Source organism: Aphis gossypii, chromosome 3 (assembly GCF_020184175.1).
Source record: "Aphis gossypii isolate Hap1 chromosome 3, ASM2018417v2, whole genome shotgun sequence".
Lineage (NCBI taxonomy): Eukaryota > Metazoa > Arthropoda > Insecta > Hemiptera > Aphididae > Aphis > Aphis gossypii.
The window spans coordinates 7,355,097-7,484,976 of NC_065532.1; the positions used below are offsets into that span (position 1 = coordinate 7,355,097).

The 129,880-nt window shown below is 28.4% G+C and overlaps 9 protein-coding genes across 13 annotated transcripts; 4 read left to right on the forward strand and 5 right to left on the reverse strand.

The window, feature by feature from the left end:
* The first annotated feature begins 392 nt into the window (after positions 1 to 392).
* On the forward strand, positions 393 to 16,305 carry LOC114119309 (uncharacterized). Of its 2 annotated transcripts, XM_050203613.1 has the most exons (24): positions 393 to 552; positions 622 to 761; positions 4,613 to 4,702; positions 5,475 to 5,732; positions 5,858 to 5,911; positions 7,153 to 7,391; positions 7,885 to 8,050; positions 8,306 to 8,392; positions 8,813 to 8,908; positions 9,514 to 9,642; positions 9,768 to 9,911; positions 9,992 to 10,129; positions 10,458 to 10,597; positions 11,160 to 11,349; positions 12,254 to 12,324; positions 12,476 to 12,707; positions 12,938 to 13,071; positions 13,152 to 13,344; positions 13,413 to 13,552; positions 13,620 to 13,785; positions 13,861 to 14,102; positions 14,184 to 14,256; positions 14,385 to 14,593; positions 15,580 to 16,305. In XM_050203613.1, exons 2-24 carry the CDS (start codon positions 644 to 646, stop codon positions 15,694 to 15,696), a joined length of 3,426 nt encoding a protein of 1,141 aa, XP_050059570.1. In that variant the 5' UTR covers positions 393 to 552; positions 622 to 643; the 3' UTR covers positions 15,697 to 16,305. The 2 variants fall into 2 exon arrangements, with proteins under 2 accessions (XP_050059570.1, XP_050059569.1); XM_050203612.1 differs by lacking the exon at positions 393 to 552 and having other exon boundaries at positions 611 to 761.
* Positions 16,306 to 18,338: 2,033 nt separating this feature from the next.
* Positions 18,339 to 22,934, forward strand: LOC114119294 (short-chain specific acyl-CoA dehydrogenase, mitochondrial-like). Its single transcript, XM_027980801.2, has 9 exons — positions 18,339 to 18,688; positions 18,746 to 18,882; positions 19,304 to 19,413; positions 19,508 to 19,659; positions 19,727 to 19,915; positions 20,756 to 20,899; positions 21,006 to 21,133; positions 22,318 to 22,413; positions 22,479 to 22,934. Exons 1-9 carry the CDS (start codon positions 18,652 to 18,654, stop codon positions 22,695 to 22,697), a joined length of 1,212 nt encoding a protein of 403 aa, XP_027836602.2. The 5' UTR covers positions 18,339 to 18,651; the 3' UTR covers positions 22,698 to 22,934.
* Positions 22,935 to 23,095: 161 nt separating this feature from the next.
* On the reverse strand, positions 23,096 to 25,804 carry LOC114119295 (uncharacterized). The gene is made up of 3 exons (XM_027980802.2): positions 25,590 to 25,804; positions 24,585 to 24,961; positions 23,096 to 23,399 (listed from the first exon to the last, which is right to left on the reverse strand). The coding sequence occupies exons 1-3, from the start codon at positions 25,630 to 25,632 to the stop codon at positions 23,181 to 23,183; spliced, it is 639 nt and encodes a 212-aa protein (XP_027836603.2). The 5' UTR covers positions 25,633 to 25,804; the 3' UTR covers positions 23,096 to 23,180.
* Positions 25,805 to 27,072: 1,268 nt separating this feature from the next.
* On the forward strand, positions 27,073 to 28,779 carry LOC114119296 (DNA-directed RNA polymerase I subunit RPA12). The gene is made up of 4 exons (XM_027980804.1): positions 27,073 to 27,244; positions 27,762 to 27,902; positions 28,365 to 28,584; positions 28,680 to 28,779. Exons 2-4 carry the CDS (start codon positions 27,776 to 27,778, stop codon positions 28,702 to 28,704), a joined length of 372 nt encoding a protein of 123 aa, XP_027836605.1. The 5' UTR covers positions 27,073 to 27,244; positions 27,762 to 27,775; the 3' UTR covers positions 28,705 to 28,779.
* A 2,223-nt stretch (positions 28,780 to 31,002) lies between these two features.
* On the reverse strand, positions 31,003 to 34,328 carry LOC114119293 (heat shock protein 83). The gene is made up of 3 exons (XM_027980800.2): positions 34,157 to 34,328; positions 33,426 to 33,694; positions 31,003 to 33,341 (listed from the first exon to the last, which is right to left on the reverse strand). Exons 2-3 carry the CDS (start codon positions 33,692 to 33,694, stop codon positions 31,427 to 31,429), a joined length of 2,184 nt encoding a protein of 727 aa, XP_027836601.1. The 5' UTR covers positions 34,157 to 34,328; the 3' UTR covers positions 31,003 to 31,426.
* Positions 34,329 to 39,860: 5,532 nt separating this feature from the next.
* Positions 39,861 to 44,350, reverse strand: LOC114119305 (probable RNA-binding protein CG14230). Its single transcript, XM_027980816.2, has 7 exons — positions 44,118 to 44,350; positions 43,931 to 44,043; positions 43,039 to 43,224; positions 42,674 to 42,858; positions 41,925 to 42,160; positions 40,277 to 40,516; positions 39,861 to 40,208 (listed from the first exon to the last, which is right to left on the reverse strand). The coding sequence occupies exons 1-7, from the start codon at positions 44,209 to 44,211 to the stop codon at positions 39,937 to 39,939; spliced, it is 1,326 nt and encodes a 441-aa protein (XP_027836617.1). The 5' UTR covers positions 44,212 to 44,350; the 3' UTR covers positions 39,861 to 39,936.
* A 144-nt stretch (positions 44,351 to 44,494) lies between these two features.
* LOC114119306 (nucleoside diphosphate kinase-like) lies at positions 44,495 to 46,918 on the forward strand. 2 transcript variants are annotated; one of them, XM_027980818.2, is made up of 5 exons: positions 44,495 to 44,655; positions 44,852 to 44,990; positions 46,340 to 46,441; positions 46,509 to 46,621; positions 46,690 to 46,918. In XM_027980818.2, exons 2-5 carry the CDS (start codon positions 44,859 to 44,861, stop codon positions 46,805 to 46,807), a joined length of 465 nt encoding a protein of 154 aa, XP_027836619.1. In that variant the 5' UTR covers positions 44,495 to 44,655; positions 44,852 to 44,858; the 3' UTR covers positions 46,808 to 46,918. The 2 variants fall into 2 exon arrangements, with proteins under 2 accessions (XP_027836619.1, XP_027836618.1); XM_027980817.2 differs by lacking the exon at positions 44,495 to 44,655 and having other exon boundaries at positions 44,662 to 44,990.
* A 1,708-nt stretch (positions 46,919 to 48,626) lies between these two features.
* Positions 48,627 to 51,976, reverse strand: LOC114119329 (uncharacterized). The gene is made up of 2 exons (XM_027980841.2): positions 50,603 to 51,976; positions 48,627 to 48,884 (listed from the first exon to the last, which is right to left on the reverse strand). Exons 1-2 carry the CDS (start codon positions 51,974 to 51,976, stop codon positions 48,771 to 48,773), a joined length of 1,488 nt encoding a protein of 495 aa, XP_027836642.2. The 3' UTR covers positions 48,627 to 48,770.
* Positions 51,977 to 56,300: 4,324 nt separating this feature from the next.
* On the reverse strand, positions 56,301 to 73,908 carry LOC114119304 (protein gooseberry-like). Of its 3 annotated transcripts, XM_050202448.1 has the most exons (9): positions 73,345 to 73,908; positions 71,719 to 72,022; positions 69,941 to 69,979; positions 68,075 to 68,190; positions 64,341 to 64,537; positions 63,013 to 63,253; positions 62,359 to 62,621; positions 60,133 to 60,343; positions 56,301 to 59,106 (listed from the first exon to the last, which is right to left on the reverse strand). In XM_050202448.1, exons 1-9 carry the CDS (start codon positions 73,400 to 73,402, stop codon positions 58,826 to 58,828), a joined length of 1,710 nt encoding a protein of 569 aa, XP_050058405.1. In that variant the 5' UTR covers positions 73,403 to 73,908; the 3' UTR covers positions 56,301 to 58,825. The 3 variants fall into 3 exon arrangements, with proteins under 3 accessions (XP_050058405.1, XP_050058406.1, XP_027836616.1); XM_050202449.1 differs by lacking the exon at positions 69,941 to 69,979; XM_027980815.2 differs by lacking the exons at positions 69,941 to 69,979; positions 73,345 to 73,908 and having other exon boundaries at positions 71,719 to 72,032.
* Between the last annotated feature and the right edge of the window lie 55,972 nt (positions 73,909 to 129,880).

Below are 129,880 nucleotides of genomic sequence, written 5' to 3' on the forward strand. Positions count from 1 at the left end.
AATATAATAACAATTCGAGTAATAAACATTTAGATTTTACAATAGTGCTTAAAAGTTAAAATAGGTATCTATGAATTCAAGGTTGCTTAAATATTTTCTATGGGCATAAAAAGTATTACACCCATTTTAGAAATCTAAAAATGTCTAAGACAATTTATTATATTTATTTTACTACCTATTAACTAGGGTAAAATTTTTCAAACGTCTCCCCACCTCTTTACTAATAAATATTAATTCTTATAATTTAATGATTATTCTTAATTAAAAATTTGACACATCCATAACAAATAACAATGACGAAGTGTACTCGAAAAGTGGATACAGCAGAACGTCAGAGCTAGTTCCTCGATTTTTAACTAATATATACTTATGACTTATCTCATATTCGTGTCGACGATAATTCTAAATAGTTGTGTGTGCGATAACTTTAGTACCTATTGTGTATATGTGTGTAGTCAGTACGACTGTACATTACTAATTAGTAACTACTGACAGACGCATCATTTAAAGGAAAATTCTGGTTACTGAACACAAGCTACGAGATTTTATTAGGTAATTATTTTTATTTAATTATTTAATATTGTCTTATGAATTATTAAATTCATGTATTATGTATCCAAGGAATCGAACCCATAATACCAGCATGGTGTTGTTACCAGTTGTATTATATTTTTTGTTGAGCTTTCACATTTTAAATGCTTCGAACGAAAATGATGTGCAAAACCAAAATGTTACTATTTCATTGCATTCTCACAATAATAGTAAGTAATAAGTATACAATAATCAAATATGATAAAAAAAATTAAATTAAAGTTTATAAGATATAAGTTAATAACCTTTATTCAGTTTATTATATTTGTAGTTCATAAGTTGAATTAATTATTTTTTCTAATAAGATTTTAAAATATGGAATTTATAAAACTAAAGATTTAAATTTAAATAACCATATTTGTACGCGTTTTTCTTCAATACAATAAATATAAATATATTACGAGTATATTGCCAACAATATTATAGAATATTAAGAATACGTTTATTGAATTTATGAATTCTATACTTTTATGTTGTTAAATAGAGAAAAAGCTTAAAACTTACTTAAATAAAATGTGAAAATTACATAAAGAAACTATTCAAACTTTGAAAAAGTAGTCTTGTTCAATTTTTTAATTGATATACATAGATTGGATGTTGTAGTAGTTATATAGTAGATATACAGCCATCATGAATAATAACTTAATAATTTTAATAAATCGATCGGAAATCTTAAAATAATTGTTCTAGGATGTTCAACATTTAAATAATATAATATTCATGAGTCTAAGTATAGTATAAATAGCTAATGCCTTTTTTTTAATTTTAAATCACAAACATACTTGTTTTAATTCAGAAATCAAATAATAGGTAATCAATTAGACACCGAAACATTTACCAAATTATTAAATTATTTATTGTTTGTTTATACTTAGGTATTTTATTATTTTCTACTCTATTTATAAATTTTAATTGGTTTATACTAACAAGTATTTAAGGAAACATTACAAAAATGTTTACATTTGTAATTATTCACATTGTATGATACCACCCACTACCTATATAAGATCATTTAATTTTTTAGATCACATATTCGTACGCCACCTACAAATTCATAGTGCGCATTTTGAGCATTTTCTATACTAAGTTAGCATCTATAAATGCATGTAACTGAATAACTAAATCATGTATAAGTATGATGTTGAGTTGAGTAAAAATGTAAAATGTATTTAAAAAATTACTGAGAATTTACTGAAATGTGTGCAGTATAAAGTCAATCTCTACTATTTCCTTTCTTAATTTATTACTTATTTATAGAATTCTACTTAAAAATAGTAAATAGCATGGATTAAAAAATATCAAAATATCCAATAATATTATAAGAATACTAATATATATATATATCTATATAAAATATGCTATTTCAATTTTCGAATAGTACTCAGCTATTTTAAATCAATCTGAACATCAATATCAAAATACAAATTTGAGAAATAATAGAAAAAATAATTTTCCTAAACTCTAAGATAAAAGAATTAAACTGACATAATACTTAGATAGGTACAATAAAATAATATAACGTTGAATATGCATGAAAATACCGTTGCCCATAAAGTGCTATCAATGATTTTAGCATACAAATAAAACCGTTGTAGTCTCTCTGACAAGTCGATAATTAAAAAGATAAGACACGTACCTACTTATAGCACTATTTTGTTACTTCATCAACAAATTTACTAATTATGGATATTAGATACCTACTAACAGTTTATGTGACATATAATTTTTAAGTGATTATCAAATGATAAATACAGATATATTTCGTTGTGGTAATAATTATTATAATCTAACTTAATAAAATAATATAATTTATTTTTATGTTTTGTATGTGTTATAATTTGAATGAAAATATAAAAATATAAATAAAAAAAAAATGGTGATGATAAATAATTACGTAATTTTATAAAAAAATATATTAATTATGTACATTTGTAACCAAATTAGATTCTCTATTATTTGCTTATATGATTTCTTATAAAAATTAAATTACATAATATGCCCAGTGTAGATTATTACAAAGTATTAATGAAAATTGACCTAACTTTTTGTGTTCGTTAAACGATCCGTCACATCAAAAAGAATAATATTTATAATAAGTCAGCATTACCGTCATTAATCATATTACAAATATAAATAGAGTAGTGGTGCATCCGAAATTTAATATCGGGGCGGAGGAGAACTTATTGTTACTATTTTGTTAATAATTGAAATATTTTTCCTAGTATAGAATAAATTATCCTATATTATTTAATATAATAAAGGCACAAAAATAAAAATAGATACATATACCATTGTAAAACCAATACATTCATCGCTTTGCTCAGAATTTATAAATTTTATATATAAGTCACACCAAATCTTTATCCGAAAATATGAATTTCTGATTAACTTTGAAATGCAAAATCACCAAAAGCATTGTGCTATAAATTTAAACAACAAACTATATAGCATAACTTAACTGAACAATGATCAAGTTGTTTATAATATTTCATATGGTGTATTTGTAAACGATGTATTGTGACATTATGCAATCCATACAATATGTAAATAAATATCTGTGTATCACACCAAATCGACACTGATGCCATAAGTACACTTAAGTATGCAAAAAATCTATGGGTATTAGGTACTTTAATCGAGTAAACGATAGATAGATGGTCTATACTTATTATAAATATACGATTTTTCTGGGAAAAAAATTTTTAACAGATTAAACTAATACTAGAAAAAACATAACACCAATAGGTATATAAAAAACACAATTTTAAAACTTTCCTTATCTTATCATTTTGGGGTAAGAAGCTGCATGCATAAACTCACTAGATAATAATAAAATATTAAGACTACGCATCTATGATCTATAAATTCCTATGAACTTAGCTGTGATGTTGGATCAACTGCTAATGTTTGATCTATACGTCATAACTATCACCATACCTTTAATTGCGTCATTGCAAACCACTATACATAATATATATATATATATATATCACATGTGGTTTACCATCAAACCTTTAACTGGTATAGTTACCTACAGAAGCTTAAGCATGTATAGTCTGTAGTCTATATTTTATACTAGCTAGTATACTGTATAGTGTATACGTAATACGTAGGTTAGTGTTACATTACACGTGTTTGTAATAGGGATAGACGGGTTTCGGTTATCGGTTCCGATTCTCATTCTTTCTTGGTTCATACCGTTTGATGATACTGTGATAAGTTGATATTAATATAATACTACTAATAATAATGTATATACTATTACATAAATATAATATATAATTACTCATTAGTACACATATTATAAATTATAATATTATACAGTATACTAATTAATCACTATTCTTAATCTTAAGATTTTTTTAAAGAAGAAACGTTATCGAGAATCGAACGAGGATATTTTGGAACCGGACAAGAACCGGAATCGATCATTTTTTAAGAACCGGCCCATCCCTAGTTTGTAATAAAAATATTTATTTAAAATATACCTTATATAGACTTTAATTAAAAAATATATACATATTTATCTAATATCTAAAAAATTATTACAAAGTATACAGGAAAAAAATGTTCATTAAAGAAATACTCTAAATTAAATTTAAATTTATTTTTCACACTACCAAAAATTATAGTCAGATAAAATCAGTTGTACCATTAATACCAAAATTATTCACTTAAGTTTAGTAAGAAGTTCTTTGATGTTGCCAAATCTCAGATGTATCCAATTTTTATGAATAATAAATTATAATCAATAAAACTTATTGCGGGAAATGCAACAACCTAATTATCCAAACTTTAAAAGGCGTACCACTATTCAATTTTCAATTAATACAATTATAATACGAAACTTCTGTGTCCTTTTATTGTACACAAATAAAATATTATATTCTTTAAAACACAAACAATAACAAATATGCACAATAATTGTTACCGTATATTGAAGTGTAAAAATAATATATAATATGTACAATTATGTAATAAATTTTAAATCATATTAATTCTTCGTTTACTATTATTTTAGATTATTCTGGAGATTATGATATTACAACAATTTATAGATTCAAAACTATATTACGTTCGCCGACTAAGTGTTCAATAATAAAACAAAAAGGTATTATATAATACACACGTACTCGTAATAACTACTTAATATTATTCTTGTAAGTTATCATAATTTTAAACTACCTATATTAATGATTTAGGTATAAGTTGGACCCTACAACCAATGATAATGTCTCTCTAACACCCCCCCCCCAAAAAAAAAAAAAAAAAAAAAAAAAAACAGTTTTTAGTGCTTCTAAATTATACCAAGTGCACTTGTACGTTATTCATTAGCCAGATCATAAAATGATCTGATTGTGATGTGATTATAAAATTACTTGTCGTTATCTGTATTAGAATCTATCAATGATAAAATCTTTTTCTTGAAGAAATTACAATATTAAAATTTTATTTCGTTTCTATAGTTTGTCGTTGTATCTATATAAACAGGCTATATTTTCAATACCTAATCCAAGTGGGAAGATTAATGATACAAATATTCAAATTTCTAAGTAAAAATTTGTTACCTAAGAATCCGGTATAGCAAAGTCGAGTGGTCACCCATGGGCATAGTACATAAATTATTTTTGTGACATTTCAATATTTTTGTTATTACTTATTCGATGTTTAGTGTTTATACTGTTTATAGGTATTATAGTTTAGTTTCATATAACTAATATTATAATATTATTATTTTAATACTGAACACATTAAGTTATATTAATACCAATATCATAATTTTTGCTTTAAATTTTTTATCACTTTGATTAATCAAATTTGATAACATTTTTCAAAACACCGTAGCAATTTTCGTTTTATCATATCGTATTATAATTATTTAGAAAACGAATTTTCATCTTGCCCACTTGAACGAAAAAATTGGGGACGCCTTTGTACAATAGAAATACATTCAAGGACAAATGCCATTGGGATACCGTTGTCAACAAACGCAACAATTTATGATAATAATTCAACGTCGGAAAATGTCTTGCAAATAAATATTGCTGAGTTGCATAAATATGGATTTATTCAAAATAATAGTCGTATGAGCGTTTATTTTAATTCAAATTACTGGAAACGATCAGCTATTGAAACTACGGGTAATATATAAAATGTTACAAGATACAATTTATAATATCTTCAATTAAGAAATATCATTAATCGTTATTTATTATCTTATTAAAATATGGCTTAATTACCTAATCATGTACATATATTTTAATAGGAAAAGAATGCAATCTCGAATCTACTGCTACTAGTACTCCTACAACGAATACAGGTAATATTAACTAGAATAGGTGAGTAATAATTTCATAGTCAAAGTAAAAGTATACCAGTATACGTATACCATCAAAAATAAATAAATAAATGTTTTTTAATATGATATTAATTATAAATATCTAGTCCTAAAGTACATCAATTTATGGAGCATAGATGAATTCAATATTCTTACCGTTTTGGCTTCGGTTATATTACATTCATATCTTATACTAAAAATTTTAATATGTTGAAGGTGACTTTGACCCTTCAATACAAATATCACGTTTTCACATACAAAAATAATTTAAAACTATAACTATTAACGATTATAGTCTAATAAAAGTGATAATTTGAAATGCAACTTTAAATTTAACAAGGTTTTTAAATATCTTATTAGATTCAGAGCGAATAGATTATGAAAATATGTATTGATTTTACAATTATCTATGTTTTTACTAAAGGTCTTCAGTCATCACCTTCGGGAAAGTATAAATTTAAAATTATACGCCTAGCTAATTGATACTTTAAATGGTCAAAATTAAATCATTCCCAGAACTTTTTGAGTTAAAAATGTTTGCTGGATCAAAAAAATTTTTAATTTAATATAAAGAAGTTACCTCATTATAAATTATTATTATAACTATTTAAAAATATAAGTAGACCAACATGTACCAATGTGTCTATTCATAAACCACACAAGTTTATTTTAAATACCTAAGTTTAACTATAATAACTGTACAACTATTCGTTCGAAATTATAATTAATAATATACCTATTAAAATTCTAGTAAAAATATTCTCTTCTGAAATATAAGACTAAAAATATAAGCTATAATTCAAAAAATAAAACAATAAGGATTTTTTCTTCAGCAATGTTGTTTTGTATTTATTTAAAATAATTTAACCGACAATAAAGCAATAATATATATATTTATTATCCTAAAGTGTTAATCTCTCGAAGTAAAAGTAGCATCCCACTAAAAATAAGTTAGGATTTTATAATTTATCATGGTTTTAACTGTTTGAAGACGTATAATAATAATAACAATATACGCATAGGTACTGTATTTTTGCCAAAGAAAAGAAAACGAGTGAAATTATTTTATTATTGAATCTGATCTCCTATTTTTATTTTAATATTTTACACTCTTTTTACTACATAATTATTTAATCAAATTTAACTCATGTTAAATTCAAGAAATAATTCATTTTTCTACAGCACCAAATAATGTGCTTTATTCTATCATTTTTTTGTTTCAGAATATAAGTTAAATAAATGTATGGAAACATTAGAGTATAAATATGAAACACATTACTATCCATACTATGCAAGTGATAATGTTCATCAAACGTTTCTCACGGTTTATTGGACGCCAAATAAAAATCAAAGTTGCTTATCAATTACGTATTTTCATAATTTAAATTCTGATATGGAAATCGTCCTGAGTGTATCAAATGAAAATGACACAATAATAGCATCACCAATATTAGAAAAAAATGTGAGTAAAATGTTTTTGAACATTATAAATACAAAAAAAAAATGAATCACCAAAGCATCAGCTATTTTTATCAATTTTTTTAAAAAATTGTATTCATAACGATTAATGATAACTGATTGTACCTTATTCCGAATTACATCTTCATTGAAATAATTATAATTTATTAATACTTTTTCAAATATCCATTTGAAAACAAAAACAAGTTTCTATAAATCTCATCCAAATTTTAAAAAAAACACAAGTTTGATTTTATAATATAAAATGTATTCGTTGGTAAAAAATGAATACTCAAACGTACCTTTTAAAAATATTAAGTAAAACAAGTAATATAAGATAATAAAACAATACGTATATGATTTTAAAATCAATAATTATAATTTGATGTTATAATCATTATTAATAATATTAGATAAGTATGCCAAATTAAATAACTATTAGAATATTTATATTTTATTATATACGGCATGGAGTTGAAAATTTATTTGACACACAGGATAGTATAACAACGTTAAAAGTTGAAAACATGAACCTTATTCAAGATCAAGAATATAAACTGTCATTAAAAAGGAAATATGGTAATATGCGTTACTATTACGGATACAATAGCAATTTTGGAAATTGGTTTGAACTCTTACGGATTGCCCAATGTCCAAATAATGGTAACTTTCTTTGTAATTTTTAATGTATATTATATATTAATCAAACAAACCAACAAAAACTATTGCAGATATTTCCTAAGTGTATATTAGTAGTTTTTGGTAAAAATTTAAAATAAAATAACAGTAATTTTGTTTTTTTGTTAAATATTATTAATTTTACGCATTAATATATCATGAATGTGAATAAATTAATTTTAAATTTTAAATATTTATAAATATTACTTTCCATAAAAAAATGTTGTTACTTGTTCTTAGATGAAGAAGAAGTCAGACTTGTTTCTATGGATGATATTGGTGATAATTGGTGTAAACCCCAAAAACCTTTCATTATACTGGGAAATGGTAAGAATATAAAATAGTGAAATTACAAACAATACAAATATTAAAAAGTGAGGTTTCGATATTATAAAAGCCATAAGGAAAAAATATCAGATAAATTTTACAATAATGTACTATTTTTACTTTTACAAAACACTTTTGAGCAATAAAAATGTCCATTAAGTTTTGGTTAATTATACATATGTATATATTAGAAATACCTTATGACATGCTATGGTTTCTTAAAAAAAAAAAAAATCAAATTGTCCATCAGTGCTAGTGAAAATATTGTTAAAAACTACGAAGTACACAGAAGAAGATATATTTTCCACATAAATTCTTTATTTATATTTTATAAACCAATATTGACATACTACGGTTTACTAACATATTTAACCATTATTAAATTGAATGACATTAATTCATTTTGGTATTTGTTCATAGATGAAGAAGATGTTAGACCTATTTCTATAGATAGAACCGTTAATTGGAATAGTTGTTCAAGCCTTACCAATCAAAAATTTAAAAAAGTCTTAAATGGTATGTATACAAAATGAAACTATAGAGTTGGGTATTTTTATTTGTTTAATGTTTAATGCATCAGATAAGTTTTACAATAATATGTTATATTTATTTTCATAAAAATCTATTAATATTGACAATAATCATAATGTTTCGGAAACTATAAATTGGAAATAACTATAATTCAATGTAATACTTTAAAAATGCTTTTTTTTCATTAACCCCATTATGTTTTATGATAATAATTTACATATCAATAAAAAAATTTTAAGAAAGTTAAATTTTTAACATATGAATTTTTTTAAATTAATTATATACCAGTTTTGGTAACGTTTTGCTAAAAATCATCTTCAAAATCAACAATTTATCATTAAGCTGTTTAAATTTCTAACTGAATTCATTCATTTTTAGTAGTATTTTATAAATTGTATTATTTATTTATATATTATTTTAGGTGATGTATTATAATATTTAAATTAAATCACCATACCTTTATAATATACGTATTATTTATTATATGTATGTTCATTATACTTGTTGTATAGTATATAAATTGTGTAGTTTAACTTTATAAATTTATTTTACTATTACATTATTCATACTTTATTTTAATTTAAATATAGTTAAAAATAATAATTGCAACAAAAACTCAACATCATCAACAAAATCTTGTTTAAATGGAGGTTACATACTACCAACAAGATCAGCGTGCGTTTGCCCGCCTGGATTTATAGGACAATTTTGTGAAATAGGTAACTGAACTTCTACCAAAAATAGATATATTAATATAATTAATAATTAATAAATAATAACTTATTGATTCAGACTGCTTAATCTTTTTACGAATATAAAAATTAATAAACAAAATATGTCCCAGGATGTGGATCAAATCGTTATGGAGCCGATTGTAAAGGTGTTTGTTCGATGCATGCCAATGAAATGTGTCGCGGATTGTTGATGTGCACAAAATATTATGGCTGTACATGTCCAGTAGGTCTAACTGGCGAATTGTGTGACGAAGGTTTAAAGAATATTAAATTATTTTTACACAATCTGTTTTCGTACAGAAAGCATAATATGTTATCGTACATTTTTATATAGATTGTCCACCGGGTACATATGGCGCGAATTGTAATCAAAGATGTTCATCAAATTGTCGTAATAATACTTGTGATCAATATACCGGCATCTGCTATTATGGATGTTCACAAGGATATTTACCACCGTATTGTTTACAAAGTAAGATAAAACACTTGATAAAGGAAAAATATAAACATCATATTAAAATTTGTAATTATGTTCTTTATAAACATAAAAGCAGAATGATAAAATCATACTTATAATATCATATAATTATTTGATAAAAATTGTTCTTCAAGAACTATATTCGAAAATTGAACAATGAACTACAAATACTTATTATTGTTTTTATATTTCAACCATTTAATATAAAGCTTTTTATCTAATATAAAATATTGTACAAATATTTTTCAAATTCGTTAAGTACTTATATATTTAATATTTATAATATAATATTTTATATAATATAATTTGCTTCCCTTTTTAGAGTATCCATACCTTATTAATCCACCAAGACTTATTTCGGATGAATACGAGGCAATAGAGATGGAATTGAATTTCGAATCAAAAAATATAAAAGGAGGAGATAATACTATAAAGTTAAAATATTATCAAATATTTTACAAAGTAGGTATACATTTTATTTTTTATGGAAACTGTTTCATTACTGATAATAGTACAAAATATTTAAATCGATATTAACGATATTATACAGCGTAAAACAAAAATTAGGTACTGTATTTGAATGGATATTTGTGATTATTTTTAAAATTTTATTATAATATAGCCATATACAGTTACATTTAAAATAATCTATCGTAAAATAACTAAATATGAAAAGTTATTAGTTATTTATAACTACAAATCAGATGAAATACAAGCAAAATCAATTTATGTAGGTATATGATTCCCTTCTCAGCTTATAAAAATCTTAACAATTCATAACAGAGCTTTTGTCACAATATAAAGCTGGAATAATACATATTTTTTACTGTAAATTGTAATTAAATAAAATCATCAAGAATGCCTAATATAATAGTTTGAACTATAAATGTATCTAGTACATACCAACCCATAAAATAAATGCAAATACCTACATGAACTGTTTTAATCAATGATTTTATTTTTTATTATTTAAGTCATTAACTAAAGATTTCATATTTTTAAACAATATTTTTTAATTTTTTAGTCAAAAACTGAAGAGGAATTCACAAAAACTGAATTTAAAATTATAAATGAAAATAATACTAGAACCACTGATATTCTAAGCAATTTAGAACCAGATACCACTTATATAATCGGTGTTCTGGTTATAACAGACGATGGCAACTTCAACGACAAAGATATAGTTTATGATCAATATAAAACATCATGTATCCGTAAGTATTTTAGACCAACTATCAAAACAAAAATAATTTTTAAGAAATTTAAGAAAACAAAATAATCGCTTACAATAATTATTTTATTGATACTAATTAAATGTTTTTTAAAAATTAATTTTTAACAGTTTTAAATTTAAAATATTTTTTGGATATTGGTAATAGTCTAAAAAAATTAGGTGCGGATCAATTTAATAAACACACATTTATTTTTGATAACCATAATGTCCATTTTAATTTCAATAATACATACATAATTATTATAACATTTATAACTTATCGAAATCTCAATCAATTATACTAAAATAGTAAAATAATACATCTAACATCATCAAACACATTCATTGAATAATGGTAATTTACGTCATAATAACAATGTTAAAGACTTCGAATTCTATAATTTAAAAATCAGAATTTCTTTTATAGCTTTAGTACTAAGGCTACTGTTAGGTATTTCTAATTTTGATACCGTTATCCGGTGTTTGTTTACAACCGATATTTACAGTTTTATCGAAAATACCGCTAGTTCTAGGTAGTACAACAAAAAAAACCTGATTAAGTTATTATAAATTGTAAAACCATTATTATTATCTAATAATAAGAATATAGTAACCAATTCCACATATCCGAACAAATCTGTCAAGCATTTGGACCAAACCCACAGGATGAAAAAAACTTAATATTATTCTTAAAAAAAAAAAAACAGAATTGTATAATTTAATTTAATATTAAAAAAAAAAAATTTAAATATTAACAAACTAACAAAAATTCTTATATGTACTAATGGACTAGTTGTCGATGTATTTTAGATCAATAAAAAAAAAAAAAACACTCATATACATTTTAAACGTAGTTTAAATTTTAAAATTGTTTTAAATATTTAAGTATTGTTCAACTTTTTTAGAACCTGAGGTTTCTGATTATAACATTCAATTAATCAGTGGCATAAAGAGTGTCAACGTAAGATGGGATAGAGTAAGTAGAGTTCTTATTAATTTCTCTTCTCATTAATCTATTTACAGATTTTTTCATTGAATATGTATTAGTTGGTATGTAATTATAAACCAAAACATTAATGTTTATTATAGTTCATAATTTTATTATAATGGACATTATGAATTTACAGATACATATAAAACGATTAGAATGCAATATAATTAAATATATACTAACGTTAACACTCAACAAATCAAAAAATAAAATGTCGGGCATTGAAGAAATAGAATCAAGTTCTGATAATGGCCACTTAATAGAAAATCTTTATCCCGGATACAATTATAGTATATCCCTGACTCCTAAGACTAATAAAGGACCAATGATGTCGTCGCCAATTTATTCATTTACTCCCCTAATAACAAGTAACTTATTTAATTTCATTAACCTATATAAAGGCATGAATACAGAAGAACTTTTGAGTTCAAACTCTCTCCTCTTGACATTTCTCCAATAAAAATATTTATCTTATTTTTTGACACGGCAGTATAAAATTAACTGAAAAAATATTTTACCTATAAATCACCCATACATTTTGTTCTGTATACGTGCCTAAATTTATCAAACATTGATTAAATATTATATTCTAACATAGAAAATGACGTCAGTATTAAAGATATTATTGCAACCACGGATGATGATAAAATTAAAATATTCTGGAAATTAAAAAATGTTTACCAACAGGACACAATAGTCAATGAACCTTTTACGTATGTTGTCAAATTTAAAGTAATTGAAATAATTTTATTTATATCCATACATTAGTTTAGGTTTTTTTTACTAAAAATTTAATTTCGAATTGGTTTCAGCTACAACGAATTCTTAGTTGTTCTTTGGAAAATTTAAAAAACGATTGGACATCAGTAATTATTTCCAATCGAACGAACTATGAAATATTCGATGTGATTCCTAATGCACAATACTGTATACAAGTTCAAATTGCTAATGATAACATTAATATTCAACAAGAAACCCAAATTTGCGCATTAACACAATCATCCAGTAAAGTTTGATAAAACCTTTATTGTATTCATATTTTCATAAATTAATTCTGTCTGTTTTGTGAAAAGAACCAACAATTGAACCTGTTCTTGACCATAAACACCCAATAAATGTAACGAACAGCTCTGTGTTTATCCAATGGAAAATCGATCCCGAAAATTGTTCAAAGTTAAATGGATTCTTATCAACGTTTTATATTGAATTAAAGGTACATTTTATTTGTAAAAGTATATTATAATTTCTTTGTAAAATCAAAACGTATTTTTCACATACAGGATAAAGAAAATAACATATTACAAGTAAATGAAACGAAAAACAACTACATTTACATTAATGATCTGAAATCGAATAATTATTATGAACTGAAAGTTTTTATAAAAACACACATTGGATATAATCCTGAACATTTTCTGTTTACAAATTTTACTACTAAAACAAGATGTGAGCTCATTATTATTATCAATTATTTATTATTTATTTATAAACCAATAAATATTTGTTTTTATACAAACGCAGATTTAACACCAGTCGATGACTTAGTAGTTTATAAAAAAAGTCTTAAATATCGATTAGTGGGGCTTCGTTGGTATTATATAGAAGATGCAAGTTTAGATGGATTTATAATTTCAATGAATGAAGACACTTTTGGAAACGAAAACAAAGTTTCAGTGATCACCCCAACTAAATGTTCCGCTTGGCCAAAATACTATTGCTATATTTATCGTGATTTGAGCCCTACAAACAACTTTACTTTCAATGTTCGTATGTCTATTTACGATATTAAATGTTTTATGATGCGAAAAAATAGTTATAATATATTATTTTTGCTTTTGAATTAGATAAAGCCAAAGTCGTTAGATTATCCTGAAGGTGGCCCAGTGTCGTCTATTTCATTTAACATAAACGATGAAAGTAAGTAAGATGAGTGAGTAAAGTAAAATAAGGTCTAAACAGTTTTAATAAATAATAATATTTGAAATTATTATGTTATCTTAATATTTTATGAACATGAATTACGAGTAATAAAATGTTGTATTTAGTGCCAGATCCACCAACTGAATTGAAAATTTCTGACATTGGTAACACTTTTATATCTCTCCAGTGGGATATTCCATGGATATTTAATGGCATACTGAAAATGTTCATTATTAACGTAGAAGAAATATCATACGAAAATTTGAGTGTGTTTTCACCAGTTCAGACAACAGAATATCCAATTTATAAAGAAGAACCTTCTTATAATTATACGGTAATTCGTAACAACTTTAAATTTAAATAGTTACAATATTAAAAGATACAGAAAACTATGTAGTTAAGGCAAGGCCACAGAGAAATTAATTGAGTTCAGTCACAGAATAAACCTTACTATCAATAAGAAAAAAACAAGTACTTAACAATGACTTGACGTTCAGTAAATAAAATAGCACTAAAAGTTGGTCCTTACTCCTTTAAATAAGTGGATAAATTTAAATACCTACCTTGAAGTCAACATAAACACAAAAAATAATATACATAATGAGTTACAATTGAGAATAAATAGAATAGTATCTCTTAATAGAGAATAAAGCATATTTTGCCATGTATATAAGATGCTCAGTTCTAGACTACTGTCCAAAGATACAAAAGAAACACTGTATACTTCTTTACTTAATACTTGGCGAGCTATCGAAAGTCTTACAAGAAACGTGTTAATCAAAAACCCCCCAAAAAAGTGACCAAGAGGAAAGGCTCTTCAGAGATGGTTAGACAGGGCGAAGAACGATATTAATTTTATAAGTATTCCCTATCAATCACATGTTTGTTGACTTAGCCCATAAAATGATACCATATTTTAAAAAAGAATAAATTGTTGTACACTAAAAAAGTGAATCTACTGAATAACAATAAACAAATGTTCGGAAAATTAAAAATGAATCAACATTTTTAATTTTCTTAGTTGATTTCTTCTCAGTGTGGCACCACTATAAAACTCGTAGGTAATTAAAAACCAATACTTATCATATTTTAAATGTAAATTTATACATATTATATTATATTGTACGATATGAAGATTTTCTATCACTTGAAAAATATTGTTATTATCGTTGTTACACCACAACCTCTTCGATACTGAGATAAGTGCAGTGAAACGAGCGTCAAAAACTCAAACCCCACCTAATTAATTTCTTTTATTTATACGTATACAATTCGAATCAAATTATTTTCATTTTATTAAATCAATATAATATTTTACAGCTCGAAAATCTAAATCCTGGCTCGACTTATTCAATTGCTGTAATATCCGTATCCAAGTCACTATGGTATAGTTTACCATCCAGAATTGTCACAACAACACTTTTAGATACTAAATAATTATCAACGTAATCGATATATTTTTTTATTATTATAATTAACCTGCATTCCATTTAGTATATAACAAATGAAATCATAATAATATTTTACATTATTTTTCTTTGTAATTTATCTAATATTAACACAAACCTATTTGGTTATTTTATTATTATACCTACTATTAATAAGTGCTTTTCTACATACATATTACAAATATTTTTTTTTTTATTTATACATTTTACGTAGTTGTGTAGTACCTACATTTATACTGATTTATATTGTAACATGTACCTAGTTGTTACTCGTTATCTATAGTGTTTAAAACTTCAAACCAATGGGGAAACATTGTACCTTAACATTTTAAAATTTAATTAATAAGATCCATTTGTTTTTTATAACTCTGTTATCCAGTATAGAGAATGGTTTAAATTTCATGGGTATGATTAATTAATGAAATTGTATAAGTCGATGTACGCACTTAATTATTATTTATTATAAATTTGAAAACAATGAGATTCAGTGCACTCATAAAACAACAGTTTTACAGAATAGTGTTCACTATTAGTACAGTGCCCTAGTCTGTATTTCATTTTCAAATATAAACAAATAAACAACAATACTTACATGGAAGTTATAAATTTTAAAAGTTATTTATTCCTATTTAATTAATAATACTCGGTACCTACAAATTATATGGGTAATATTCTTCATACCTACCGTGTTACATTCTTATATCTACCTAAGTAGGTTTTAAAGTTTAAGTTTGTCTATGACTAAATTATAATGACTGATAAAAGTAATAAATCTGTATGTTAGATTTATTAATCGACTCCTTTTTATTAAATTTAAAAACATTAGTCGTTAACCATAATAATTTTATTAGTACCTATCTATAGTTATTCTAAATACCTACTTTATATTTTGAAAGAATACAGTAATGCATTATAGATACTACCTACTATATATTTATTCACAATAGGTGTATTAAATGACTTCTTTTGTTTAAACAAGCATAAATGTTTATCGATCAACCATGATGGTTTTCGATAAAATTACACTTGCATCGCATTCAATTGTAAACGTTAAAATGCCGTTTGGATGATCAAAATACACCGAATAAAATATTATGAAAATACGATTGTAATAAAACAGTTTAAGTACCTACCTCGTATTCGATAAACGAGTCTGCAACGCCGTCTAGACACCGATGTTTCTCAATCTTTGACATTGGCGACCTCTTGAACGGATGTTCAATTTTTTAATTATTACTAAATTTATACATTTTTTAAACCTTCGTACATCATAATTATCGGTGACTATAAAAATAGTAAAATACTTCCAAGGAGTTCGCGCCCTTTGTGATCAAAGAATCAACATTCCGCACGACGTTTTCTGACGCTCGGTTTCGTTGCCAGATGCCGCTGCCGTATACTATTTTTGTTACGTTTGTATTTAATTTGTAAACGACGATTCCGCCGCGGTTTACGATATTTTCTTTAATCGATCGAATTAGGAACGAAAATCAACTCGAAAAATTCCGTTGTCGTCGAATATATTATGAAAATTCTGATAAAACGAACCGAATGACATTTGATATGTTCAAATATAATATCTGCTCGCGAAGGCGCGTGATCCTTAGCTTCAATTGAACGATATTTTATTTCAGTTTTTGATCGAAGCAGTTAAGTTTTGATCGGCCCTTGAAACTGAAAAAAAAATTACCACTTGCAAAATGATTTTCAGCTATACCTACGTTTAATGTTTATTTTATGTCAATACAATGTTGTCGTCTTAATAATCAGTTAATCTAATTATTATTGTATGATATATTTATAGATATGTGTAATACGTATATTATAGCCCACGAGCACAATAAAATTGTACAAAAAACCTAAATCAACAGCAGTCTTCGACTAATTTTATTTTATTAGTATCATTTCTAAAAAAAATCTCGCAATCCATATTCGTAGTAGAAACATATTATTTATTTATTATATTAAATTATTGACAATGTATTTAAAAAAATATCTACATGATATTATGCTTAAAAATTTATGTAAATTTAGAATTAATTAATATCCCCCAGATCTAAATATTCGAACAAACTAAATTACAATATAGGTACTATAAGGTAACTGAAAAAATAAAAATGGTTAAGTATTAAAAGTTGCTTAAAAATCATTGATAAAGTTTTTAATTGTGAATAAGTTTTAATATTGTTTTTGTACGAATCAATAGCTTACCACAGACTTTTATAGCCTTATAGGTAGCCAGCATAAATTAAGATAATAAGATTTACTAATATATCTTAATTCATGGTAGCCAGGACATAGGTATACTGTATAGGTACCTATGTAAATGAAAATATAATACGAAATTTGCATATTATAATCAGTGAACCCAAGTACCTACACCGCCAAAGCTTTCGTGCCCGGTCACCAGTGTTAGATAGTTACCAAAAATACATAATATTATAGCATTATATTATATCTATGTTTTTTTTTTAAATTCAACAGTGCCACAAAATAAATAAAATTTTTAAAATTTATTTTGAGCTCGTGATTTCGTCATTTCGAATTCCTGATCGGTTTGATAACAGCAACCGACACAATTTTTGCTTATCAGTTTCCGATTTTAAAATAATATGTTAACCTACCGCCACAGCGACAGAGCCCACAGGTAGGAGGAAATACCTACTCCGAAATAAGAATATGAAAATCACTGATTTAATAACATTATTATACTGACGTAATGACTAATGACGTTCCCCATTGAGGCAATGGGTTTATAGCGCTCACTACGACTACCTGTATGTATAGTATCGACACTATCGACAGTTGAAATTGTTGAAAATTTAAATCGTTTTCGTTTTCGATCAATGGCTTAATATTTTTGTAATTCTGAGTTCAGTGTTTGTTTCTTAGTTAATAAGTTCATTGAATACGTTTTAATTTTTATACCTATCTACGATTCACAATGCGTTTGTTCAATACGTTTTTACGACCATCGACAGGTAAAAAATTTTATTTTTAATAAATTATTAACTTAGAATTTTATTTTTAACATTCAGGCGTCCGAAACATATCCTGTATGGTATTGCCCGAGACTCATTCAAAACTGAAGAACGTCTGTCGCGAATTTTCGGAAGCTGAATTGCGTCCAATCGCTGCAACACTAGACAAGGAACAGATTTACCCTTCTAATCAAGTAAATAAATACAATCAGTTTCATGGAGATATTTACTGATTTAAAATAATTAAATTGTGTAATACCAGTGGCGTCATTTCAATTTTTTTTTAATACACATATTGTATAGAGCAGGCAACTTGAGTGCAAGTCACTATCAATTATTATTCAGGCCAATCGATTTATAAAATGGGCCAAATTCTACAATATTGGATTTTAAGTATGCAAATGTATATCCTGCGTGGTCCACATGACACCACTGTGTAATACCCATAATGACTGTAGATATGTGAGGTATCTTATTGATTTACATTAGTGGAAAAATTTTTACATTATCAATTTTAAAGACTTGATATAATACCTATATGCTTTTAAATATAAATAAGCATACTATAAATTTAGAATTTTCGAATTTGAAATGATGTTGATTTTTTTGTTACAGATCAAAAAATTAGCCGATTTAGGAATTCTAGGAGTTGTGGTTGACAAGAAATATGGTGGTTCAGGAGCTGACTCTCTTGCATTGTCAGTAGCAGTTGAGGAAATATCTAGGTAATATACTATTGCATAATTCTTCACAAAATCCTAGTTCAATGTTTACCAACGTAAATAATATAATAAATAATAATATATGTACCTGAATTAGATGCTGTGGTGGAACTGGTTCGATTGTAAGCATTCATAATGCTCTATATGCAGGAATATTAAACAAAGTCGGCACTCCTGAACAAAAATCGCAATTTCTACCGGATTTTATTAGTAGAGGTATTGTTGGATGTTTTGCTCTTAGTGAACCAGGTAATTTTAAAACATATCACTCATAATTTTAAATTAAACATATTTTTTTTTATTAACGTAAGGTTAGGAAGTGGCAGTGATGCTGCTAATATGCACACAACAGCAAAACGTGAAGGAAATCATTGGATATTGAATGGTACAAAGGCTTGGGTGACTAATGGTATTGAAGGAGGTGCGATTATTGTGATGGCCCGTTCTGATGTTTTTAAAGGACATAAAGGTGTATCAGCATTTATTGTACCAACAAACACACCAGGTATTTTTTTTATTATGAGATTGGAAATTTCAATTTTAATAATTACATTTTTAAGTTTAAAACTTAGATAACTCATATACCTTTTTCAAGGAATTCAATATACTAGTATAGCCATCAGTTGCATCTTTTACAAATATTATTGTCTGATACTTTTTCACACTAATTTTAATTCATAAATAAAATAGTAAAAATGTATATTTTACAAACCCCTGTTTTCATTATTATTATTATTTTTTTTTTTTAAGTGGTATAATTATTTCAAAAATAGTCGTAAAAGATTATATACATAATTTTTAGGGTATTCTTGTCATATGCGGTATACCGCTCACTTGTTATCTATCACTCATGTTTCTATATGTCAACCACAAAGGTAAAAAATTCATAAATGAATACAAATGTTAGATTATAATATATTTAATAATACACAATTATAGTAATAATTTAATAATACACTTCACAATCTAATCCAATACATGAAAAAATATGCATTAATGCATTATAATATGTATTCAATATGTATCTCAAGCCACAGTGTTGTTTTGTAATTCCTGGTTGATGTTTTTATTTTCAAATCATACACTTGGAAATAAAGTAAATTGAAGTCTAAAACCAATGCTATGTGCAAGCAATGACCATCTATTAAACAAAGGCTAAGTTTTAATTTCATTAAAAGCTTTATTACTATGAAATATTGAAATTCAATTGATGAAATATCATTCTCATTTCATTCAGAAGTTGTCTATTAAATCTATGTTGTTCATAGATAATCTTCAAAATAATCTTTTTATATATTAAACTGATGCAAATTGTTTATGTGATGATTTATTTTATGTGTTCTAGGTTTAACAAAGGGTAAAAGAGACGATAAATTAGGTATTCGAGCTGCATCTTCTTGCAATATTATTCTGGACAATGTTATTGTGCCGGCTGAAAATATGTTAGGAAATGAAGGTGATGGTTTCAAAATAGCCATGTCAGGAATTGGTTAGTAAATTCTTTTACTATATGTATAGACACATCAATTATTAACTCATTTGTAGGATTGTAGTAACTAGTAAATAAATGTAATTTTGACTAAAATGTTTTATAGATTTGGCTAGAATAGGGATTGCATCACAAGCATTAGGGATATCACAAGCGGCAATGGACTGTGCAATTGATTATGCTGGAAATAGAACCGCTTTTGGTAATGCTATTATTAAACTTTCAGCTGTACAGGTATGAATAATATTCTCACATATACTATAATATATATATTCAATGCATTTATAATAATTAGAGACCGGAATTATATACACTAAAAATGGCAAATATGCAAAAGTAATTGAAAAATATGTTCAAACATGCATCATAACATTTTTATTACTTTAAACAACTACAAACAAAACAAATAAAATATACCAAAATTAGGAGTGTTAGACCTTTCAAAACTTAAGTTAATCAACAAAATATTTAAATATATATATAAAAAAACATCAATTTATGTTTTCAAAAGAAAATTTGGAATTCTATATTGTGTTGAAAGTAATTTTTTTTTGCTAGTATTGCAGTTTTTAAAATTCCATTTTCCAAAATAAAAACATGAAATAATTTGATTATTTACTAAGATTGTAAAAAATATGCTTCAAGTCTCCAAGTATTCCATTATATGTAAAATTAAATTTTGTTTATGGAATCAGTTGGGTCAGAATCGCACACATTTCAAACCCTCGTATAAGTGCATACGCTATACACTCAGTATAAACAAGCAAATTCATAAAATTTCTGGTCTCTAGCAATAATATTAGCGCTTAGATTTATATGTAAATGTATATTTTTACTGTGACTTGTTAAATTAACTTATGCAAGCGATAAATTTATTTCATACAGTTATTAATTATTATTATTTATTTCCTATAACTGAATAGTTAACATGCGACAAGCCTAGTGCATATTTGTGATTTAGTCTATGTTGAGTTTTAAAGAATATTATATTTATTTCTAATAGTTGCACTTATCTTGCTAAAAGTACAATTGTCAAAGACTGGAAAAGCTGCAAAATATATTTCTTAATATTTCCAAACGAACATTTATAAAATAATAAGCACCTAAGAGAACAAATTTAGATAGCAGAAATTCAAATTAATATCCTCAATTTCTAATATACTCAACAACAAATTTGTGAGAGCTTTTATTGTGTTAGCAATAAAGCCTATTATTATTTCTACTAGAAACTCAATTGATAATATGTAATAACTAATATGGGTTGTACAACTAATGTAGAGGGTATATTTATCGCAAATTTCATTATTAAAAGTATAAAACTTATTTTTGTAGTATAAAATATAATATAATACTATATGTATATTATAATACTAATAAATTCAAGCCTTAGTAATTGCAACAAATTTATTAATGTCTAGCAAAGGCTTGCTAAAATGGCAACACGATTAGAAGCTTCTCGACTCTTAACATGGAAAGCCGCATGGTTGAGAGACAATGATCGACCTTTCACGAAGGTAAATTTATACTAAATAATTGTATTATATTTTATGTTTATTTACTTAATATATTTGTTTTTTAGGCAGCATCTATGGCCAAGTTAGATGCTTCGCAAACAGCAACATATATTACACACAATTGTATACAGATTCTAGGTGGAATGGGATATGTCACTGACATGCCTGCTGAACGGCATTATAGAGATGCGAGAATAACTGAAATATATGCAGGACCAACAGATATTCAATACTTGGTTATAGCGGAAAAACTAGCAAAAGAATATGGGTATAAAACTAGATAAGACTTCAATATTAAATTTAATTTTTGACTTGGTTTTGGACATTTTGATTTTATTTATTATTATTTATGTTATATTATTATGTGCTCATAACTATAAGATATTTTTTGTCAATTATTGAAAACATATTTTGTAAATGCTAACAAATAATTAGCATACTATTTGAACAAATACAAATTACCAGTTTACAAGAATCATTTTAAATTATTGTTCAAATAAATACACACATTGAATATTTAATGTTTTCACATTTTTTTTCTGAATTTTCTACAGTATTCTGAAATTTACCAATTGGTTATTAAACTTTTAATTATAATAATATGTATTACTCTACTAGACATTCCTGGCATCAGCATGTATAAAAATGAAAATAGGATTTAAAAATAAGAATTTACTCTCTATATTAGATATGAATTATAATTAAAAACAAATACCCAAACTTACAATATTATTGTACTATTATTTTGTATTAAATCGCTTACAATCTTAAAATTTATCAGGCTTATAAGAAGCCAAAAATTTTTTTCTTCGTTCTACAGCTTCAATTTTTGCTTGTTTCTTAGCTTGAGCTTTGGCTATTAAATCTTTTATAACAAATTCGGGTAATCGTTTTCCTCTCCATCTATTTGGTAATATTGTCATATTAACAATATTCAATTTTTCTTGCACATAATTAGCAGCACTAAACTTTTCAGCTTCTTTTACCTGTAAAAATTTGAATAATAGTCATTAATAAACATTGTAAGTACATAATATGTTATCTTATTATAATAACCCATAGAAATGTACACATTTTTATATCAAAATAAAATAATGACACGTGAATTGTTTAAATCTTCTATAGTCTATAGATATTGAATACAAATATTTATCTCTTTTTTGAATAATTTAGTTATATGCTCCCCTAACAAATTTAATATAACTGAAAATCAATAAATAATTACTAACAAAGTAATTGATTTTATAATTTTTAATAATTAACATTTTATTCTTACCAAATAATGAGTAATAATATTTTATACAGTTTAAAATTAAAAACAATTTTTTTTAAAACTTACACTATTTTTCTTATTTTGTAAAATGTTGGATAATCAACTTTTTTTTTCAAAACATGAACTTCTTTGAATTTATGAGTTGTATTTCAATAAAATAATCCAGTATATAGAAGTAAATAATACTCTAATTTATAAAATTAAAATATTAAGAGGATGTCATACCTGCATGTGTTGTCTGTCTTACACATGTACAACAAAGTAAAATTTCATTCGCCAGTTTTAATAATGTGATGTTGGTTTTAATATTAGAGTGAATTGACCTATTATACAATTTAAATGTAAGATTATTATCTAAAGCCCCATGTAGGCTTTTATTGATATTATTTTTAAGTTATGACTTCTTTGAAACGGTACATTTTAAAATCATCATAACTTACTTAAAAAGTTAATAATAATATTAATAAAAGGTTACATGGGGCTCAAGATAATAATTGAACCTTTACATTTTATAATAAGTCTATTCACACCAATATATAAACTAACAGCACACTATTGAAACTGGTGAACCAAAATTAGCTATGTCGTGGATGGAGACAAAACATGAGAGTACTCATGACGTCCTCTATGATAAAATTGCATTCCAAAATCAAATAACAAAAGTTGTTCAGCTGTGTACATTTATTAACTGTTATAATGTTAAATCAATAAATGTAATAAACAAAATATAAATTCTTAAAATGTTGTAAACTTGTTTAAAAAAATATTACTTTTAAAATTGTTAACTCTAACTTTATGAATGTTTAAAAATATAATTAACTATTAACCAACTGTTTTGTTTACTAATACATTTTAACAATATAAATTAGACTAATTCATTAAAATTATTATAGTTTACCTGTCCCATTAGTTCAGCTTGAAAAGCTTTTTCTTTTCTCATTTCTCTCTTTTGTCGAACTTTGGCCCACACATACTTCATGCGCTTTCTTAACTTTCTCAATTTATGTTTCTTCATTTTCTTACGGCGAATTACTATCAGTCGAGCTGCTTGAATTTCATTATCATTATTCACCAACGGATCAGTCAATGGAATGGATATTGTTGGTCGAGGGATTCTTAAAGGAATACAAGGACTCGGCTTGTCTATAATTTTTTTTGTTGGTATTGTAGGCAGTTTAATAGAAATAGGTAATGTTGGCGAACCCAAAGGTGATTGATTTAAAGAACAAATAGAACGTATTGTTGGATGCAAATGTCTTTCAGCAGCAATAGTAACTAAAAATAAATTTAATTGTTAATAAATAAATTATAATACAATTTATAAGCTATTGGTTTTAAAACTTTAACATATACATTTTACCGAAATGCATTTGTCTATATCCAAAGAATTAAAATAACCACGTGTTAAGAATCAAAATGATATGTTATTTAAAGAATCATATTAAACATTCTCAAAATTTAAATGTACGGATATAAATGTTGCTAATACTTATATTTTTTAGAGTAATGAAACACTAAAAATATCAAATAAAATGTTTAACCTATAAACTTTTAAGGAAGTAAGACACTACAAAGTTACAAATCCTTGCATTTAAGAAATAAATGAATACTATTCAAATGTAAATTGTACACAAATCAGAAATTAATTAAAATTATTAACCAGAATAGGCACACAAAATCTACAGTAAACTGGCACACTTTTCAAAAAAAAAAAAAATTATGAACATATTAAGTACAAGTGAATAATTTGTGGCTACAATAAAATTAAATATAAATAGATAATACAATGTTTTTAGAAATTAATCAAAATTTATGGACTAAGATATTTTAAAGACTCGTGAAATATAAAAAACACAAATACCTAAGGAAAATAATCATAAATTGAGTGAAATTATATTCTTACTATTTGCAAAGTTCCGGACGACGGACCTCAGATTTCCCAACATTGTTGCGGCAATATTCACGTACAAAAGTCGGTATAGGCCATTCAAATAGCTCTGCGGCTGATTACACGTCCAACGTGAAACCGCAGAATAAAATTTAAATGAAATCTAAGTATTTTTTAATTAAACGATTTCAGATCTCGCATGAAAAAAAAAGTTATCTACACTCAAATATACTATCACATTTATTCACACCGCCGGGGACTACCGGAGGTTCTTATCAAGAATTTGTGGGAAGGTCGTGTTACTAGCGTCATCTAGACTTGAATTCGGTTCAAATATTTAAGTTTATTGGCGCTTTACGGACGTAGACAGAAATGTCAATGCAGTTTTCTTCATTATTAAAACAAATTTTAAACAGTATAATATAATATCTATTCGTATTTTGGAATCTTCCATGATAATATGAAGTTTATATATTGTATTATTGTTATTACAATTACAGGGAAGGATATATATTTTTTAATTCATCTCCAATTTAAATCAAAACATATAATTTATTTCTTACAATATATTATAGTCTATTGTATATGATTATGTAGCAGTTATAAATAGGTTGAAGGGGGGCAAGTACATAATAATATGTGCTTCACTTAATGCAAACTATATTGGTTATCTGCATTTAATCAACTGTTTTTTGGTAATTTGTATTAAGTATTTGTAACACAAAAGATTAACTACCTAACAATTTTTTATTTTAATGTAAACAAAGTTATTTTCTCATTCCTTTTTTCATTCTTATACATTATTGCTGGTAATTTTTCGTATGTATTTTCCACTAATTTGTACCTCAACTTCCATACTATTTGATTTCAATTTTTAACAAATTTAGCCTGTGAGCATCTATACCCTGCGCCAATCTTGGAAGGCTACACGCAGTATACTTGAAGCAGTTGAAGATACATGACATATAGTTGACATAGTTGACAGCATGAACAACTACATTTACTTATTTTCTTGTAAACTTGTGGCCACGGTATATTATACTATGCTTGTGAGTCGTGACTAATGCTTTGTCGGGTTGCCCGTTTCGCCATAACACCGATGTTCTATGGATGGTAAGAAAAAAAGTCTAGGGGAAAAAGTTTCGGAAAAAAAGTCTCCAGGAAAAAAAGTCTTAGGGGAAAAAAAAGTACAAATTGGAATATTTTATATAGGTAAAATTAAGTTTTAGGTATTTTTCTTCTTCCGGTACTTATATTAGAAAAACAAATTAGTATTACCTTATTTATAAAGTTCGCGGACTAAGATATAATAATATACATGATACATCATATTAATTATAATTTTATATTATATATTATAATTATAATATGTTAGTCCGTGATGTAACCATACAAATCTGAAATAGGATCTGAGGAGGATTGAACTTTTGATATAACACTCCTAAATCCTCATTCAATGCAACCCAATATACAAAGTTTCTTATCAGTTTATCACTAATGAATTGATAATCTGTACACTTCAACTGAGCGGTGGCCGGTAAGCACGAGTCGTACGAAAAGTCGAAAAACCGTCATCCAGCTTTGAAACTTGAAACTTCATTTTATACATCATCTAAATTAAGTGTCGACTGATATCTGTGGAACCTTTATTTTGATTTGTTAGCTGATTGGTAAGTATTTTAGAGCATTTATACTAAAACTTTAGAATAATTTACTTTATATATATAGATGTTAGATACCACTTTTATCTATATCTTTATATAAATTAAAGAATAGATTACTAATTAATTTCTATAATATTTTAATCATCATATACCCCTTTTTTCATTCAAATTTCAATTTATATAATTACATCAACTTTTAAAAAAAAATATAAAGCTACTTAATTAACAATTCATAGAAAATAAGTTAGATAGTTACTAATTAAGACAAAAAGAAGTTTGTAATGTTCGTATCATCTGTTGCCATTCAACACAAACTTAATAAAAAGCATAAAAATCAATTTTTGAAAGCATGGTCTCTAATAAGAGTGTTGGTTCAGTAGTATGTTTTAAATTTGAGTAAAAGCATGATTAAATAAACAGTAGAGTTGAGAATGCTCAGTGAATCATCCTATACAAGTATTTGTATTCTACCGCCAAACATTAAATTGTCAATATATTTAATTTTGTTTTGATCCTGTTATAGAAAATATAAGTCAAATGGAAGCAAACAACGACATTGAAACATATCCAGGATTTTGCTCAAAATGTGGTTCAATACTGCCGTCATTGAGTATGGAAGAATTTATTAAGTGTTATTCATGTAAAACAGTTTTTGGGCCAGAAAGTAAGTTAAAAGCAATTATCATTTTATTTTTAATAATCATAAATTAATTATATTTGTGTCATATTTAATGTTCTTATTTCAGCCAACTGTCATTAGTCATGGGATAGGTATCTGTTTAATAAAAAAAATTTAAATGTTATTTTATTAAATAAAACAACTAATATAAACTTAATTGTAAATATAAACAAGTATTTAAGAAAAAACTCGAGTTTTTAATCATTAATATTAAGATATTTTTTGTTTTTTAATAAAACTACTGTAAAACCTACAAAAATGGTTTTTCAATTAACACTGTCTTTTTCAACTTAGCTGTTAGCTTTACTCTTTTTGTTTAAAAATTGTTGATTGATATTGGATAGCATGGACCAATTCGTTGTTCAAGATAATCTATCAAATAACTATAAACAGATTTATTATTAATGATTACTAAGCATTAATATTAGTTGTTATTTATTGTTACAGTTTATGGAAATTCTGTTGCTGAATACAATATTATTTTGAACTCTGTAGAAGATATGGATAATGTAGTAAAAACTGAACACAACAAAAATGATGCAGATGATGGTCCGATTGCCGAGAGAAGATGTAGTCAATGTGGTCACAATCAAATGTCCTATGCTGCTATGCAATTAAGATCAGCTGATGAAGGACAAACTGTATTTTACACTTGTCTAAAATGCAAGTAAGAGCTACAATTGCCTGTTTTATAATTTATAAATATTTATTTTGTTAATTTATAGATTTGTAATTTAATCCAATATTCTTTCTTGTTTACAGATTCACAGAATCAGAAAACTCTTAATACAATTCCAAAAGTCTGGAATCCATTTTTGTACATAACAATCAAGTTGAATAAAGTTCTTCTTATTTTTAAACATTATTACTTTATTTAATTTAGCCTAAAATTTAATATGATCAATATGGGTATTGATATAAAAACTACTTAAACATTTCTAGTTAAAAAAATAACTATACCTATAAATTTTATTAAACAATAAAAACAACTTATAGTTACTAGACGAATGAAATTATTCGTTTGTAATCGTAAACTGAATTTTTAAAGAGAATTACTAATACTTTTATATAAAAAAAAAAATTATCATTGTGCATAACTATAATTTTAATATTTTTTAACCGTATTTTGCTTAACATTTACAGTATTTTATGATATACCTTTTGAATTGGTTTTCACTACTTAAAATGATTTTGAATTCTGAGTTTTGTTTTAAACTATCAGTATTGTACTTGTTAACCTTATTACTTATTAGTAATTTTATTATTTTATTCATTTAAATTAAACTAATAACTACTGATTAATAATATGGCTGGCATTTAAATACCTATGAAAAACATCAAACATTAATAGTTAACTAGTTAGTGTTTTTTCCTCCTCATAAAACCATAAATAAAAATGTAATATTTATTAATATTTTATTTTACACAACTATTCTATCTATTTCTATCTATTCTTTCTAATTTTATATGGTTACAACATTTTTAGATAAATGTTCAATTATTCATAATATGGTTAATAATGAACTAATTTTAAGTAAGATTAGATAACATTTGTGGTTTTTAGGCGTTCAAATATTCGAGCATTTTTATAATAACTATTGAAAAATTAATATTTATGAATTTTATTAGTATAATACACATTTTTGTTTGGATATAAATCTCGATAATGTAAAAGGCATTGTAATAATTTTAAATTTACCCAAATTGATAATATTAATAATAAATTCTTAACTTTATAAATTAATATGAAACATTTGTCATGGAATGTAGGTAATACAGCCAACAATACACCTAAATCTGCTCGCACATCAAATAAATCTACTCATGAACATGTATGTCAAAAACTTAGAATTAAGAATATAAAAAATAATTCAAAAGATGTAAATGTTAATGTACTCCAACAATTTAGATATTACCAACTCAATAACAATAAAAATGTAAATTATCAACATTTTAAAATGCAACTAAATTTATTCTTAATGAATAAAAATATTTATATGGTTTTAAGTACATAATGTATTCCACTTGGAATGTTATATATTTAAATTTTGAATTTATTGGAAAATGGTATGTATTGCCATAGATAATGAGGCACTTTTTTACCACTGAATTAATCATTCTCATCTAATAATGTTATTCTTACCATATATTTTTATGGTACTCATATCTCTTAAAATTCCTAAAGATAGTGTTAGTTATTTTTTTAAACTGGTAATAAAACCATGCTCAATAATAATTTGTGTATCCGTTTGGTTTAAAATCATAATAGTAACAATCACCTCCAATGATAATTAATGGAATAAAAAAATAAAATAAAAAATGAAGGAATATAAAACCAATTGATATGTTATAGTGATCACTCATAATTGTTTGATAGTTTAAACATCACTGTTAAATAATGATTAAAATTTTTATTTATCCGTACGACTTGTTAGTACAGAAAAAATAGCAAACATTCTATTAAATCCATAATTTATTTGATTTTGAATTGATTAATAAGTCATTTAAATTAAGTTCAGGTTTTCAAGAAATTCATTTGAAAACTAGGTTACTTTAAATTATTTTATTATGTTAAATAAATTACTTACTATGTTCAAAGCTTTTTAACATGACTAAATAATAAATATACTTCCTGTCTTTAAGACGACCAATTTATAGAATGAGACCAATTTACATTGTTTACCTGTCAGTCGTAGTTTACTTGCTATCCAACCCATAGACATATTAACAATATGTCTATGATCCAACCCATACAAATCTAAATTCTATGATTATTAGGTTTCTATTACTTGGTAATTAATATCAAGTTAATTGTTTAATAAATTATTTATTTTCGAGTTCTTGAACTGTCATACAAATACAGTTATTTTGCAGTGATATTATTAAATCGACCTATTAAATTTTATTCACTCCTGATATTGTGTTCTATGACTTAACCATCAGACCTCAACTATAAATTCAAGACACTACAATTTGTTATTAACATAAACCAAGCAACTGACGATCTTAACAAGTTTAGCATATTGTAATGAAATTACATCGCCAAAAACAAATAACTGATATATTTTTCGAAATAAATACCAAATTATTGCTTTTTATGAGTTGCACCTTTATTTAAATTATCTGTACAATGGATGTTTTTAACAACATACAAGAAGTCTACTCACAATACAGAATAATAAAGAGCGGATAATTAGGTAACGCTTAACATTAAAAATATTTGATCAGTTTATGTACAAAAATTATTCCATGTATATTTATTATCTGTAAAACTCGTAAACACCTTATACAACTAGAATATTCCAAGTTTACTTAAACATGTGTACATGAATAATAAATAAATCTAACAGATTTAAATAAATTGCCATGTTAGTAATAAATTTTGGAACAAATTTGAAATAAAAAGAAAGAAAAAAAAAAAAAAGAATGGACAAATCAGTCTCAAAATAATATATAACAATAAAAAATATAGGAAATGTTCTTTCAAAATAAATTCACTTTGTAATAAATTAATCAACCTCTTCCATGCGAGATGAGTCTTCAGCATCAGCTTCGACGACAGGCTCTGCTTCAGCTTCAGCAGATTTTTCTTCAGCTACTGGCAAATCCTCATCAATGCCCAAACCCAATTTGATCATTCGGTGGATTCTGGAAGCGTGAACTTGTGGGTCTTCAAGTCCAAAGCCAGATGACAACAAGCTGGTCTCGAACAAAAGCATGACCAAGTCTCTTACAGCCTTGTCGTTGGAATCAGCTTCGGCTTTTTGTCTGAGTGTCTCAATGATTGGGTGGTCAGGGTTGATTTCCAAGTGTTTCTTGGCTGACATGTAACCCATGGTCGATGAGTCTCTTAGAGCTTGTGCCTTCATGATACGTTCCATGTTGGCAGTCCAACCGTACTGAGATGTGACAATGCAACAGGGTGACTCGACAAGTCTGTTACTGATGACAACTTTTTCAACTTTCTTGTCCAAAATGTCCTTAACGACTTTGCACAATTTCTCGAATCTGGCTTGATCTTCTTCGCGCTTCTTCTTTTCTTCGTCAGTTTCGGGCAAGTCCAAACCTTCTTTGGTGACAGATACCAAGTTCTTGCCGTCGTATTCTTTCATTTGTTGGACGACGTATTCATCAATGGGTTCAGTCATGTAGATGACTTCGAAACCACGCTTCTTGACACGTTCAACGAATGACGAGTTGGATACTTGTTCACGGCTTTCACCAGTGATGTAGTAAATGTGTGTCTGGTTTTGCTTCATGCGTGCAACGTATTCTTTCAAGGAGCATGGTTCGTCACCACTGGCTGAGGAGTGGAATCTCAACAAGTCTGAGAGTTTCTTTCTGTTCTGGCTGTCTTCGTGGATTCCAAGTTTCAAGTTCTTGCTGAACTGTTCGTACAATTTCTTGTAGTTGTCCTTGTCTTCAGCTAATTCTTCGAACAATTCCAAACACTTCTTAACCAAGTTCTTCCTGATCACCTTCAAGATCTTGTTTTGTTGGAGCATTTCACGAGAGATGTTCAATGGCAAATCTTCGCTGTCAACAACACCCTTGATGAAGTTCAAGTATTCAGGCATGAGATCTTCACAGTTGTCCATGATGAAGACACGACGAACGTACAATTTAATGTTGTTCTTCTTCTTCTTGTTTTCAAACATATCATAAGGCGCGCGCTTGGGAATGAACAACAGTGCTCTGAATTCAAGTTGTCCTTCAACGGAGAAGTGTTTGACGGCTAAATGGTCTTCCCAGTCGTTGGTCAAGGACTTGTAGAATTCACCGTATTCATCTTGGCTGATGTCATCAGGGTTGCGTGTCCAGATTGGTTTGGTCTTGTTCAAGACTTCTTCATCCAAGTACTTCTCTTTGATGGTCTTCTTCTTTTTCTTATCTTTCTCTTCGTCTTTCTTGTCTTCATCTTCATCTTCACCGACATCCTCAATCTTGGGTTTCTTGTCTTCTTCTGTTTCACCTTCGCCATCTTCTTTCTTTTCTTCTTCAGCTTCGTCATCGCTGACTTCCTTGGTACGTTCATTTTCAACAATCAATTTGATCGGGTAGCCAATGAACTGAGAGTGTTTCTTGATGATGCTGGTGATCTTTTCTTGTTGGAGGAACTCAGCTTGGTCTTCTTTGATTTGAAGGACAATCTTAGTACCACGGCCCAATGGTTCACCAGGGTCGGAGCGGATGGTGAATGAACCTCCCGCAGCGGATTCCCACAAGTATTGTTCATCGTCATTGTGCTTGGAAACAACTGTGACCTTGTCGGCAACCAAGTAGGCAGAGTAGAAACCCACACCAAATTGACCAATCATAGAAATGTCAGCACCAGCTTGTAAAGCTTCCATGAAAGCTTTGGTTCCAGATTTGGCGATGGTTCCCAAGTTGTTGACTAAGTCAGCTTTGGTCATACCGATACCACTAAAAGAAAAATAATGCGGTTAGGAAAGTCGTCTACATAAAAACCAGATTGTGTAAACATAAAAAAAAAAAAAAAATACTTACGTATCAATAATGGTCAAAGTTTTTTCTTCGGCATTTGGGATGATCTTAATGTGTAGGTCTTTGCCAGATTCCAATTTGGATGGGTCGGTCAATGACTCATAACGGATTTTGTCCAATGCATCAGAAGAGTTGGATACCAATTCTCGCAAGAAGATTTCTTTGTTGGAGTAGAAAGTGTTGATGATGAGAGACATGAGCTGAGCGATTTCAGCTTGGAAAGCGAAGGTCTCGACATCTTCAGATGCAGTCATGGTAACGTCTTCAGGCATCTAAAATAAATAAAACGAAAAATTAATAATCATATAAAAACAAATATTAGAAAAATTAGAAAAAACGGGGCAGTATAAAAATCAAACAATGTGTAGTTGATCCGAATCGAGTTTATTGTGTAATTGACGACTATTAAGTATTGTAGCTATTAGAAATGAATCGTTCAAGTACTTAATAAAAGCCTTCAAAAATAAAATAAGATATAGTGGTTTACACGATTAACAATTACGAGTAAATTGAACGAGTAAATAAACGAGTAATAAAATAAACGCTTCCCTAAATAATAGAAAAAATAAATTATTAAATTATTGAAAATTAAATAAATAACGAATTAATACGAAAAAAAGTGCGGTGTTTAACGAACACAATAAATTAATTTAAAAGTATTAATAGGGAATATTTATTGATTTTAAAGGAAATCGGGTTGATCAAAAAATAATTTAAAAAATTTAGTAACTTACGATTAATTAGTGTGTTGATAATTGATGATCGCAAATGGAATGAGAATTAAACACTGCAAGCAGTATATCCGCAAATAGTGTTGATCACTTGATCGCAAGTAGTATCGCAGGCTTTAGGGCGTGCGTGTTGAAGGTTCGACAACGAGCTCCAAAATGACGACGATCCCACGGCGGCGGCCGCTATTTATAACATCCCCTGGCCACCGGGCCGAAGATTCGCGAACGTTCTAACCGGCTCATCGGTAGCGCGTTGGTCAAGGCCCGCGGACGGACGGTGCGGTAGAGCACGTGGTGTGGCGAACGGCGAACGGCGCCGGGTCGTATACGGTGCACTGGCCGTCTGGTGCGCAGCAACCGAACGATGCGCAACGGATCGGGACGCGCAAACGGCGGTGCGGCGGTCGCCCGGCCAACGGGCGTTTTGACTAACGTCATATCGACTTGCGTTTTCCGTCGACCGGGTGAACGTCGAGAATCTTCTAGAACATTCTATGAGTTGCCTCCAGTATACAGAATGATGTAGTGACAATCGTTTTTTCGCTTTTTCCAACATACTATTTTTTTCAAATGGAATTTTTGAACTTTTTCTCTCCCATTACCCATGGATTTTGCAAAAACTTTGACCGATCATAAAAGTCAACTTAAACCGTCGACTCATTTATCGTCGTACACGATTTTCCGGTTTCCCGCGACTTGACCACAATATCATCTTCACATATCGCTCTTTCTTTAGCAAATTTTTTCCTCGTATTTTTTTTTTTATAATTTAACAAAACTTTCAAGTATGATGATTAACTGTACAACTATTTCACGCGTTCCCGGCTTGCTGATAAATTTCAAACAACAAATTGCCGTTAAAATGCCGGGACGCCGCGTTCACATGTCGTATCGCGCGCGAAATAACACTTTCGAATCAAATTAATATTATTATAGATCGTTTTTTTTAACGATTCTATACAAAATCTGGTTCTTAATCTGTACGTCGATTTTAGAAACGTGCGAATAATATATTTTTGTATACACAACGTCCACCGTCGCAGTTTTCCCGGACATCCGAATTATAAAACTAGGATTTAATTAATATTTAATAATTTATTAAAATTTGGCACTCGTTACTAGATATTACTATTTGAGATATTTTTCTCTCGACATTTGATCGGATCATCAAACCCTTATCAAAAACTTTAAGAGATTTTTCCGTCCCATACATTTATATCAATTATTATTCCGATTTCCGATAAAAATTTACAATTTTAGATTTGGAGCTTTAGATAAAATATGTACTAGACATATAATATTATATAAGTTTATAATAATGATAAATGGCGTATTCATACGAAGTTAGTTTTAACTGTGTCTTATCGAAACGTTAGCTTAAAATAATACATATTATATTATATTACATTATTGTTGTAACGATATCTATAAATAAATATTAGGAGACAACATTTTACAATATTAACTATGCTGTTGGAAATTTGGAATGTGTACCTGTTTGCCTGTTTGTATGCTACAAACACCATACCTTTATATATTTTTTTTAAATTCGGAATTTCCACAATGCCTTCCGTAATTAATTGATATAGAACAAAAACAATATACAAAATATGTGTACGTTCATTTACGAATATAATAACGTCTTTGACGAAATAATATTGAATATTGGATTAGACGTTGGCTTTTGTCGTAAATATAATAAGCATAATTATTAATAATTTAATTTTTTTTTTTTTTGTTTATAATTATTTTATTTATATTGCTTAAAACTTAAGTATATTGAATAAAAATTTTAAAAAATGATGCCGATTTCCCTGACCAAAATCATCCGGTCATTATTATTATATATCATGATTCGTGTACGCTATACGTACTATATTTCTAGAATATTCGCGACTCTTCGAGAAACATGCCCGTTTGTCAGCGTGATTTTGTTTAAATCGGAACGAATAATATACACTTAAAATTATATTATTCGTATTTCTGGAAAATTAGCTTTAGATTAGCCATAAATTGGCCTTTTCCTTATTATAAATTATTTAGTTCGAGCAAGTTTTGTTAATATTGTTTTAACATATTTCGATACCTACGGACAACTAATTGAACAACTTCGTGTTGAAAACATGAGTAATAATTTCGAAAAGATTACGTTTTGACAATAGTAGGCGTCTTAGTATTTTATTACTAATCAACATTCCTCTTATTATTCGTTGTTATTCAAAACCGTGTGTTAAAAAAGATACACTTTGTTATTTTTACGTGGACTGTGGAGTGAGGATATGATTTTTTCGTACGATATCAATGTTTTATAATACTTTTAACTACCCATTTAATTTTTTTATAAATAAACCATTATCTGTTCAACAATATTAATCTAATTAATTATAAATTACGTAGATATAAATATATTATCTTAGTTGTTAGGTTTATACTTATATTCTACGATTATACCTCACTACCATAGGTCATAAAATATTCAGATGTACATCGCATAATATAATATTATATGTATGAATGCATTATCTATACTTGCGTCACATTGTATTTTTCAACGTATAAATTATGATTTTATATGATGTCTATAATAGTATTATTTTTCTTCTTATATTTATCTAGAAAACTGAAAAAAAAAACGTAGATATAATAATAATAATATGTAACGCAATGAATAAGTGTAAAACGTATTATTGCAGTATGCGTTTTCGGTGCACTCTGTATACTGTTGTATAGTAGCTCGTTATTCGTTGTTCGTTGTTGGAAACACGTGGAAATGAATACCACCAACATATAATTATTTATTACATTATTAATTATTAAAGGAACTGGATGACTAGGATCGTCGATTATAATAATCTATTTATAAAAGTCTAGTTTATCAATCGGACAAACCAATTTTCATAAATTTACTAAATTTGTTCTAACCCCTAAATAAATTACTATACCTCAAAAGAATTAATTTAACTTATAATTAAAATAAAAGATAATATTGTTTCCCCTAAATTAATAGGCGTACCGTATTATCTAATCTCGGCTTTTTCGCAATGGGATACCCACTTCCGGCAGTCGACTTCAACCAACAAAACAAATATTTTTGATTTTTGAAGTATATTTAATACAATACCCAATATCCAGTACACTAAATTTAATTTATGCACATTAGAGAATTTTTAATGTTTATGACTATAATATTATTATTAAAGTACTAAAGCTTATCAATCTATTCGGTGTTCAACAGTTTGTCACATATATATTGTAAACTTATAAAGTCCTACCTATTTAATTATTAAATATTATAAAATATTATATAATAAGAATTAAAAATATTGTAATATTCATTTATAGATGGAATTCTGTTTTTTTTTTTTAAATTTATCTTTATAATTAAAATAGTAATCATCTCGAATACTTAGGCAATTCCTCGGGTTCTTTAACCTAGATAATTTTCCCAATCTTATATTACAATTAGTAATAGGTATTGAATAATTATTTTATTTGTTAACACAATTGTAACTAGGTTGGTAATATTTTTAAATTAATTTAGTTGTTACTGGTTATTTTTTAATGCTCATACTCATGTTCGATTACCTATACATTTAAACATGACATAATAACTAAAATTGATGAAAGATTAGTATTATACCAAAATTTCATGTCTAGCGTTAATTATTAAATTATTTTTATACATATTATTATTGGTACTCAAGTTTTATTTATTCCGGTGTTTGTGTGTCTGTAAGTTATCGATTTTTTTACACACACAATATTATGACAGCAAAACCACTTTCATTGTTAAAAATTTGAATTAATATTACATTAGGGATATCCCGGAAAACCAATTATTAAGACAGATGTAGGTATATTGACGTAGACGTCTATATTATTGTTTTTTATTATATTTACCTTTGTATCATAATTTATAACACAATACACCAGGTACAAATAAATACGAAATAATACAAATAAATTGTTAATACATAATACATTCAACATTTGTATTGAAATATAATTATTTGTGTACATTTTATACTAAATACCTATAAACCTTCTATAGTTTTAAGTAAGGAATGATTATTATCATTTTTATTAATAATTACCTTAAAAATAAATTTATCAAAGCAATACATTTTTGAATTATTGATATAGTCCAGTCAATTAACTTTCAAAAAAGGTGTAATGGTTAACGCATTCATTTCTATCAAATTCAAGTTACGTTTATTTTATACTCGTAAACAATTAAATAGGTAATAAATAGTATAATAAAATAATTATAAGGTATTGACTTTGACTAATAATATAATGCATATTTCATAATGTTATTATGCTATAGTCTATAATGATTAACAGGAAATTAAAAATTAAATTAAATTCGCTTTTGTTCTTTTTTTTTCATAAATTATTTATTATTTATTTAAAATAATTACGGACAAGAGCACAATACCTACAGAGTACAGAGGCGTATGAGTAGGTACGTAAAACAAAAATAAAATAAAATAAATTACATATTAAAAAAATAATATAGAAGAAGAATGTTGGATCTTTATCAGCAATTTTTATCATCCTGGAGAATGGCTTATTTCTCAAGTAATAGGTTGAGGTATTGTGATGTAAAAAAACTAGAATTAATTGTGGGTGTTTCAAATTGGTACCCCTATATTAATAACTAACAACTAAGAAGTAATAAGTGTAAGGAGGAAAGGAGAATTGTGTTCAATAAAATATTAATTTATCTGGTATATGACATTATAGCATATTTTAATAATAATAATTAATTATTAATAATACATGCTTATAAAAATAAAAACCAATAAACTATACGTACTGGAGAATTCTAAAATATTTTCGAATTTTAATCATAATGAAAAAAATAAATCATTAAACAACATACTTAGCAAATTATTTATAAGCTATGTTTATATATTATATGACTTTAATTTCACTGAGTTAAAGTAAAAATTAGATACCTAACTACTAATTTTTATCTTTTAAAATATTTTCTTATCAATATACAATTAACTCAGCTAAAAAGTCTTATTCACTAATAATACTATTGTACTCTGAACATTTAGGTGAAATTATACATATTAAATTGACTAGTATGAAAAGAACATACATAGCATTGTACCCCGAGAACTATTGTCTATTGACAAAATCCACATAATATGTTTCTACGCCTTTCAAACATACAATATGGTAAATTTCTGTTCAACATAACCAATTTTGCTGTGTTCACTGACTTATAATTATCAAACCTTAAGGAATAACATTAGTAAGTATTGAAAATTGAATTTCATAGTTAGTTATGAACAGATGACAATTATTATTTATTAACATTTATAACTCAATCAAAAGTTTAAAATTTTTAATTGTTGTAAAAAAAAAAAAAAAATTAAATTGCAAACATAAACATATTCTCTTAAAATTTAATAAGTTTATTCATTTTAATATTAAAGTTAACAATACAAAACTGGTTTTATTGAATATAAATCTGCGTTCTTGTACTTTTATTAGAAGCAATATTAAAGATATATTATGGTATATTATATATCTTTCATTGTGACTAGAAGACAAGACATACAAAATTATTATAAAAATCAAGTAACATTTCAACGGCTATTAACTTAGTTACTCATAATGGATTTCATTTATAACAACTTATTAAAATATTTTGAATTTGAACTTAAATTCTCTAGGAATAAAATATAATATATAATAAAGTCATAAAAAAATTTATTTTCATAGAAATAATAATGCAACAATTTTATTAACAAGGAAGTTTTTAAGTACTAAGATGTTTTGCTTGATTTTAATTTTTTTCCTTCATTATTTTTTTTTGTTTTTATTGTAGGTTTATTTTTATGACTTTTATCTTTTTTATTGTCATTGTGGGTTCCTCCAAGTTTTCTACTAAACATCTTTTTACCAACATCTCGTTTATGTCTCTTATCTTTGTTTTTCAAAAAATCTCTTAATAAATCCCTTTTCTTAATAAATCTTGGATCTTGACTTCCTGAATAGTTGGTTTTATTAAATTGAGGATCATAAAATTCTTCAGCATCTAAAATAAAAAATAATAAAATAATAAGAACAATATATCAACCATAGAATATTGTATTAATTTGTTACCTTTGAATCTAGAATCATCTACTTTGAAAAAAAATACTTCTCGCCAAACACCTCTAGATCCTAAAAATTTTCCCGAAGGCACTTCATTAGTCTCAGTACTAAAATTTTCATTCTTATCTTCCAAATCGTTTTCTTCATTTTCCGAGTCACTAGAGTCATCAATAAATGGATTGCGACCAAATTTTTTTTGAGGTTTAGTAATTTTTTCTGATTGATATTCATTTTTGTCAACATCATCAACTATAAAATAAAAAGATAATAATGCATAAAATTATTTGTTAAGATATTTATTATATTAAAATTATTTTATGTGTGTACATTTGTGAAATTGATGTTTTTATGAAAAGTTGTTAAGTGTATGAAGTGTAAATGACTATTTTACAAAATGATAAAATTACATTTAAATTTACATTTTGAGAAATAAAACATTCATTACATACAGTTATTAATATTATAACTCATTTAAGGTAGGTACGTACAAAAATAATTATATTTTATATGTAAAAATGTATACATATTAAGTATGAACAATTAAATCATAATATTACATTTATATACAATAAATATTGATTAAAAATGTGTAAAATGAATTTTATATGAATATACAGTAATTTTTATTGATTTTTATTTATTTGAGCAAGACTATAAGTAATGCCAACAACTTATATTTCATGTATTTTATATCTCCAAAACAAGCACATAATCTTGTTTTATAAGTACTTTTACATGGAGAACTTAAAGCCTTCTAACTTTTTGACACAACTTGAATAGTTTTACATAAATAATTAGGATTATTAAACAATTAAATAATATCTATACAGTAATTTGGCCACCTGGGTATTTAAAATGTGTGCATTTTATTAATTTTTATAAGTTATATGCAAGTGTATAGTTGCTGTTTATATCATAACTATTCACATATTTCAATTTTAGAAGAATACATCGCCGCACCATGCTACTACAAATTTTATTTCAAATGGTCACCCTGATAAACATGAGTAATTAACTTTGTATGAAACTTTTTAAGTTGTATAGTGGGTTAAGGGCTCCTAAGTTGTTGGCATAAAAGTGCATGTCAATAGAAATAACTGTTTAAATACACCAAGTGAAATTTTGTTTACAGATGAAAGAACTTATCATTCTACTTAAAATACTTTAAATAAATAAATTATTGAACCATTATATAACCTTATATTTTTTTAATGGGTATTAAAAAAAAAAATGTGTTAAGTATGACTTGTATGACTTCAATAATTATAAATATTATTAAACAAAACATAAGGTATCTTTAAATAAGTTATTTTTTGTATAATATTAATATTATATGAAAACAATTGATTTAATAAAATGTCTACGACATTTACAAATACATACAATGAGAAAATAATTATATGTTATAACAAGTAGGAATCAATTTTTTTTTAATTATGGAATGTTGTAAACATCAAAATGTTGACAATTGGTTGTATACACATTTTTAAGCATGAATAATAATTTTTTTGTATTGCTGAAATTAGTATATCAATAAGAATATTTTATTTTATAATTGGTTTTTGAAATTTAAATGTTTTAAATTGTATAAGTTTTATTGAATTTAATCTCAATTTGTCATATATGAAACAACATAATTTTTTTTTATTTAACTTACTTTTATCAGATGTTTGAAATAAGCTAGTAAAGCTAAATTGATTTTGAGAATTAAATACATCTTTTAGTTTATCACCAACTTTATAATATTTATCTGTATCAACAATTGCTTCAGCTACAACTTTGTTCTGTTCTACTTTTTGTTTTTTAGGTCGCTTCTGTTTTGGTAATTCTGGTTTATCTTTTACATATTTTTTATGTTCTTCTTGTGTTGGATCATATCTCACCATGTTAAATCTAAATCATATGAAAATAATTATTAAAACATTTAAAACTAATATTTATTAAAGGCGAAATAAATATATAAAAGTAGAACTCTACTCGAACAGTAACATATTATAATTAACATAGTTAATATTTTAAATCAAACAAAATGTTAAATAATCATAAAAAAACCCTCATGTCTTATGTTATATTGTTCAAAATTTTTTTTATTGTCTTTGAATTCTAAACTATCAACATTTTTAATTATAATCTTATTCGGTTTCATATTGTTGATTTTTGAGAAAAAAGTCTTGTAAGCTCAACTTAGCTAATATAATTGTAATGTTAGCATTGATAGTACATTCAGAATTTAACAGTTAAAAGCTTATTATACAATTCTGATAATTTAAACTTGTATAATTTTTATCAAATAAAATATGAAATTAAGTACCCAACTTTGTAATTTGCAATTTGTTTTATTTTTTACTGTAATAAAAAGACATAACTTATAGGGTAACTAAACCAGATGTGTTTAAATAATCTTACATTTCATCTCCTTTGGCCTTATTAGGTTTTGTTATTGATCGGCCAATTACATCTTCCAAAATATTCATTTGTTTTTCTATCTCATCATCACTTAATTTTTCAGTAGTTTCTTGTTCTTCAAAAAATCGTTTGTCCATAACAAATCGATCATCACCTGTAGCTTTAGCTGTTTGCATATGGAATAACTAATAACATAATATACATTAATAAAACCAATTCAATTATTAATTAAAATAAAATACAACCTACACTAAAATATATATTTTTTTTAATTGTATATTGTTACTTGAAAGTAAAAAAATATATACATATTATATACAATATGTATACATGATAAAGTAACAATATCTACATCAATATGTCACCTTTTTGCCTTTTTCACCTTCAAATCGTAATTTTAGTTTGAAATCGGGTACTAACTCTCCTTGATTTTCGTGATCACTAGCATCATCATCATCAAACAATGAAATCTTTTGTTTGGATAATTGCAAATCATTTTTTTGTTGATCACCATCGTCATCAAATTTTATTCTTTTGTTCAATGATTCTCCCTATAGAAATACAACTATGATTAGACTTTTTATTTTGAGTTTTAGTTAAGATAAATTACATGCTATGACTAAAAACAATAAAATATGATCAATTTAATTAATTTATCAATAATAAAAATTTTAAAGTTATATTATATTATATATATTATCTGGGAAGAGACTGCGAGGAGACCGCATCAGCGGTGGATTGATCGTATAAAGATAATCGTATTAATGATCTAAAAAGAACGGGTTAAACAGCAGTAATGGAGGAGGATGATAACAGGGACCATTGGAGTCTTGGTAGAAGCTGCTAAACGCCTTCAACGCGTGAAAAGCAAAGAAAAAAAAATATATAAAAAGAAGTAATTTTAATATATCCATAATTAATTAAACTAAATGCAGTGAAAATATAATAAGAATTATGTAAAAATATTATATAGCTATAAATTATAAATTATACCAAAAATCCATGAAAAATTCCTCAATAAAAGATAATATAGTTTAAATAAAGAAGGTTTATCAAATTCAATTTAAATATGTGAAACTACACAACTTTAAATTGTTGGATTAATTAATTAAAAACAAAAAAAATCTTTCAACAACTAACAATTAAAATTATAGCTCTTTATCCAGCCAATTAATGTATAAATAAAACCCTGAATTGAAACAGTTAAAATATTATGGGTTACACACATTTTGTAAAACTGTTTATTATGAAAGTTACCTTAAGTGCATTTGCAATTGCAAATTTTTGGTTTTGTAATGTTTTCCATTTTTCTTCCAATGCATTCTGGCGTTTGGCTTCGGCTTCTTGTGTTTTTACAACACCTTTTACAACTACATAAATAAAATTTTAATGAAAAATAATACCTAATGAATGATGAATGAGACAATTGTATGTTTTTTACTACCTTTTTCTTTAGTTTTTATTACAGAGCCGATTCCTTGGAATGCCGGTAAATTTCTTTTGCGTGTTGATTCTGGGTCATCGCTTTTCACGTTCATCGCAAAAGTTTTGTCAAAAAGCTTTTATAGACGGATAAAAAAGGCACAACTAATTATTATTGTATTTTAAACATAGACCTATAAAATTGTATAGGTCTATGATTTTAAGATGAAAAAACAATGTGGTTTTGTTTATAATTTACACACATGTGTGATAACGTTTATCTAGACAGGTTGAAGTATAAAGTGCTTTTACTCTATGGGTTGAAGTTATAAACATCGGTAGTTCGAAGTCTTTAACCATGGTTATGTTTTAAGACTATTGTTATAGAATATAACCACAAAATCGAAATTAAAACCGGCCACCGAGGCATTGTGAAGTCAAGACATTTTGGACTTTGACACTTTGTGTTTGTCTCTCGTACGTTATACTTCATCGAAGGACCGCCTTTTCGGTTCTCTACCAGTATACATTTTTTTTGAAGCAACGCCCACCAAACAACGGTCAGTACAACAACATACTATTCTGCAGCCGTTTTGTTATCCTTTTCTTTTCTTACAAAATCTAATCTCATTACATTCCTTCGCTGTCCCATCACATCGCGGCCGCTTCATAATAATATCAAACACCCCGGCGGTCTCCTCCCTTGTTTTACATGTTCATTTGCTCGATACTAACAGCGTTTGAAATCCTCATCAGACTAGCCATGGGCGACCCTAATGCCGAACGCACTTTCATCATGATCAAGCCCGATGGTGTGCAACGCGGACTTGTTGGCAAGATCATCAAACGTTTCGAGACCAAAGGATTCAAATTGGTCGCTATGAAATTTGTCTGGGTGAGTTAAAAAAAATGGTCGTCAGACGTAAGATATCATTTAACACAATACATTGGGATCTTAATACAGATTGCGATCTATCATATTGCAGCTGGTGATCGGAAAATTGGCGAAATATTTTAACATAATATTCAATTCATTTTTCTTTAATTTTTTTTTAAATTATTGGTCTCATGCATTGATTTTATTAATTTATTTTGATTGAAATAATTTACAATCTATGTATATTTAGTTATAGAATTGTTGAAAAAATGTGTTTTTCCCAACAATTAAGTACCTACACATAGGATATATATAGTATTACTAATATCAGTATATTACATTTTAGGTTATGGTAATGCTTACTAATAATTTTAATTTATATTTTCTGGATTTATTTAGATAATTATTTTCTTGAATTTTGTTTACTACCTACTAACTACTTACTGCTAATTAAAATATATTTTAAGTATTTGTTATTTATCTATTAGACTGTGGATACTTGTTATTGCAGATACCTAATTAAATTATTTTTAACATAAATTCAAGTTAGCCACCTAAGACTACTTAAGATTGATTTCAATCTCAATAAAAATTAATTTTATTAAATTTGTTTGAAGAAAAGAATCTTAGATAAGTTAATAATTGTTTTATGTCTCCACTACTCTATTAGTATTCTTTGGTCATAAAGATAGGTATACCTACAGCAGAGATCCCCTACTGGAGTGCCGCAAATTTTATTTAGGGTTTTGCGAAATTATTTGAAATATATTTTTTATTATATTATTTATACAATAATATTTAAAAATAAAAATATATAGTTTATTTTAAATGTAACAATTTGTTTTATAAAATATAATATGTGTATATACTATATACGTACCTACATCTTACTACTTTTGTTTATACTTATGCACTGCTAAATAAACCGATGTAGTCAATAGGGTGCCTCTGGATTCTTATATAATGACTAAAGGTGCTGTAAGTTAAAAAGGTTGGGAATCCTACAGAATAATTAAAAAACAAATATTATTACTCAAAACAAGTTTTTAATTTCAATATATATAACTATTTTCATTATAATATGTTTTGGAACTGATCCAATTGGCATTTTTTGTCCAAAAATAAATTTGATTATTCCTGGACTCAGAACAAGCCTGTATTTTTTAAAGTGTTGTGTAGGTAATGTTAGGTTAGTTAATTAATAGTTTTAAATTAAAACATTTTTACATACCTAAATTTACATTTGTTTGAAGAATTTTGAACATAAATATAAATTGTATAAATAAACCTTTTGAGCCATTTATGTCATAAATTTTATTATTAATGCTGTAAGTAAGTATTAATAATCTTTATTTTTATACATGTAGCCTTCCGAAGAATTGTTGAAGAAACATTATGCTGATCTTTCCAGTAAAGCATTCTTCCCCGGTCTTATCAAATACATGTCATCTGGACCCGTTGTCCCCATGGTAAGTTGTATTATATTATTTTATACTTGATATATTTTATTTATTACCTAAAACCATATAATTTTAGGTATGGGAAGGATTAGATGCTGTGAAAACTGGACGTTTCATTCTTGGTGCTACTGACCCAAAAAACTCAAATCCAGGAACAATTAGAGGAGATTTATGTATCCAAGTTGGCCGGTAAATATAATATAATGATTTATAAATTTATTTTACAATTATATTTTATTTGTTTAATGTATTTATAGTAATATCATTCACGGATCAGATGCTGTAGAATCCGCTAACAAAGAAATTGCATTGTGGTTCACTGAAAAAGAAGTGGTCCCATGGACAAAAGATATTGACTCTTGGGTCTATGAATAAATAAAATAAACATGGTATTAATATTTAAGTAAAACACGAGCTTAAATAAAACCCAATTTAGGGTTATGTACTTGTAATCCATAATTTTAATAAATACATTGATATAAAATATGTTGTCCTATTGCTTATGATTTTTAAGCATTTCAATTATAAATCAACTTGTTTTATCCATTCCCCATTTTAATAAGGTTTTCTTAATACATTGAAGATAAAATGTTTTTTTAGTGAACTGATACCTCTATTAGTGTATACCTCAATAGGAAAAAGCCACATAGGTTAAAGCAGGGATCTCCAAACTACGGCCCTCGAACATATTTTAACCTGCCCGCGGCCCTCAGGATAATAAATATACAAGATAATATATCTAACATTTAAAAATTAAAAATGTATGTGTATAAACTTTTGGCTCGCTAAGAGATGATGATATTTTTTGTAGCCCTTGAATAAAAAAGTTTGGAGACCCCTGGGTTAAAGTGTGTTAATTTTAATAAAATAAGAAAGCACTCATATTATTGTAAAGCATTCTTAAAAAACTGATCCAACAAATAAAAATTTATTCTATTCACCTAAATTTTAAATATTTACAACAAGCTACTCATATGAATTTCAACATTTATTTATCGAAATATTTGGCATATTATTCTGCTTCACTTCAGAATATAAAATTAAAAATCTATGTTAAAAAAAAAAAAAAAGTAGATTTTGTAATAATGAGTGTTGTTTGATAAAAGAATCACTTAGTTTAAGATATTTTTGAATCAATTTTTTAAATTACTAATATTTTTATAATTAATCATAGTTATAATATATTAATCGATATTTGATTGGTAACTACAGAAATGAGACAATTAAAACTTAACTATTTTAAGTATGAACTATAATCTACTTAACATAAATATATTTGCTTAAAATGTATTATTATTATATTTTATAATTTTATGAACAAGGTATTACGGGTCTGTGGAACTGGTTTACTGTTGTATAAACTCTCTGAATAGTGATAAATGCTAGTCACGCGCTACAAAGAAATGGATTAACATGGCATTTGTGTTTCCTCAGGTCGTCCATAGCCAGGTAGCCTGGACTTTGAGTTGAATGGCTTTAACCATAGCTATCATGTTTTAATAGAGGTAGGCTCATTAAACTTGAGCGAAAAACTGGTACTTAATACCATAGTGCTTCCTTTCCCTGAAGTATTGATTATAATTTGACATCAATGAGTCAACCCGGATATTTCCTGCCTTTTTATAGTTTGAACTTGGGGTTGAGAAAAAAAGTAGTTTTTTTGTTATTGTTAATTACACTTGTTTGTAATGTTTTAATCAATTGATAACAATGCTTTATTTAAAGTGTCATATAAGTACCTAAATAATTAACCATAAAATAAAATTATTCTTATATTATCTATAGTATAGACTATAGGTAATATAGATTCTATACCATGGTTGTACCTATATATCTTGATTGCAAACAAAATGTGTATTTCATTAAAAAAAAATTATGATACAATGCTTTAAACAACCACTTGCTTAAAACACATTTCAATCTTTGGTGGATCCGATGTTCAATCAACAAGGAGAGTTATTAAAATAAATTATTAAATGCTTACTGGATGTAATGATGTCTATAAATTGTTAAATGTTATTAGTTTGAATATTTATAGAGTAGGTATCTATATAACTGTATAGTTTTATATGTTGTAATATCAATTTAACTGTTGAAACTAATTATAAATAATAAAATAAAAAATATATCAATTTAAACACATCATTTAAAACTATAGATATTACAGCCTATAACCTAATCTTAAATTCATATATTTAAATGACACATCATTTATTGTTTGAAAATACAATGTATGTTAAAAAAGTAATTTATATTTATTACAATTTAAATCATTAAAATCTTGTCAAATAGTAGGTACACTAACGACTAACAGGTACGTTTGATTTCGTATGATGCATTACTTATTAATTTGTTTATCAAATGTATTTTTAATTTTACAATATTCCTTTTCTGTAAGATTCTTTACTTCATATTTACTACATATTTTTGTAGCTTGATATAAACCAGTGTGCTATAAGAACAAATCAAAATTTTACATTATTTTAATAAGTACCAGAATAATTATTCATTAGATATTTTTAAAGTAATTAAAAAAAAATATATTCAAGATTGGATTTAAATTCGGTAAATTTAAAGCTCTATATATTATAATATGACAATAGTGATATTACTATAATACTATATTAGTTTATTAAACCTAATGTTTCTTCTACAACTATAGTGTGTATTGTATTTAAAAGTCAAATATTAAAAGTCGTAGGGAAGCCATTTTAAAATACTTGATGTTATTCTAAAGATTATAGTAAAAGTTAAGGAAGCATTGTGACAACACTGACAACAGTTTTTTGTGTGAAATACTAACGGTCCAGTTAGGCGTAAAATGCTGTATATCACAGGTCGTGCGTGTGTTTTTATAGCAAACGTCTTGTCCCTTAAAAACGATTAATTTAGCAAAATGATTTTCCTTAGTCCAACCAGAATGAACTACGATAGCTTATTAACGAGTTACGTAGATATTTAGTTTTGTCGGTTATGACGATATGACTACTTACGAGTGTATGCATAGAAATTAACAATTACAATTTCATAATCATTTGGTTTTGTTTAATAGGAATTAAATTTGTCATGATAAATTAATATAAATGCAAATGTATTATATAAAGAGTAAGAATAAACTTTTAAATTTGGTAAAATGTGAAAGCCATTGATTCTTGTAATATACATGGGTATTGACTGTTGTTTCAAAGTTCAATTTTTGTTGTATGACATACATTTTGCTTTGTAGCCATTGAAATATTAAAGGTAAGCAATTAGCAAACTCTATTATTAATTATTTATTATTACTACAAAAAAAATGATACTTAGAGCTTATTTTATTCTTTTGAACTCCCCCCTTCATTAATTTTTACTATAGAATAATTAACTTATAAAATAAACATAAGATATTATTTTTCATTAAGATTACCAAGTTCATGTTGGTAAAATAGGAATAATTATACCATATACCATATACCATATATAACCATCATATAGTCAAACCATAAATAAATTGTTTTTTTCAGTGATTATTAATTTTACTGAAAAATTCATTTCGAGCGATAGAAGAATCAAAAAAACCGTAGACTACAGACACACTTAAGATCAACGCATTTTCACCAAAACCATTAAAAACATAGTCAGTGCTATAGCGAAATCGTTTATTTTTGTCAAACTAATCATTTTGTAAATTTAGTATTGTATTATCGGATGACGTATGCTTAGCGGAAAACATCACTATTGTACTCCTTTGTACTGCATGCATAATTATGGTTTTTGATGTCGTGAAAATTGTGTAAGTCTTCGTAAATGTGTACGTAAGTAATTTTTAAGTTTATTTTTAATGAGATCTGATTTTCTTTGTGGGTATTTTGTAACAGCGCAGTAATGCCAATAACGGGACCATATTTAATTAAATTTTTTTATGCACGTATAAACAATGTTTATAACACATTTTGTCTTAAAGCAATTTCAGCTCATAATAGTTTCTTATAAAATGTAGGTATTTAAAATTTTAATTCGTATACATTTTAAAACATTAGGATATTTGTATTAATTATAATGGGTATATATAGTGCTTTGTAAATTATTTTATATAGAGTCAATATACAGTTATTGACGACATCGTGTCCTTTAGGACTTTAGATAATAAAACTATGAATTATATGATATGAAATAAGACGTGTAACTCACTTGATTTTGACATTGGTCCGATGGGCCAACAACACAAGACATACGTAACTTGTACAAATCACCGTCGTCGTTACAAACATCTTCCGTATTACGACTGCCAGCCTGGTCCGCTGCCATCGACTTAGTCGTTTTATGTCTCGTTTCCTCCTGGTTCGGCTCATCGACACGGTTACGTCCGGTGTTGACATTTTCTTGTCCGATTTCGGAATTTTCTGCTCCGGTTTCGGCGTTGTCTGCACCAGTTTTGGCATTGTACGATAACTTATCCGCTCTGTTTTCGACCCGATCTCGACTGGTTTCTACCAGATCTCCTTTGGTTTTTACTGGGTCCCGTTCGTCAACACCATGATCTTTTCTGGTATCCTGATTTAACGCGTTTTTGACTCTATCGTCGTCTCGTACAACTGCAGATGCGCGGGGGCCGCCGATGGTCTCTGCAGCCGTACTCTTCGTTTCCATCGGTTCGTTTATCCTGTCGCGGGCGGCCGTTAGCGAGGCATCGTTATTGTTGTCGACCGCCTGCGAGATCAAGATTTCCGACGACGGGGCCGTTACGTCTCTTTTCCTGTCCCGCTCAGGTTTGTCAAAGTCGTTTCCAGTCCGTGTGTTTTTTGATTTTTCTACTTCTGCGACACCGTTTTTGGTTCTAGTGGTTTTTGGTTTTTCCATAGTTCCTGCAGTGCCACCTTTTATTGTCACCGAGGTCTTCGATTTTTCCAAAATAGCACCATCGTTTCTCGTTCTCGGGGTTTTCGATTTTTCTACAATAGTGCTACCGTTTTTCGTCCTTAAAGTTTTTGACTTTTCCACAACAGCACCACTGTTTATCGTTCTCGAGGTTTTTGATTTTTCCACAGTAGCGTTCTCGTTCCTTGTTCTGGGACTTTTAGACTTTTCTGCTACACCGTTGTCGCCGAGAATGGTCTTTTTACCGCTTATCGACTTTTCGTGCTTGTCATCACTTCTCTCGACGTTTGCTAAAGAGGGTTTTCTCCGAGGTCCACTCGTTCCCCCTATTTTTGGTAGCGTTCCGGTCGGTCCCGATTTCCGAATTTTGTCCGCGGTTCCCGCGACGGTCACCGGATCGACGATTTTTTTCTGAACGTTGTTTGCCGCTGTACCCCGGGCTTTACCGTTCATATTATTAGACGTTGGATTAACTGCGTTCGAATTTGGTTTTCTCATACCTGTTCTAACCAACGTGCCCGTTTTCGATTCACTTGCCACCACTTGTTTGCGTCGAGTGACGACGTCTTTAGGCAGTTGAATAGTCACTCTTCCGCGGACTGCGCCCCCCTGTTGTCGTGATCTCGTATTATTTACGGTGTCGTTGCCGACCAGCGGTTGTCGTGGTATTCGGTCTCGTGACTTCATCGCGGCATTGATATTTTTACTTTTGCTGGGCACGCGGCTTTCACCTACAGTTTTCCGAGCGTCCATTTTGGTTGCGTAGCTGTTCCTCGTTACGTTTGCCGATCGTTCTTGACCCGTTCGAGTGCCGATCGTTTTTTCGAGTTGAACTTTGCGTGCGACGTTTTGCGCGCTCGTGGTCCTCCGACCATCTTTTCCGCCGAGTAATGAAATATCTGGTTTCGGACGACCCAAAACTCTTGTCACCGCTCTAGAATTTGCTCCGCTTTTGACGCCGTCCGACGATGTCTGCCTTTCGGCCACTGCAGCGCCGTCGGTGTGTCGATGATTTGATTTTCGCCCCTCAAAATTCGGGAATTTCTTATTTCGGGACGCCTGTACCCGTGGATTAGATTTGCCGCTGTCGCAATAATTGTAGTTGAGTTTACCAGAGGCCAACGACCGTGCCGCCAGAATCCCGCGCTGTTGTCGCTGCGCTTCGGCTTCAGCACTCAAAGCGGTCGAATTCGCGGCGTAATCTGTTCCCGGCAAACCACCCGTCCGTTTGGCTGCATTAAACATCTCGGCCACGGCGTTCGCTACGCCCAAACGTATGTGATCGCCGTGAGTGAACTGTAGTTCTGACGTGCCTCCGCCAGCTGTGTCGATTTGGCTCGAAAACTCGTTCAGCAGCCGTTTGGCTAGGTCGTCGTCGTCGACGGCTTTCGGCGAGTCCTCTTGACCGCCGCACACCGCGTTCAAAATATTGCCGGCAACGATTTCGGAGACGAGTCGGACGAACTCGACGGTATTCACGTATTCCTTGCCTGTTGACCGTACCTCGTGTTTCGGACGTCGACGGTGTTCTGCTTGTGCCGATTCCAAATCACTGATTATTTTGTAGGTCGTCAGTAGATAGTGATTCAATTGCCTATACGTTGGTATACATATATTGCACATTAAATTATTGAAATCAACAGTTTTTACACATTTTTTTTATTTATCAAAAATAATTCTGTGTATTGTTGTAGTTTTAGTAAAGTGAATAAAAATTTCGATTACTCTAACTCTCTTCTCTACCAAGTTTTTTCCGGTTACGACTGTGCATAGCGTTACAGTTAATTTATAATATACCCATGTCCCATGGCACAAAAAGGGTCCAAGATGTTTATTTTTGAGTGAAATCATATAAAATAAAATGTTTCAACCACTCACAACCTCGCTACAATACTTAAAATTTTATAAATGACACAATACGAATATACACATTTGGGAATTAAGAATAGAAATAAAAAAAAATGGTAATGATAAAAAAAAATTAAAAACAAACATTACAATACAATATTTTATTTAAGAATTTAAATGGTATTTATTAATTATTATCAATCATAAATTTTAATAGAGCTATAATATGTATTTTTTTCATTTCAACTCATCGAAATTAGATTTTACAATACGAGAGCTGTTATAATATTTTAAATTTTTATATGCATTTTTAAATTTTAATCTATCAAAATTCCATTAGTTAACTGTTGTATAGCTCCATATTTTCATTACCTTTTTAAAATAACTATTACTTTCCAAAAATGTGATTTATGATAATGTTCTTTGGAAATAATTAAAAAAGCTTCGAAAGGAATTGTCATTCTATAAAAACATTTAGCGTTACCTTCTACCTTTTGATACACTCCTTGTCGAAAGTAAATAAACTTACAGAATTACAAAAACTATAATACAATAACATACACATTTTTTTTTAATTGAAATTATTTATTATGGTCAATGAAACAGGCCTTAAGGCAAATATGGGATTACAAGTAATATACGGTTATAGTTAACATATGATTATAATAATTATAAATATATTTACAACTAATAATAATGACCCATTTCAACTCTTTTTAATATATTTTTGTGGAGGATAAATAATTGTATAATTGACATAGCTTTACAATTCTTTTATACTATTAAAAATTGGTATTTATAAGAGGGTATTATAATGCTTAAAAATAAAAAATTTATTTAAAAAAAAAAAAATAACACTTAAGCATATTAATTTTTCTTTAAAATTTGAATCTTAAATTTTCAGTTATTATAATAATAGTAGATAACAGGTACTTTCTTGCATATTTATTTAATAGAATAGAAACAAGTTGCATGGTATATAAATGGAGATAGACATCACACAATGGACACATACATTATACATATCATATTTATTTAGATACATACTTTTTTTTGGCGCCTAAAGATTTTAGATTATGCTTTATTTTTTTCAAATGTCTCGCGTCTAAAAATGTAGTAGTTTGTGTCTGATGTTGGATCGTTATCTTAGGTTTCACAGGATCATCCATTACTGTTACGTATTAAAATACTATGATAATTCACCTATTTAACTGTACTTTTTAATGTATACTCTACAATTAATTTAATCGAAACATACATTATAAAATATAATATCTTTTATTACGTCCACGGCGTATCCTCCGTGTTCACTTTTAATTTAAGCAAGTGAACAATTGAATTTTGAAATTTTAGAATAGGATTTTGGAAATCACGGCGTTTCATGTTTCAGTTTCATCGACGTCGATGATACCATCTGGGAATCTGTTTACGGTCCGCGTTTGATTCCGTTGCTGTGGTAGACAATCTCACTGTATCTATATACAGTATGTACTATGTTTATACGTAATATATATATTGGCATCACCTACGTTTATTATCTGAGCCACCTCCGTAAACATATTTTCATACATTATCTTTAATGTTTTCCAATATAACACAAGTATAATACATTTTTAACGTCGGAACTAATTGAAAATGTATTGATTGTTATCTGATTATTCCATAATAGTAGAGTTAATTTTATCCCTCACAGCTCGCACAATAAATTATTATATTATGCCTTCGTGTATTAGTATTATCAATTAGTCGCCGAGTTATAACGTCATTTATTTTATTTTCCTTAGAATAAATAAAAAGAAATAATAGATGAATGTAATACATCAGCTGATGTTTATCACTACATGTATCATAGAAAAAAACATGTACCTAATCGTCAATCATTCTTATAATTGGCAGAATAGTTATATCGGAGTGACTAAATGACTTCATATTCTAAAACTTTGAGAAGAAGCTTAAAATTATAACGCAATATTGGCATGTTGCTTTTGATATTTTGTTAGGCATATGCACTTGACTGAATAATGCCTTATCATATTCTATACCTAGCAAAATAAATAAAATAACAGCATTCGTAAAACAATTAATAATATTATTCAATTAAATTAAAAATCTTAATATCTAGCGCAAATAATTTCGAACAATCTAATTAGAAAAAAAATTAATTTATTATAAAAAAGATTTTTTTATTGATATTTTTAGAATTACTTTTAAATTCTCTCTTTTGGTCTTTTGGGAAAAATAAAAGATCATTAATATGTCGTATGTGGTAGCGGTAGGCCATAAAACAAATTACTGATATTATGTTATATTATGTTTTGGTTTATTTATTTGCTGACAACAAGTAATTGTAAGTAATGATTTATGATAGGAAAAGAAAGAAATATAATTTTATGTTTGTAAAGATATGAACTCCTAAATTAATAATTTACACGAGACCGTTATCAGGAAATTATAATGGTTATAATGGTTCAAATTTCAAATTTCTAGCGTCATAAGATGTGCACCAAAAAAACGATGCACACATTTTATTTTTTGGACGCCATACATAAGACATTTTATAATGTCAAAAATCGGGACAAGAATTCGGTTGAAAACAATCTTAATTAAATATACAAAAGTTACTAAAATTTATTTATTTGATTAAGTCCCTACACGTACCTATACCATACATTTTTAAAACTTGTAAATGTAGACTTAAAAATGTTCTCTGATGATTATTAATATATTTAAAATTTGTTATTAGTCGAACTAAAAAATATTAATGTATTTATTTTATTAAAATACTTTGATATTGAAAGACATTAAACGCATAATGAGTTAACGTAGTAAATTATCAATAAATATAGCTAAAAAAATGAATCACATGAATTTGCGAATTGTGAACAGTATAGGCATCTATTATAATAGTGGTTATAGCGAGTACAACAGACAAACACGCAAATTACAAGTGTTGTATAATTTTATAATAGGTATACGTCATGTAAATCGTAATAAGAGTATATTATAAACGGACTGATCATTCTCGAGATTAGTCTAATTCTCTAGTCAGTCTAATTGTCATGTAGAATGTATATTATACGTCATACATCGTATGAATTATATTATATTATTATATTATATTGTAGGACATACTATAACATGGTTGTAATTAAAAACGAAAATGTTTAAAACTGTAAAATTTACAATTTATTAGACATCGTGTATATTATATTATAATAATTAAGTATAAGGTATACAGGAGAAAAAAATACGTAACTAAAAATAAAAGAGAGTCGGGTGAAATGGAAAGATTTTATATAGAAAAAAAATATAATATTAAACGTAGGACGAAAACGCGTGACGTCTGCTTATAAGATACAAAATTAGCTAAAATCAACAAAATTAACAATACATTAAAATCTGCGTAGTGTATACCGGTGTTGAAGTATATAAGAACGAACCGTTCTACAAATACGCGTATATTTACACAAAACACATACAAACGGAATATAGTTTTAAACAAATATATACAACACAATTAATACACTATAATATCATATATACAATTTGTAGTATGTTATATAATACAATATCATGTGGGCATAATGAATCGATATTTTCATTAGTATTTTATCCGTTGACATGCATAGTATAAACGATTTTTGTTCGATCTCTTTACAAACATCATGTCATACCGGAATGACTTTTTAGTCGGTGACAGACAATATAGTGTATAAGTATTATTTAATATTACTATATTATGTTATAAAATTGTAATCGTGTTTTAAATTTTTCAAAGTGGTATTTAAATACAAAAAAAAAAAAATTTAAAAACAAAAAAAAAATATAGGAATCTGGTTTTAAATTGCCTCACAGACAACTACATTTTGTGCTCAAACAATGTTATATCATTTTATATACATAGTAGGTAAACGAATACAAGGAACATAAAAACAAATTATTTCGACTACCCGCAACAAGAAAACTAAACGGTATGTACATTACAAAATAATTATCATGTTTAAGTTTGAGACTTAACCTATATCCAACAAAATTCACACGTGTATTTTTATGTTACATCATATTATATATATTTATATATAGGGAAGACGACGAGCTGTGCAGGTACAATAGTCAAGCTTCGACAACCTTCGACCATACATTTAATATATCATTTTATCATGATATAATATATTATGGTCAGCTTAGCGAGTGGTGCGTACGACACGAGTACGTTTCGCAAGGGAGACCCGTTCACTATGCTCAATTGTGGGTGGATGGGCGAGCGAGCGAGATGAAAGAATTCGTGACGTTTACCACATGTTAACTACCTACTATAATCCTATTGTGCACACCGATGTTTTATATAATAATTTACAATACCTATACAGACACACTTAAACTCGGCATACTTGACCGGAAGACCTATCAAAACGATAACGGTTGTTTTTTGTTTTGTTTTTTTTTTGCTTTCACTCGATCACACCCCGCCACCACCGCTGCCACCGCACACTCCAGCCAAGGGACGACGATCACTGGCGTCCGGCAAAGGACTTGTATTATATTTTCTGAAAATCGACTACCGACAACAATAATCTTATACTCGCCAACAGTACAATAAAAATAATATCATACCTATAATATTACACACGTATATAGGTGTGCACGTCGTGTCATGTATTATTGTATTACATTGTGTGCATTTGTACATTGTAGTAGGTGTATAATAAGTGCACTATAACTCGCGTCCCTTACAACGTAGCCGTAGAGTCAATAATATTTAGCCATACAATTCGGAATGTGGCATTGTGGCGTATATTTGAGTTATAGTCATCTTATCGTACAAATACACATATTATAGTTGTGTAATACTATTATATTGTCACCACGATCCAGTGCATTACTATTATGGTATGATAATAAAATATAGTTCTTGAAATATTATTTAATAATAATATAGTTATTCTGATCAAACGAAAACGTCCTTCATGGCGACGAAATGACCGTGCGGCCGCTAGTTCAAGTAAAAAAATTAAAAATACCATGTGGCGTGTGTTATTATATAATATTCACGATGTAGAGCACGGGTTTTACAATCATTTTTATGAACCGAAATATTGTAAACAATATTACAACAATAACCATATACGGCGGGCGTGTTGCAGTGCCGGAAAACGACCGTTATTTTGTTTGCTACAGTCTGTGTTTTTTTCCATCTCGTTCAATTTTGTCTGATTTTCAGTAAGAACTGGAAGATTCCGACGGTTTTCGATTTGTTTTAATATTATTGTTTTGTGCTTACACATAATGTTATTATTCGCGTTACTATATTATTATTATTAGTATTGGTATGGCCATAATATATTTTAAGTGCACTCGTTCCCAGAACAGACCTGAAGTGTTTGCAGGACTTCGCCGATAATTGGTGTGTGTGTGTGTGTGTGTACGCATTTATAGGAACCTACGACGATGACGCACTTCGCCGTATAACGAACTTTACCACACCGGGCGAGACTTGAGACGGAAAATCTATTTTTTTTTTGTTTAAGCCTGCGAACGTATCGATGGATATCGCTATGGGATACGTTCAGTGCACAGAAGCTTTTGCAAGGTAAACGTGGCGAGTCATAAGTAGTCGGAATTTTCGTCCGAATAGAAGACAACGGTGAAAAGTCGTCGGAGCGAGTTGGATCACACCCGAAGGGAAGATCAATACCACGTGTAGAACGGTGGATGCGTCTGTCGGGGCTGGTAGTAAGCAGCCGAAGTGGGACTCATCTGACCACTCATGCAAGCAGTCGGTATGAGAGCGGGCTGCGGGCTTATCCGGGTCGGGTTCATGGGCGGCATCTGATGGTGTCCGCCGACGCCGCCTCCGCCTCCGATGCCGATTCCGTGGTGGTTGGCTAGCGACGACCAGCTGGACGGGCTCTGCATAGACACCAGTTCGGACGACGACACCGTAATCAAGCTTTCGCCACCGTTTGCTCCTGTTGAAAGTGCGTAAAAATTCAACTTTAAGTATAGGTATGTAAAGATTTAGATTGGTAAGTACGGTAAGGTTATTAGTTCCCACGTTAAAATTAAGTTGAGTATGATACAACCACACAATCTAAATATTATACACTAACTCACGGATAAATAATGCACAATATTCAAATTGTAATCCCTTTTAAAAATACTAGCTTTTTAAAATACTAGCTTTTTAAACTGTACCACGATAAAAATAAAAATATTCTGAAGAATTCGTGTAGCATAATAAGTGAATATAGGAAGTTTAAATGCATAATAAATTTGATGTATTGATAATTCTAAATCTGACTTTTAAAACTTCAATATACCTAGGTACAGTAGGTGCACAAAATCAATATTCGATTTTCAAACTACAGTATATGTAGGTACGTTATACTACATACAAATTGATATGTTTTTTTGTACAGGTATAATAATCTATCTAATAAGGTGCTAGTAGAAAAAAAACACATAATACTTATTATAAAGTAAAACCTGTAAATAGAATTTTTATGGTCATTAAATAATAGACCACAGGCTCCTGGCTCCTACTCGTGTTTTATACATGGAATAAAATCGTACTGTGACGACTACTACTGGTATAGTCCGGTACGCCTGCCGCCCCGCCCTCATATATAATCATTCAATTATTAAAATTAAACTTGGTACATGCATCTAGAAATGTCATAATATAAAGAACCAAAAATAAGAAAATATTTTTATAATAATTGGTACGTCTAAAAAAATATTTTAGAGTGTATGGTAATAATATGTAAACGACGATATTTCCAAATCGTTTCATATTGATGTAGCTACTGTAACCCAACTAGTATAACCACATTATATCTGTTTTTGAAATTTGACGTTAAAATCAAGCAGACAAACAGTGTAGTGTGTTATAGTATACTGCATATTATATCCTAAACAGCTCCCTATCACATGTACACTGCAGTCGAATAAGGGTCGTAGTTTGGAGAGATGGATATAATGATATTTTGACTTACCGTTCGATTGTCCCATGAGTGTGATGTTGGCAGACACAGGAGACAGCTGATGGTGCGTGATCATCGTGGGAGCCGAGTTGGCCGCTGCTGAACCGATCTGATAGGACTGAGATGCGGCCGACAGCAAGTTCGGTGACGAGGCCTGGTGATGGCCGCTGCCCGGACCAATGTGCAATTGCGAGAGCTGACCGTTTCCGTTCAACTGTCCCATCTGCAAGGTGAAAGGAAAATATTTAGTTATGAAAACGTTATATACTCATAATTGTTAACCAAATAGGATATTATATTGTATAGGTCACTCTCTTGATTTTCAAATTTTGATATCAGCTATATCCAGGCATATCTATAATGCTTACTTTAAAATTTACGATTGTAACAGTTTTTAATACCGTGGTAGAAGAGGGGGACTTTTAAAAAAATAAAATATACACAGAGTGGAAAAAAGGTTCTAGTCCTATAAGCTACATGTTTTAGATTAGAGATTCTTAATAGGTTTTTACAATCATGGTCAACCATATTATTGTATTTTACAAAGTAGGATTGCTGACCATTTATGTCCATGTATGTGGTGATTTTCCGAATACAATACGATGAGGACTTATACGAATGCGTTATTTTCGATAGTTGCTTTGGCTTATGCAGTGATACCTGCACTCTGCAGTATTCTCAGATACCGAAAATATCGGATACCGCGATAATCAAATGATACCTTCAGTTATTACCGCGGTCTACCAAAAGTAAACTGCTATAGCTAGACCGGCCCTATATAGGTCGGATAATGTATAAATGTCGTCGAATCGCGTTATTTATAATAACAATATTTAACGTAGGCGATCGTATACATATTATAATATGATAATACGAAACAGATATATATATATATATATATATATGTATAAAATGCGACGGCGAGACCGGATCTACACACAACGATAGTCGATAATGCATAACGTTATAATATTATGTATATATGTCGCGAACGACGGGGGCGTCCGTCACCGCAGCACGATAATAATATATTATATATACGGTTATAAATAACTCAGCTACCCCGCCGGTAAACGGTGTCACCGCGAGACCCTTTTTACGACCTCCTCGCAGCCTGCGACCGGTCGGGCATCATGAAAATGTATTATTATATATATATATAGGTGTACAGCACGTATACAAGTACATAATAATATTATAAGCATGACGGCGGCGGCAATACGTTTTCCAGAAAGAAAATCATTAATGTTACCACGTGCGCGTCCCGTTTTATAATATAAGATTAATATTATTACATAATAGTATAGTCCTATCGACCGTCCCGATGAAATTATGACATTATACTAGGTATTATTATATTGATTTAGTTGTTGTAGTTACCTACACCTATATCCATATACGACAAAAGAAACAGCTATGACGGAATGTTGTATGATATAATATAATATAAATATACGTATAGGTATTTATAAGGTGGTTCACTATTCACCAATCACGCCCATCCTAATTTTTTCTCTAGTTTTGAATTTCTTCAAATGAATTTATTCTAATTATTGGAATTTTTAAGAACGGTAATTTCGTTTTCTAGATTCTTATGTCATTTAAGGAGTGTGGTAATAGATAACTATTTTTCAAGTGATAACCATCTATTTTCCTGCTAATTATTAATAGGGGATTTTTTTGAAGTTTTTGATATACCTATTCAAATCAAAACATGAATGAATAGTTTCTGAGTTATTGAAATGTATGTATTTAGATAAGGATAATAGTTTTTGAAAATAGTTGTACAATGTCGATAGATTATTGATATATCAACATTTTCAATAAAGTCGTCTAATTAATAAATAACAGGTAAAAAAGTTTGGTCATCACCAAGACATTTGTCATTGTAATGATGTTGTCGAAGGGATTCGAAACCGTTATTAGACCTCGATGATGACATTATGGTGGTTAGTATAAGTTGGGAGAAATAAAATGTTGAAGATACTTTTCTCGTTTATGAAAGTTAATCAATATAATAAATATTTTTAATCTCTAACTGGGTCTATGAAAAATTTCGTATGATGCATAAACTGCGAGAGGGCTTAATTCGTGTTTATACGACTCAAAGGTACATTTTTTATTATTCATTTTTTTTTTTAAATTTCTATAATCAATCACGACGACAAAAAACGAATATCTGGACGGAGTTGGTGTATGACAGAAATCATATTATATTACGTTCGTATGAAAACTTACTTGGGAAGTTAGCAGCGACGACGTGGACGTGTAGAGCGGCGTGGTCGGGTACGTACCGCCCGCGATTCCTATATACGACGTGGCCGTTGCTGCTTCGGTGCTGATGTTACTATGAGGCCTGTTATCGTGGTCGATTAATGACGTAGCACTTAAACCACTGTACATCATGCTATTTTGTTGATGTTCGTCCTTGATCATCTGCTGCTGCTGTTGCTGTTGTTGTTGCTGTTGCTGCTGCTGCTGATGATGATGGTCGTCAGTTTCTATACACACGTTTAAAACAATAAATTTATTAGTACAATTATAACGGCTGACCGTACCTACACTAAATAAGTATATATTATAATTATCGTATGTGTGACAAATAATGAATTTTGTTGCGAAGAATGCATCAAATTTTTAGAAAATCGTTGCAAATTGTATAGTCAATACCTATTATAAAACTATAATTAATTATTTAACCCGTTAAATGTGTTTATCTCGTACATAAAAAAGGGACGTAAGAGAGTAAATACTTTTTTTTTAATGATTTCACTATAATTTTTGTGCACTACAAAAGATCATCAAATTGAATTGGGGTCATAAAATAAACGAAATCATATTTTAAATATAATAATTTAATTTATTTTAGTAGGTATGCATGATTCTCCGTACCTTTGTATCCGTCCGGCGTCGTGTTGTACGGTTCGTGCAATTGTTGCGGCGACATTATGTAGGCGGGCGTGGATGACGAGTTCGGGCCCGACGACTGTTGTTGTTGGTTCTGTTGCTGTTGACCAGACGGTGAGTATCCGAGGGCCAATCCCATGCCGTAGCCACCGGAACCTGGCGTGGAACTTCCGGTGTTGCTAGACATTTGCTTTCTCAGTCTGGCGCGCCGATTGCTGAACCATACCTGCAGAGAAACGACATATACACTGTCAATGATATGGATTTGCATTGGTATAATATGGTAAGTCATTGCCCATTAGTATTTATTTATTTTGACATTAATTTAAAAATTAATAGTAATTTGAAATTTGAATTTCTTATGTGTACTTTGGGTGGTAAATAAATATGGGTGTACGGAGGGGGAGTCAAATCTAAATTTCAGTCATGCACACTAAAAAATAACCGATGTATCGACCATGCCAATACCAATTAGAGCTTGTAAGTTATATACAAACAAAACATTATAAAATAATATAAATAATATATATTCGACAAAATGTTATTTAAAATTCAAATATTCAATACGTTTATAAATTATAATAAAAAAATAAAGATAAATATTGAACAATTTTTTCGAAAAAATGATTAAGATACACATTTTTGAAAATTAAGATTTATGTAATAATTTAAGAAACCAACTTGATCTACTCTATGAAATATCATTTTTGAATTTGTCATTGAAGGAAATGGATTAATTTTAGCTACTGTAAATTGGGAGCATCGTGCTTGTAGACTGTAGAGACTAGAGAGGTGTTCAAATCTTACAAATTATATAGCTATATTTACCAAAATACATAAATCATTTTAACGATTTAACGTCGAATTATCGGTATATAAACTAATAAATTATACTACATAGGAACGGTTTTAATCGTTTCTTTATTGCGCAAAGAGTTTAAATTGACCTCAAAAGTAGAAACGATTGGAACGCATTTCGTGCAATATGCTAAGATGTAGGTATAATAATAATTCTAGTTTATAAGCACATAAAATGAAACAAATTATTGCAATAAACCATTATAAAATATAAAATCATTCTTTTTTGAAAAACTTTTAATTGAAATAAATATTAACACACTAATTATAAAATTATTTTTATCTTTATAGTTTAAACTTTCGAAGTTATATCTAATTTAAATTTGAAATATAATTTCATATTTTACTTATTGTTCGCCTACATTGGGCATTCTATACTTATACTACCCCTACATTTTATGCAATGTCAATTTTCTAATTTACTACTTATAACATTTAAATTCGTATATTGTCACCTGTATTCTGGCTTCGGTGAGTTTGGTGCGCTGGGCCAACTCTTCTCTAGTGTAAATGTCTGGGTACTGGGTGCGCTCGAACGCCTTTTCCAACTCATCTAGCTGTAACGCAGTAAACGTGGTTCTACTGCGGCGTTGTTTGCGTTTTAGCGGTATACCTGGTTCCGAATCGCAATCCGAACCATCTGAAGTTTTGCCTGTACAACATATTGTAACGTACGATGATGAAATTTTGTGTGAATCGAACCAATTATGAAAAAAAAATTAAAAACCAAGCACCTTTATCTTTACGCGTGTCGGAATTTTCATCACAAATTATGAGTTATAATGATAAACACGATATGTGTTCACTTTTAAGATTTTACATAGCGTGTTGTTATTGAAAGTTTTTCCGGTAGGTATTTGAAACCCTCATAAAAATATTGCAAATCGCTAAATTGTTTGTTTATTAATTTTAGTTATTTCGACATCAACTTATGTATAATAACTATCATAATAATAATAATAATTATTAATTTATTGAAATTTAACTCCGCAATTATTAATATTTAGTATTTAATTTCCTAGTAATTATAATTATATATAATATATGTAAATTTTTATTAATCGTCAGAACACAGTAATGAACTAAAACGCTTTTATTTTGTTTTAACAATTTTGAATTTAATTCTTTTGTAACGAATTTTATACATAGACAGAAACATTTATAGAAGTTTTTATATAAAAATACCTATATCGATAGCACCTGCTATCAAATATATTTCATCATTATAGGTATTCATTATCTCCATGATAAGTCGATAACCGATAATAGGTTAATTTCACGATAAAAACGTCTAAACTTCAAACACAGAAAAAATACGTATGTAATAATTATTATAGGGTTTAAATTTAAATGGATAGCGATTATTTTATATTTATATAATATATTTTGACATTTGGTTTACAGTCTTCGACATGGAAAGAATAAATGTTGCTGGCCATAAAATTATCAAATAACTATAAATATTGTATATTATTTATCTTTATTTTTAATTTAATTTGCATATTATATGAGATAAAATATCTAATTATCTAAATATGGAAAAATATCCGCTTAAAACTTCTGAGGGGTAATAGGATCTTAAATATATATATATATTTAGCAATTTAATCCAACCATTAAAAATGTCATAATGATTAATGATTATTTATATTACGACGAAGATGCCTCAAATAACACATAAGTAATTTTAATGACAAAAAGGTAAAAAAAAATGTTTTCGAAACACCCGCAAGTAAAACGAATTTCGTGGAATGAACCGTAATAATGTAACCAAATTATATAGATCATTCAAAACGAGCAAGGGTTTTTGAGCAACTGTACCTACATATATTATATGTTATTATTATTATTATTGTAAGTAAGTATACCATCCGACTAAACGTATGCCGAGACGAACACACACATACACCACAACAGTTTAGGATTTGAAAGTGTCGGATGACTGAAGTACGTAATTTCGACAGACCGCAACGATTGGGTTACACAAAGAGACCGACCGGCGGCAGTAGCAACGAACATATTTTGCCAGCGATCGCTTGTTTTTGTTTTATTGTGTTTTCGTGATGCATTATTAGTGTTTACGCGCGTGTGTGTGTATATGTGCGTAGATGAGATGGGAAAGAAAAAAAGGCGGCGCACTGTTACAAGTCTCGTATATATGGTCGCACGTCACGGGCGGCGGAGGGAAACGAAAAATCATTTTTCATAATAATTTAGCAAAAAAAACTCCGCTGTGGGTTTTTGGCGGCGTCGCGGCGGCATGCGGTCACACAGAGTTGAAGGCGCTTACGAACTGTCGGCAGCGGCCAAAACCCAAAACCGGGTAATGGTTTTTAAAATAACAATAACGCTATGTCGTCGCGGCGGGTATATTATACATATAATACCATTATTGGCATTATTATTATCATCATCATTATTGTTATTGTTATATATTGTGTATAGATATGGATGTATACTAATGACGTTTGCGGTACGAGAATCGGTTTTTCGCGATGCGAATACGAGTCGGAGACGATGATTGTATATAAATCTATATAATATGATGATATTCTGTATCGACACACAATTTGTAAACGACCGTCAGGTGTGAGAGACCTAAGCAAAGTGCGTGCCGCCGCCGTCGCCGTGCGTTCGGTTTTGATTATACCGCCTCGTTGCAGATATATATATATATATATATAATGTTCAAAACTAAATCGATATCGAACAATATTATTGTATATATTTATTTACAAATTATTTATATAAGTACGACGTGTTAAATATTTTCTGGCCGATAACATTTCGTTTAAAGTTGCATTTGACCTTTTCCCACGCCCCAAGTCGTACACAACAATAAAAGTTTTATTTTTGTGTTTTTATTCGATCTTTGACCTCTGGACGAGTTTGAGTGATTTCAATATCAAATAATTATTTATAAATAAAAGGTTTTATGGAAATAATTTCATCGTTTCCCTGTATTATATAATTTATTTTATTACTAATTTATACCTAAATGGGCTAAATGTCGTACATTGTTTATTTTAGGTAGGTAACAAACATACTTGGGAATGTTCAATTTTATGTTCATGAATTTCAAACACATGTAACTTAAATTAAAAATTAACATATTTTAAAATAATATTGATTAGTTAAAATTCACTCGAAACGGTTTTAAACAAATTTTAGAAACAATATGATAGTACGTATTTATTATGATATGTTTAAGTACTATTTCATAATTATTGTTATCTATGTAATGGGTTTTGAGTTTTCATTTTCAATTTTCATCTATTAGTTTATTACATAGGTGGTAGGTACAACATATTAATTCCTCTTTAGAAGGGAAAAAATTTAAAATATGTGTTTTTAATGAGTTTTAACAAAACCATTATTTTATATCAATCATGTTTTCGACTTGTGTGGCTTATCTTTTCAATACCATATACCATTCAAAAGCTATTGTTACGTAGTTATATGGCGACGTGGTCACTAAAATTTTTTACTACGACAATTTAAATATCACTAGCTCACATATTGGAATTATAATAAATGTTTAACGGCGGAACACTGCAGTAATAGAGTATGCCGTTTCCATTCCATCAAAGTCATACTCATATATATACACGTCTGAACGAATGCCAAACACAATAAAAACTGTTTTATTATCGCTTCATTAGAGGAGAACTAAGAAAGAAAAAAATCGGTTTCGCAAATGTGTTGTCACGGCCACAATATTAACGATTTGAAAAAGTATCAAGTTGAAAAAATAACTTTATGTGCTAAGAATAATTATTAATGGACTATCGAACTTTCATTTTAATATTACGATTTTAAGTTCTAATATTTAATATTATCAGATCAAAAAATATTTATGGACCATTTCAATTGTTTGAATTTTATAATTTGTGGACAATTTTTCGATGATGATCACAATAATAATTTTGAATATGTAATAATATACTCAATGTTATGTTCTATTAAACCCATGTCAGATTTGCATGGTCGCATATAAAAGCATAAATGACAAAATGTTGAGGGAATTATGGAATATTTTTATCTTTAAGACTTTTGTAATTAGTTTTTACTTGAATTATGTCTAAAATATTAGTACAATAATACGCTTGTATAGATGCCATAATAGAAATAATATGAATATCGCTTTTATATACTATATGTATATTTTTAAAAGGTAAAATAAACTTACCGTCGCTAACTTTTTTCTCTGAAGCCGAATCATCGCCATCGTGGCCCCTTAAAAGCCTCGATATTGCGCTAATAGATGGAGCGCTTCCTCGGTCACACAATCCTTCTCTAATCAATCTATAAAAAATAGAAATAATATGGAGAAATTATTATTATTATTACGATTTATTGCAAAGTATTATTATAAATTATATATTAAGACGCGTATTTTTTCCCAGGTGAAATTATTAGTATGTATTTTAAATAATTTATTTTATCTTATTCACACCCACGTACTTTCGATTATTCAGTAGTGTCGATGGGTATTATATAGAAATATTGATTTAAGTATCAAGTCATGTGTTTATACTTGCACTGCCGTATATGTGTATATAATAGGTATTGGCTGAAGTCCTTCAGAAATGATAAAACGTTTTGAACCTATAATTTACTTCAACTATACCTATAAAGATTTTAAATAAAACCCATGCATGGGCCCTCCTACCGTGTTTAGAAGAACGAGAGTACTGTATCTTTATGTTCAGAGATAAAAAAATAAATAATAAATAATAACAAATACGTAATAATAAAAACGAAAGGAACGAATTCAAAAAGCAAAAAAAAAAAAAATGAAACGGTAACATCCCCCTACTGTGGTAGTATTATAATACCGGTAGAAAACTGTTTTGAAATAAAAAAAAATTCACAAAATAAGGACACACTCTGGTGTATCGTAAAAATAAGAAGTAACGATGTCCGGGAGAGAGGGATTCGATATATATCTTATGTATACGCATACAGACGTGTCACAATGTATTATATTATTATATTATGATAATAATGTTATGTTGAATAATTGCGTAATAATCGAAAACAATTGGATTACACAACCGATAAAAGAGGAAAACAATAGATCAAGTGGACATTTGTAACGTTATGTAATGAGAATAATTTGCACTGTGTTCGGAAAGGTGTTTGTATACTGCAATACATGTAATCTTAATACTGAAGGTATGATCGATATATTTTATTCAACAAAACCACGAGCAAGAAGTATGGATGCATCATGAATAGAATACATTTATAATATTATAAGTAAAGAAATATTTTTTCATAAACTTACAATTTTCATGTTGCCTACAGGGGGTTGGTATTTTAAGACACTTGAGGTATTATATACATACATAATACATATCATATCTATATGCACAACCAACGGACAGTCAGTTTTTATGTTTAAGTAGTTGACAAGTGTAGAAATAAATTTCAGACTACTTTAAGAAACCATTAATTTATGTACGGAATTTTATTGTTGTACGACGTCTTAACAAGCATGAAATAACCAAGCAGTGCACACATACTGGACTACCTAACAATAAGATTGAGAGAAAAAAATCGAAGTTGAATAGTGACAAAAAAAAAGAAAAAGGATCCAAAGGTCATATTCTGAAACCGTTATTTATGGCTCTGTACAACAAATATGTATATACTATGTAGGTATATACATTGTATATGTATGTAGCGGCAGCAGTCCTACATAATAGTATTTAAGCGAACCAGTTTAGAGTCAATAAATTTGAATGCCCTTCAGTGAGTTGAATATTGATGTTCAAAGGGTGCAGCATGGGTAAAAAGTTTTGACCCTATATTATAAAAGAAAAAACATCCCATTGACAACTGATGATTGTATTAAGTATACATACATAGTACGTGGATTTTATGTCTTGTTTGGGAAAAAAAACCACAGAGCACGCGTCCCTTTATATAGAACACATAATAATAAATTTTAAAACTAATAAACCAAAATTATTGCTGTGTAGTTTTATTTTATTTTATACAAGAAACAGAGTTCCGTTTGAAATTTTAAGAGAAATACGTAAACACTAACCTTTTATTATCGTGATATTGGGCGGGCTCATTGTCATTTCTGAAACAAAAACGGGATCATTCTTAGAGCTTTATTCAATTTGAAATACAGCAAAGAAATCAATTAAAAACTTAATAACACAAATTATACTTAAAACACAATAATATGGATCGGAGACTATCTATAAAGGTATGCCTTTAAACATTTTTTGATGCAAAGCTATGTATTTGAGAGGTCGATAAAATCTTCTGGTGCAAGCGACTGTTAAAATTTTGGTTGGCGAGGTAATAATATATTATAATAAACACCTAATATCTAATTTATAAATATTACATTGTCATCGCGAATATTTTATATCCAACAATTTGTGCAGTCCCACTGTACAAGTCATAATAATAATAAAAATTAAACGATTTGGTTCATTGGGCGTGTACGGATACAGTTCACATATTTATTAATTTATATTGTCATTTTTATTAACTGAACGTTCAAAAGGTAAATAAGTATAGGCGTACCCTACTGAAAAAGGATGGTAGAAAATATATAATATTGCCATTAGCCATATGCCATTTGAAAGTATTCATTTATTATTTATATATATATTGTATTATGCTATTGTTGTTGCCTCTGCAATGTAGACTAATTTTAAGTGGACGATAATGGTATTATTAATAAGTTATTGGCTCCCTAAAATTACTATAATAAGTGATATGTATAATAGGTATGTTAAAATTAATAAATAACAAGATAAAAAATGTCATCACTATATAATAAATGAGCAAATGTGATATAATATGCTATATAAAAATTATTTAAAAAAAAATCATAAATACCTAAAGTTTTAATTTTTAAATAACAATTTTTTTTTGGTGTTAAGTTTATTACAATATTTTATAATTTACGTAACTTTTAAAATTATCTTAAACAGTTATATTTTATTGAACTATTACTCATTAGGTAATTATTTTGTGCGATTTATTGTATAATATGTGTGGTTACAAGATAAACCTTATTAGTTATTAAATAATTTCGAATCAATACTTTTTAAGTCTTGATGAATAATATGAAAATATATTACCTAATATTATAGATACATAGTTTATATAGGTATAGGTATTTGGCACGGCTATAGTTATAAGTTAGGTTAGCTATAGTTATTATACAACATCATTAATAGTAGGTATATCAAACTTATTTAAATGTGTTTCGTGTTGAAATATCAGATATTATCTGTTGGCACACCAAATAATAGTCAAAAAGAATAAATAGTAAGAATCTATACTGTTGCTGGAGAGATCGAATAAAAGGTTATACAGTATTAAATATATTATATGTGCACTTATTATTTGCTGTGTATAGTCAGAAGCAAAGATATATTTTGAGTATTCCTAAAAAATTTATGGCATTTAACAATATGTGTATGTATATTAAATTGCAGGGCAGGTATCTCGTGTATCTAAATCGAATTATAGGTATTTATCGAAGAAATATAGAAGAGCAAACATCGAACATATATAAACTCTATTATAACTAAAATATTATTTAGATTTTTAATTATTTTTGATTCCGTTATATTAAATTTCTAACAACATACAGCTTTAGAAACAATAGCTGGGTTATACAGTTATATATAACAATAACTTGGATTGCCGATATCAGCACAAGATTAATACGACGCCGATACCTGTATTATATTATTTCCGTGTGTGAGGTAATCGTAGGTAAGTAGCAGGTTTAGTATATATATAATATATATTATATTAAATTCAAATAGTATATTATTATATTGTGTAAGGTACCTGTCGCGTATTTCCCAGCTGAAAATTCCGGGATTTTCCGTCTTATACTCCTCGATTCGACGCTCCACGTCTGGCGTTGCGACTCTAGGCTTGCTGCCGCCAATCACGCCCGGTCGGATGCTGCCCGTCTCCTGGTAGCGGTTCAGAATCTTGGATACGCATCCGTGTGACACGCGCAGCTGTCTAGATATGACGCATGGTCGTACTCCAGCCGCGGCCATTTCGACGATCTTTAGCCGGATGTGGTTGGGCAAAGGCCGGCCGTTTATAAATACGCCGCCTAACTGGTTAACCCGGCCCTGGCCTGTAGACATACCATACACAAGTGTTAAATAACAGGATGATACAATATATAGGTAAATATTTATATATAGGTATATCTAGTGTAAAATATTTAATATCGTATCACATGTATTGTAAGAGTACACTATATAAGTGCGTTTTAAGCCAATTCAGTGATTTTGGGGATGGTAAGTTTATATTTAGATAAAGAATAAATGGTGCAAAATATAGGTAATACATCAAAAGTCAATTCTATATTAATGGTTTTTTATGAGAACCTAAAACATTCAAAACTATTTGGGTTTATATCCTGCTTATTGTTTAGGTACTTTGATTTAACCACATGTGCATGTATGCAGTAAGCATGGTTATGAGTACGAGGCATATTCATAGTATATAATATACAATGAATATATTTTTTGACGTACCATAGAATATTGTAATATATAATAATATAATCATGAATCATTAAAACATTTATTATAAACTATTTTATAAATATCACCAACCCACGATTAGCAAGAATTTGAAACGGACTTCAACATGGATTTTCTTAGATAATATATATTATATTCTAGATAACTATATGATAGAAATCGTTTTATTTTTATTTTATTTGACTCCTGACAGTTGATTTCTATTCAATAATAGGTACTATTATTTATCTGAAAAATAGGACGGTGAAGGCATTATGCTTAATCTATAGATTAACTGTAGTAAATATTTGGGCAACCTCAGGCCACATCGCCATATTCTAATACGTATAACTTGTTTTGAAACTGTTTTCTATCATAAGGGCTTAGAAAAGTGAACAGCGTCATAATACTATATGGAAATTTTGACTTTAAATTGTATATTGTATACCAATTGGCTATTACAAACTGCAGAACATTTTTTTATTTTACATTACATAGCTATTTTAAAATATTTGAACTTCCTAGAAGCATCTAAATAAATCAAATCATTATATTGTATTACATCCTATTCTGACCCTGTATAGTACACAAGGGAAACTACAGTTAAACGAGTTCAAATAATGAATATGGGTATAATATAAAGTTATATACTGTAGAACAGTATTAATATAAATTATAATACACCAAATATAACATAATATAAAGTGGTGAACGTTTTTACATGCGTACCTCCGTAGGTTTTTCTATGTGGTATAGATTGTTAGGTATCTACCTACCATAGAAAATATAGATTGATTTTGTTTGATTTTATTATCGCGACCTATATTGCATATTATTGTATATTAATTATATAATCACTCACATGAGTATAGCAAGCGAAAAAGTATAATATAATGTTTATAATAAATATTTATACATAGGTACTTGCCTTGAAATGGGTATCCGGTAAAACAGGGCCTCATCATGCCGTAATTGGTAACCGTCATATTTCCGTAACCGTGCAGTGAGAAACGTTTGTAAAGCGGATGAACATCGAAAAACGAAACTTGCGAATATCTTATTTATTTACGTAAGTTAAAAAAAAATATTATATTGAAACTAAAAACAACTAGTTATAGGAAACAACGCGATGTCGTGTTAAATGAAAACATACAAAAATGTAAAAAATATATCACCGGTAGGTACACTCGCGGTGGCAGTAGGTATATATATTGTTCGGCGGCTATGTCAGTAAAAAATATTTTACATACAAACATATAACATATCGTAATAGTTAATAATTTATAACACGAAACACGATAGAAATCGTCGGACTACGGTATTTTCTCGACGTGATTTGCGTACGCTGCGACGATCATATAATATTCATACACGCCCGAGTGCTGAAATGCAAGAGTATAATATCGATGTACGACGAGATATTATTATTGTACCGAACGCACGAAACGCCGCCGCATTGGTGTCCCGAACAAGACTGCAGGATCCCGTGTGCCGGCGCACCGGCGGTGTAGGGCGTGCGGCCCGTGCCTACGGGGGCGTGTATATCGTTCGCCGTCCGTCCGCCGCCGTCGACCAATGGCAGCCCGCCGCAGGAGAGCGGAGTGTGAGATTTTCTCCCGTTTCTGGTGCGTTTTATTATTATTTTTGTTTTTTTAATTTTTACTTTTTACCCGCCGACGTGCCCGCTACCCCCACCGCGCGACGACAGCGGTTACCGCGCCGACCATCACCGTCGTGTCCGTGTGTTAACCCGCGCTGTATACGTATAAAAAAATATTGTAATAATATACATCACAAAATGCGCGGTAGCTATATACCTATAGATATATTATGTACACAATGATGTTGTACCTGTGTGTTTATACCGCTTAAATATGTGTATACCTGTTAAACGCGTATCTATTTTACATATTCCCACACCGCTCCGTACAGCTGAATCGAAGCCGTAGCTTTTTGTGTGTATGAAAATGAAAAATATTTGTAGTAGAACGATTTATGCCGTCTATTTGACGGTATAGGTATATAGTCGACGTTTCTCTATATTTATAAACATATAATATTATGTATATTATATTCTTCTGAAATTTAAAACACTTGATATATATATAAATAGATGGATATGTAGGTAGGTAGCTACGATGTTATATAACGCTGCACCGCACGACACGCGCGATAAAGATTTCGAATTTCACAGCACGCCGCACGCGACGAGAAATACGCGTATTATAAACGCTGCGCGCCGCCGTGTTGCTGCGCGCGGTCTGCGGTAACGCGCGTAGGTATAGATATTTCTAGATAATATCTTTTTATTTTTGTTATGTACCAAAGGTTTCAAAAATAATTATTCGGCAGCTTTTTAAATATATCCTGGTGTAGATATATACAATTGCTTATAGTTTACCAATAATATTTACTTATATGAAATGTTGATTAATTCGTTTAAAAAGGATTTTTCTAGCTCCTATATATATATAGATTATAAGATCCAACATATTATTATGGTTATTTACGCTACATGTAAAGTAATGCAATAATTTGTTCATTGTATATCTTTATGACATGTAATAATTATTCAATTAATTCTCGTTGTATTCAATCTATAACTTAAAAAAAGTTCGAAGGATTTTAAATTAGTATATATAGCGAAGTATTCATTTTAGTCTATTAATTGCTTTTACTATTAGATATATACATTTACGCATGATTAAGGTAGTTCAATATTAATGCACTTTATATTTACGTTTATTCGGTGCTATAGCAACAATAATTGTATATAACTCGTTGTAATATACGTCTTAATCATTTTGGTTTTCGATATTTTTTATACTCTAAATAATAATATGTATAGGTACATATTATGTTATTATAGGTATATAGTATTTATATAAGATTTATATTGCGTTGAAACCTTCGAAATAGTTATTCAAAAAATCAAAACAATATATGTATATTAAGAATATAGCTTTACGGTGATATCCTATAACGAATAAGAATAAAATGTTTTAAATCGTGTGAATTTAATACATATATTATAATTGAAGGACTTAAAAAAGTATACATCAAGGAAAATGTATTTTAAAAGTCTGTATACCTATACATGATATGCCATGTGCGTTTATATAATATATAAGATAGGTATATAGTGCGCAGTGTGTCATTATATATATACATATATAATATATGTAAACTATATATTATTATTTTATATAGGTACATTTGTATAATGACGTGCGCTTATAACACTTCTGCCGGCGCGGAGGTGGTAAAATAATCAAACAGGCGAGTATCTATATAATAATAATAAGAGAAGTAAAAAAAAATGTAAAAAATAAGGAAAAGATTTATAAGATGAAATCTGGTAGTAAAAAAAAAATAAAAAATAAAAAATAAAATAAAATAAAAAAATGGTGGATCGTGACGAATCGAAAGTAAGGACTTTCACGGGAAACGAAGCCAAACAAAAGGTTTGAGATGTTCAGCGGACCGTGCACGCATCGAGTGCAGCGCTCAATACCACACAGCCCGACAACTCGTACCATTTTTTTCTACTCTTTGTAGCCCATTATAATACCTACCAAACTATAATGGTCTAATGTATTATATAGCCCATTATTATTAGCCTATGTTCCCTTTACCACTTTATAATGATATTACGCCGAGAAAGTGTAGACATTAAATTATATATAAATATATATGTATATATATACACACACACACACATACACATATTATATATTGTGGATATCGAGCAGATCAGCATGGTGCAGCATGTTGCGTTGTCGGATAACGCTCGAACCTTGTATGTGTTGCACCCGAACGTAGATATACTTGGCGTCAATGTCGAATTGTGCGTTTGGGCTTTGCCAAATGTGCATGTTAACATCACGGGGGTAGCACATTTTTCCTTTTCTCTTTTAATCCCACATTGATTTATGTTTCGGACGTAAGCTGATTTTTTCTCGGTAAACAAACGCAATTCGCACTTTTTTTTACACACACAACCTATTTTTTTCCCTCCCGCTGCGGATTTTTAAACACTGCAGTTAATCCTCTGGCTGTATACACGTAACAGTATATTATACTCCTTTTGATATTTTTTTCTTTTTATTCACCATTATATACAAGTATTATATTGTACCTTTTGGGTCGCTATAGTTCCCATTTAGAAAAAAAACTCCGTGATGACAAATTGCTCGAACCTCCCAAGTCGAGTCACGCAACATTTCTGTGCAAAAGAAAAAAAAATGAATATAATTTTGGCCACGCACAGATTTGACCTTGCAAATGGTCACCCTTGCGCTATTTATAACTTGTTTTTTTTTTATTATTATATTTAACAACACATTATTTATTATACAGTTTACGTTTTAACTTATAAGAAAATATATAACTTGAGGACAAATTGTTTGTACATACATATTATATATATACTTTACCTACAGCAGTAGTAGGTACAGTATATGAAAATATCCTCGAAAAATGCTGCTGTATGTATTATATTTTATATTTATTATTTATATACGTTTACAGGTATGAAAAAAGTATTTCATGGTGTTTTCAACAGAGATAATTCTGCGAAATATAGTATTAGGTATCTATATATATTATATAGCTACTGCAGTATTGTATAGTATGTATATATTATAATATATATTATATATTGTAGAATCTTTCAATTTGTTTTAAATCCAAATATATATAGGAAGAGAAAATGCTAAATATATATACTGAATTTAAATAAATCAATATACTTTGCGAGGACGGTATAATTTAGATTTCACGGAAAAAAAATAAACCATTAGAAGTACCAATATATAGGCGTTTTAAATAAATTGTTTGATTAAGTAGAAATATTTTTTTTTGGTTTAGTATAGATAGAAACATTCTATTAGCCGTCGAAATCTAATAAATAGTCTTGCAAATTATTTGTATAAGCACTATTATAATAATATACCAATATATTATATAGTGGACTCGGTCCATTATTTAAATCAGTTGGTCTTTAAGAGTGTTTTGGGTAAAATGTATAAACGCAGCCCGTGTACGATAAATGACCTGTGACTGACTGGTGTGAAAAATGACGGAATATTATGTTTGTCTGTCTGACGGTGTCACACTGAATAGAAATCGCCACACTCCATCGATTTCCTTCAAACAATAAACGACTACTTATATACATTGCAGAGTATACTTTTGTTTTATGTTACGTGGATATGTTTTCGATTGTTAATTTTAAGTATAGTTTCACAAATTTCACGAAAATCACAACGAAACAATTTTTCAGGATTGAGTTGAGACTAAAGCACGTATAATATAATATGATACATGGGTATTTTCTTCTTCCTCTCTTAACAATGAAATAAAATAATAAAAAAAAATAATATAATTTATATTCTATAAATAATTTAATAGTATGAATAAAATGCGTGTATTTTATTTTCAATATATTTATTATATTTAATATTTTTTTAATTTTATTTCGTGTTTTAATCTTATCTTTATTATACAATATGTGTCCCAGGATAGAGTGATCACCAAGCGTTAAAGGAAAATATATCTTAAGTTATTTAAAAAAAAAAAAATGTTTAACATATTTTATAATATAGTTATGTAAATATATATAATATTTTTATTATATAAGTTAATTATTTTTTTAATAAATATAAATTTATCGCACATTTAAATTCAATAAAAATTATTTGCAAGAGTGTTTTAATTTTGAATGTTAATTGATAAAACAATAAATTAGAATTTTTCAATCTAAAGATAAAATACTTATCTTTGTTAAAGGTGCAGCATACCATTTTCCGAACAAAGAATAAGCTCACAATCAAAAAATAGTTTTTAGTCTACTTGAAATAAAAATGGTAATTAATTTGAAATTTGAAATTATCATGTGTTGTTTTAAAATATATAAATATATCACTAGCTACAATATGTGTAATCATTTAAATTCACTTTTTCTTTTATGACACCATTAAATCTTAATAACTGTAATAGGTGCATGTATATTTTCCATTTGAGTCGGCCGACAAAGATGATAGTGATGTAATCAAGAAATAGGTAATATTCGTAAAAAATGTATAAATAAGAATACTTATTTAAATTATTATCATTGCAATACATAATAAATTTATAACCATCTAATAATAAATATTTTAATGTTTCAATTAATTATTATATATACGATTTTCGCAAGTCACAACAAGATTTTTTACAGGTAGTAGGAAATAATTTTAGACCTTCATGAGTAATTGAGTTTTCTGGCAATTTGATAGAAAATGATGAAATCTATGACAAACGATCCGTTACCATAGAGAAATAGGTAGCTTGGTATCTATACGTATTAGTTTTGACGAAATATAGATAATAGCTATATTACGAATATAAATTATTATTTATTATACCTACGCTATAGATAGTTTCTAAATATGTTTTGAAACTTCCATAACACATTATTCATAGTCTGTATTCTATCTTAATACAATTATTTATTTGTTATATACCTATGTTTAAATATAAATATAGAACATTTTTGTTGTTTATTGGTGACAATTAATTTTTTTTTTTTTTGACCATTGGCTTAAGTATCTATTTGGTCAGACTAGTTTAGTCTTATAATATTGTAGGGATATTATTGAACTGTATTCTAAATTTTAGAATATACCAATATTTTAGGTATAAAATATGTTTAAAAATTATAAATTATCTGTTTAACAAAAATAATTAATTAATGTGTATTGGTATATAGATGTTAGATAATCGTTGTTGAATAATACGTTTTATGAAAAACCAGTTGAGTTGTACTAGTGTCTAGATCCTAACTAGGACCTAAAGAACGTTTCTGTAGTTGACGCAGTAATATTAGCGTAGTCAACAGTGTCAGTCGTTTTTCAAAAAAAAAAAAAACAGTTTCATTTTTTATTCAGTATGTATAATATTATATATAATATCAACCTTATAAATTTATAATATTACTATATATAGTATAATGCGTGATTTCATTTACAGAGCCTATAGTTGGTCGCCATTTATCTATGTTTTTGATTTTGAGTGACGTCTGCAATAACATGGATTGGATTAACTTATGTGTTTTTTTTTGTGTTTTGTTGTATAGAAGGTTTGTTCAAAAATTATGTTTATTGTTGGTTAATATATTATCCTATTTATTATTTATTTATAGTACAATGTAGGTAGATAGGTACATACGATAGAAAATCATATACAAATAATACTTTATTCAGAAGTAAATTTAAGAAATTTTTTAGTTGTTGTGAAAAGTAAAATACATATTATCGGCATCACGAGAAAAACTATAAAAAAAACTATAAAAATATTAGTAAACGTCTATTGTTAACAAAATTTTGACCACCCAACTCTGATTAGAATTATTTTTTACTCGATTTACATTTATAGTTACTAAATTGAACCATAATTGATATTCTCAATGCATATAACAATAATAAAATAATATTATTGCGTATTCTTAAATCATATGTGTATCATGTGGAAATGTGGAATATTATGAGTATTATGACTCTTAACAACAATTTAAAAAAGAAAAACTGGTCTACAAATTGTAATTTATTTTTCGAAGATTTCAAGTTGTGTTTAATTTAAATTTAAATTAACAGCTCATGTAAGCTGGACGTAATTATAATATATGATATTTTAATATTAGCTTTATTCTACGTCCAGTGACATACCCTAGAATTTTCAATGAGAAGGGAAGTTATCCTATGAATTTAATCGTACATTGTAACAAATTTCGATAGCAGAATCAAAGACATAAATAACTGGTATTTATAGAAGTAAAAGTGTTAACGTCTATAGCCGTATTGATAGGATATATAAGTTATAAGTATATCATACTCCGCGCTTATTAAGTTATAACAGTATAATATATTAAGTAGATATATGTTAATTATATTGTATCTTAATATAACTGTACATAAAATATAGTGTTAATAATAGGTACGTTTTCTCTGCAACGTCAAGCATTCAAACATATTATAGATATCAAACAGGATGTCCCGAACCGATATTGACACTAGACGCGGCGTCAATATGTTTCGGGTAAAACGTATTGGTGTGGTTTGAAGAAACTGATGATGACTAAGTGGTTTTACAATAATTTTTAGAAGCTTACTGACAAAGGCAACACGTTTTTTAAGACTTTTGTATGTGCTTGCTGTATTAACTGTAAGTATTGAACCTTTAGCACAGAAAATAATATTATAGAAATATATTTTAGTCTTTAGAGCATGACGTAGGTACGTATTTACTATGCCACTCTGTGTAATTTTAAATTTGCATTAAAAAGTGGTATTTAACTATTAACTAGTAAGTAATATGTATAACATTAATATAAAGGTGATAAATAAGTTACTTAAAACTTAAAAAAACTATATTTGAGTGGACAAAAGATATATAACCCCTGAATACGCTTATCTATAATTTATAGATTAATTTACCAACTTTTACAGACAATTAGATCTTGGTTAATTAAAAATTATATGTTAAAATAATACTTATTTGAGTTATGACTTTATGAGTATTGATCAAAGAATTTTATTTGTTTGAATATTTTTGATTTCAATTATAATATTTGTGATTATGTTTAAGTACGTTTCTATAACTTTTAGTTAAATTTTAATTTTATCAGCACATAAATACTGACTACTGTAAACATGAACCCATTATATACATATATGTATATATGTGCTTTGTACCTACCACATAATATGTAATACCAATATAATTAGAGCATATTTATAGCACATCATATTGAAGATGATAATTATTATAACATTTTTAGAAGGGTGTCTGTCAAGTATCCATCATTATTTTAATGATTGTTTTAAAACCAATGTAGCCATGACTTTTTTCTGTAACATCATGAATTTTATTTTTTAAATCTTTTCTTGCTCGCTAACGAGTTTTAATTTTTCTATCGCTGATTTATATATCAAGATACATTTTTTGTTTCTAATTTTGTAATTGTATGTGCAATAAAACTAAAATTCACTGAGATGAAAATAAAATAAAATTATTTTTCAATGTTTCATTTTGCATAATATTTTGAGCTTTTTCAATAGCTATAGAAGTTTCTATACCTAATTTTAAAATAATTCCTTAAATATATCACGATGTATACCGAAAAATAACTGTTTTTGTTTACTTTGACTTGAAAACGCATGAATGATAAAATGATAAAATATGTCTAAAAATATTTATAAATTAGTAAAATATGTAAAATAAAATTAGTGTCATTTTAATAAGAATAAATTTGCATTATAAGGAAATTTATGCAATAATTTTCTTTAAATATCTTGTATTTTACTCTTGTTCGAAGTCCGATGTTTGATTTTTATTTTCCTTTTTAATAACCATTTACATTCTATACGTAAAAATTATTTTAAATAATTTCTCTAGTAAGGGTGCTTGATTTAAGAAACTAAAAAATCAACAACACATCATTGTAAATTAATTTAATTAATACCCAAGTCCCAAGGTCGTTAACAAGTTCAACAATAACAAAAATAAAAATTTAAATAAACAATATTAGATAAAATCCTATACAATATTACATAATATAATATGACAATACACCTAAATAATAAGTATAACTATTTAATATGACTAAATGCATATGTACATATGTTTTTTTCGCAGGTGACAAGTATGACACGAACGACCTTCTCTTCTTAATAATTTATACCCGTTACAATATGTTATATATTTTGAAATGTTTTACGGTCAATTTATCGTAATTAAAATCCGTGTTAAAACGTCTGAGAAATATGCGACCGATAAATAATAACGGCTGTATATCGCATTGAAATGGATGAAAAATATTGTTATGTTTTTGGTGTAAGCCGTTAATAGACCCATAAGTGCGGTCGGAGGCGGCATGTTTGTACTCGCGAACGGCTTCTGTGCACGCCGTATCACGTTACCCATAATATCGAGGTTGACACGCCGCACAGTCACCGCTGCAATCCACATGCATAATATAATCAGTGTTGTAAAAAATAAATTTTTAAAGAAATACTACCCAAACTCTTCAAAATAATATTTAAAATACTATACCCAAATCACTAGTTTTAAAATTGTATATGAGTATAATACGCAAATAGCTATAATTAAATCTATAAATTCAATACAAAAAGATTGTATATATAGTGTACCTACCTATAAAAAGAGTTAAAAAAATGTATTCGATACTAAAGAAAGTAGGTACCTATTTTAATACTGAATACTGGTACTCAAATACTTTATGGTTCATGGAACTGCATAGTGCATAATATAATATATAATGTGTACACTAGATGCAACACACAATGAGTAAATTCAACAATCCTTGCACTACTTTCAATGAAATTATGGAGAATAGCAAGTTGAAGAGCAGTTTATAAGAGGTGAGATTTGTTGGATGATCTAAAACGTTAATAGTTTTTTTTTTTTTTGGTAACACTTGTTATAACTAATTATTAGAAAAATAATTCTTATAGGAAAGCTTTTGACTAATAGTTAAAATTGCTAAGTAACATGTAAATCATTCAAATTATACTTATAGTCTTATAGCGTATACGATTATTATTACTTAAATGTTTTGCTATAACTATACGAGATAAAAATATGTACCGTTATACAGATTTTAGAAGACAATTTATACTTAAATTAGCACTGTTTCTGTTTCACTGTATAAATGTTAGGTCGTAGCGGTAACCTTTATATAACTAAATTTAAGTAGGTTATATATATAATATAGGTACGTACGCCGGTGGTGGTCAAATTATACACGGGCATATTATAATATTATGTATCTATATGCGTGTATAGTATCGCGGCGCAGCGTGTACGTAATACGAGGTGCGTAATTAATATTGCGGTAAGATTTTTGGAACAAATCGCGAGTAAAGGAAAAATGAAAACGGTATTCTAAACTCAAAAAAAATAATAATAATAAATAAACAACCCGGAGCTGTCGTCGCGGCGGATGTATGGAAAGAAAAAAAATTGTATAAAAAATTAAAAGAAGACGCCCCCGCCACGCGGTCTTTCACGCGGCGGCGGCATCGTTGCACGTGTTATAATAACATTATATAGGTATATATACAGGCAGCATCGCAGTCGCTTTTAAAAGGACACGCCGCCGCCGTCGCCAATGGGCTCGAGCGTGTCTACCGAGTGTAAAATCGCGCGATTCATGACATTTTGAAACGCACATTACGTGGGTAAACATCTTGTTTAACCGCGTCCACCACGCAGGTATACTCAGTGTATATACTAATATACGATGGACTCAAACACCGCGCGCGAGCGGCGCACACCATTCGATCCGCCGGATCGCGAGTGATATATAATATTATTCACTGTGTCGCCGCCACACTGACGTTTTATAATATGTGTGCTAATACGTTGCGGTCGTGCGTGAGTGTACATAGGGTTTAACGTTTTTGCCAGACTCACACACACACTTATAACTGTTTTAATGCACACGTTTATGTGCAGTGTGTACTATATAGTTATATGACGTACAAATAGGTATATGATGAATATACAAATTATATTTAATGCATATATGCGTTTTTTGGTCAAAGAGACCGCCGCACGTCACGACCATCTCACGTGTGACACGCACGACCCTTATTTTTTGCAGCAGGCGGCCCTAAATATAGTAACGGGAGACGTCTACTACGGGTCCGATCTACGTCATATTATACACACACATACATATTTGTACACATAGGTGTATGCGTCACATAAGGTGTAAAACGTGTCCAAGACATGAAACACATAAGTGATACGATATTACGGAATATTAATACGACGTGATAACGCGCATTCTTTCTCGCTCGAATTATTATATTATAAACAAGTCGTATATCATAATATATAGGTGAGAGTTCTTATTTATATTTGCTATGAAGACATTATAGTATTATTGTGAAATGTTGTGTATGTGTTGCCGAATAAAATAACATAAAGCAACAACAGTTTTATTTATATAAATTTCTATTAAAAAAATATGTCGTATGCACACGTATTATTGTATGTATACATAAATACGTGTGTGTATAATAATAAAAAAATAAATAAATAAATTTATGACATTAGAGCACAGAAACTATATATTCAACAAAGCCTGGTGATGAACGCAGTTTTTTTCAAAAAAGAAGACACAACGTGGTAAGTAAACTAGTTTCAATTAAACATAAATCGTAATAAGGAAATTCAACAAAAAATCAATACTACTAAGTACTAACCGATGTTTCTTCATCTTAGAACTGGCCTTCAAATCGAAGTTTATCGCGCTAAAATAAAAACTATATTGTATAAAGTATAGTGGTATACGTTCAATAATTGTGTTATATCCAAATTAGACATGATGGACAACTACAAAAGTAGACGAACAAAAAATATTTATTTTCAAGAAGGATAAAATATTAAAAGATCATTTAATTGGACTGTGGCAACGATGAACCAATTTAAAGATCGAGGAAATGTTTGGTGAATTGGATATACGTAGTAGCAACGATGAAGAGGTAGGTACTTTATATCATGCGTTTATTAGATTATTAAAAATAAAAGTTGAGGTTCATTTAAAAATATTTGTAGATAATTATAATTACAACCATTCATTATTACCATAAAATGAAAATATCTTCAAATAGCTTTTCATCAATTTCGTATTTCCAATAAAATATTAAAAAAAAAAAAAAATGCAATAAACAAATTCGTTAATGTTTTATTTTGTGAAATTATATATTTATTATGAAATCATCATTGTTACATAAAGTATACGATTTAAACCCAAACATATACCAGAAATAACGAATGTACAGATAAATATTATGATTTTGAAATTAGTCAATGTACGTATAACATAAACTAACTAGGTGTACAGTTAATCATGGCTTATCGCGGTCATTAGTGACACTTTATATAATTGCCACCATGTAATGTTGTATTAAAAGTCCGCATTAGTTTTCCATCAGATTTTTTTATTGTAGGTATACTTGTTTAATGAACATCATTATGACATCAAAATAGTATATTAATATGTTGAAATGACCATTTATATATATTTGTGTTAATGTTCCACACGACGTTGGACATATCGATGTTGAATGTTGACAATATTATATAAATTATTTGACAAATTATTGAAGTGTTTTATTTTGCTTATGGTTATTAATTTTATAATAGCTGTTAGATTTTCTATACACTTAAAAGTACATTATTTATCATACACACAATATTTAAAACAAGTGAAAAATTGTTGACATATTTAGTGGATGAGGAATTTGAATCACAATATAACATTAGAATTATGAATCATAATTCATAATTTACAATAACTGTGTAATTTAATACCTATATGGTATACTTTAGTACTAGCTGTCACCCGCGTGCTCCGCCCCCGAGGATATTTGTTTGCAAATTGTGGGGTTGTTTCTTCGTCTTATAGTATTATTTCGATTATGAAATGCTATAAAGTGTACAGTATACCTTATACCTACGCAAAATAATAATAATTTAAGGTGTTTATAAATTCTTATAAATATATTTATAGATGATGATAACAATTTTTTTCTTACATTAATAATCATTATTCTTACACCCAGGAAATATATGTATATTATATAATAATATTTTAACGTCGTTAATTGAATAACAATAATAATGATTATTAAACAATAACATAATAAGGTATTGAATTTTTGTGGGTTTTTGCATTATACTGCAGCCAATCAGCTCGCTACTGACTTACTATACTACTTTTCTATTGGTTATTATTATTATCGGATGTGTTTTAACCTGTCTTAACTATTCGAGTCTCATGATTAAGTTTGTCAGTCGTAGTTAAAACGCAGCGATCTATACTTCATACTCTGTAGGACCGTTCAAAGTACCAAACCGTTATTACACATCATATACGTCGACAAAAATAATTGATTCATCCTCGATTTTATATACACATTCTGAAGTGGGTTGGGGGCGATTGCTTCACTAGGTACGCTTTAAAGTTTAAACAATTATTTAAATATATCATAATATATAATACATATACGTCGACATTCAAATTTTAAAAGAGAGACACAAAACTTATTTTGTGTAACTTATTATGTTCCCTTTTTGAAAAAGTTTTTAAAATTCATGAAATATTTCATTTCAATGAAAAATTAAACAGAATATTATATCTAAAAGTGTATAGTTTCATCAACTTGTAAGTAAAAATGTTTATAAGTTGATTTATTGTATGAAAAATAGAAAATATGTAACATATTTACATATACCTAATGTAAAAGATATTTTACAAATCTATGATATAACAATGCTATCATTTACCTCCAAAAAATATAACGAATAATATAATAAAATTAATACCAATATACTATACAATGTGTCCCGGGGTGAAGTGACCGGCCGCCGTCATATGAAAGTATACCTAAAATGACGAAGAAATAACCTTTAAAGTGGGGGTCTAACTCTTTTTTTTTGAGTTATGGGCAATTTAAGTTTTTTTAAACCAAACAAAAACTACCACGGATTTTTTTATGTTTCTCCGAAACTTTTCAACATTTTAACATAATTTTTTTTTTTTGTTTTAAAGCTATTTAATTGTCCTTTCAACCAACATACGCAATTAAACCAAACTTATGTAAATAATTATTATTAAATTGAAAAAATTAAATTTTTTTATCAAAAGTTGGAGTTTTTAAAAATAAATCTCGTATTATTCAAAATAATTCAATATTTAGTATGGGTTATTTTGGTTGTGTATTATTCTACAGAATAATACCTTGAATACCTTATAAGTTTGGTTTTCATATCTTTCATAATCGCAGAGTTATACGCAGCTAAACATTACAGGTCTTTTGTGATTTTAATTATTGGCAATTTTTTATGGTAATTTTAGGTGATATAAATAATGTAAGAAGTCAATTTTTTTTAAAAATAAAATAAAAATAAAGTAGTTTAATAATAATAATAATTAAATAACAAGGAAATAAATGTTATGTTTATTTGATTAATTAATAAGATTTTCAAAGTGTTCCCCACCTAACTGCAAACAAGCTTGAGCTCTAAATGAAACACTTTGTGCAGTCCTTTGTATTTCAGCATGATTTTGTCGTATTTCTTCTGCTGCTATCACCCCTAATGGGTTTATGTCTAAGTTATACTTGATGTTTAGAAAAATTATAAATTGCCAATAATTAAAATCACAAAAGACCTGTAATGTTTAGCTGCGTATAACTCTGCGATTATGAAAGATATGAAAACCAAACTTATAAGGTATTCAAGGTATTATTCTGTAGAATAATACACAACCAAAATAACCCATACTAAATATTGAATTATTTTGAATAATACGAGATTTATTTTTAAAAACTCCAACTTTTGATAAAAAAATTTAATTTTTTCAATTTAATAATAATTATTTACATAAGTTTGGTTTAATTGCGTATGTTGGTTGAAAGGACAATTAAATAGCTTTAAAACAAAAAAAAAAAATTATGTTAAAATGTTGAAAAGTTTCGGAGAAACATAAAAAAGTCCGTGGTAGTTTTTGTTTGGTTTAAAAAAACTTAAATTGCCCATAACTCAAAAAAAAAAAGAGTTAGACCCCCACTTTAAAGGTTATTTCTTCGTCATTTTAGGTATACTTTCATATGACGGCGGCCGGTCACTTCGCCCCGGGACACATTGTATATTAAGTACCTAGTTCTACTTACAGTTAAAAACTTAATTTATAAAAATTAACATATTACAATAGTACTTCGTCAACCTTATTGGTTGATATAAATGATAACTGATAAGTTATATTCATTATCAATATTTTCTGTGTATCATCAATATATTATTTCTAATCATTTACAACTGACCATGATTAAAAGCAGAAAAAAATTTTTCAATGTTTAAAATTCAGAACCCTAACTGTTAATATAGGAACCAAATACACGAAATAGTATGTTTAAGATTGAATTAATAATAATTAATTAATACGTCCATTATAGTAACCTATTACTCAACGACGAGGTTAGCATTTAACAGAACGATATTATAGTTTTAAATAAACAATCACATTATTGATCTTATTATTAAAATTTATCAATTAAATTAATTCATTAATTATTATTTTACGATAAATTAGTAATTATAATATTATAATAATATTATGTACTGATATATTATAATATAATATAGGTATATAATATATATCTAATCGTTTAGTTTAGATATTTGTATATGTATATATAGGTAATATCAAATGTATATATACATATTATATATGTTTACTATTTACTATATAAAGAGTAAGGACATTGACTCGAAGGGTTACTTGAAATTTAATGTGCCCAACTGATTTCCGTTTTCCTGCACTTATTATTATTTATATATATTTATAGTATAAATTATGCACCGCAATTATATTTCTATGTATTATTATTTATTGTACTATTTGATTTCACGCTGGTCGCTATACAGGCATCCGGTCATTATGCACAAACGACGTGTTAGATATTTTATTTATCCCCATATACATGCATAATATAGATAAACTATATTATATTATAAAGATAGGTATTCCATATACTTACACAACATTAAAAGCTTTGTTTCTGCTCGTCCTATAAAATGTTATTATAATATCCATATATTCCTTAAATAATACATCTGTCTGCAGTGGTGTGTATAAAAGTGTCAAATATATATAGTAGAACAGAACTTACGCTAGAATTCCAAATGTAGGTATGATTATTAATTATTCAAAAACTTACTTAAGTATCTCACCGAATAAATATTATCGATTTTTTTTCTGTTAATTATTATTCAGCTTCAACTATTAAGGTTATTAACTTACAAAATAGTATTATTTAGTTACAGACATGCAAATACTGCAGTATAGTGTTAAAATTGAGTTATATAATAATATAATTATGTTAATTATTATTAATTGTCCTCTAATGGATTTAGTGTTTCGTGTAAGCTGGAATTTCTGAATTAGACTTGATTTTAGAATAGTTTAGACAGGGCGATGAAAAGATGTTTTACTGATGATAAAGATTCGTCGCTGATTTGGAATAGAATAAAAATAAATATGTAAAATAATCTGTTTTGAAATTATTTTAATTAATGCGTTGTATATTATATCCTATAATATTCAATGATTATATAATGTGGTACTAAAAATTTATCCTAATACCTGTTAGTACAAATATTAAACGTATTCTATCATATACAATTCTATTTCAGTATACATTGAGTATTATTTTTTCAGTAGAGAAATTGTAAGGATGTAATTTAGGAATTAAGAGCTTTTGCGTTACACGGAAAAATAGATGATGCCAAGCGGTGTATATCGCCTTAAACTTTTACAATCTCTCGACTCAAAAGTTTTCAGAACTTACAAATATACACTACTTGTGTGCAATTTTCGTTTAGTCGTAAGTATATTGTATTATAAATTATAATTTATAACCTATAGGCTATAGGTACGTCGACGTGCAATAATTTATTCGACCGCAGACGAGAGAAATGTGGGAGGAGTCGAACTGAATGACGGTGGCGAGGCGGTGCGCGGGAAAAACACTTTCACCGGTCGGGCGCGATTGGATAACGTCGTCGTCGTCGAAATCGCGCATTGTCTTTACAATATTATGCCTCTCTACATGCCGTATTTTCGTTTATCCCCACTAGCTCACGCACCTGAGAACGTTTTAAACACAACGCCGGTGCTGCTAAGGTTAACACTCCTCCTATTGGTGTATACACTTTATTCACGAATATAAAATATTATAATTTATAGGTATTATAACATTATACTTCAATACACTTGCCTAATAATGCGTGAGACACACGACAGCCAGACATTGTGGCACTATAGAAATATTATATTTCATGCATAGGTGTACGCGTGTCAGTGAAAAATGCATTTTTATTGAGCTGCACAAACATGCATAAAATATGTAATATATATATAGGTATAGTGGTATATACACGCATACACTTGTACTATATATGTTGACTGCGGTGCCACCAAGGACAGTTCTGTTTCTCTTTCTCTCTCACTCTCTGTCTTGATAATTTGGCAAAAAAAAAATGTTTTTTTTCTCCCCGTTGCAGGTTGTCTTGTTGCGTATTGTTGTGTCGCAGATATTTATATATATACAGCTGCTCTCACTTGACACGAATCTGTGTTTTTTCATTCAATTACGCAAAAAACAACAAAACTCATATCGAAACATTTCGACAGCACATTAAGTACTTATATATAAATATACAATATGTATACATACACAGTCGTTAGAAATGCTTTTGTATTGTATTTTAATAAGTATCTAAGTGCCTACTGCTTGAACGAAAGGGTGTTTAAAAATATTTTCAAATTTAAATAAGTATAGCAAAAAAATCAAATTAATTTAATTACTGCAGTAGGTATAATAGTCTATAACATCTCTTTAAGACCGCGATATTTGTCTAGTTATAAGTTCTTTTTTGGTATATAAATGTACTATAATAATAATATGAAGTGCAAATATTTTTTTAAATCTAGTAGAGACAATAAAATTTAATGTTTATGTTTTTTTTTAAATATTTCATTGTCTGTTCCGAACCGCTGAAGGCATTTATAATACAGTCCTACCGTTCAAGATAATATTCGATTTTGTATACAGTTTATCAAATCTTTAATTCTTCTTTTCTTAAATGTGTTTTTTTTTAAATTTATTTAGTGTCCAGTAAAGTTGAGACTATATAATACCTATTAGGAATAATTCCATGGGTATAGTTATCTATAGTGTTTATAGGACTCATGTAAGAGTAATTAACTCGGACACATTTACATTTAATTGTATTTTTTATATTTTTACTGACGATTCATTCGATAATTAAAATTTTTATTTGTATTTGAGGAAAAAAAATAATTTATTTTAATTCGAGGTGAATGACAAATATTTAATTAATTCATTAATATTTTTTGCAGTTGTAAACAAGGTTATCCGAAGAAATAGTTACAATATGCGGAAATATTGTGTTCAACAAGGGCATTTTATTAGAAAACGCATAGGTATTTGAATACCGAAGTCTACTAAACTATTCGGTGAAGGACATTAACGGTAATATTTAAGTTGCAGTGTTTAATTCATCAGTTATTTATGATCATTCATGTACGATGTACCCATATAAAAAGTGATGTACGGTAAATTTTAATAAGTTAAGGTATAAAACACTATTAACACTTATTTATTTTTTGTACATTTTTCATTTGTGGTTTGCCATATTCACATGTGGGCCGGGTTGGTATGGTCGGGTGAACATTTATAAGAGTATATAATGTACATATATCCGTGTAATTTGTAAGAAATCAAATTGTATACCCATAAATAAGCTACATAATACGATACGATTAAGGTATAGATAGAATAAACATAAAAATTAATTCGATACTTAATTAATATCTAAAATTAAAAAATTATCTTAGATCAAACTCATAAACAAATAGTAATACATCATTATAGATATTTTGTTTTTAAACTGTATTGATTTAAAGTAAATTTTGAATTTTTGGTAAATTGGAGTGGTCTATGCGCGACTGAATGCGTATTAAGGAGTATATACTATTTGAATCTTTCATTGAGTAAATGTGTATAATAATAACCGTGTATATAGGTATTAACGCAATTTAAAATATTTATATTTATTTCACAACTATATATACATAGCACATCGTATAATTTTTCTATGGCCTATTCGGTAGTTTGAGCATTTTTTTTTATTATTATTACAATGGCTGTCGGTTTGCCCCAAGGTTAGCGGGTTCATCGGGCGTAACGGGCGTATATATATGTTACCATCCAGCCAAGTATGATATTTCGGTTCACGAGACACGGCGGCCTCGGTATTATCTATCCGAAAACCAAGGACTAGTGATAATGGCTGGTCTACATTCCACTGGTTGGCTATATTTTTTTTTATAGAAATTCATAAATGTACAATCACACACTATATGTACGCATATAGTAAATATATATATATATCATATATTACTTACATATACTGTACAAACATGTATTTACATATTTTTATATATGGTATTTTTCTACTATATTATTATAATATAATACTATGTACGTTCGTAAAACATTCAAACAACACATATTATAAATATATATTCGGTAACTTTGCCAGTAATAGTAATTCTATGAAAACAACAAGTATTATATATTATATATGGTTATATATATATATAACTGCAGCAGAGTGTATGTTTATTATTTTATGATAATGTGTGTGTTTGAATCATCGAATATACTGCATGAGGTTACGGATCAATGGTTAACAGTTGGAAAAAACATACAATACAGAAGTAAAAATTGTTACAATAATAATATACTGTGTATATGATTTGCCAATTCACGTCATACACGTATGATATTTATCGTAGTTAGTGTATTTGGTTACGAACTGATGAATAGTAGTTCTATGAAAGTCATTTGGAATTGTAATTTTTGTTACTGTGTCGAAAAAAATAATAACAAACAAAACTAGGATATAAAAATCATAAGCGATTTATTGCGTATAAAAAATAATAATAATTCTTAGCTGAACATTGTAATTGATCGGTCAATAATTAATAGGTAATCAATCAGGAGTTAGAGTAGAAATAACTACTAAAATTAATAGTTATTATGGTTGGTATTTAAAAACACTATCAGAACTAAAGCGTTACTCATTCAAAAGTCAAAAGTGTAATTATATAATATGTTAATCAATATTTTAACTACGAGAAGAACTTATTTCATCATCGAGTCTTTAAAATTAATAAACTATGATGTGAAATCCATAAACAAGAAACTAGAAAGTTGAGCAAAGCCTGCGGTGAGATATCATACATTTATTAATACCTTTATATAGTTAATGCAATTTATGATGAGGACTTAAATTAGTTAGAACTTCTTGATTATTAAAACAATATATGGTTTTAACTTTTAATATACTAAAGGAACAGAAGGCATTTTTAACTCTATTTCATTTATTGGAATAAGTTACTTGTCCTTCGTCTTTACGTAACCTAGGTAATATGCATAATATGATAAAAGAATTTAAAAAGACTGAACGGTTAAGCTCTAACTTAAACACGTTTAGGCTATGCTATATAACATGATCACAATTCGTTCATATATATTAACACTTTTTCAATTGAGAGCTTAGCCGCTCAGCCTGTCTTAATTATTTTCAAATACCATTATAACATAATAATTTAATATAGATCTTCGATCTTATTGATTTTGTTCGGTAACAACATACATTTTGAGACACTATTCAATTCGTGTGATGGAAAAGACTAATAAGTATAATAATTTATTATGTTCTTTTCGAAAAATAGTCAAGAATATAACGATAAGTGTATAGTATTTTACATTTTATTTTTTATATATTTTTATTTTATTTTAATTTTTAAAATAGGCTAGTGTATTATAAAGAGTATACAATATGGCGTGTGGTAATATTCAAATAATATGACGGCCCGCATCAGCCCGTATAAATTTGGTTATTTTAATAAAAAGAGGGTTTGATACAAATTGCTATGCATATCATACGTATTATTGAAATATAAATATCATAAACTCATAAAGTCATATAACTATAGAAAAAATAAACGCGTATTTTTTTAGATGTCAGTTGAATATAAATATGTTTTTTGTTTGGGAAATCGGGGATAATACATATTTTTTCGGACATAAAAAATATAATAGTCAAGTTTTTCTATTTATTAATTTGAAAATTGCCAGTATAGACTGATATTATTAAATTTATCGTTGATATAATAGTACACCACCTGTAGAGTTGAACATATAGAAAACCATCATAAATAGTAAAAAGGCCTCGAAAAAAGAGGAAATATTTAGTTTGTTCCCCAGCTAATAGACCTATTAGTGAACTAGTGTTGTTAAAATTAATATAGATTAAAACTTTGGAGCATTATTTGTCATTCAATTATAGCTTGGACGTTTATTGAAACAACTCAACGGTATCGTCGTAGTTGACAATGCTAGTGTCTGTTATTTATATTAAAAAATAAGTATAAAAATATAAAAAGTATTATTATTGTTCCAATTTTTTTTTTTGTTAGTACCACGCATAGTGTTCTTATACAAAGTTACACATTGTGTTAAATATATATAAGGTGTTTTATTGGCTACTTCCCTTCTTCTTTATAAATCCTAATAAAGCTAGTGCATAAAATAGTTACAAGTACTACTATTATATTGGTTATAAAAATTTAAATACACTATATGGTTATTTTACATTTTGGAACGACAAGCTACAGCATTTGCGTAATTATACTAATTGCTTTGAAAAATATTATTAAGAATCTCATAGTATTGGATATTTTAAGACGTTTATTGGCGTGTATAAATATTAAACATAGCTATATATACCTATTTATTTACTCAGGTATAGAAAATTAATACAAAAAAATAAATATGTTAATTACATTCTTTAATAATTATTAAATTTTTGTGTGAGTTATACAATTCAATGTGTAACTGTTTCAAGAAAATAGTTTATCCTGCTGCGGCAATTAATTTTAACAATTGATTGTGAGTAAAATTGATTACAGCCACGAGGCTGAATGATGTTACTGAATATTACACGGTACTCATTATGTACACAAAAACTTATTTTATAATATAGAATTGACGAATTATTTATGCGTGTCGAAAATACTGATTTTTAAGACGGACTAAATTCAATACGTCATCATCACTGATTTTCGATACGCTAATACACGTGTCAATTTTCATTGCTTCATTTCTTTGGACATCAAACCATTATCGACTATTATTATCTTAACTGTATAAATACAATATTGTTATAACATTTTAATTTAGTTCCTTAATCAACAAAATATATTTTGTTTTAGATTTGTAAATTTTATCTCGGTGTGTTATTAATTTTTGTCAACGAAATTTGTGATGTTTTATTTTATTTTTCAGAAAATGTTTACGTCTTATTAAAAGATCTATATAAATTATAATTTATCAATTGTTTATCCTATTTCTTAAAAACAATAATTTACATTTTTAAACCGCTTTATTTTCTATGTAGGTATGTTTTATATATACTATTTGGCTTTTAGCTAATGTAAATAAGTCTGACGAGAGATTATTTTATGTAATATCTAGTATGAAAAACTTATATTATGGAAATTTATAAAAATACAAGCAAAAAGTAGTTGAGTAAATGGAAAGAATGAATATCATAAATTGCATCTTATATTCTTATAATATTTTGATGACTATCATTATAACCTCAACTATGATTTTACATTTCGAATTTTTGTTTTTTACTTTTGTAAGTAATAAAATGTATTATATTTATATTTAATAGAAAGTACCTATATATAAATTATCGTACGATTGAATTAATTAAAATAATTATTTTTAATTTCAAATAAAAATATGATTGTAACAAGCGTTATGTTAAAGCGAAAGTAATATCAGAAATTATTTTTGATGTAAGAGTGGAAATAAAATGTCTTATCGGTCTGCATGTTGGACCAATTTTAACATACCTAATTAACTTAAACTGAAGATAATAAAATGTTTCAAAATCAATAATATCAATGATGCAATACTAAATTTAAAATAACTATAGGTACATTATAGACTTATGAAATATTTATACTATTCGAAATTTGTTTTACTAGGACCTCCAGCACAAATTGTTACACAAAATGTAAGTACACAATCGTTATTTATTATTATCCATTGATAACCATTCATATTGCTTTTATTTACATTGACTATTGTGTTTATATTAATAATTAATATCATATAGATTGTCGTTAATTTTCTTTTATCATTAATTTTCAATTGAAGAGCTTTTCAGATTTTGACGAATATCCGGAACTCTACGTATACCAACACGTCTTAGACTATATTCATTTGCAATTTACGAAAACTGAAGTAAATTTAGTGAGGAAATCGATTTCCGGAAGTCTCGTATTATGGTCTTATCTCATTTACTATATACCTCATTCGTACTGTTGAAAAAATAAAATAAAGTACGTCTCTTTAAAACATGGCCACGAAATTTCTAGTAAAATTCTCATCACATACGCGAATGATACAAGCTTACCAAAACATCATACGACGCGTTTGAAACATTATACACGGTAGGTACCTATACAATGGTCAGTATTTTTATTGTTCGCACGAAGACCATAAATCACAAACCGCCATCCATATAATATGATTATAGTTATTACACATTATATCATAATGTGTATAGGTACATTATTATCCCTACATAATAATATTAGTAAATATTATTCAAATGGATGACATTATGCTCGTATAATGAACGATGCGCGACGTGTCGACGTCCCTACAAATTGAAAACCGTCTCGAACACAATACTACGCGAGCTTATTACGACGACCCGACGTACCTACCTATAAAATTATATTTAGGTACTTGAAAGAGAGTCAATTTTAGTAGTCGTGAGCAGTGCATAATATTATAAGTGATAAATAATAATAATATCGAATTCTATGTGTATATCGCCGTGTACAATGCAGGCGACAGAACGCGATTGGAGTGTGTGATGCCGTCGATGATGTCGTTTAATTAATTTTCCGGGAGCATCGTGGGTAAACACCGTACGTAATCGAGAGACGAATTTTATTATTACTCTGTTATATGTTATATTATTATTAAACATTATTGTTCTCTACACGTTTCCCGTTGTACCTCGGATGCCAGACGTGCTCCTGAGTATACTTATTATATTATGTATGTACGAACGCGGACACAATGAAGAGGTCTGGGGTAGAATTTTCGTGTGTCCGTCTGGAATTAGTCTCCTCTATCTCTTTTTTTCTTTCTATATATATATATATAATATATATATATAATATAATATAATATCGACAGCTCAGCGTGTGACTATATAATAACAACGAGTCGACGTCGACGACGACGACAACGACTATCACGATGATGATGATGGTAATAATAAAAATATGAAGTATGGGTAGTATAATATAAAGCATAGTATGGGTGTAAATGAAACAGGAGCACCCGGGTAATTACACGGCAAAATTACCTGCCGACTACTGTACGCATCTCCAGTATATTATATACCTATAATATACGTATACATAGCATACATATATACGCTCATTGTGTTCACACACACATACACATCTCTCGTGTGTATACGCGTATAATATGTATATACTCCTCCGCCGCCAGAGTGTATTTCTCAACGAAATTGTTTCGGCTTGTTGCGCCGACCGGGGTTCTCGTCGTCGTCATTGTCTGTTACAAATGTGTTAAAAGAACACTATTATTGTGTACGAGATGAATTTTATACACATTCTATACACGGTATTCTATTATATCTATTATATTATTGTTATTATTATTATTATTTTTATTTTATTTTTTTTTTTTACCTCGCGACTCGATAGCTACTCGTATATAAGTATATATATATATACCCGCCAACGGCCACCTCGTTTTTGTATAACGATCATTCGCGTTACGATATTATGTTTAGATATACACTATATATAGGTATATAATATTATATACATATTATACACTCGTATTATATACAATATCCGATCGCCGGACGGCTTGCGACGATGACGGTTTTTTTTTACCGTCACAATTATCATATTATTTATTATCGGGCCTCGCGTGGTCGTCAATTCACATCACATCACATCGCATCTTCGTGTCGACGGTGTATAAATTACATTATTACCTATACAATTTACTCACTTTAAGACTTAACACTGCATGGAAAATTCCAAAACACTATACCTGTATTCGAATTTTCACTAAAATTAACTTACTACAGAAAACTATTGTACTCTTTCAAAAAGATTTGTGTTTAAATTCCTATTCATACGTAGGACTGGTTGCACTTTTTTCAACTTTTTCAACACTACAGAATAAAAATATGATTGCAGAAACCATACAGAGTAATAAATAATTAGGTATATATATATTATTAATGTGAGAAGTATATCGCTCCATTTAAAATTAAAAAAAAAATGTATAGTTTTTAATATACTATGTATGTATGTGTGTGTGTGTGTGTGTGTGTGTGTGTTATTATATATATAATATAAATATTATACTCTTTTCCACGAAACTGAATATAAAAATATAATATGATTATTTTTTTTTGTGCGAGAAACTGTGTTGATCAATTTTGGAAAAAAAACAACAAAATCAAGTTAGAACAAACTCTCGTTATTTTAACCTACTCGATTTAACTTTCTCCAAAAACATATTTTGACTGTAGATGAGAGGCAATTGCAAAAAGTAATAATAGGATATATCGATCTAAATTATTGTCATGGGTAATATTATATATTATATGAGATATAAATGTTTTAACGGTTAGGTATAATATTATACAATTGCGATACTATAAAGTAGTAGTAGTATTTTAGTAATTTGTCTGTATTATAGATATTGTGAATAAAAATTTAAAATTATGAATGTATCAAAAAACGTAAAATCTTTTTTCAACTCATTAAATAAATATTTTTTTTGTCAATATTTTGGATTTTATATAATAACTAGAGTAGCGATGAACTAGTGTATCGCCACGGGTCACAAGACCACGATACATCAAATAATTATCGAATTAATTTTTATTTACAATATTTTAATGTCTGCAATTTATTCACATCCCTCAATATAGTCTCAGTTTTATTCGATAAATAATACGATGTGATACAATTTTTAAGTAATAGTTGATATACTTAAAGATGTATTGAAGTATTTTTATGTACTATGAGTAATAATTTTTGTAACTTTTACTACACTAATTAAAGATGCATGCATTCCAAATGGATGTTAATATTTACACTGCAGTTGATCGATTTCACGATTTGTGGTTCGTTGTTCAGTATAACACGTGTAGACACACACGACACACTTCCAGTCTATAGTGTTTAATTCGTGTGCAATTTTGCAATTTTAAGTGTGAATTGATCTCTCGGAACTGCATTAATTTCAATAATTGTTTTTTTATTATTGCCATTATTCATATAGGTACACACGGACGACAGGTCACCACTACTGCGATCCTCGTGAGTATGTCATATACTTATATATAAAGAATAAAATAATTTAGTGATGTAGAACCCACATGAGTAGTTAATGCTAACGAGGGGGATTTTTAAAGCAATAATGATAAAAAAAATAAAAATAAAAAAACCCCATTGCTATTGCGTTATTTCCACCAATGGCGATCGGGAAGACTCGCGTGGCTTACGATTATACTATTACTTTCATCGGGGCCGTTGTTATTAATATTCCGTTGTCACCTTTTTAAACCTCATTCGTCTGTGCACTTAATGGTAGACTGCCATTTTATTTTTATTTTTTCAGTTGCTGAAGTTGCTGTACAGACAGCTAGCAATTGACTTAAATAATAAAATTATTAGCTTATGAAATGTTGTCGACTAGAGAATAGTCTATATTATTGTTGGACGGAAAGAGAAACTTTATATACGGTTAAACGAATTAATGAGAGACTACTAATTTATTATTTCCTATGTATGCGTTAATTAATGACGATTGACGAATGTTACTTGTGAATTACACGATAAAATAATGCATGTGAAGCTCGCGTCAAATATACAAAACCGATTGAGTTTAAAAATAATGTTATCAAAAATATTATACCTAATCGAAATAATCGAATCATTTTACTATATATAAATGGTTTCTGTTCGTACCATTATGCGTACGAGGGTCAGGTTAATCTAACCAACCTATAACCTATGTATGTGATAATATTAAGTGAAACTAAAAAAATCCAGTAGTCTATAGAACATAAAAATACTTAAAAATAATCAATAATTATATGGATAACCGAGTTATTGAAATCGAAATAAATTTTTCAATCGATTTAAAAGGATATCAGATACCGTCTAATTCTTTTTACTTTGCTAAAATAATTATAATAAAAAATTCCACAATATCAATTTTTTAAAATAACATTCTTAAATGCAAATTTTCACCAAACGTAAACTGTGTCTACTGTACATTCTCTCCCCATCTATATCCATTCACAACTTTATCACTATTCACTATACATTATTTCCAATAATCGTATACAAAAACAAAATATATTGTCAAAAGAGTTCATTCTTTACCACAGTCTAATCTATAAGTTATAGACTTTTAGTTTTTTTCATGTTAAATCGGATCTTATTATTACAAGATTATTATTAAATATTAATGCGTTAAATATGTGTCACATAATAATATAATATTATACTATATAATATGTATTATAACATACGCAGGTGTATAAAAGAAAATTCGTTTAACGTTGTATTTATCAAACTCCTTTTTTTTATTTATATATCAAAACGTCCACGTAATCGAAATTCCTGAGTGTACCTATACATGTAACTCGTATATGTCAAGTTCGCACGTGTTTGCTATTTTAATGAATTTTCGTTTTTATTTGTATTTTTTTTTTTACGTATTTGTGGTTTTTTTATGTATTTGTTTTTTTTTTGTTTTTTATTACGAATAATGTATGCGCATATACTTTTGCCGGTTTACGAATATAATTATGTATATAGAATATAATATATTAGCCTAATGTTCGGTTTCACTTAGTTCGCGCATCAATTGATCTATTGTTTTGTTTTCACAATGGCTGCATTGGATCTGCCCGGCCAAGGCTCATTTTTAACATTTTCAACATCGAGCTCTTCTCGAGTGAGTGACCGCGCGGTGAAAGCTGTCATGAATTGCCCCTCGTCCCTCCCCCGCACCTGCATGTTGTGAGTTGTGAGTTGTGACATCAACTGGCGAAAAAAAAGTAAAAATAAAACGGGTAAAAAATACAATAGGCTGCGATATCATGATAATGGATTCAGTCCAATGACCACCGAGAAAACCAAGACATATGCGGCAACACGGATAGAACCTATAGGTAACTATATACACATACATAAGTATGCTAATATATATAAATACTCTGTGTTGAAAACTCTGAGTTGACGTATGTATTATGTATAATATATATTTTTTTATTCATTGCCCTTTATATTATGGAAGCTAACACTGTTATACATGTATGTTTTGACGTAATGATTATGACCGAATACCGCGGAATACTATAAAATATATAGTTATACTTCATGTTTATAGGTATTCGAGTATAAAATAGATAATATATAGGAGGCGTATATGAGAAATTGTCAGATTTGGTGGTTACAATAACGCGCCGGCGAAATAATAAAGACCAAATATACGACAATATAAAAGACAACCTTATACGCTTCTTATATGGGTAGGTACATAATAATATTACGTTTTTTTTATGTGTGTACTTAACTGCCGGACTGTCAAAAACATTGTTTGGATATATGTTTAAGGATAGATAGGTAATACAAGAGATGTGATGTGTGATGAGATGAGTGTGTCTAGTCAGATGAGAGATTTTTAAGGTTAATGGACGCTGATAGATTTCATAAAATACGTCAGTTTAAAATTTAAATAGCTAAAAAAAAAAAATAAATAAATTATTGAAAATATTATGAATTTTACGAAAAGGGTAAATTTTAAGTAAAATTTACTTTGGTAATAAAAATGCTATTTGAATTCTAAAATCAACGAAACTTTCCTGAATAAATTCATAGTTGTGATTATTATTCATTTTTAATATTATTGTAGTATTATGCGTATTACTGACAATATATTTATTTAACGACCTATATAAAAAGTTTAAACGTAGTATTGTATACCTATTGGTTATTACTTATTATACATGTATATACTATATAGAACATATTGCTGTTGAAACATATTATGAGACACCGTTAAAAATAAACATAATCAATTTAAAAAATATATATAATTTACATAGGTATCATATTTCTATATATTATAATAATACATCGTTTTCGTCTTTTTCCTTGTTCGTTCGCCTAAGAAGCATATTTTAGATAATTAAAAATGACGAGTTCTTATTAAAATATAAAATAATTGGTTTGAATCATTATATTGTGATGGATATACATATATTAACATATTATTTTTTTTAGGTTCTATTGAAAATTGTTAGTCTGTTTTAAAACTACAAGTAAATAATAGGATTTTATACAAAACACATTGTTAATCCGTGACTAATTAAACACCTGTAAAATGCAGATGGTATAACTAATTTTTTTTTTTTAATTTATAATGCATTGGAATCAATTTTTTTACATATATTAATTTATTAGTGATTTATATTTATTTTTTTATTCAGTTAGTTATTTATATATTATTCATAAATAGAAAAATATTTTTAGGTAAATGATTTTCTTATATATTTTTATCGATACTGGTAGGTGACCTATATACATTTACTAACGTGATTGAACGCTGTCAGCTATTTTTCAATTGTTAACCGAAATATTATAAAAAAAAAAAAAACACTTCTATTTATATTGTATAACATTCGTACGTACATAATATATTTATAGATTATCGATAAAGATTTTCGATCTTCGTAATGAATTTGTTGTCTTACCTATTGGCCATTTCACATAATGCACTACATAGTGCTATGGTTGTAAATAAATATAAATTATAAATACGTTTGTTTCGTTTTTAATTCGTTTGTTTAAAATTGAGCCACATCTAATATTTGTTGAATAGTAAACTTAAAAAACTTAAAAGTTTAAGGACCACGTTTAAGAATGTATTTTGATGAATTTTCTGTATTTGTATTTTATATTCAAATTGGAAAATCTAGTAAATACTGAAAAAGCTAATGAATAATATCTGAATTATTATGAATAATTGGTTTGATGAAAATAAATGTTCAAAACTGAAGCTATTCTAATTTCATGGAACTAAAAGAGGGACATAATATTTTATACTATCGGAAGTGCAATAGAATGTATGTATCTACTATCTACAACTGTTGCTGCTATCTGTACCATATGTCGGCGAGGAAGACAAAGGAAACAAAATACGAAAACCCTTTGAGGTTCGTTCATATTATTAATACGCATATCCAAAAATAATACCAAAGGGCAAAGAGTAATTTTGGGGGTTAAGGATCTCGCAGCATAATATATATATATTTTCGTAGACTATTGCAGTACTACCTATAATTGTCCATGTGCAGGGATGGCAAATCCTTGTCACGTGAAAAAATGTTTTAAACACGTCATGAAAAATAAAAATATTATATCGTATTTTATGTTATAATCTAATATTTATTTTTAATAATTAATAATAAGACCAAAATATAAATACTTTTTCATGAGTTGAAATTTCAAACATATTGCAATATGAATTTCGTGATAAAATGTACACATTAGGTTGGTTAAAAAGATATGAAAATATATTATAAAAATACGTAAATTATTCGGTGAATGCTATATTTACAATTTTTTTTCAGAACAAAATAAAATGACAAATTTTTATTATAATTTTTACGGGTCTTTTATGTTGCCACGAGTCATTAAGATTTTACTACGCGTATTGGAAATCCAAACGATTTGAAACTGTTAGTGACGGTTAGTGCCAAAAGCAATTTGCTTTCGAGCGATTTCCAACTGTTATATTATTATATGTAATACGATTTCATTAATACTACTTTTTAAGCAAATTGTTTCATCTAAAATTAATTCAAATGCTTGGATACTTTTTTATTTATTACCAATTATATTTGTATAATTATTGTATGTGATATAATGTGAATAATAATAATCAGTTATTATAGCTAATTCACATAATATATGAATGCGTTTAATACTGAAATATAGTTTAAAAATAATTTTTATCTTTTAAGTAAGTAGTTAACGATTATTAATTACATAATTATAGTAGGTAATTATTGTATTATTCATATTAACTTATAGCCTATTACTACTTTTAGCATTTATGTTTTACTTTTATTAATTTAGCTACATGCACAAACGTCGTATATATTTTAGGTTTTTACATTTATTATTTTGTACGTTATTTTATTATATAGAGGAAAATAATTGTTTTTATTTTTTCGTATAAAAATATAATATAATGGTTGTATTGTTGAGTTGAATGTATAACTGGTAGTGTTATTAATCAAAGTCAAAATAACACAACTGGTTTGAACAAATGGCCAACAGACAATCGTCGGTACCTATATACTAGGGTTTATTGTATACACATTTTTTTTTTGTGAAACTATTATATATAGGGCCTTTTTCATTTCCTGTAAAAATTGAGTTTACAATTGTTAAAACAAAAATTATCAGTCATTGAGAAATATTATGTTCTATTTTATAATTGGAGAAATACTGAAAATGAAGTTGAAGTATCGAACAGGCTAATTGTGAAGGTATATGCAATTTAAAAGTTAAATACAATGTACTGCTCTCGATTATTTGTGGGCGGATTATCCGTGGAATCATTTACTTACACATATATGTATACAAAAATTACAAAATTTATAATATTTTCCTAGTATTATATTATGGATGTTTAAATAAAAATAAATAAAACATGCCCTAATTTAATTTTCTTTAAATACTATTACAAATTACTTGATTTAATTTTTTAATAAGACATAAATGTAATTTTAACATATTCATTTAAATTTAAATTTTGCGGATTATCCGCAGAGTTTACTAATAAGATGGTAAGCCACCTTATTCTGCGAATAATCGAGAGTACACCGTAGTTTATGATTTTGTTAAAAATATTAAAAATTGTATTACTTTTAGTAAGAAAATTATTCTTTAAATAATTATACGTTATTTTACCAGTTGCTATCAAACGTAAAATCCGTTAGTAATGTCACTAGTTTATTATTTTTTTTTTTTTTTACTGACTACAAAGTACAAACTTTTTGTTTATATTTTATGAAATAAAATAAAATATATTTCATAACAAGAACTTACTAATGCTGTAAAATATAGAATTCAACTACCCACACATAGTAATTAATAAAAATGCAAAAATTATACCAATGATGAAATCGAGTACATTTTTATACTGTTGCTATTTATATTTAAGCGAGTTTTATAAAAATATAAATTAATATAGCTTATATTTCTTGTTTAGGAACTAATTTGCCAAAGTTTAAAGAGCTACACGTGTTTCACCCAAATAAACAGTTGATCACAGAACACAAAAAAAGTAAAATTATCACCTGTATGTACCAAAGAGGTTAAAAATAACATAATCTAAAACTATAAAATAAGGTGAATATCACAATTAATAATTTTTATGATAGCTTCGTATGCATGGAATTTATCATATCCACACAAAATATTCCTTAATAACTATAAGAAAAAATATACATTAATATTTTAATTATTTTTTTATGCTGTCAAGTTCAAGAAAATACATTTATTTTGAGAAGACTATGGCATATCTACTCATTCCCTTACTATAAAATATACTGCATTATTATACCATCTTCCACAGTATTCTGCACGGTGAATTTTGTAGTATACTACAGTAATAGGTATGTACATAATATAATAATTTATTTTTCATTTTTACGATTTTATACTTCGATACTTATACTAAATATACACGGATTAATTTATCAAAAATACGAGTTTAATACCATAGCATATAAGTATAGGCACTAGCCTATGTGTATTACCTACTCGATAAAAAAATAAAAAACGGTCGTTTGACCGCGATCCGCATATTAAAGCATTTACGGCGAAACTATACCTATTAACGGTCTATACGGTATACATTGTATATTATTATTTATTACTATATAACTTAATTCGTAGACTCATCTGGTACGCGTATCGGATACCAATAAATATCATACCTATAAATATTTGTGTGTATACTTATGTATATATATATAGCATACGAGTATACATAGTACCGTTTTTCGTTTGTTTCTACGCAGTTTAAAATGTTTAAATATGCACGTATAGCGGTTATAATATTGTGCTATTTAGTATTTATTGTAATTGTTAAGTTTATTTTAAGTATTCGAATTTGATATTTGTCCAGTATTCGAGATGCTGTTTTATTGTTTTAGAGTAGATAAATAAAACATTTCTATTTAAATAATAGGTAACAAAAAAAAAAAAAAAAAAATTACATAGACGAATAATTAATATAAATAATATTATGAAATTGTATACATTCATCGATTGTTATTTGATAATATATGATCACATACTTAAATAGTTATATAGTTAAATCATGATTTACCATGTGATGACACTTTCAATATGCGATGATAGATAACTTATTACTTACTCAAAGTTGTTGCTAATAATCATTAAAATATGAACATCTTTAGTGTATTACACACCAATATTATAATATAATGTTGTTTCGATAAATTATCACTAATTAGTTATCCAAAAAGTATTTGATTTCGTGTTTAAAATATATGTTTAAATGTTTGTAAATGTAGTTTCAATATATTTTCACAGACGTATCTTAAATTTTTTTTAAATTATTGATAAATCTTTATACCTGAGCCTATTTAAAATTGAAATACAAACGAAAATCAGGAAAATCGGCTTTGAGAATCTAGTACCTATGTGTGTGAGTAATTATTTTACAGCGTATAATGTCGCTTATAGGAAACAGTAAATATTTTAAGATTAAAATTTTTTTTTAAGGCATTTATTGACCTATACGTAGTACCTATATGTCGTTACACGTGCGTACCTCTCCACACTGCAGCTTATTGTTATAATATTATTATAAGCGTACAACTAAACCGTGTAAACGCGTTATAACGGGGTTTTTGGCGCGTTATTCGACTTAACCGTTTCCGTAATTTTTCCGTCGATCACCGCGCCGCAACAGTCCACGTCCGTCGGGTAATGCACGCAATAATTATCGTATGGTCAGACATCACTCGTCGTACCCATTACAACGTATACTATATATATATATATACTTATATTTAACCACGTCTACATTATAATATATAGGTATTACGTAGGATAAATAATTACGCGAGGCCGTGGCGAATTCACGTGTTTTACGCGCGTCTAGATGAAGAAGATCGCACTCTCGGACAACGCCGTGTGATACACACATATATATGTATATATTATGTACAGGTACTCGCAGCTATGTGTCGATCGTCAGTCGAGATCGTTTGTATATTTTGTATTTTCGATGTTTCTTTTTTTTCTTTTTTTTTATTCTGTTCCCCGACGACGTGCGTCCGCCGCGTATAACACAAACAGAAAATTATACGGTTTGAAAAGCGATACCGTCTCAGATGTTATATCCGAGTAATTTGGATTTGTGTCGGCGGCTCTTCCCGTTCTGGATGACCCATGCAAATTCAATCGATTACCGACGCGCCGCCGCGCGAAACGTTTCGTTGATGGCCCGCAGATACATAAATTGCCCGCTATATTACCTGTCCTGTATAGCACAATATAATATATTATGTTATTATTTACACAAATTGTGCTGAGTATATTATAATAATAGACACGACGACGAAAATAACGAGATCGATACTCTTTGCAGATACATATATACATGAATACCATATATAATACATACAAGGTTAGTGTTAAGTAAACACATATCCATTTTTTTTCATTGAGTTAGGTTATAGTTAGAAAGATATAAGTTTAAATTTAAAAGTTACAGATTAAATAGAAGAAAACCATTAAATTAATTTAGTTAAAACAGTTTAGTTTTTTTTTTTTTTTTGATTGAATATTTACACCCACTCTCAAGAGTAATAAGTAAATCTGATAAATAAACACAAAAGTAAAGATATATAAACTAAAATTAGGCACCTACTTATTGCATATAAGTTAAATAAAAAAAATAACACCAGGAAAGGCCAACCAATGATAGACTCTAGAATCATAGATGTATACGAATAGTAGTTGTTAATTGTTTAGGTTAATTTCTTAATAGATCAGGCCACCATCGTTTGTAACTTCAAATTGAGTTAACTGGTAGTTTTATATTGTTGAGTGATTTATGCGTTTGAGTATAACTTCAATATTTTTCGAAGACAATTTATTTAAAGTTGTTTTTATTTATAAATAAAGTTATTTTAATCGCTATTAAAATATAGAAATATTGGTTTTCAAGAGTCTACAATTTAGTATTTACAATATGTAAATATAATAAATAACATTTATGATTATTATTTATTTTATACTTAATACTTATATAAAAATTATAATTTATATAAAACAAAATAAATTTTAAATATAATTTCACAGTACGATTATTAATTAACTGATAAGTAGTTAGTACCTAACCTATTATAAGATAATTAATTAATATTTATACTGGATAAGTTAGTTTATAAAAACAAGTAACTTTCCTAACTTCAACTTTTTAACTCGTAAATTCTAAGCTTTGAATGATATAAGTCATATGTATATTGTATACTTTTAAATTTACGATAGGAACTATTTACGGCAGCGGTTTTAAAACGTTATTTTAAGATAATAGGACGATTGTAAATTGCGTCCACGATGCAATGGTGGTAAAAATAGTATAGTAAATTGCACTCGGTATTTTTTGATATCTAAAATTGGTATAGTTAATTGTGCCTGAAGTATCTAAATGACCTTTCATCTATATCTGTTTTATTTTGTTCATTTGTTGGTGTAAAAATCGATCGATTATCACTTTAATCGTTATGATATTAGCGATATCAATATGACTACGTATATTACGATTAGTAATATTTTAGTACGTTTTCTTGGCGGCACTACATGATAATATGGATTCGAATTGCATTTACAAAAATGATAAATTTTCAAAATTAAAACGCGAATTATTGCCTTAATGTGAAATAAAGTGACGATGTAGTTTTAAAACATGTTAAGTGTTTTTGAAAACGATAATATTACAAAAAAAAATGTAAATCATTATCATGAAATTTATTTTCAAAAATCACAACGTGGGCAGTCGTGATAGTCGCCTCTTCCTGCTGTCGTCTGAGTAATGCTAAATTACTGTCATAAAAAAATTATTTCTATTGGTAGCAATTTACTACATAGAAATGTATACTTATTTGGAAAATATTGGGCTCAATTTACAATTTTTTTTCTTTTTTGGATGCAATTTGTGTTTGTTTTTATATTATAACCGCGGGACGGTTGCACCACTCTTCATTTTTAAATATTTCCATATCCACTGCTTCAAAGAAAATCCCTTTAAAACCCACAGTTTTGAGTAATAATTGAAAGACTGGTTGATATTTAAATGACCCATCGTGCACGTTAATCTATCGTAACCTCGTGCACGATAATGGTTTTTTTTTCAATCCTTTTTTTTAGTAAATATTAATAAAGTGATCCACTAGAAGACTGGTCAGAATTCCAGATTTTTCAATATGTCAATCCATTCTTGGTGTTACGTGTGTATCTTATTTAAACATATCTGATTACGCCCGCAAATTTCTTATACTTAGGTATATGTATGTATTGTAGATGATTTATGGAGATTACATGTATGGGAGTTTTGCAATAATATCGCACTTAGTTATTACATCGTATTTTTCCGTAAAAAACATTATCAATTTTTAAACTGTCGCTGGCACGCAAATCAATAAACAGAGACATTTTGCTTCACTTATCAGTGACCTACGAATAATTCTACCACCACGGAAATAATCGTGGTTTTTATGTCTGAACTCAATATTCAAAATTCGGATTTTGAAAATACAATTTAGAGTTTTGAATTTATACCTAGTAGATAAGTAGATATTGTTTATTGTATATTAAACCATTCTCGCCAATTCGCGAACGCGTGCGCGTTTTAGAATAACACAATAATAGTAACGTTATTATTGTTAGATATACTGTCGTAATGGACGAGTAACTCTTAAGAGCGATACTTTTTTTTTTATTTATCGTATTCTATAGACATATGTTTACAAATGTAATATACCTACGTTTGTTTGGTTTGGTTTTGGCACGTAAACAATTTCGACGTAGGTCGATCTATATAATTTGTATACTGTATAGTGTAATACCTATATGCGTATACGATTCCTGTAAACGAAAAAAAATATTCATCCAACAATAACCTACTATATTATTAGATTTTTTCGTGATTTATGTATTCCTTATCGAATGGATTTTACATAAAATAAAATAATGCATATACAATATACTTTAATAAGTATGTAGGTAAATACTAACGTATTTTAGAAAACGGTATATTATTATTATGACTAATGAATTTATTTTGTCTAAAAGATACAATATGATATTGTAATCGTGTATACGCAAACACCAGTACCATCTACAGTCTATTATATCATAAATCATAATATATTATATTCCTAATATTCCTATGTTTGTGTTACAACACAGAGTATTAAATAATCTATCGCGATGTTATATATATATTATATATTCTGTATTCTATATTCGATATAAACCATGGAACATTGAGTTTTTTATTTTCACACTGCACACTACAAGTATAATAAATTAACTTATCGTCCAATATTAGCAAACAGAAAATACGTAACATAAAAATGTTATGACCAAAACTCAACAACTCGAGATGTAAGTATATAACAAAAATTACAGTATAAGTACACAATATACCTATATTATTATATTTTCTTATATAGAAAATAAAAATAAGAATACAATATGTAGACATATACGTTTTTAATTTATCTATGATCTAGTTTAGTTGTTTGCCATTATGTAATCACTCATCTTCTTTCTACTTATAATAATAATATTGTTCTTTTATAAAAAAATAGTCCAGTCCAATAAATTCCACGTATATATATATATATATATATTTATAGTACCTATGCCTATACATTTAGACACCTTCTGTGGAACATGTGATGGTGACAAAGGGAAAAAATAATATTATATATTATAGTTGTATTCAAGATAGTCCATATTGCCTAGATTAAAGATCTACAATGACATTATTGTGTATCCTTACCCTTTTGTTACAACAAATAGAGTGAAGCCATACTTATATGTATACAATCCTATATTATATCTGGTGTATAGCAAAAGATTCAACATATTTCAGTCGCTATAAACGTCAGTCCGGTATTGACTGCAGCAGTCCTCAATAATATAATAAGTTTATGTGTCTATCCTTATGTGTGTGTATGAGAGAGATAGACGTTTGTATAATGCATTTCAACAAAACATACAATGCATATTATATTCCATTAAGATAGGTTATGATATTATATATATATAAATTTAAAAATAATATATATATATATCTTTAATACGTGAAAATAATTCTTATGACAATTGTAGACAATTTCAAATAACACACGTTTTAAACATACATTTCAAAGAGTTCGTGCATATTCAAACTACAAAATATAGGTACCGTGAAGCTATTTATAAAGTAAATGCAGATAGAGATAACTCAGACAAGTATAACTGAAGACATAGGCGAGCAATAAATATTTAATAACTGTGTCAAACGTTTAAATTAAATTTAATATCATTCTGTAGTCAGTAACCATGATTTCTGAACAAGTAAAGTAAGTCGACTCCGAAGACATAATATCATTGTTTATTTTACAATTTGCAAATCTTGGACTTAATTACATGAATTATTAGTTTCAGGTGCTGATTGATGGACCCCAGTCTCTAGAACCGTTTATGAAAATTTAATATTAAAACGTAAATTTATATTATCATTAATGATTATACCTACACATTGAACGCATACATTTTCAAATTTTTGCAAGGATTTTTTTTAAATATTAGCTCAACTCCTCCCCCACCTTTGCCACCTTGGTTAACAGATGTTTGCAAAGCAATTGACACACGTAGAAAAACTAAAAATATTCGTCTGTGGTATACTGTAATGTTACAGATTTGTTGAATATTTTTTCATTTTAAACATTCAAGCTATAAAGGAGTTCTTTGAAGAAGTTTGAAATATAACAATCATTCTAATTCTAATTTCTATTTTATAGTGTTGTTTTTATACTTAAATAATATATATTATATATATATATATATTTAATACCATTAACAATTTTAATTCAAAAGATTTAATCGAATTCATAAATTATTTTTACCGATTTATATGTTCCGAGTTTTTATGGTATTGTTAGATTAAGCTATAAGTAAGGTTTTGTTTATTTAATACTGAAATTTTCTTTTTATTTATGCTCATTTTTTAATTTTAATTTTGATTATGACGTGTAGCGTGGGAATTTTGTTTAATGTCACACATTAATAATTTCTTAAAATGTCTATTACAAACTCCATTATAGTACATCTATAAAATATACATAGAAATATTTTTTCAAAACATCGTCTTTAAAAATTTAAAGTAGTTTTGATGTATTTTGAGTTAAAGTCTTCAAGTATACTTATAAAGTTATAATATTTATTTATTTACTCGATTTAACAGTGAAGTATTATTTTTTTTTGAAAATAGTATTTTTTTATGAATATATTATGTTACATACCTGTTATGCGGTTTTATAACAATCTATATTACGTTTATTTTTACTAACACATTATCGATAATTTGGTGACACTTAATTTTTACATCACAATTTATATTTTTGATTTTAGAAGAAATAGAATACTTTTCTGAGATTTTTTATGTAAAGTATACAAAATGTACCTACCTCCTATAGTCCTATCATACATGCCGACAATATTTAACTAGTAGTAAATATAGTAATTGTATCAATAAGTGTTTAAAAACACCCTGTGCCATTATGCCCGGAACACACTTAATTATAGTCATTGATAATTGCAAATTTTTATGAACAATTAAGAGTAGCATCGGTGGTCTTTGTAAACATAATAATATAAGATGTGACTTGCACGGGCGGTGGGGTGTTTCAGTGTAGATAAAATCGGCGGTTCGTGTGTACCCTCGAACACCTACCGTTCTCGTATACACACGTATCTATATAATGTGTTTTGATATTCCAATTATTCCGCGTTTGTTGTACGCCGAACACAGTAGGAGTTGATCGAACTTGTATTTTTTACAGACCAGACCGCGGCGTACTCTCATCGTAGTAAGGTATACACCGTCGTAGGTATATATATTGTAACTTGCATAACTACCATTGTTCGTAGTGCATACACGGTTAATAGACGCGTACAGTAGACCTTTCCCACAGCTACAGTATAGGTATACACTTCCTCGGTGGTATGTGTAACACATTTTCATTTTCGTTTTTTTTTTCATTTTAATTAATGATGTCTGGGGTAAAAATTTCAAAAGAAACGGCTACCTGTTACCTCCGTTGTCTTTTTATTATTGATGGACGGACGCGGACGCGCCGTGTTCGTATACCGCGAACGGCGTGTATACATATTATTATTATTATTTTATATAGAAAGCGCTGACAGGGTACAAGTGTACAATAATATAATATATATCCGTATATATAAATAATAAAAAAAAAAAACAGCTGAAATATATATATATATATAAGTAGTAAGTAGATACCTATATATCGGTTATAAATTAACCATTAAAAACAATCTACTTTATATTAGAAGAAGATAATAATGTATATAGAATATCGGTCCTCTTCGTGGGCACAGCCATACAATAACAGGCAACTACATCATTTATAGTTATTGAACCGTTGAGTTATTATATTGTTTCAATACAAGGAGCATTTTGATTGTATATTATAATTATATTACGTTATTCGTTTGGTTCTATATTCCGTTTTCATAAATGTTTATAATATATTATTATTATAATAACATACTAACATTTTATAACAGACGACAAAAATATTTCGAACCCTATAGAGACAAAAATTTGTTACGCGTTAATATTAAATTATTAGTTATTACTTTATTATAGGTATTAATATTTTTACAGTTTTTAAATCCACACGGAAACCGTTGTATTATTATTATTTTCGAATATTGTATACAGTTTTTTCAACGATTGTTAATCATGGCAAATAAACACATTGCACACATACAATAGTAAGTATTTGCCACTATCCGAAATAATATTTTTTAATTTTTTACCACTTTGATACTAAAAATGTCCATATCATGTTTAATATTTATTATGTTTTTAAATTTAAATAAATATTAGAGTTCCGCGTATTTTTCAGTGTCACTTCAATCGAATATAATCATGATTCATGATTAATGTTTGTGACATATACGTATATTATGTCATATATGTATTGCATACAGCATACATACTACATGTATTTATAGCCGGAAAACTAAAACAAAATAGCACATATGACTTTGGTAAAGCTAATAAATAAAGGTCTTGATGAGTTATGACTTGTGTTATAAATCATAAATAAATAATTTCCATTTTTAAATTACGAAACAGTGTAGAATCTAATCCTACACGTTTAAATAAATAATAAAATTAAACCATGAGATATCAGTAACATAATGAGGTTTTTATTTTTTTTACAGTATTAATCAAAGTATATCATGGCGAATTATAATAGATATGTAATAAATATATTTTGATATGCATTAATATAAACAAATATTATTCAAACATATATTTTTAAATAATTCCAGTTTTTTTAATGTTACAAAATAAGGGGCAGATAAATAATTTAATACAGATATGTAGTAGGCCTACATATTTCCATTCATGAACAAGTCTGTATTAAATAGCTGAATAAATGTTTTACTCAACTAAACCTTAAAATAGTACCTACCAAATAAATCTTACAGAAAGTCGTTTTTATTTTGATAAATTTAATAAACTTTGTTTTTAGAGCATAAATAAAATTAAAAAGACAAAAAGTTAGCAAAATAATAATAGAAATCCATCACATATTATATTTAACGTCAGTGTTTTTCTATCTAATTTTCCCGTCTTAAGTTACAGATTTTTGTACCTCAAATAAGTTAATCAGATCGTACTTCGATTATTCAATCATCTTTCAGAGATTATATAATTTGTAAAGGTAAGTTATATTTGGTTGTATTTATATATTATTTTGTATGCTTATTAATTATTAATACATGTATTTGATGTGTTTAACTATTACTCAAAAGAAATTTTATTGTGGCTATTACTAAGGTATTACTTAAGAATTATACGTAGTGTTAACACTATGCTTATAAACATTTTATAATCACTTAAATAACTCGTCGACGTATTATTATATTGTCGTATACGATATGGCCGTAAACGATTTGATTGCGTTGAACGATTGAAAAAAAATAGGTACTGTTTTTCTCGCTATACACATATACGTGGTTCTCGCGATTGCTGCAATGATAATAGTGATAATAATAAATAATAGTAAAAAAAATAAAACCATTTGGTAACGTTTGTAGACATCAAGTGCAATCGAGTAGATGCAGTTGACAACAGCAGCACTGTAGGTAGCAATAGCAATAATAATAGTATACAACATTTTAAGAGCATAAACCATGACGGAATTGGGATATTTTAGTCGGGTTCAACGATTCTTATGAAAGCGAAAATGTATAATATTATACGCGAGATAGTGGATTTGTAAAAAAATAATATAATGTTGGTATAAGTAGTATAATATTATAATAATAACGATGACGACGATGCTGATGATGATAATAATAATAATTGAACGAATAAATTACCGTTTTCCGGACGCTTTTATGTGTCTGCACTTCTGCAGTAGGTGTACATACGACGTGCGGTGGAAGGTGGTCGAACGGAAAGGAAAAAGGAAAAATTAAAAACAGACCTATGACGGTCGGTCGTATATTATTAATTAATTATAATATTATAGACCATATAGTGTACGAGTAGTATGGTAGTATACATATTACACATTAATATATTAGTTCGTGCGCATGTCCATATATGTAGAATACTATATTATTATACTTGTCATCGTCACACGCGCTCGTTTGTTGGACTTAAGCGATTTATTTCTCTCGAAGACAACAACAAAAATATATCAAAGTCTCCCCGAGATGAGCTAGTAAAAAAAAAAAAAAAAAACTACTTGATTTATAGAAAATATACATCAGCAGACTGCAGACACGAGCGGCGGCGCGTTGTCATCGCGTGTGTTCTTTTCGCCGCGGCGTTTTAAAGCGATAAGCGAATTTGTTTCGTAAACCGACGGCGGTACATAATAATAATATATTACAGAAGGACCATGTGTGCCCGTCCGATGGATGTGCACACACACACACACCGATGTACCGTGTCGTGAACTCGTGACTCGCAGCTCATAATGCGCGTAATTAATATTATTATATCGCACTGCGGAAGACTTACTGTCATTAACGCACCGTGTAATTCGGCCACGGACTTGACGACAATCATTAGTCCTGCAGGCAGGGTGGTCGTCCGCGGGTGAGTTCATCGCCGCAATAGTATATACACCCTCGCCGAGTGATATAATAATTATCATTATATTTGTACGTCTTACGACGACGATCGTCGTTGTGTACAGAAGTTTTCGGTTTCTTTAACGCCGGCGCGAAAAAAAATGTGTGCGGTGCATCGTAACAACAATATTATGGTTGTCGTTAATTGGGGTGTCGCGCGTCCTACAACGACCGACTGTCACACACTCACACGACCGCGACGACCGGGCCAAATTCTCGGCGAGCCGATTTGTGATGTGTGCAGTCTTTCGTGCGGATCGCCGCCACTCTCTCCGCTACGATATATCTGCAGAGCAATACGACGGTTCGAGTTCGTTAAAAAATTAAATCGTCATATTATAGTGAGGAACGAAAGAAAAGGAGATGCTAAACCTATAGAAGCATCACAATGCAGCTCGCCGATAAGCCGTCGTTTGAAAATCAACCGTATAGCCTTAAATAATCGTAGTTCAAGAGTATAGTGAGTAACGACATTTTCATGAATGAAGTATAATGTTATATCATAGTAAATTTTCGTAATGTTCGCAATGTTTCAAGCCAATAACGGAATAAAATCGCAGTCAAACGGAATGCGGTAATAATAATATACAATATAAAATATAGGGTGGGTGGTTATTGATAAAATACCGCCACTAATGAATTGATTACATATTAATATAAATACTATGCAATATTACATACTATACGATCGATGCTATTAGTATTATTATTAGGTTTAATAGCATATGTTTTTCCAAAGGACGCGTTCTTTACTATGACAAAAACCTTATACGAAATCGCATAAATATATACAATCAAACAACTTTTATCGGGGTAACACAATATTATATTTGGGGTTAGGTTATTGGCCATTACTCTAGCAACACAAATATGACTTGAAGTATAATATAAGCTTCTGTGGAAGCACGCCGTTCTCACAGTGGTCGACGGAAGTCGTGGAAAAAATCTATACCTGTATCACATATTATTATTGTACGTGGGCCATACATGGATTTAAATAGGCGGTTAAACTGATCTAGTAACACAATGAATTGTTTCTATTGAAAACGAACGATCGGTGGCTATATAATGTTTTATTATTATACACTGTTTGTAGGCACAGTGGGGAGGGGGAAACGTGGATGCATAATACTCTCTCTATAAATCGAACCCAACACAATGGCCGATAGGTATATAGTGGTAGCGGTAATAATGGTATTAAAAAAATGACAATGAAATAGCCTAATGAGAAAATCAGAGTATTCTGCCATCCGTGAGAAAGCGGAATCCGTCGAAGCCAAATATTAGTCAGCGTTATTCATTTTTGTAAGATTTTTTCAATGTAGTTATATATATTTATACATATTTTTTTCATTTCATTTTTTATGCGTGGATATTGTAACGCTGACCAGAGAATTTCTCGTATAAGGATTCGATTATTTTGCCGTCACGTGCTCGTGTCGCTCGTGATGTGTACATTGCCTATATATGTAAAAATCCAATTGATGAAAAAAAAATTTTCAATAATTATTTACATCTATCAATATTGAGTAAAATTTTTTTAATAATAAAGTAGACGTATACTATATAATTATATAGTAGGTTAGGAACTATAGTATATGGAAGGAGGTCTTGTCAATTTTTTATAGTTTGTATATAAATAATAAATTCATTTTATATTTTACATATTATTTATAAAATAAAAAGATAATAGATACTCTACTACCTACAAATAAAACGAAATATAGAATAAGTGTAAGGCAGAAACTTTATCCATTACTTATGTGCTCTTCGTTGATACTTCTGCTGCAGATAATTCAATACATTTATATAGGTAGGTACATAAATTTAAATAAGAAGTACGTTATTTATTTAAGAAATTGTATTTTAAAATTGCAATCAGGTTTCTTCGGCGAAACTACGATTCTATTAATTGTATTGAAGTGTGTAATGAATATGTTCAATATCAATATTTATATAGGTACAAAAGTGCACGATTCGCTTAAAAAAATATTAGGACAGTACTACTGTCGTAAACTAAAATATTTAAATTCAGTCGTTTTTCAAAAATGTTAAATGAAAATTTGGAGAGCAATGTACTGATTTATGTTTGCATGAAGAGGAACCAAACAAATAGTACGTACGGTACACTTATGGCTTATGCGTTTTATATTGTTAAACAAACAAACATTTTTCTTGGCTTATTGAATTTATCTGAATAGTTGTCTTTTCTTTACTAAAATATAATATGGTAAGATGAATAGATCTACTCCCAAACTGTGTTGGTCCGTTGGGTGCTTACTGTCTCTGCAGGTTGAGTCCGGTGTGTCGACTACCTACTCGCCAGAATCCGTAGCTTGTATTTTTTTTTTTATTATTATTATATTATTGTGTAATCGTGTCTGTTCACCGTTGTACGTATATAATGGATAACTAAATTTTTTCAGCCTTGTATATAAAACACATGTGCAGCACTGCAGCATTTGTGTGCTACAATAGGTACAATGTCCCAAAGGTATAATATAACATGTAATATTATTTTGAAAATTGTACAGTATACATAATACATATAGCTAAAACCTTCCCACTCGTAGAATATTTTTGTAGTCGTCGAGAAGGATCGAAACAAAGTATCAGATAGGTATATTAGCGGCTTTAAAAAATTTAATTATTTTAACGTGTACTACATCGTGTAAATATATCATGTAAACGATGTCGAACGAATGCAATTTAAATTATATTATAATATTATAATACAATACTATATATGTATATAGGTATACATGTGTTTATGTATAGTATATAATACATTATACATATAATATAATATCCATAGTATATTATATTATTATAATAGCTGTGAAATTCGCGTTATTTTGTTGTTTAAAACATATATTTTAACATGTACGTTCAGGTAATAATATAATATTATTATTATGTCATGATCGAATTTTCGCGTTTGAGGTATACCGCGTCGGGCTGACCAGTATTGTAAATTGAGTGGAAAAAAAACAATTTTCACAGACAACAGTCAACACAGTCTATATATAATATAATATGTATAAAACATCATACACGTAATATTCAGCTATAACTTATACATAGGTACAATATATACAGGGTGATTCATCAAGCATGCTCGTTTCATGTTTTCCTCTGATATTTATGCAAATATGGTTTTTAAAATTTTCAAATATACACGAAGTAGCTATTCTTTAAAACTATATTTACAAGACTGATTTTTTTTTATGCTATTAAGGTATTTAGGAGTGTCTTGTATGGCAATAAAAATTTATTTTTTAATCAAAAACTGCCTGTTTTACTATAATTTGTCAAGCATTTGAACTTTTTTTCATTAATATTATGTACGAATATATAAATAAAAATTCCAACGAATTAAATAAAGTTGAACAAATGCCTTATTTTTAAATGATAAAAAAGAGGGTGGGTGAGCACGCTTAATGGAACACCCTGTGTTATATTTACAATAAAAAGTTAATTAAAATACAACGTTTGTCTTCGGTATACGCGGTATAGGCCTGGGAGCAACACCTATTACCGACTATATTATACGTACCTATCTATATATAATACCACATAATACGGTTCCCATCACACACGAAATACGTGTACTGTGAGTATGTATATACATAATATTGTATTATAGTACACATGTATAGTGTCATAATATACTTATATACAGGTACTTATATAAATTATAAATATTCGATACTATCTATATAGTATAACACGTATGCGTATGGCGACCGGAATATCGGGATGAATGGGAGGTGTGTATATCATCATAATGTATTTACATGTACGGCGAGCCTTCGAGAGTCAACAGTCTTACGGGCTGGCGGTTTATATTATTATTATATTATCGAGTCTACTAAGTGCGTCTCGAGCTGAATGAATATGACGTGTAATATATAATATATTATAATATGTACATCATATTATTATTATTATAATGATAATGATACGCTCTATTCGGGCTACGAAAAAAAAAATAGAAAATAAAAAGTAATAATAATGATAAAACACTCACATGCGCGTTTGCTCCCCTCCATCGCCTAAAAAATCGTCGGCTTATACTTAACGTATAATAATATATACCCCTCCCATCGTTCGTTTATACGTTCATACCTAAATATATATATATACAATATCATATACGATTTATATAATATAATGTAAATGTGTATATATAATATATATATATATAAAATGTGGGTATACTGCGTCGGCCATTGGCATTGGCTAATATAATAAGTCGACGGAGACGCGCGTTGTACACGGCCCATTGTTGTCGTGCGTGTGCGACGTTTACAACACATACCTCGAGAGTCGAACGGCGGCCATTCCCATGGATCATCGACGATGACAATGACGGTAATAATAATGATGACAACGGTGATGATAATGACGACGATGAATAAGAATTTATCAGCTAGGTACTTATGAACGATATGAACCGGCAAAAATCTGAGGCGGTATCGGAATATTATAATACGTAATTTACGTATACTTATTATAATTTATTGTTATATAATATGATGCTTATAACCTGCATAATATTTGTATAACTTATGACGATTTTTATATCACTAAATCATAGTTGACGGGAAGTTGTCTTTTTTTGTCACTTTTCTCCTGCACGTCTAAGTGCGCATGCAATCATATTTATATACAGAAGCAAACTCGCAGTATTACTGCTCTGTACCTAAATACTCGCTCCTCATTTGGTATACTAATAGCGTACCCTATAAAATAATAACACTACCCCTAAGCTTAATAGTGTCGAATCTACAAGAAGACTAAATGACTGAGCTATTAACGAACGTATTTCCATCGTTGTATATTAGGCGGTAAACTTTATTTGTACAGAGTGGAAGAAAACGATAAAAAAATACGCATTTCCTTTTCTCAAAGCGTGTATATGTGTAAAATACCTTCGATACATTAAGATTTATGACATTGAAGTGACCAAATATACTTATATTGACTATGGAAAATATTACAATAATTTTTCATTAAAAAAAACTATTTATGAATACTCGCGGTATTGTGAAACGAATTTGTATCCTGATAAGCTATTTTGATTGCATTTAAATATAATAAAAAAATTAAAACACGCAAAATAACTATAACTCTATTCTCCGATCTACATGATGACCATGACCTTCAGAATTTAATATTGAAAACATCGATGTGACTTTGAAACCATATTTTTTTAGCCTTTACGCGAGTTGTGGTCGATTTTTGGTTTATACAGTTAAATGTGAAGAAGGATCACTAATTAATTGACCAGTGACCACATAATTATTAAATTAAACCTCTCTCATTTTATTAACCCAAATAATTCGTATATAAATCATGTGTTCTGTACGCATTTGGAATACGTCACGAAGTATTATCAATCTCTGCAATGCTTATTTACTTCTTTATGCATAATATGTTGTATACTCACCCCGCACCTGCATAGTTGTCCTTAAATTATTCAATGTGAATTTCTATGCACATAACTTTTGTATCAAAATTCAAAATCGAAATTTATAGGTCTGGAAAATTTGTGATCTATTATTATTGCAAAAACGTATTAATTATCATTTATTAGTCATAATATTAATCTACCAACATTTTATAATTTGTAAAAATTATCCGAGTATAACTACTAGACTAAATTTTTCACTTGAATTACCATCAAAGATTTTAACATCTCACAAAAAACTCATTCAAATTGTTGATTTAAATACTATAAAAAATTATTAATAAAATTATCTGCTAGACAAAATTGTCAGTACAAAAATGTAAACATTTAAACAATACAGAAGTTTAAATTACCGCAGTGTACTCCATAAAATTTAAGTGGTGTTAAAAGTTTAGTTATTAAAAAATATAGTTTATAATAATATTCTAAAACATTCTTTGAATAAGTGTATTATTCAAAGAAAAATATAATGGGCATGCTTGGTGAATCAACGCTTGTATAAGGAATTTTTTTCGTCGATAGAACAGTGTTTTTTCAGTGATTTTTTGAAAGAAGGAAAAAATTCGAGAAAGCTAAAACCGTTTTAAAATGATGAAATGCATATTGCATACTATATAATTATAGTTAACTGCATATTATAAGTTATTATTGTCTATTAAATAAATTAAAATATTTCTAAATAACACATAAATATATAATTGTTTAATATGGTAAATTATATGAAACATAAAATGTGCAATAAACACAGAAAATATGAAAAACAAATTAAATCAATAATACATACATTAATATATCAAACGAAGCCAAATTCGATTTGTAAGTCCTGTCATATTCCTCTATTCTAATGTATATAATTGTAGAGCATTATTATTAATCATATTATGCAATCATTATAAATCGTTTCTGATATTATATATAATTCACGAATTTCACGCGTACACTTAACGTTTTTACATACGTATAATCGTTATAATATTCAAATAGATTTTACCATTATCGTAATAATTCTTTAAAAAAAAAAGTCAGAAACCAATGGCTTATAAGTTATAATAATAAGACAATAAAACTTTCTAAAAAAAATACATTAATTTTAATCACGAGCCTTGGCCACAGATACGTTAGCCGTACATATCAGTTGAGTTGTGGACTAATTATTATTAGTTATATTAAAAAAAAAAATCGTTTTCTCATGAAACGTATTCATTAAATGTACTCAATAAGGTATAGTATAAATAATATAAAGAATAATATTTTGGTTATTATATCTTATATAATATAAATCCTTATTTTAGATGACGTAATGGACATTTATAGACATTGTACAAGAATATTATTTCTGTTTTACTAAAACTTATGCCTAGCCGATTGGTAAATATACTATTACTATTACTATTTTTTTTTTTTTTTTTTGAAACGAATCCAAGGGCTGTCTGACGTTTATTTTCGTTGCAAAACCCAGCACTTTTCAATTCGACTCGGTGTAATATACTGCATTGTATATTATATATATACATGTATAGGTATATATACTTACATTTAATATACTACAGAGCAAGTGTCTAAGTACGACCGGCGAACCGTTAACTTTGACACGAAATGTCTACCTCCCCCTCTTACCACTGTACTGTGAAATAGGCCTGTTTTTCTTACATTATCTGTTTGCAATATATAATAAACACAGCAACGCTGTGGTATACAAAACGAACATGAGTAATTCCCTTCAGGGTTAAAAAAGGAACGTTTCCCAGTAGGAAGTTAGGACATAATATTTAGTATACTATATTATTCCAGTCTGACTGATTTTGAATTCGCTATAATAATAATAATTATTATTATTGTATTATTATATTATATTATATATTATTTATATTGCAAAAGTAAAAAAACATTTCAATTACATATTTTTATTTCAATGTAACCAATGGGATTATGAAATCAATTGATTAAATACACCGGAGGGAGAATCTCAGAACTTAGATCCACCAATGAAATTATAAGTACCTACATTTAGATGAACCAAGTAAATAGTAATCGCAGGGTGCAATTATAATTTTACTAAGACCTCATTAAAAAAAAAAAAAATGTTAACTAAATGTCTATCTATTATGATAATATATTTAAATTCGCCTAAATAAAGAGCAAAATATAATAGTGCCATCGATCTTTTAATGTATCATCAATACAATTCTTCTTATTATATTGCTTTCAATTTCGCCTTTCACTAACAATAAATTATACTTAAGATGGTGTACTTAACTTTATGACTGTGGTTTGTCGTTTTATCCTTGTGGTATCTTGTATTATACTTTCTAATGTTTTCATCAGAAATCTCACAAATCTTATAAAATATAGAAATAATCATCTCACTGCAGGTATTGACAATAAAGTGTAATTTTAAATACGTAATGTATAAGTATTCAATATTGTCTATCTGAAAATATCCTTATTAAATAGAAATTAATAATTATTTAGTTATTATATATATATAATATATATATATTAAAATATCATATTTACATATTAATAGGTAATGTGTTAGGTATTGTATAATACATTAATCATTATTATTTATTGAACCATTTTATAAAGGGTTTTTCTTACTGAATACATTATACTTTTTTATTATTATCACAGTTCCTAAGTTATTTTAATTTATCTCTTAGCAATTACTTACAATAATTAATAAAATATACATTATTAGATAAATTTACTTTTTCGATTGTTTGAAATCGATAGAAAATTTAATGTTTTGTTTAGTTGATAATATGAAACATAAAAAATGTATTAATAACAATTTACATATATATTATGTTTTGAAATAATTTTAAAATACTTAAGGAAAAACCAACCTCGTTTTCATATTCCATATAATTTATTTTATTCATATTTTTAATTTTATATGACACATTTGTTTTTTTATATTACCTATATCAACAGTTTTACTTCATGTGATACTTCTTATGCACTAAACATTTTCTGAACTATTAAACATGCCACTATCGAAATTAAATGGTAATAATAACACATACGTATACAATTAGTATGCGAAAATAAAATACATAGATGCCAACAATAAGTTATTTATGTAACTATGATTTATTATCGAAACCATTTACATGGCAAATATAATTTATTTTGACCTTGGTAATGAAAATCGAACACATTTTTCACCCCTGTTAGTGTAACCAAACGAAGTGTTGCGTTAAAGTACCCTCATTTATTCATATGTTATATGGCGGTTTAAAATCGTGCTTTCCTCTAGTTTTCTGACGTTGCAGTAGCGTTATAATAAAATCTACCGACGGAATTCATTAGCAGTCAGTATTATTTTTTTTTCGTCAGTTGTTTATGCGCTAGTGTGTCGTCAAATATTTACGATTAATGCACGCGACCCGGTCCAGGGGGCGTAACTTGCGCGTGATTTTTTACACATCCCAAAGAGTTTCCGGCCACCATATCCAATCGGCTGCAAAAGAGTTTCCGCTTCCTGACATCGCTGTAGTCATACCGACCAGAACTAATTGTTCTACCGCCGCAACATCATACATACATATATATACATTATACACACTTACATATGTATGCCACACCACACATATGTGATTCGTTAGCGGATTTTTATTTAAACAATAAAGATTTATGCCGATGTAAACATAAAAAAATAATGAAAACACAAACAAATAAAATGGATATAAAATAATATTCACGACAATACGGCATTACGCCGCGACAATGCCGCATAGATTATATGAAATCATATTGTACTGTTACAGTGTATATTACATTATTAGGTACACCGCAGTACGGTCTATTCGTATAAATATCTATATCGACGAAAACCAATGCATATTAAATACATTTTTTGTGTACAAACGCATGATTCATATAAATGCTGCACTAATTGTCAATTTTTGCGTGTTTGAACGTAGACAATTTTAATAAGAGAATTTTAAATATGTATAAAAAGTAATTTGATTTATTGTCACAATCTATTTCTTTTTTTATCGATTCGAGTTTTCAATTTTTTTACGCCAACCTATATTTTCATTTTTATTGGCAGTAAAATGTAAAAATATCATTTTATAATGATCGGATAATATTTTATTTTATTGATAAGCATTTTAAGTTTATTATATGAATCATATAATTGTTATAGGTACATCCAGAAGTACGCTCCTGAAAATTCGAAGTCCACTACTGCACATTTATATATGTCAAGAGAAAAAATTAACTGCACACATATACATAACGTATTGAGGATGCAGGTTGTAATATTTGCAGAGTTATAATTAGCTTGTAACAGAGTAAGAAAAATTAGCAATAATGAGAATTAAAATTGCTTTTACTCTATTTTTTTTTATTATCAAAATTAGTGAAATTTATTTTTTGTGTAAACTCCAAGTTAGTTGTCAAGGAATGATTAAATATAGGGTTAAAAAAAATTACCAAAAAAACTAAATTAATTGTGTTTATTTATAGTATGAATCGAATTTTTAGTTGATAATACATTAATAGATCGATATAAAAAATGTATCAATTAAACATTAATTATAATAAATAAATTGATTTTTTTTTATATATATCAAAGTTATCTAAAAAGAAACAATTAGTTGTCAAAAAAATCTGAGATCGCACGAATTTTTTTCCTGTCGTATGCGAATAAAGCATATTCTTTTGTTAATACATGTACGTGTTTATAATGTATTATAACATTGATGGGAAAATCATAAATTAATCAAATAAAGCTATATAACGTGTATAGAATATATAGATAGCTTATAATATAATATTTTACTTTCTCTTTTTCAGTTTTTTGAGACTATATAGATAACGAGTTTACGATATATTATTTAAATTCATGACGAAAACCCCGCAAATAGGTACAAAATTATGTCGTGTATTATAAAAGTTAGTGCAGACACGTATAGTACATACGTTATATATTGTATTTGTGTTAAAATCATATGCACCTGGGAACCACCCACATCTCAGTATTGTCGTTCGGAGGTGGTACCGAACGCGACCTGCGACTCGCGATGACCTTACAGTGAAAATATATAGATACCCACACGCGATGACAGCGATAATAAAAATAATAATGATAATGCGTAATACCGTGAATAACCTAATAATGTTAATATAATAATATGATCGTTTTACGCACCGTACGACGCGACAGTTGACGTTATTGTAACAATATAATATGTATATTTTATCTGTGCGTATATAACGCGTATAAAGATGCTGGCGTGGAGCGAAGGAACGTGTAGGAGACGAAGAAGAGTATTGGACAGCAGCCCAACAGCGTCGAAAATCGGTTCTCTACGGATACACCCGTGTGCCGGCGTATAATTATTATCACAATAATAATAATAATAATATAGGTAATATATTATCACAGTATAACTATTTAGGTTGACAGCTGTGCACTACGCAGCAGCAACATTGGACATTCGGACACTTATATACAGAGTGATTCAGCGAGTGTGATCACACCTTTTTGTCTTCGATATAATGCAATTATTCAAATTGTGATGTTTGAATTTTTTAAATATCACTAAAGACCATATTTTTAAATATTGAAGATTTGTTGTACTAAGTATATGTAATAGGAATATAGTATGTGAAGGTACAAACTTTTCTTTTTCAAACGAAAACCCAGCTCTTTTATACTGTAAATTATTAATTAGTGGATAAATTTTATGAAAAATTTAAAGTATCATAATCAAAATTTAAACGATTGGTTTTTGAGCTTTTCAACTTTGTTTGCAACCGTGTAATTAGTCAATAATTATGGATTTGGATGATATGGGGGTTATACGGTGATATAAACATTTTATAAAATTAATATTCACTAATCAAATGTATATAATTTGCAAAGATGGCCCAAGTATAGCAAATATTAGAATATCTATTCTACATCATTTAAGCACTATTATCCTTAATACAAATATTAATTTAATAATCGATAAACTACTGGTTTGAATTTTTAAATAAAGTACATGAACATTTTCAAATGAGTTTTTCACTAAACATTTTACAGTAAAACGGATGGGGTAATGTGAAGTTTTCAAATTAAAAACTGAAGTGTTTGTATTTCTACAGGACACTCATTAAGGTGAAACACTCTGTATATACGTTTTAGGCGATTGCGTTACCTGAATGATATTATAGATGTATTTGCGAGAGAAAAGATTTGATTCGCTCGTGTGGCGCTTCGCGACGATTATCGGGAAAGGGTAGGCTTCGAGTATAGCCGTATAGGCCTGACGTAAATTATACGACCGCCGGGCGGGAAATTTAACCGTTCATATATGTGTGTGTGTGTGTTCGTTTGTGTGACTTTGACCCATATAATATTGTAATAATATGACGACGACGATGTCCTGCAGTGGAAAACGAGAGTACGGTGGCGACAGTGTCGTCGACGTCCTTGAATATAAAATAATATAATAATACCCATCGTGGGTTCATATATTATAATATGTATGTGTAGTTATATATACGCTTAAACCTATAAATATTATTATAACGTCCCGCACGGAAACCGTAACGCTCGAGCGCACGCGCACACGCATTTTATATTATAAATTATTATCACAAACGCGTACCTACTATAGGTAATAACGCAGTAGATACGTTGACGATATTATTATACGATCGCGTCTTTTGTCCGGGAGACTTCTGCTGAACGGGATGAAAAAAAAAAATGAAAAGTAAACGCAAAAGGGTTGTTTGGTGAAAAGAATCGATCGTATACCTATACGTATTATAGTTATATACTTGACTCGCATTATCACGTATAAAGTGTATACCGTACACGATATTATTCGATGAGCATTGTCCGGCTGCAGTTCATATATATATATATATACGATGATGTCGCCGCGTGTACGCGTATCTGTGTATTATTATTATTATTATACGACACGTCCGATCGTAAAATATATTGTCCGACGACGATCGCGGACAACCGTAATCGTGCCCGGGGAGACGCAAAGTACTCGACGTGTATAAATATACGTCTCCTTTTTTTTTTTCAACTTTTTCTTCTTCTGTTCGGCCGTCGACGGTTCTCTTCGCGTTCGTCCGACACCGTTGCAGCACGACGGGCGTATATTATAATAACGTAATATATATATATACATAAACGTGTGTGTGTAACAATATAATGTGTCGAACGACATTATTATATTATATTGTAGTCTTTTTGTTGCGCTCAACGCCAGTCGGTCCTGCGAGCAGCGCCCGCGGTAGGGTTTCGCCGTGAGGCGTAATATAATAATAATAATAATACATATATTATACGATTATTGTAAATGCGTTATCGGCGTGTCCGCTCTTTCGTCGGATTTTTCGGTGTACAAATCGTTAACAGCGGGGGTGGACGAGCACGGGCACCGTATGATCCACATGGTATATATACAACGTATATATTGCATTATATACCGGACGATCGACTCGCATCATACACAATAATATGTATATTTATTATTATACGTAATATATATATTATATTATTATATGTTATACACCTCTACGGTGGTGACGACGAGACGATTCCCACGCTCTTCCGGGTTCGGTGTAAACACGCGCAGCGTAGGTATATACCGTTCGGCGGGTTCGGCGTCGTTATATATATTATGT

Excerpts from the sequence above, each read along its gene's own strand:
- LOC114119295 (XM_027980802.2), bottom strand. The coding sequence starts at position 25,632 with ATGTTGGGAAATCTGAGGTCCGTCGTCCGGAACTTTGCAAATA. Across the intron at positions 24,962-25,589 it reads CGTCCGGAACTTTGCAAATA|TTACTATTGCTGCTGAAAGA; the intron begins GTAAGAATATAA and ends ATTTATTTTTAG. Across the intron at positions 23,400-24,584 it reads AAGCTGAACTAATGGGACAG|GTAAAAGAAGCTGAAAAGTT; the intron begins GTAAACTATAAT and ends AAATTTTTACAG.
- LOC114119329 (XM_027980841.2), bottom strand. The coding sequence starts at position 51,976 with ATGAAGTCACGAGACCGAATACCACGACAACCGCTGGTCGGCAACGAC. Across the intron at positions 48,885-50,602 it reads CGGACCAATGTCAAAATCAA|CACACTGGTTTATATCAAGC; the intron begins GTGAGTTACACG and ends TTGTTCTTATAG.
- LOC114119309 (XM_050203612.1), top strand. The coding sequence starts at position 611 with ATGTATCCAAGGAATCGAACCCATAATACCAGCATGGTGTTGTTACCA. Across the intron at positions 4,703-5,474 it reads TTCAATAATAAAACAAAAAG|AAAACGAATTTTCATCTTGC; the intron begins GTATTATATAAT and ends ATAATTATTTAG. Across the intron at positions 5,733-5,857 it reads ATCAGCTATTGAAACTACGG|GAAAAGAATGCAATCTCGAA; the intron begins GTAATATATAAA and ends ATATTTTAATAG.
- LOC114119304 (XM_050202448.1), bottom strand. The coding sequence starts at position 73,402 with ATGACGGTTACCAATTACGGCATGATGAGGCCCTGTTTTACCGGATAC. Across the intron at positions 72,023-73,344 it reads TACCGGATACCCATTTCAAG|GCCAGGGCCGGGTTAACCAG; the intron begins GCAAGTACCTAT and ends GTATGTCTACAG. Across the intron at positions 63,254-64,340 it reads TCACCGAAGCCAGAATACAG|GTATGGTTCAGCAATCGGCG; the intron begins GTGACAATATAC and ends GTTTCTCTGCAG.
- LOC114119306 (XM_027980817.2), top strand. The coding sequence starts at position 44,808 with ATGTTCATTTGCTCGATACTAACAGCGTTTGAAATCCTCATCAGACTA. Across the intron at positions 46,442-46,508 it reads CTGGACCCGTTGTCCCCATG|GTATGGGAAGGATTAGATGC; the intron begins GTAAGTTGTATT and ends ATATAATTTTAG. Across the intron at positions 46,622-46,689 it reads TTATGTATCCAAGTTGGCCG|TAATATCATTCACGGATCAG; the intron begins GTAAATATAATA and ends ATGTATTTATAG.
- LOC114119296 (XM_027980804.1), top strand. The coding sequence starts at position 27,776 with ATGGAAGCAAACAACGACATTGAAACATATCCAGGATTTTGCTCAAAA. Across the intron at positions 27,903-28,364 it reads AACAGTTTTTGGGCCAGAAA|TTTATGGAAATTCTGTTGCT; the intron begins GTAAGTTAAAAG and ends TTATTGTTACAG. Across the intron at positions 28,585-28,679 it reads TACACTTGTCTAAAATGCAA|ATTCACAGAATCAGAAAACT; the intron begins GTAAGAGCTACA and ends TCTTGTTTACAG.
- LOC114119293 (XM_027980800.2), bottom strand. The coding sequence starts at position 33,694 with ATGCCTGAAGACGTTACCATGACTGCATCTGAAGATGTCGAGACCTTC. Across the intron at positions 33,342-33,425 it reads ACTTTGACCATTATTGATAC|TGGTATCGGTATGACCAAAG; the intron begins GTAAGTATTTTT and ends TTTTTCTTTTAG.
- LOC114119305 (XM_027980816.2), bottom strand. The coding sequence starts at position 44,211 with ATGAACGTGAAAAGCGATGACCCAGAATCAACACGCAAAAGAAATTTA. Across the intron at positions 43,225-43,930 it reads CAATTGCAAATGCACTTAAG|GGAGAATCATTGAACAAAAG; the intron begins GTAACTTTCATA and ends GTATTTCTATAG. Across the intron at positions 42,161-42,673 it reads AAGGCCAAAGGAGATGAAAT|ATTTAACATGGTGAGATATG; the intron begins GTAAGATTATTT and ends CATATGATTTAG.
- LOC114119294 (XM_027980801.2), top strand. The coding sequence starts at position 18,652 with ATGCGTTTGTTCAATACGTTTTTACGACCATCGACAG. Across the intron at positions 19,660-19,726 it reads TTTTGCTCTTAGTGAACCAG|GAAGTGGCAGTGATGCTGCT; the intron begins GTAATTTTAAAA and ends ACGTAAGGTTAG. Across the intron at positions 21,134-22,317 it reads TTAAACTTTCAGCTGTACAG|CAAAGGCTTGCTAAAATGGC; the intron begins GTATGAATAATA and ends ATTAATGTCTAG.